At 39.4% G+C, this 137,454-nt stretch overlaps 2 protein-coding genes across 3 annotated transcripts; one reads left to right on the top strand and one right to left on the bottom strand.

Moving 5' to 3' along the window:
• The first annotated feature begins 14,802 nt into the window (after window positions 1-14,802).
• On the top strand, window positions 14,803-21,510 carry G6PC2 (glucose-6-phosphatase catalytic subunit 2). The gene is made up of 5 exons (NM_001192046.1): window positions 14,803-15,020; window positions 15,592-15,701; window positions 17,824-17,935; window positions 19,930-20,045; window positions 20,999-21,510. The coding sequence occupies exons 1-5, from the start codon at window positions 14,803-14,805 to the stop codon at window positions 21,508-21,510; spliced, it is 1,068 nt and encodes a 355-aa protein (NP_001178975.1).
• Window positions 21,511-35,110: 13,600 nt separating this feature from the next.
• On the bottom strand, window positions 35,111-135,402 carry ABCB11 (ATP binding cassette subfamily B member 11). 2 transcript variants are annotated; one of them, XM_005202338.5, is made up of 28 exons: window positions 135,304-135,402; window positions 119,166-119,277; window positions 117,663-117,684; window positions 114,399-114,450; window positions 113,382-113,620; window positions 102,397-102,484; window positions 101,001-101,134; window positions 97,978-98,149; window positions 94,193-94,317; window positions 91,822-91,996; window positions 84,003-84,116; window positions 81,446-81,556; window positions 79,078-79,203; window positions 77,165-77,368; window positions 75,151-75,321; window positions 74,466-74,667; window positions 73,210-73,285; window positions 69,015-69,117; window positions 61,518-61,682; window positions 55,138-55,242; window positions 54,889-55,050; window positions 51,502-51,705; window positions 49,545-49,786; window positions 45,705-45,861; window positions 44,402-44,599; window positions 40,308-40,514; window positions 38,392-38,538; window positions 35,111-37,560 (listed from the first exon to the last, which is right to left on the bottom strand). In XM_005202338.5, the coding sequence occupies exons 2-28, from the start codon at window positions 119,239-119,241 to the stop codon at window positions 37,360-37,362; spliced, it is 3,978 nt and encodes a 1,325-aa protein (XP_005202395.1). In that variant the 5' UTR covers window positions 119,242-119,277; window positions 135,304-135,402; the 3' UTR covers window positions 35,111-37,359. The 2 variants fall into 2 exon arrangements, with proteins under 2 accessions (XP_005202395.1, NP_001179632.1); NM_001192703.3 differs by lacking the exon at window positions 135,304-135,402 and having other exon boundaries at window positions 37,360-37,560; window positions 38,392-38,537; window positions 40,304-40,514; window positions 73,210-73,279; window positions 119,166-119,241.
• Window positions 135,403-137,454: the final 2,052 nt, after the last annotated feature.

Raw genomic sequence — 137,454 nt, 5'->3', positions numbered from 1 at the left:
AACTCAGCAACACAAAATTTTTAATAGTGAAAGGGAGGGGCAAGATAAGGGTAGGCGATTAATAAATACAAACTACTATGTAAATAATAAACTACAAGAATATTTTATATAGCACAGAGAATATAGCCAATATTTTATCATAACTTTAACTGGAATATAATCTGTAAAAATATTGAAGCATTACCGTTGTATACCAGAAACTAATATAGTTTTGATTTACAATATTTTCAACTATACTTCAGTGAAAAATAATACATAAAAACTTTTTATAGCCAGGATTCTTGCTACCTGCTATCTCTGATTGGCTGTATTGTAGATTAATGTGAAAAGGAGAGTAGTAAGTCAGCGGTAATTTAAGGTTTGAGACAATGATGATGTTGATGGCAGAATTGAAGCTGTCTATTCAGCAGATCTGGTATTTTCAGGGAGAGGTATTGTGGGGAGGAAGAAGCATCATGAGTTATAATTTTAATATGTTGAGTTTGAGAGAATATTGTTGATGATATTAACAAAGCGCTAATGTCTTGCAGTCAATTTATTTCTTCAATTAATTACAGATAACAGAAGCAGAAGATATTAAGAAGAGGTGGCAAGAATATGCAGAAGAACTATACAAAAAAGATCTTCACGACCCAGATAATCACGATGGTGTGATCACTCACCTAGAGCCAGACATCCTGGAATGTGAAGTCAAGTGGGCCTTAGAAAGCATCACTACGAACAAAGCTAGTGGAGGTGATGGAATTCCAGTTGAGTTATTTCAAATCCTGAAAGATGATGCTGTGAAAGTGCTGCACTCAGTATGCCAGCAAATTTGGAAAACTCAGCAGTGGCCACAGCACTGGAAAAGGTCAGTTTTCATTCCAATCCCAAAGAAAGGCAATGCCAAAGAATGCTCAAACTACCGCACAATTGCACTCATCTCACACGCTAGTAAAGTAATGCTCAAAATTCTCCAAGCCAGGCTTCAGCAATACGTGAACCATGAACTTCCAGATGTTAAAGCTGGTTTTAGAAAAGGCAGAGGAACCAGAGACCAAATTGCCAACATCCTCTGGATCATCGAAAAAGCAAGAGAGTTCCAGAAAAGCATCTACTTCTGCTTTATTGACTATGCCAAAGCCTTTGACTGTGTGGATCATAATGAACTGTGGAAAACTCTGAAAGAGATGGGAATACCAGACCACCTGACCTGCCTCTTGAGAAATTTGTATGCAGGTCAGGAAGCAACAGTTAGAACTGGACATGGAGCAACAGACTGGTTCCAAATAGGAAAAGGAGTACGTCAAGGCTGTATATGGTCACCCTGCTTATTTAACTTATATGCAGAGTACATCATGAGAAACTCTGGACTGGAAGAAGCACAAGCTGGAATCAAGATTGCTGGGAGAAATATAAATAACCTCAGATATTCAGATGACACCACCCTTATGGCAGAAAGTGAAGAGGAACTAAAAAGCCTGTTGATGAAAGTGAAGGAGGAGAGTGAAAAAGTTGGCTTAAAACTCAACATTCAGAAAACTAAGTTCATGGCATCTGGTCCCATCACTTTATGGGAAATAGATGGGGAAACAGTGTCAGACTTTATTTTTTGGGGCTCCAAAATCACTGCAGATGGTGACTGCAGCCATGAAATTAAAAATGCTTACTCCTTGGAAGAAAAGTTATGACCAACCTAGATAGCATATTGAAAAGCAGAGACATTACTTTGCCAACAAAGGTCCATCTAGTCAAGGCTATGGTCTTTCCAGTGGTCGTGTATGGATGTGAGAGTTGGACTGTGAAGAAAGCTGAGCGCCAAAGAATTGATGCTTTTGAACTGTGGTGTTGGAGAAAACTCTTGAGGGTCCCTTGGACTGCAAGGAGATCCAACCAGTCCATTCTGAAGGAGATCAGCCCTGGGATTTCTTTGGAAGGAATGATGCTAAAGCTGAAACTCCAGTACTTTGGCCACTTCATGCGAAGAGTTGTCTCATTTGGAAAAGACCCTGATTCTGGGAGGGATTGGGGGCAGGAGGAGAAGGGGAAGACAGAGGATGAGATGGCTGGATGGCATCAGTGACTTGATGGATGTGAGTCTGAGTGAATTCTGGGAGTTGGTGATGGACAGGGAGGCCTGGCGTGCTGCGATTCATGGGGTCGCAAAGAGTCGGACACGACTGAGCGACTGAACTGAACTGAACTGAACATTTCAACTCTGCAGTAAGACTACCTGGGTTTGATTTTGCTAAATGTGATGATAGACTCCACCAATTTGCTAAGTGTGATGATGGGCAAGTTACTTGGTCTCTTTAATCTCAGTTTCATTATCTATAAAGTGAGGGTAATAATAATAATAATATCTTCTTCATATACCCTATGTGAAGGCTAAAAGAGAAAATAAATGAGAATACCTTGGACTAGGTCCTTGTAATATAAAATGGTTTCTTATTATTATGATTTATATACTACCCACTTCCTATTCAATACACTATCCTATTAAACATATATAAATAAGACTTTAAATAGAACAAAATCTACAGTAGCAAAGAAAGAGAGAAATTGTTGCAATTCGATACTACCTTTAGCTAAGGCGATGCATATAGCTCCCAAAACAAGACAATCACACTACTCATACAATTTTGATTTTAAGGAAACATACATTCTGCTATGTCCAGATAAATACAGAATGCGTCCCTTCTACCCCAATCCAAGTTGAATTAATTAGTATTATCCATTTAATAATTTACCAATATTTCACAAGTGCAATTTTAATCTCAGCACAATGGAAACTAAATTTTTAACAATGATCAGAAAAGAGTTTCAGCAATTTCTTTAGGCCATTACTAATTCAAGATAAATTATTTCTTCAGCTTGTAATAATGCTTGGACCATTTCTCTGATGGAATCTAGACACACATGACTGATCCATGAGCAAATTGGAAAGAGCTCATCAGCAAGGCTTTGAGATATTCAAGACTGACACAGACTACAGCTACATCTCTTCCAGTAAGATGAACATCTTATAGCTGACTTATTTTTTTGTCCTCTTTAATGGACTATTTTTGTTAGGTTGACTTCTAGTGTGAGTAGGCAGAAACATCCAGAAAATCCTCACAGAAGCAAATTCCTTATTATATATGTATACACGTCCTCTTCCTACTGTTTCTCTGTAGCACCCTGCCTAATATGTATGCATATACATTTTGTTTCTCCATTCATCCATTGGTGATTATTTGAGCTGTTTCCACCTTTTGGTTATTTTGAATAATGCTGCTATGAACATAGGTGTACAAAGAATATTCAGTTTTAATTTCCCATAAATAAATTTTGGTCTAATTTTTGTTGGGCAGAATAGTTGATGCTAAAAAATACCTACATGAATGTGAAGTTCTACACCTTCTACCTCTCTACTAGTCCCTTCCCTGGTTCCTATTCTCTCTAATCCTGAAATTTAGATGCTTCCTAAAGTCTGTGACTCACTTTTCCCAACAACTTATTTTCCAGGGCAATCTCATCTGATCTCAAATAGATGCTTCTCAGATTCATCTTGTCTTGCCCACTTTTCTGCACTTCAGTCACATATTTCTATCTATCTCCTGGTCAGATCACAAAAATCCCTCACTAGTAATATTTCAAAAACAAACTTTATCATTATCTTGATAAATATTCCCTTTATTTTAATGGCACTGGTGTTTTCCCAGTCCTCAAGTTCAGAATCTTGGGATCTTCCATGATTCCTTTATGGTTAACTGGTTGCCAACACCCACATGAGTGCATACTAGGTTGCTTCAGTCCTTTCCGACTCTTAGCAACCCTATGGACTGTAGCCCTCCAGGCTGCTCTATCTATGGGATTCTCCTGGCAAGAATATTGGAGTGGATTGCCATGCCCTCCTCCAGGGGATCTTCCAGACCCAGGGATCGAACCCGTGTCTCTTAAGTCTCTTGCATTGGCAGGTGGGTTCTTTACCACTAGCGCCACCTACAAAGCCCGCCAACGCCTACAGATTCACCTGTACTCCACCACCCTCACCTTCCCTTTCTTCTATTCAGACCCTTACTTACCTTCAGACTCTTGCCCTCCTGATCTGTTTTGCCTACCATCGCCACAATAATATTCTCAAAGTGCATACTATTTCTCTGTTCAAAACACTCTCAGTGTTCCTTCATTATCTTAAAAATACAGTCCATACTCCTTAGTGGCATTCAAGTCAAATCATTGAATGAAATGGTCTCAAGTTACCATTTTACCCTTATTGTTCAATTGTTTACTTTATATTTTAATAGAAATAAACAGTGAGCCCTGTACTTCTTTAATTTTGCTCATATAGTTTCTGTTTGGGGTTTGAAAATTATTATAAATAATTTATAATATACACAAAAGTTAACAAAATAATACAATGAATCTCTCATGTACCTGTCACAGGGCCCCAGCTACCACCAACCATTGGTCAACCCTGCTCTATCCAGACCCCATCCACTCTCCCAAACAACATGTCATTTCACCCACAAAAATTTCAGTATGCTTTTCTAAAAGATAAGAACTCGTTTTGACATAACCACAACAGCATTAGCACATTAAAAAATTACCATTAATTGATTAACATTATTGCAATAAAATCTGTTTTAGAAACACAATTTTGACATTTTTGAGACAACTGAAAATTTTTTAAAGTTTCAGACTTTGAATTGTCTCATAAATATAAAAATGGAGATTTTGTCCTACAGTTTTTAAATGCAATATGTTTCAAATGGAATATATTTCTCCATTTCATCCTACAACTTTACATTTCTAAATTCTACCCTTTGATCCAGGCTCAGTCACTTGCTACCTCCTCCACATAGGCTTCCCTAATCTCATAAACAGAAAGTTAAATCTGCTTTTCTTCTTGTCGATTTACTCGTCTGTTAGCCCCTAAGGGCAGTATGTTATTTATTTGTGATATTTACTTACATAGATATTTTCCCGATGAGACTATAAACTCCTTGAGGTGTGAGTTATCCCTGTCCTGAACAGTACATGTAAGAATCGTGTCATATACCACTAGTGCTTCTCAAAGTGATGTTCTTCATGCAACAGCAACACCCTCATCTAGGAATTTGTTGGAAATGTCAATTTTCAGACTGACCTCCATTCCTACTGAATTGAAAATTTTGGATGTGGGTCCCAGTGATCAGTGCTTTAGTAAGCCCTCCAGGTTATTCTGATGCACGCTAAAGTTGTCTTCCCCTGGAGAAGGAAATGGCAACCCGCTCCAGTATTCTTGCCTGGAAAATTCCATGGACAGAGGAGCCTGGTGGGTTACAGTCCACGGGGTCACAAGACTTGTACACGACTTAATGACTAAACCACGGAGTTTGAGAGTACACATAGTAGAAACTCTTTAGGCCATCTGTAAGGTATGAATCCAGCTGTAAAGTGTCTTAACTCTACTTTGGAGAACATGAATAGTACTGCCCGATGGACAACTCCATTGGGTCCTTTGGTGATCCGAGGAAACAGGTTATAGATGTATAGGTCATGATCATTTCTAGAAAAGAATGCATAATGAGACTCGCGGAGGGTGTACCTGGAACATCTGTAGCTGGGTCACTGATAATAGTGTCATTATGGAATGCCAATGTTCCTGGGATGCTAGCCAGAGTGGAGGTAATTATTTTCTGAAAGTCACTAGGGTATAAACTCAGTCTGAAATAAATCCATTTTACATTGCAAGGTGACACTGGAGAGATCTCAAACACAATTTATTTTTGAGAAGACAGATAAGCTTGTGGTAAAAAGATAATGACCATACACAGAGACATTAAAGGTCAGTGCCGCCAAAATAAATTTTTGCTTATTGCCACTACATCAGTGACACAAGCTAAGTCAAATATCTCTGAATGATGTTGTATTACAGTAAGTGCTACAACTCATAGATGAATGGTTCATTTTATAAGAATATATCTTGTGGTTATATAATATTTGGCATGGCAAAGCATATTGCAAAAATTCTAGTCTCTGACTACAAGTTGTAATCTAAGTAAAATAGGCAGTATTTACTGCAAATCCAAATCTTAAGAAAATCTAAATGAGTCAGAATAAGAAAGTTCTGGGTAGAACTGGAATCGTTAAACTATTGTAATTAACTAAAAATAAGGCAACAGTACAAGATTTTGAGACTGGCTATAAGATTAAAAGATCTTTTTTATTGAAGTATAGTTAATTGACAATGTTGTGTTTGTTTCTAGTGTCCGGGAAAGTGATACATTCTTCTTCAAATTCTTTTTCATTATAGGTGATTACAAACTACTGAGTTTAGTTCCCTGTACTATACAATTTGTTTATCCTTATTTATCCCTGTACTATACAATTTGTTTATCCTTGTTTATCCCTGTACTATACAGTTTGTTTATCCTTGTTGTCTATTTTTTTATATACAGTATTGTGTATATGTTCAGAGAAGGCAATGGCACCCCACTCCAGTACTCTTGCCTGGAAGATCCCATGGACGGGGGAGCCGGGTGGGCTGCAGTCCATGGGGTCGCTAAGGGTCGGACACGACTGAGCGACTTCACTTTCACTTTTCACTTTCATGCATTGGAGAAGGAAATGGCAACCCACTCCAGTGTTCTTGCCTGGAGAATCCCAGGGACGGGGGAGCCTGGTGGGCTGCCGTCTATGGGGTCGCACAGAGTCGGACACAACTGAAGCGACTTAGCAGCAGCAGCATTGTGTATATGTTAATCCCAAACTTGTAATTTACCTCTGCCCCCAACAAAAAGAAATGTTTTCAATCTAGACATTAAGAGGAAAAATGTTATCAGGACAAATTGTGCTAAGGAGACTGAAAGATTGACGATAACTCTGAAGAGACGGAGGAAATGAAGGATCCTGGGCATAAGCACCATGGACAGCCACAGGATGGGATTCCTGTGAATTGTCTTAGAAATGGCTTTTCTGGGCTTCACTGATGGCTCAGTGGTAAAAAATTTTCCTGCCAATGCGAGAGACAGAGGTTCGATTCCCAATTTGGATCCCAAATGCCATGGAGCAACTAAGCCTGTGGGCCACAACTATTGAGCCTGTGCTCTAGAGCTCTGGAGCTGCAACTACTGAAGCCTTGGAGCCCATGCTCTGCAACAAGAGAAGCAACTGCAATGAGAAGCTCTCATACCACAACGAAGAGGAGCCCTAGATCACCTAGAGAAAAGTCCAGGCAGCAATGAAGACCCAACACAGCCAAAAATAAGTAAACAAACAAACAAACAAATAAATAATGTGAATCTTATTTGGTGAATCAATTTGGGAGAAGCCTTGAACTCTACTATCTTTGACTTTGAAATGACCCAGTTTATCAAGAAGACTCTGTTATTGGTGGGAAAAGATACATTTGAAGATCATTAGTAGTGAAAAGAACCAACCTCCTGCATCTCCCTCCTGCTATGACCCACACGGGCTAAGTTCTGGGGAGCATCTCCACCCCAAGCAACTGGTGGCAGATGGCAAACTGAGGAGGACTAAGGAAATGCTTGAAAAGAGATTTCCCATAGGAACAAAATCATAAATACATATACGTGCTGTAGAGCTGGAAGCAAATGCTTTACAGGTCAAGCAAGCATTGTTTTCCTTTTCATCATTTGTCCCATTTGAAATTTTTTTGCAAGAACTGGTTTTAAAATTCCATTAAATTTTATAATTACGTAAGCTATTTACATGATTTCAAATTCAAATCTAAAAAATAAGAGTATTTAAAGAAATCAAGTGTTTCTCACTCCCTACACTGTATTCCCTTCGTTTCTTTATAGATAACCTTAAAACATTTTAAACTGCTTATTTTCCTATTATCTTTAAGCATAAGCAGATGCGTACATATATTACTTTTTTCTTAGATAAACATTGTCTGTAATTTTCTTTACCTTAAAGAAGCTTTCTTGATCTGGCAACTTTATAATATCATCTCTAAGAAAATGAATTTGAGTTTAGATTAACTGACTCTTTATAAGTTAGCAGTCACATCAAGTTTTGTTCAATAATCTATTCATTTAAGAAACGTTTGCATGCATGCTTAGCCACTCAATTGTGTCTGACTCCTTGCAATCCTATGGACGTAGCCTGCTGGTTTCCTCTGTCCATGGGATTTTCCAGGAAAGAATACTGAGGTGGGTTGCCCTTTCCTCCTTGAAGGGATCTTCCTGATTCAGGAATCGAATCTTCATCTCCTTCATCTCCTGAATTGGCAGGCAGGTTCTTTACCACTGAGTCACTTGAGAAGCCCCCAAAAATATTTACTAAATAACAATAATAGACCTAGGGTTAGTTCCAGATTTTGTGGGCTTTAAAACTCCTGTAATGTTGGATCCTCTCTTTGAGAAAAAGAATAAAAAATTGGTATTATTACAACTCGCATCATCACTCAGTAATAAACTGCCATGGCAGGGACCCATGCAAGCTTCTCCAGCATCATGGAAAATCAGATCCTGCATGGGTTTGTGCTAGGGACTGTACTGGTGGTTCACACACACAGAAAACATGATCCCTTATTTTATGGAACTTGTACTGTGCAAGAGGTGCAGGAGAGAGAGATTAAACACAGACGCTCAAGACGAATATACGGTCACACATTGTAATCATGTCTCTGTTAATGTGCTGAATTGCATCCCCCACCCCCACCTCTCTGAAGTCTTATGTTGAATTCCTAAACCACTGTAACTAGCAAATGTGACTGTTTTGGAATTAGGGTCTTTAAAGTGGTAGTAACTAAGTTAAAATGAGGACATTAGAGTTGGGCATTAATGCAATGTGACTCATGTCCTTATAAAAAGAGATTAGGACAGAGTTTCACAGCAGGAAGACCATGTGAGCACACAAGGAGAAGACGCCACCTGCAAGCCAAGGACGGAGGCCACTGAAGAAACCAACCCTGTGACACCTTTATCTTGGACTGGCGGACTCCAATTTCTGTTATCTAAATCACCCAGTCTGATACTGCATATATTAGCGCTAGCAGAGGAATAAAATCCCTACAAGAAAAGAGCATTGGAGAGAAAGCACTATTAAAGGAATGGTGAGGGAGCTGGTTGGAGAAGCCAATGCTGAGACGTATATATAAGCTAAAATAAGAGAAGATAAAAAATGATGAACTATGGGAAAGAAACAGATTTAGCAGTTCCTGTTAAGAGGTGAAAGAAATCAAGGTGTTTTGCTGTGGTTAATTATCCCATAGTCTACAGAAGCAGAGTCCTCAGGAGACAGTCTTTTTAAATTATCCACCTAAGATGAAAAGCTAATGTGCAACCAACTTCCTTACAGTCCACAGACTCTGAAGTACTGAATGAGTAAAGTTAATTTTTTAATTGTAAGACAAAATGTATTTGATATCATTCACATTATAATTTAAGGAAGTTTCTGAAGAAAGAATATGATAAAATTTATGGCTCAAACACATCTTAGAAAAAGAATAAAGCAAAGTAATGTCTTTCTTCATGGTTCATTAAAGAGATTATGGGAATTATAGAAAGTGATTATGCAAAAACAAAAAGGCCAAGAGTACAGACTCTGATTAGTCAAGGCCAATGCCTCACAGAGTCATGATATACCTGAATAAATTGATTTGTCCTTGGCAAGCAAGCACATATCCTCATTTTAACTCAATTAATAATAAGAATTATAGGGACTTTCCTGGTGGTCCAGTGGCTAGAACTTTGCACTCTCAATGCAGGGGGCCCAGGTTCCATCCTTGGTCAAGGAACTAGATACCACATGCCACAACTAAGTTTGCAACTAAGAATCTCACATGTCACAACTGATGATCCTCCAAACTGCAAGGAAGATAGAAGATCCCAAGTACTGCAACTGAGACCCAGCACAGCCAAAGAAATAAATATTAATAAATAAGAATTACAGACTCAGAATCACAGGGAGTCCCTTATTTCTTGGTGGGATGCTGCATAAATTGCTTCTGACATATGCTTATTCAGTTTGTCTTGTGAAAGACAGAGTATACAAATGGACAATGGCCAGACCAAATGTAACAACAGAACTCTGATCCATAACATCTGAAGCAAAATGCCCAGAGTGCTTAGAACTTGGTCAATGACGCCCAGTTTTTTTGCTCCTGCCTTCAACTCAGGACCAACCAGAGAAAGCCAAATGGTTTCCCAAACCGATCACCTAAGATGCTCTACTTCTAGAAGCTCATCTCCAGATTACACATGCCACCAACCACCTTTTATCAGAGCAACCCTGAGGCCTGCCTTCCTTTTTTTTTTTATAAAGTGTTTCCAATCCTCTGTCCACTTTTGTGTTTTTGTCAGATGCATGAGATGGTGGCTGGCCCTTGCTATAGCAAGCAGAATAAATAATCTCTGTTTGCTCTCATCTGAGTAAATTTAATTTATTTGGTGGTGCTAGTCTTAAAGATGGAGAAGGCAATGGCACCCCACTCCAGTACTCTTGCCTGGAAAATCCCATGGATGGAGGAGCCTGGTAGGCTGTGGTCCATGGGGTCACTAAGAGTTGGACACAATTGAGCAACTTCACTTTCACGTTTCACTTTCATGCGTTGGAGAAGGAAATGGCAACCCACTCCAGTGTTCTTGCCTGGAGAATCCCAGGGATGGGGGAGCCTGGTGGGTTGCAGTCTATGGGGTCGCACAGAGTTGGACGTGACTGAAGTGACTTAGCAGTCTTAAAGAACCTGCCTAGCAATGCAGGAGACATAAGAGATACGGGTTTGATTCCTGGGTCGGAAAGATCCCCTGGAGATGGAAATGGCAACCCACTCCAGTATTCTTGCCTGGAGAATCCAATGGACAGTGGAGCCTGGCAGGCTCTGGTCCATAGGGTCACAACGAGTCAGACACGACTGAAGCAACTTAGCACAGCACAATTTTTTTCAATGCATGACTATTCCCAGAGAAGAAAACATATGCTGGGTCCCAGGACCATCAGCAACAGATGGGCATCAGCACTCCCCATAAGCTCTGGAGGGACCCATCTTTGTGCCACTTTATATTTTCTCCAGGGAAGATGTCAGCAACTGGGAAGTTAACAGTAGCCACTGAGTACCCACAACTGTGTCCCTGTTGTCAAATGATGGGATGAGCCATCCAACAATTCCAAGTGGTGACTGTATCTGTGAAGTCCTCTTAGTGATCAAGCAGCTGACCAGATGTGGTTAAGTGCCAACAAATCAGGATACAGGGAAACTGGAGGTCTGGGTGGTTGAAAACATTTGAAACAAGCTGGTTGTAGCATTCAGTTCAGTTGCTCAGTCGTGTCTGACTCTTTGTGACCCCATGAATCGCAGCATTCCAGGCCTCCCTGTCCATCACCAACTCCCGGAGTTTACTCAGACTCACGTCCATCGAGTCAGTGATGCCATCCAGCCATCTCATCCTCTGTCGTCCCCTTTTCCTCCTGCCCCCAATCCCTCCCAGCATCAGAGTCTTTTCCAATGAGTCAACTTTCGCATGAGGTGGCCAAAGTACTGGAGTTTCAGCTTTAGCATCATTCCTTCCAAAGAAATCCCAGGGCTGATCTTCTTCAGAATGGACTAGTTGGATCTCCTTGCAGTCTAAGGGACTCTCAAGAGTCTTCTCCAACACCACAGTTCAAAAGCATCAATTCTTCGGCGCTCAGCCTTCTTCAGAGTCCAACTCTCACATCCATACATGACCACTGGAAAAACCATAGCCTTGACTAGACGGACCTTTGTTGGTAAAGTAATGTCTCTGCTTTTGAATATGCTATCTAGGTTGGTCATAACTTTCCTTCCAAAGAGTAAGCATCTTTTAATTTCATGGCTGCAGTCACCATCTGCAGTGATTTTGGAGCCCCCAAAATAAAGTCTGACACTATTTCCACTGTTTCCCCATCTATTTCCCATAAAGTGATGGGACCAGATGCCCAATAGCATTAGCTATTATTTATTTTGCAGCTGTTTAAAAATTTCATCAATATTGGCCTTAAGAAGCCAAGACAAGGCTTAGATTGAGAAAAATCATTGCTCTGGAAAAAAAATTTCATTTCCAAGCAGGCCTCCCATACTAAAAAAAATGACCTGGGCAGTTACTTGTTCATTTCCTCATCCCTAAAATGAAGACCTCTGTGAAGTTAAAATTGGATAATAAGATGGAGTGGTTTTTTTTTATTATGATTTTTTATTAATTTGGTTGTGCCAGGTCTTAGTTGCAACATGTGGGATCTAGTTCACTGACCAGAGATTGAACCAGGCCCCCTGCCTCAGGAGCACAGAGTCTTGGCCACTGGATCACCAGCAAAGTCCCCAGATGGAGTATTTTTAAAGGTAAATAACTGGCAGATCATAAATGCAAGACATTCTAAAGCACAACTGAGTTTTCAGCACAACTAATTTTATCCCAAACATCCCTCAGATCAGATTAGCACAGTAGTGGGAGAATGAGAGTGAATATAATTCATAGTCTGTAGTCTGCCCGAGGGGAGAGCAAAACCTGGGGAGAGCCAGTGCTGGCAGACTACTTCCTGGCTCTCCTCCCACCGCAGTAAAAATAATAAAGGAGACTGTGAGGTTCTCACCATGGACAGAGATTAATACTCATTTCCTGGAAGACATTTAAAGACACTTTCTGAAAAGTGATCTGATGCCATTTGCAGTCCTGCTTAGTGACTGTCAGACCCAAGTTCTCACCCATAGCAGCCAGGCTGTATTTTAAGCTCTTTTTGGGAGAGAAGCACAGAAAACCCAGTGAGCAAAGTTGCCATTACTATGCCCTATTTCATGAGAAGTGCACTTCAGTTACCTCCACTGCTTTACCTCTTCTGGAGATTAGGGTTTTCTTTCATTCTAGAGATAGAGTCTCCGAAGACTTGACAAGATACATCACTTAGTGCAAAATCTAATGTAATGGGAAATCCAATTAAGCCCAATAGTTGACATATTAAATGTCAGTGCAGCTTCTTTCAGGTAGACTTTTGGCAGAGGGAGGGGTTTAAGGCCAAAAGGAGAACAAGCTATGTATGAATTGCTTTATATCAATGATTTCAACCCTAACTGCACATTGCAATCATTTGGAAAGTATTTTTAAAATGCTAATGCCTAACTTCCATAACCAGAAATTTAATTTATCTGGGAAAGGCATAGAATTTTTTAAAAAACACCCCCAAAAGACTGGTCAGTCAAAACATTTCCTCCAAGAGAAGCAAAGAGTCTAGGGAGGTACCTGTAGACACTGGATCCCCATAATAAGGTGCCATTAAACGATGGGGCAAGTCCTGGGGCCACGGCTGAGTTTTCTAAATTTGCTGGCGTATTGAATGCTTATTTAACTTTTATGCAGAGTTGCTGCTGCTAAGTCACTTCAGTTGTGTCTGACTCTGTGCGACTCCATAGACGGCAGCCCACCAGGCTCCCCCGTCCCTGGGATTGTCCAGGCAAGAACACTTGAGTGGGTTGCCATCTCCTTCTCCAATGCACAAAAGTGAAAAGTGAAAGTGAAGTCACTGTCACACGCTCAGTTTTGTCCAACTCAGGCTCCTCCATCTGTGGGATTTTCCAGGCAAGAGTTCTGGAGTGGGATGGAGTACATCATGTGAAATGGTAGGCTGGATGAAGCACAAACTGGAATCAAGAGTACCAGGAGAGATATCAATTACCTCAGATATGCAGGGCTTCCCTGATAGCTCAGTTGGTAAAGAATCTGCCTGCAATGCAGGAGACCTGGGTTCAATCCCTGGGTTGGGAAGATCCCCTGGAGAAGGGAAGGCTACCCACTCCAGTATTCTGGCCTGGAGAATTCCATGGACTATATAGTCCATGGGGTTGTAAAGAGTCGGACATGACTGAGCAACTTTCACTTTCACTTTTCAGATATGCAGATGACACCATCCTTATGGCAGAAAGTGAAGAGGAACTAAAGAGCCTCTTCATGAAGGTAAAAGAGGGGAGTGAAAAAGCTGGCTTAAAACTCAACATTCAAAAACTAAAATCATGGCATGCAGTCCCATCACTTCATGGCATATAGATGGGAAAACAATGGAAACAGTGACTGACTTTATTTTCTTGGGCTCTGTCATACGAGCAACTCTCCCATGCTCTCAATTGTTTTTGCTAGCCAATAAAAATATGCCTCATTCCTAACAGTTCTACCATCTAGTAGACCTACTACTCAGTAATCTCCATATCTGCTTTCTGGCCTCACAGTCGAAAAATAACACATTTCCTTCCAGATTTCATAAACTCCATGTATTTTCTTCTCTGTTCCACATCTCTCATATTATTCTCTTTGCTAATAAGGAAATAGTAAAATATTTTTATTTAAACATCTGCAATCAGAAAATACTGTCATATCATATAAACTTTTCATGCCTAGATATTTACTCATCTGTTTTCCTGAAAGACCCAATAAAATAGTCAAAGAGCCACAGTCTATTTTAAATTAAAATGCATTGCTTTAAGGGCTATTTGACATGCAGTAATTATTTACATAGTCTTCTAGTGAAGCACAGAAATTGCTAATGTCTCTGCCCTTGAAGGAAATGAACCGTGCAAAAATTTCAAGCAAACATGATCCAACTGTTCACACAAAAGACAGACTGCATAAGAAATGCATTGTGTCTCTACCCAAATTTCCCCTCGACTTGCCACCGATCCGCATTTACTTCACCTCTTTAGCATCAATTAAAATCATAAAGTAGTTGAACTTTTCAGCAGAGGACAGACATGCCCTCTCCACAGATGGTCAGTATCACATGTCACAGTAATGGCTGGACACGCCAAGAGAGAAACGTATAAAAATGGTAGAACTCAGAGCACTTCAGCTCCGCTCACTCTATGTTTAGAACTGCCTCTCTTTCAAGATGGATTTCCTTCATAGGAATGGAGTGCTCGTTATTCAGCATTTGCAGAAGGACTACCGAGCTTACTACAATTTTCTAAATTTTATGTCTAATGTTGGAGATCCCCGGAATATCTTTTCTATTTATTTTCCACTTTGGTTTCAACTTAATCAGACAGTTGGAACTAAGATGATATGGGTAGCAGTCATTGGGGATTGGTTCAATCTTATTTTTAAATGGTAAGCCTTCTGTTTTGTTTCATTCTTCATAAAGCTTCTTCTTAAATTTGTAGCTTTGGCTTAATGATCACATTTCAGATGTGTATAGTTTTACTTGGATGATCTTTCAAACATACTGGTTAACTTGAAACACCTATTCGTAAACAGAACTTACAAAAAAGCATAGAAGTCTATACTTTATCTGACTTAGAAGTAAATTCCAAAAGCCTATAACATATATGGTATGATTAACCAAGAAGTGAGTTAAATGAATTGCACCATAATGAACAGATTAATAATTCCAAAGACCACTTTGATATTTTCAGTCTAAGTGTCCAAAGCACTGAAAGACTTCCCTTGCAAGGAAAAAAGTCCCTGTTTTTATTGGAAACTAGGATCCCAAACTCCATATGACTCATCCTCTATAATGAGAGACAGACCAGAACTTAAATTCTTTCAAAGTCTCTCAATAATGAGCTTTCCTCATCAACAGTCTGCTTGAGTCATTTTTATAGGAGAGAATAGCTAGTCTCCAATAAGTAACAACTGTGTGTTTAAATATATATGCATATTTATATTTCTTTAAATACAGGATATTATTTGGTCATCGGCCTTACTGGTGGGTCCAAGAAACTCAGATTTACCCAAATCACTCAAGTCCATGCCTTGAACAGTTCCCCACTACATGCGAAACAGGTCCAGGTAAGCTGTTAAAGCAGCCTCAGGTTACTAAAGATATTCCAACAGATAGCCATTGTACATGATTATCACCTAATAACTGTACAATATCATAGAGGGTTTTAAAGAAAATGGCATGGGTGAGGATGCTAAAAGTTCATAAACAAAAATTGCTAGTGAAAAGGGTAAAACTTTTATGAGTAAGAAAATTTCATTTTTAAAAAATTTGTAAAAGGATAAGTTAAAAGAATATTCCCCAAATGATTTTATTCTTGGCATTTTTTTTTTTTGAAAGGAGGTCATGGTCTGATATAGAAACAAACAAAAGACAATTAACTAGAACACATTTTTTAAAAACTATATTAAAATACTGGAAATGCTGATTTATCTGCTGCTGTGCACCTTTCAAAGTTATTGTAGATCTGAGAATCACATAAATGAGACAACAGACAGGGTTTCTGTAAGAAAGGTAAGGACTTCCTGGTATTACTATTGCCTGCCGAAATTCTCTTTCATCGTAGAGTTATTTCTTTCCACTTTGCTTTTTCTCTTGTGTATACAGTACCTAAGTAGACTTCTGGGTCCACTCTCTCATAAGTAAGATTTTGTATGAGTATAAAATCTTTACTATGAGAGTTGAATTTAAGATTATAAAAAGTTTTAAATATATATATATATAAGGTAAATTGCATATTGTTTTACTTTGTAAGATTGTGTTATATTGTACCTCCACACAGTTTTGTTACATAGCCTCAAATTATTGGCATTTGACATCCTGAGACTAACCTTGAATACAGTGAATGTGTAAGTTCCTAATAAATTTTTGGAATATCTTTTTTTTTTTTTACTACCAAAAAAGTAGGCATCCATCTGTTATAGTACTTATCACTCTATAGTATTATTAATATTATTATTAATACTACTAATATTATATTATTATTATAGTATTATTGGTATTAGTAGTAGTAGTAGTAGTAGTTATTTAATATCTGACTCCTCCAATAGACTGTGCATTCCATCATGTCAGGGATGCTATGTATTTTATCTTTGTGAAAACAATGCAGGATGGATGGATGGATGGATAGTATCTGGGACAATTGAAATGCTGCTGCTGCTGCTAAGTCGCTTCAGTTGTGTCCAACTCTGTGTGACTCCATAGACGGCAGCCCATCAGGCTCCCCCGTCCCTGGGATTCTCCAGGCAAGAACACTGGAGTGGGTTGCCATTCAATTGAAATGCTACTTTGGTTTATCCCAGAACTTCCCAGCACATGCTCTGTCTTATGAGACATTTTCTGGAAAAGAAAAAAAGAAATACTACATTTTACATTCACTCCTTGAAGTTTTCCAATACATGAAACATATAAAAAGCCCTGATAATTTCTGTTTAAGAAATCAATTTGAAAGAAAGAGATCCATAAGTCATAGATTTGTCTTTATTTAAACTGGTGTTTTTCAAAAAGAGACTCAATGAATTAAGCTCAATGAATCTCCACTTGGTAAAAACTCAAGGAGTACATCAAAACAAAGTGATTTTTTAAAAAAAGATCTAGTGACATGGGAAAGACATTCTGGGAGTAGAAAGGCTTCCTGTCTGCAGATTTATTCTGCCAGGATTGATGCCACTTTGTAGCTTCCCTTTTCCATTTAATGACAAAGACTCCTAGTGCAGCAACCAGTCACAAGATGGGCATGGGGCTAGCTAGTACATAGCAGTTAGTTGGGAAATCAGACACAGCAGTGATAGCTTTAATATGTTTGACTTTTCAGCCCAAAGAAAATAAGCTGATTCAAGATTCAATCCAAGTACTTCAATTTTGTCATCAGTTAAAAACAATTAGATATGAAGAATGACTAAGGATGTGGCAGATTTTTTGATGCAACAGCCCGAGTTCTTAATTAGACTTGAACATTTTGATTTCTGGACTTCAATGAACTTGAATAACCTGGGGAAATTTTTTGAAATGGTGTTTGACTCAATTTTATTTATTTCTACCCATTACTAAACAGTACATACAGCCTATGTCCTATGGCTTTTTTCTGAGTTATTTGTAATATTCATGGCTAATATGCTATTCTATTGTCCATTTCTGATAGTTGTACTCTATTAACCACCTTTCAAATGGATTGCCACTTTCTTGTTGCAGGAAGTCCATCTGGCCATGCGATGGGTTCATCATGTGTCTGGTATGTCATGGTGACAGCGGCCCTGAGCCACACCGTCAGTCAGATGGATAAGTCTTTTATCACTCTGCACAGGTCAGCTTTGCTCCAATCTCTGTAGCCCTGGAACATGACAGTTTTAAACACAGAAAGTCTTTTTAAAAATTCAGTTTAGTGTAATTTTAGTTATTAAAATGTGCTTATTCAATTCTATCATAGCCAACTTAGCAAAATGAATAGGAGATTAATATTTTGCTTTTAAGATAATATCCTAATTAGCTCACAATGATTACCACATTACAGGGTTGGAAATGTTTAATTGATTAATGACTTTTTAAATGTGCTTTTGGGGTCCCCATAATACTATACTCACTTTAGTAGTTCATAAATAAGTCATCTGAAATTATATAAGGAAGTATTTTTCCATGCATATTCCCTTACTTTAAACAAATTTTTGAGAAGCCTCATTCCCCTCGAATACATTGGTTACTTTAGTATAATTATGCTTTCTTCTTTGACTAACTAATGATTTTGACATAAATAACATATATTCTAGCTTTAAATATTATGCAATCTTTTAATTTAAAACATCCAGAAGCAAACTTAAATTCTAATGTTAGTAGATTTAATGTTAGTAGATTCATAACATTCTGAAAGGCCTAGACCTTTAAATTATTCAAAATTTTTATACTTTTTCCTTCTTTTCTTTCCTGATATACTTTAACTATCATTAAAATAATTTTGAGCATCACTTTAATCATAAATTATTAGGCAGTCTGAGATAAGATTCTCCAGTTAATTGCATAAAAGCTACTATAAGATACACCATTACATTAAAGTTCTTTATAATAAAGAATTTCCAAGTTCCATCTCATATTCCACTTTTCAGAGTAATATTGGGTAATATACAAAACAAATAACCAAAGGAATTTGGGCATCTTTAAAGTTTATCCTAATGAGACTGTGACCTGTATGCCTTAAGGTATTCATTATCCAATCCAAAACAACAATGGTAAAAAACATGTTGTCATCTTTAAAAATTAGCATTTTCTATCCATAGACAATTTTTCAAAGTAGGAATCTAGATAAGCCTTTCCTTTTCTCTGTAGCTCATTTTCTCCTCCAGTTCCTGGAAAATTATTTGTTTGTTCTCAAAAAAAAAAAATTCTCAACTCTTCTTTGATTCTTATAACTGCATCATTTCGTTGATCCATCAAAACGTACTGAGTGCCCACACCTTACCTAAATATTACCACATCCTTGTTGATTCTTCTTCCATATGGATACACCCTGCTTATTTTCTCTTTGAAAGTCTTGTTTCTCTCTATTCCTTAACTTTTCAATATCCAAAATTTAGTCCAATTATCAGGGACAAATCATTCAGAACCATCAAGGATTCCTAGAACTCATTATTGCTAATATTTTTTATTAAAATGATGAACATTGCTTGGACTTAAATATTTTTATAAGTTTTCTGCATACTACTGCTTCTAACTCAACATATATAACCCATAGGTCACTTTCTGTTTATTATTTTCTACGTGTCAAAAACCAAGGAACCAGGACTCTTGAGAGCTTGAGAGTCTTGAAATTAAACCCAGTGAAAACTTGCCCTTGATGGAATGCCTGTGTGCTTTTCATCAGATTGGCAGCTGCCTCTTCTGTGAGTTTTCTTCAAACAAAGAGACTTTGAGAGAGGAAAGAGGAAGCACATATGACAGGGAGTAAAAATATATATAATTTATTCTAGACCACTGTAAATATTAATAATTCCCCCAAGCTTGAATTTCCCTTCATTAGAATAATTATCAGGATGCCAAGTCGGTTTCTTTTTACAGCATTTATTAAAATTTCACAATATAGCCTAGCACTGGTTCAGTTTAATGCATCGATAAATATAGAAACATCTGTTAAAACATTTGAAATCCTATAGAGTGCAAACAAAATTGAAAGACCCTCTAGAATTATGATATTACATCACAGCTAGAAGATTCCTCTATGAAAGATCATCTGGTGTCAACCCCCCGCCCATTTTTATGAGTGATACAATTTCTTTGCTTTTTATGCTTGTCTCTATTTTTCCATCGTAGACTGACTTGGTCATTTCTTTGGAGTCTCTTTTGGTTGATTCAAATCAATGTCTGCATCTCCAGAGTATTCATAGCAACACATTTTCCTCATCAAGTTATTCTTGGAGTAATTGGTGGTAAATATGATCACTTACCTTTTGTTGTATCATTGAAAGCTTTAGTGTCCTTTGTTTTATGTTGTCAGATTCTCCCTGCTAACTGATTCCCCAAACTCAGGTAATTCTATCAAGCCACTGATATTTAATGCTGCCCTAGGAGCTTAAGTGGTTCTTCATATCTCTCAAATTCTCCATACAGGCAATGGTACACATTCTCACTCAAAAGTATAAGTGCATAACCTCTTGGTGACACGGTTGGGCTTCTCTAAAGTGTGACTAGTGCTGAGTCCAACTCCCAAAACACCACGAAGGACAGTGTGCTTGTGTCTTGGTTTGGGAGACTTAATAATGGCCTTCCAACCTGCACACCGTGTCACTCTCTCAGAAACACCTGCAGTGATTATTACCTAACTGTGGACTTCATTCAGCAGCTGCTTTGTATTTCTACCAGCATTCACAATGATGGAGTTTCCGCTTTTCAACTCCACATATCTTTCAAAGGCTCTCTACATTAACTGGCTGTGGCAATTGAAATATTAATTGCAAGCACCTAGATCAGTTCTCCAGAGAAGGCAATGGCAACCTACTCCAGTGTTCTTGCCTGGAGAATCCCATGGACAGGGGAGCCTGGTGGGCTGCTGTCTATGGGGTCAGACAGAGTCGGACATGACTGAAGTGACTTAGCAGCAGCAGCAGCAGATCAGTGCTCTGCCTATAAAGTGGGTTGTCACTCAGTGCCCTGGACTCCTGAAAATCCCCCCTGTGCTAATGTGGATGGGTAAAAGACCATGGGAAAAGTGAGGTTTCAGTTACTGCCTTAAAAAAACAGGTTTTGGAAAATGGATAGAACCTAGGTTTCTACAGCCCTTTATCATTGAAAACTGTGGCTAAATTCTTTAATGCAGAGAGGAATGATTCCTGAGAGTCTCAAAGGCACACAGTTCTGCTCAGTGTTGCTTTCCAATCCCCAGGCGTCCTGGTAGCGGAGATCTTTGAATACACTCCAGGTATCCAAACAGCCAGCCTGAGTGTATACCTGAAGACCAACCTGTTCCTCTTCCTGTTTGCACTTGGCTTTTACCTGCTGCTCAGACATCTTGACATTGACCTGCTGTGGTCCGTGCCCATAGCCAAGAAGTGGTGCGCCAACCCCGACTGGATCCACATTGACACCACACCTTTTGCCGGACTTGTGAGAAACCTCGGGGTCCTCTTTGGCCTGGGCTTTGCAATTAACTCAGAGATGTTCCTCAGGAGCTGTCGAGGAGAAAACGGCTACGGGCTGAGCTTCCGGCTGCTCTGTGCCCTGGTCTCGCTGACCACTCTGCAGCTCTACCACTTCATCAAGATCCCCACTGACACCGAGTATTTGTTTTACGTGCTGTCTTTCTGTAAAAGTGCGTCCATCCCACTGACTGTGGTTGCCCTGATTCCCTACTGTATTCATATGTTAATGAAACCAAGTGCCAAAAAGCTTAATTAGAATTGTGTGGAGGGCTGGTGCCTGCGGCCCCAGGATGACACTACCCCATGTTCACATAAGACCAGCAGAGCAGACAGAAACTGGAGGCTTCCAGCTGGAGGTCACAAATGGCAGCCATAAGACCCAGTCCATTCTCATATATGTTTAGTTTGGCCTTCAGAGTTACCTGTGTTCCCCCGTCTTTTAGAGTGTATGTTAGTCAACCATTCCTGTTTGACTTTTTGTGACCCCCAGGGATGATAGCCTGCTAGGCTCCTCTGTCCATGGAATTCTTCAGGCAAGAATACTGGAGTGGGTAGCCATTCCCTTCTCCAGGGGATCTTCCCCACCTAGGGTTTGAACCCTGGAACTCCTGCACTGCAGGCAGATCCTTTACCCCTGAGCCCCCAGAGAAGCCCTAAATTTAGATTAGCTGCCAATATTTTAAAACCAGGATATTTGACATAAAAGTTTGAATTTCTGTATTTTCCTGAATAATCTGACTGTCTGGTCACACAGGGCCTGCATTCCCACCTGGAGACAGTCCACTGTAGCTGACTGTCACCAGGAGACATGCACTCTGCATGCTGTCGCTGTTTTCAGTACCTTAGAGAACCACCAGTATCAGAAAACTATCATCGTAAAGTCAGGTTGCTTCTGGCTCCTGTGGGCATTTTAATGGCAGTCAGATCTGATCCCCTCAGTGATTAGATAAGGAAATGGAGATTCATTCAGGTGAAAAAACTCACTGGTATCACACCACCATCAGAACATTAGAACCCAATCTTCTGACACATATTTACATGACACTGTATTTTGTTTCTTCAAGAGGTAAAAATCTATAGGAATGAATGCTTTTACATAGGTTCTATGATGTTTGCCATGCAAGTTGGTAATTTTTCCAGAAATGACCTTAAAATATCGTATCCTGTTTGACTTATATCAGGTATGCTGGGTACGGATGGGGCCAGCAGTAGCTCTAGTTATGGTTACATATCCACAGGGAAGGAAATAGGCTGGGTTACTTTCTGGACTTGAATCTCTTCTTAACTCTTGGTCTCTGTTTTATGGGAGTACTTTCCAACATTTTAATAAACTCTTCTGAAGACTCTCTGCTGAGAACATTATTTACTCCACCCCAAAGGTTTATCTCTTCATTACATCATCCTTATATGTTATTTTTAGGAGCTAATCTTTCAAAACCAGGGAAATCGAGTGCCTTCCTGTAGGTCATGCTCTAACCCAGGAAAATTGTGAAATGCTTATATTTATTAGTTGAGTTCTGCATATACTGAACTGTGATGAAAATATACAGCTTTACTTTAGAAAGTTATTATTGATGGAATGCTAACATACTAAAAGTTTTTCAGTAAATTTGTTTCCCCTTCATTGGACCTAGTAATTCTAAACTTCAAGTTGATAACTATTTCATTTCAATCAAGTACATTCTGAGTCAGATTTTGCTACATATTGTAGTGACCTGTGATCTGCCACAATGCTTTATGTAACTCTTCTGAAGAATACCAGTATATGAATTATTTTAGATATTATATTAAATAATCCATAAATATGTATGAAAACACCAGTTCCAGCAAGTGCTATTTGACAAAATATTATTTGAGGCTAACAAAACCTCTCAAAATCAAAGTAATTATTTGTCCCTTTCTAAGTGTGAAGATCCAACCAGTCCATTCTGAAGGAGATCAGCCCTGGGATTTCTTTGGAAGGAATGATGCTAAAGCTGAAACTCCAGTACTTTGGCCACCTCATGCAAAGAGTTGACTCATTGGAAAAGACTCTGATGCTGGGAGGGATTGGGGGCAGGAGGAGAAGGGGACGACAGAGGATGAGATGGCTGGATGGCGTCATTGACTCAATGGACGTGAGTCTGAGTGAACTCCGGGAGTTGGTGATGGACAGGGAGGCCTGGCGTGCTGCGATTCATGGGGTCGCAAAGAGTCGGACACGACTGAGCGACTGATCTGATCTGATCTGAAGTGTACTTACAAAGTATAAGCTGTTACTTTTACAAGACACAATTTGTGATAGCTTTTGTTAAAAAAGGTAACTGAACTTGGTTTCAGAGGTTGAGTGATTCCTAAGCAAGAAGGTGAGGATGATGAATGATTATGTTAAGAATGAAATTTTTCTCATGTCTATGGGGCCTTTGGGTGAAAGAGATATGATACTAAAGGTGTTGCCCCTTGTTCATTAGTTCAATCCCTCCCACCTCACCCCACACTTGGTCAGTAGAAAGTCACACCAATCCTTTAATCCTTTATGAAGCACAGGTTCAATCCCTGAGTCAGTAAGATTTCCTGGAGAAGGAATTGGCAACCGACTCCAGTATTCTTGCCTGGAGAATCTCATGGACAGAGGAGCCTGGCAGACTGCAGTCCATGGGTAGTGCACAGTCAGACACGACTGAAGTGACTAAGCACAAATGCCTCATTCCCTATACCTCTGCACTTGTCAGAGATCTCATTCCTGTCTGAGAGCCCTCTATCAAAGTTTCATTTGAAATTAGTAATGTTTGTTTTGAAGAATCACCCATCCCGACACAGCATCAGCCTGCTGTCACCAAGGCCTGAGGAAAGTGGGATGCTGATACCCAGTGGGATTCTGCTGCAATGTTTGACTCCACTGTAAATCCCTTCTTGATTCTCACAGAGAAGTTCTCTTCAGCCACCACATTCCAAGTCCTGTCTGTGGGGTGATGCATGATCCTCAGAAGGGGAATAGGATGAGGTATGGGCTCATTTTCTATAATTAATCCCCAACAAATCAAACCCCATCTGCCGTAAAGTCCTAAAGTCCCCATGTGATGAAATTCCCCTCTTTGCTCTAGTTGAGGTCTCCTGGAGGGATTCATATGGTGGCGAGCTGTTTTTGCAAACTGAAACTGCTTAGACAGCTAGAGGAAGAGCTTCTCACCGCCTTGGAGAAAATGCCTGCCGTTAATCCTGATGGAAAAGACTCTACTGGTTCCAAATTATTTGCTGAAAGTAAGGGAAATTGAGCGCATTTGACTTACTGTATAACCATATATTCAAAATGTCTACATAGCTACATTTTCAGAAGAAAAGTGTCAATATGAGTTTTCAAGATGAGAAATCTAGACAGGGGACTTAAGAAACTGTCTAATCAAGAATACATTTGAGAGGAATGCAAATTAATTTATTATTGCTGAAACTAGCTACCAAGAAGAGTGTTGAATCTCTTTCCTTTGACAACCCATTGAAAGGATGTCTGCCTCATAGGGTTAAGTTGGTGTATTCTCTATGCCTATTTCAGTATAACAGATGGATAATTTTAAAAATTCTTATAAGATGCCCTTGAAGCTCAAAGTTGTATCTCTCAATGCTTTATATTTATTCACACCCTGTAAATAAGTTTGGTGCATAAAAAAAAAACACCAAAATACCTTGGTATAAGAGAAAGTCAAAAGACTTGTTTTTTAAGAAGTTATTCATTTCTTAAGGATATGAAGTCTGTATATTCCATATTCCAGCACTTCAATTGAACTTTATACAGTAATGGAAATGTTCTATGTCTGTACTGTCCAATGTTGTAGCCACTAGCCATGTATGGCTATTAAAATGCATTTCATTACTTTCTTAAAATGCAGCTAACATAACTGAGAAATTGCATTTTAAAATTTTATTTATTTTTAATTAAAGTTAAATAGTTATGTGCATCTGTGGCTACTGAATTGGATAACACAGATCAAATCACACAGTGCTTTTCCCTGAAAAAAAAAATTTTGTTTTTTCTTTTTAATTTATTTTTTAATTGAAGGATAGTTGCTTTACAGAATTTTGTTGTTTTCTGTCATACCTCAACATGAATCAGCCATCGGTTCAGTTCGGTTCAGTCACTCAGTCGTGTCTGACTCTTTGCGACCCCATGAATCGCAGCACGCCAGGCCTCCCTGTCCATCACCAACTCCCGGAGTTCACTCAAATTCATGTCTATCGAGTCGGTGATGCCATCCAGCCATCTCATCCTCTGTCGTCCCCTTCTCCTCCTGCCCCTAATCCCTCCCAGCATCAGCGTCTTTTCCAATGAGTCAACTCTTCGCATGAGGTGGCCAGAGTACTGGAGTTTCAGCTTTAGCATCATTCCTTCCAAAGAAATCCCAGGGCTGATCTCCTTCAGAATGGACTGGTTGGATCTCCTTGCAGTCCAAGGGACTCTCAAGAGTCTTCTCCAACACCACAGTTCAAAAGCATCAATTCTTCAGCACTCGGTTTTCTTCACAGTCCTAGGTATACATATACCCTCCCTTTTGAACCTCCCTCCCATCTCCCTCCCCAACCCATTCCTCTAGGTTGATAGAGAGCCCCTGTTTGAGTTTCCTGAGCCATACAGCAAATTCTCATTGGCTATCTATTTTATATGTGGTAATGTAAGTTTCTATGTTACTCTTTCCATACATCTCACCCTCTCTTCCCCTCTCCCCATGTCCATAAGTCTATTCTCTATGTCTGTTTCGCCATTGCTGCCCTGTAAATAAGTTCTTCAGCACCAGTCTTCTAGATTCCTTAAATATGTGTTAGAATATGATATTTACCTTTCTCTTTTTGACTTGCTTCATTCTGTATAATAGGTTCTGGGTTCATCCACCTCATCAGAACTGATTCAAAGGCGTTCCTTTTTTTGGCCTAGTAATATTCCACTGTGTATATGTATCACAACTTCTTTATCCATTCATCTGTCGATGGACATCTAGGTTGCTTCCATGTTCTAGCTATTGTAAATAGTGCTCCAATGAACAATGGGATACATGTGTCCTTTTCAATTTTGGTTTCCTCAGGGTATACACATAGGAGTGGGATTGCTGGGTCATATGGTGGTTTTATTCCTAGTTTTTAAAGGAATCTCCATACCGTCTTCCATTGTGGCTGTATCAATTTACATTCCCACCAACAGTGCAAGAGCATTCCCTTTTCTCCACACCCTCTCCAGCATTTATTGTTTGTAGACTTTTTGATAATGGCCATTCTGACTGTTGTGAGGTGATATCTCATTGTGGTTTTGATTTGCATTTCTCTAATGGTAAGCAATGTTGAGCATCTTTTCATGTGTTTGTTAGCCATCTGTATGTCTTCTTTGGAGAAATGTCTGTTTAGGTCTTTTCCCCACTTTTTGATGGGTTGTTTGTTTTCCTGGCATTGAGTTGTATGAACTGCTTGTGTATTTTGGAAATTAATCCTTTGTCAGTTGTTTCATTTGCTATTATTTTCTCCCAGTCCAAGGGTTGTCTTTTCACCTTGCTTATAGTTTCCTTTGCTGTGAAGAAGCTTTTAAGTTTAATCAGGTCCCACTTATTTACTTTTGTTTTTATTTCTGTTACTTTAGGAGGTAGGTCATAGGGGATCTTGCTTTGATTTATGTCATCGAGAGTTCTGCCTATGTTTTCCTCTAAGAGTTTTATAGTTTCTGGTCTTACATTTAGTTCTTTAATCCATTCTGAGTTTATCTTTGTGTATGGTGTTAGGAAGTGTTCTAACTTCATTCTTTCACATGTAGCTGTCCAATTTTCCCAGCACCATTTATTGAAGAGGCTGCCTTTGCCCCATTGTATATTCTTGCCTCCTTTGTCAAAAATAAGGTACCCATAGGTGCATGGATTTATTCCTGGGCTTTCTATCTTGTTCCATTGGTCTATATTTCTGTTTTTGTGCCAGTACCATACCGTCTTGATGACTGTAGCTTTGTAGTATAACCTGAAGTCAGGAAGGTTGATTCTTCTAGCTCCATTCTTCTTTCTCAGGACTACTTTGGCTATTCAGGGTCTTATGTGTTTCCATGTGAATTGTGAAATTTTTTTGTTCTAGTTCTGTGAAAAATGCCATTGGTAATTTGATAGGGATCACAATGAATCTCTAGATTGCATTTGGTAGTACAGTCATGTTCACAATATTGTTTCTTCCTACCCAGGAACATGGAATATCTCTCCATCTGTTTATGTCATCTTTGATTTCTTTCATTAGTGTCTTATAATTTTCTGTGTACAGTTCTTTTGTCTCCTTAGGTAAGTTTATTGCTAGATATTTAATTCTTTTTGTTGCCATGGTGAATGGGATTGATTTCTTAACTTTTCTAATTTTCATTGTTAGCATATAGAAATGCAAGTGATTTCTGTGTATTGATTGTGTATCTTGCAACTTTGCTAAATTCACTGATTAGCTTTAGTAATTTTCTGATACTATCTTTAGGATTTTCTATGTACAGTATCATGTCGTCTGCAAACACTGAGAGCTTTACTTCTTTTCCAATTTGGATTCCTTTCATTTCTTTTTTTTCTCTGATTGCTGTATCTAGGACTTCCAAAACTATGTTGAATATTAGTGGTGAAAGTGGACACAGTTGTCTTGTTCCTGATCTCAGGGGGAATGCTTTCAGTTTTTCACCATTGAGAATAATGTTTGCTGTAGGCTTATCATATATGGCCTTTACTATGTTGAGGTAGGTTCCTTCTATGCCCATTTTTTGAAGAGTTTTAGTTATAAACGGGTGCTGAATTTTGTCAGAGGCGTTTTCTGTATCTATTGAGATTATCATATGATTTTTATCTTTCAGTTTGTTAATATGGTGTATCACATTGATTAATTTGCATGTATTGAAGAATCCTTGTATTCTAGGAATAAACCCAACTTGATCATGGTGTATGAGCTTTTTGATGTGTTTGCTAAAATTTTGAGGATTTTTGCATCTATGTTCATCAGTGATATTGGTGTTCTTTTTTTGTGTTTTGGTTGTCTGGTTTTGGTACCAGGGTGATGGTAGCCTCATAGAATGAGTTTGGAGGTGTTCCTTCCTCTGCAATTTTTTTAGAGTTTTAGAAGGATAGGCATTAGCTCTTCTCCAAATGTTTGATAGAATTCTCCTGTGAAGTCAAAAATAGTTTTTTATATTGTCACCTGTGCCTGTGAGACAATGTGAATTGATATTAACTGCTTTATTTCATGTAGAAAAATTTGCTGGTGGAACATGGACAAGGTGTGTTTATTCCAGTCTGGAGATCTTCTGATTAGCTCAGGGATGTTACTTTTCAGATGAAAAAAAAAAAAGCTACTGTCAACAAGGTATAAAACATGTATGTGTATGCATGCTAAATTGCTTCAGTCATGTCTGACTCTTTGTGACCTCATGGATTGTAGCCCACCAGGCTCCTCTGTCTATGGGGATTCTTAAGGCAAGATATTGGAGTGGGTTGCCATGCCCTTCTCCAGGGGATCTTCCCAACCCCGGGGTCAAACACACATCTCTTAAGTCTCCTGCATTGTCAGGCAGGTTCTTTACCACTAGCGCCACCTGTGAAGCCCACAAAACATGCATGGTGATAAGTAAATCCCATTGTGATGTTTACACATTTGAAAGGAAATTTTAAAAAGCTAATAGTAAATTGCTGTGATTTTGAGGAAAATCCTCTGCAGATCTGAAAGTCTCTCTGTGGAGCTCTCTTGTCTTACTCTGTTCTATGGACTGGAACCACCTTGGTCTCCCAGGACTCTTAGCTCTGTTGCCTCAGACCAGAGAGTCTGGGTTTTTCCTCCCTCTGTGCCCCAGAAACCTTTGAAGGGTCACAAAACTGAGTGGAGCTTTATCCAATATTCCTATGGATGGATGACATCCTGACCAAATTTCCCTGCTTGGCTGGGTCTGTCATACCTATACTCTGGATACCAGTACTTCTGAAGACATTCAGAAACTGTTTAAAAAGAATCGCCAATGTCTAGTTGCACCTGAGGATTTGGCCCTCATTGACTGACTATCCAAGCCTCTCTGGAAATTGCAAACAGCCTCCTGGAAAAACGGACCTCAACGTTTCCAAGAAACTAAGGTAGTGTTCCTAATTTTTCCTTCCCCTTGTAATGCTTTCTGAGGCTGATTCCATACTGAAGGTAAAGCAGTGGTACTTCTTTTTTTAAATCTTCATTTTGTTTTTTCTTTTAAAAAATGCTAATGGCAAGCAAGGTCTATAAGAAGCAATAGTTCAGAAACTTCTGCCAAATGACAGCAACTCATTAGAAAACTCTAAGAAATATAAGTGCTTCCTTTTAGTTCTGCAGAGGACGAATGCAATTTATGTCAAATCTGTGGCTGATTTGGTGTGGAGTACTAATTATTGTCTTTGCTATTCTTTGATGGTGATCACAGTGATGACCTGGAAGAAATTACGTCTTGTTTCTTTTGGCAGCACAGATGTGATTGCACTCAAAGAGGGAAGAAAATCAAAGATTGAGGTTATAAAGGTTAATGTAAGACCGATTAATTATTTTCTGTTTGAATTTTTTAATTTCTTCGAATCTTTTTTTGAAGATTTTGCCACAAGATTTCTGAATTTGTCTTCAGCTCAAAACCTGTGATATTTTCCCTGAAGACCACTGTGTTCTAAAGAAGCTGCTGGGGACCAGGGAGGGGAGGGTAAGGAGAGAAGGGTGGCAGCTGTGTTCCTGCCTAGCGGGGTTTGTGGCACAGACCAGGGGCTGCCCCCAGGAGCGATCAGTGCCACCCACCTCGGCCCATCTCCAGTGCTGGCGCACGTGGGAGCCGCAACCTCTGCCCTGGGACAGCCTGGGCACTTTTCAGGAGGAGTAGGCTCATGTGTGTCTGAGAAAGAAACCCAGAGCTGGTTAAGATGAAGAGCTTCCTTTCTCCTCCAGCTCCCCCCTGCCTTTCATATCAAGTGGGCCAATCACACCCCAACTTCTGGTCAAGGACTTGACTTCTCCTTGGATTCAGTCTGTATCTGGGGAACAGTACAGGCCAGAATGTGATGTCTCCTCACATACCTTGCCATTGATGGAAGAGGTTTTCTAAAGGTACACATTGCATTCACCCATCACTGCCTTTCTTAGACACTACCATTGCCCTCAAGCTCAACAATTGTGCATTGAAAGCATCTGATCCTTGAGATCTCTTTTTCTTCAGAATCATTCCGAACTCTGCCTTTTTATAATTTCTTTTTGAGTGAAAGAAATCATAGAGGCCTTGCTATCTTTATATTTAAAGATTGCATTGACTTAACAAGGGGGATGTAAATATTCCTGAGTTTGTGAAATTTTTGTGTGAGTCTAACTCTTTTAGCATTGAGGTGTTGATGCCCTGCTCATGCTGGCCAATCAAAAAGTGGTACCACATGTCCCTGTATAAATCCCCAAAGGTGTCAGAACTCAAGGGGGCAGGTGTTAGCAGATTCACAGACAGATAGATGTACGAAAGACTTTGTGGAGCTTGGCAGCAAGTACCCTGGATCGAGTTCTTTGACTAGGTTCTATCATGTCTCTGTGTTTAACTCCTGGGATGCTGGGAGTCCTTTTAATGTTGGTGGATTCAGTTGACCAGTTTCTCAAATGAGAGACTTAAAATGGACTTAGGATGAAACGTTCCTTCTAGTTCTGAAATTCTGCAACTCTAAGGATCTCATCGCATAAAACTGGAAGAAGAGGCAATTACATTAAATGTTGTGTGTGTGCTGCCGCTCAGTCGTATCTGACTTTTTGTGGCCCCATGGTAGTCTACCAGGCTCCTCTGTCCATGGAATTTTCCACGCGAGTGTACTGGAGTCAGTTGCCATTTCCTGCTCTAGGACATCTTCCCAATCCAAGGATCACCTGTGTCTCCTGCATTACAGGCAGATACTTTACCACTGAGCCATCTGGGAAGCCCTCACATTAAATTTTACTTACTTGCAATGAACAAGGCTGTAAATTCTAAAATGTGCTCCATTTTGTAATATGATACTTTAATAAATAGGTTTAGATTTATATAATACATTTTGGTCTTTAAAACATCCTATTCCAATTAGAATCTGAATTGTATCACTAAGAAAAGAGATGCATAGAGATGTGAAATAATGTAACTGATGTTTGAGGCCAAAAATAGTCACATGAAAATATTCACAGACTTCCTACTTGCTTATCTTACATAAGGAAGAAAGTATTAGTCTCTCAGTTCTGTCTGACTCTCTGTGACCCCATGGACTATAACCCACCAGGCTCCTCTGTCCATGGAATTCTCCAGGCATGAATACTAGAATGGGTAGCCATTCCCTTCTCCAGGGGATCTTCCCAACCTAGGGATCAAACCTGGGTCTCCTTCATTGTAGGCAGATTTTTTATCATCTGAACCACCAGGAAAGCCCCTTTCTCTCTGTATCAACCTAATGGGGTAGGAGGGGGGGAGAGATAGGAGGGAGGGTCAAAAGGGAGGGGATATATGTACACCTATGGTTGATTCATGTTGGGGTTTGACAGAAAACAACAAAATTCTGCAAAGCAATTATCTTTCAATAAAAAATAAATTAATTAACAAAAAAGAAAAGAAAGAAAGAAAGCCCCTATCTTACAAAAGAGATTCTGTAACTAAATCACCAGTTCCATTTCCCTTTCCTTAACATCCTAAAGAGGATATTCTACTTGCTGGAAGAAATCCTAGTGGGATATGTATGGTAACAGGCTGACTGAGAAGAAGGGGAAGGACAAAAAAAGTCTGCTTTGTGTGAAGAAGGCTTGGAAGTACTTAACCAACTCTGCTATATGAGGAAAGTGATTAGAACTTTGAAATAGCATTTTAGTAAGTTTGTTGTGAACTAATTATGGTTCTCTCAAAGACATAAGGGGCTTCCCTGGTAACTCAGCTGGTGAAGAATCCACCTGTACTGCAGGAGACCCTGGTTTGATTCCTGGGTCAGGAAGTTTCCCTGAAGAAGGGATAGGCTACCCACTCCAGTATTCTTAGGATTCCCTGGGGGCTCAGATGGTAAAGAATCCACCTGCAATGCAGGAGGCCTGGGTTCTATCCCTGGGTTGGGAAGATCCCCTGGAGGAGGGCATGGCAACTCTCCCCAGTATTATTGCCTGGAGAATCCCCATGGACAGAGGAGCTTGGTGGGCTCCAGTCCATAGGGTCACAGAGTCAGATGACTGAGTGACTAAGCACAGCACAGCATAAAGACAAAAAGATAATGTTTACTTTATAATTCTTTATGGCTGTTGAAATGTACTTCTTGACTACAACACAACTCTAACATCAAATTATATGATGTCAAGACTTTTGAGGATGACCACGCTAATTTAAATTAGAGGTTCAGTTCCACATAGCTTCAAAAATCTTCTCAAGCTCAAACAGGGCTCCTTCTGTCTTTTTTTTTTTTCCTAACTTCCCCACCCACCCCCAACACCTGACAAACACTTATTAAATTCCTTTCGGTGGTAGAGATACAAAGTTGAATTCAATATAGGCCTTTCCTGGGGGCAATTCCAGGGGGTCCAGGCTCGGAATAGCCTGGACTATGTCCAGCCTGTGGGCTTGGAAGAATTGGGTTGAGACTGTCTCCAGCTACAAATTAGCTGGTGACTTGATTCCCCATCTATTCTAGTCCATTCTGTTTCAAATTCATCCTCTTCTTGAATTACTTTCTTTTCAAGTCTGGCTATATCCCGCCCATGGAAGCCAGGCCATTCCCAGTCTGGCACCAATTTTATATTAATAATGTGAGAGGATGAGAAAGCATAGTCACAAAGCACCAAGTGTTTAAGTAAATGTCTCCTTTGCTTTAAGCGTAATGAAGCAGGGTACGTGAAATGTTTCTAGAAAACAACTAGAATGAGCTGCAAAGGACATCCATCCAGTGACATTTCCTTCTCATAGCAGTGACATTTGCAAAAAGACATATTAATTCTTTCTTTCACTTAATGTTTGTGGAATACCTCTGGATTTAAAGGTCATATTTTGAGGTCATCTGTGAATACATCAATATTTCAACATTGCTTTATTTATTTAAATGTATTTATTTATTTAAATGTATGTTCCAACATTTTTTATTAATAAAAATCTTACTCTATCTACTGAGTGTGTTACTCTATAATTGACAACAACAATTACAACTACAACAAACCATTTCAGTGCTTAAACAAGTGAAAGGTGTTTTGTGTGTGTTTAACAGGATGGCTGGGGGTAGGCAGTCTAGGTTGCAATAGCTACTCAATGGTGTCCAAGAATCAGGCTCAGTCTGTCTTCCTGCTCTGCCATCCACAGTGTATGGCTTCTGTCCAGGTGGCCACAGCATGGTCACTGTGCATCCAGGAAAGAAGAAAGGGGGAAAGCAAATGTGTTTTCTTCAACCCAGGCTTTATTCCAGAAGGGAAAGCCTCCACAGAGACTTGTGCCTGTATTTCATTGACCACAGCAGTCACATGGTCTCCTCTAGCTGCAAGAGTCTGGGAAGGTAAGTATTTTACTTTCCAACCTCTGAAACAAGCATGCAAGGGGAGAGGGTGTAGGATTGGGTGTCAACTTAACTCCCTATGTATATAACAACAAATGCAACTTAGAGCTGCCTTCCTCCTCTGCAACCTATGAAATGGTTTCACAATAACAAAAATTATGAAGGCAACGTGGCTTCTAAATTATGAAATGCTTTGTGAATGTTATTACAGGGTATATTTACATAATCCATTGAATTTTGAACTTCTAAGGAATTTTATGAAAATATTGTTCATCTGTTATGTTGATTCCATACTTGATCTATCAGAAGTATATACTCTCATACCTATGATATAATCTCATAGCCTGATTCATGTTGATGTCTGGCAGAAATCAACAAAATTCCATAAAGCAATTATCCTTCAATTAAAAAATAAATAAATTGTATAAGAAGAAAAGAAAAGAAATACATACTCTCAACCAATAAGATAGCACAATTTTCTTTCTTGTCTATAATCATTCTTAATTATTATATACTCATTTTGGGTCACCTTGAGTGAACAGTTCCCTTTCTATTCCCAGATGCTCTGTTGTCCTCACGTTTATCTCTTTGTATCTGAGAGTAGAGGCTATCCTTGTATTATAGGAAGAAAGAAATTGCCGACTCACTGTCTGGCTGTGTATTCTTCTTGCTTTTCCTACTGCACATTCTGTCTTAGTGATGGTTTATGGAGTTTAGTAGCTGCATCCAGACAGCTACATGCCAGTCACGTGTACCCTGATGACTCATTATGAGCCTTAGGATCCCATATAACTCACTAATGAGCACATTATAATGCTGGCCAGTTCTAATTAGATGATAATCATGTGCATTGCTTTATTTACAGTCTATCCATTTAAATTAATTGGGTATTTAACTGAACACAGTGTGAAAGAAATTGGAATTGGATTTCAGTTAATTTCACCTGCCATCTCTTATAGGCAGGTGAGATTGTTCATTTGACTTGGAAAGTTACAGCAATACAAATGGACATAATGCTTATTTTATAATGGTACACACGCATATGTAAATATATCTCAAAACATGTTTGGAAAGAGCAGCCAAATTTGCAATTTTTTATCTCCACTAATATCCTTATTGATCTGATTGCAGAGAGATTCTACATGCATAAGACATATTAATAAATCCAACTCATTAGCTGGAAATATAATGTGTGATCCTGAAACAGACTGATGAGAATATTCTGATATTTTCTTAGGATAGGAAACTTACCTTTAATGCATTAAAAAATATGTGGTGAACTATATCTAATTATGATCCTATGTATTTTCCTCTTTAAGAACATAACATCAAAATACTACTGGATTTACATTTTTAAATGAGTGTACGATTGCCAAAAATTGTATGCATGACTGCATTATTAAATTCAAAGTGTCTTTTTATTGAAATAATTTCCCAAGAGCACAGGTAGAATAGACCGAGAGTAACTACATGAAAAAGTGTTTCTAGACAAAAAGTTGGAGGTCAACTCTTCTATTTTTTTTTCTCAAATAGTAACATTTCTGGTTTATAGGCACCTGCTTCCATACAATTTTGAAAATCTTACACGGCAGAATTTCTTTAGGCATCTCTCATTCTTGAGAATAGCTTGCTGGGAATAAAATTCCAGAACAGAAATAATTTTCCCCTCAGAATTCTGAAGGCAAATTTTTATGTCTTCTGAATTTCAGTGTCACAGTCAAGAGGTCCTATGTCATTATGCTTCTTTATTACATGTTCCCCTTCTCTCGCAAGCTTTTAGTATCTTCTCCTTTGCCTCAGTTTTCCAAAATTGCATAATGGTGTGCCCAGGTAAGATCTTTATTTATTATATTTGACACTTTGTGAACGCTTTCAAGTTGGAAATTCATATCCTTCAACTATAGGACATATTCTTGGACTATTTAATCATGTTTCCCATCAGTTTTCTCTGAATTTTCTTTCCGGAACGGCTGTTAGCTAATTATTGCATCTCCTGAATTGTTCCTCTAAGTCTTTTTATACTTTTCAGGTCTTTTTGTCCTACCCTCAGAAAAATTTTCCCAACTTTATCTTCCAATCCTTGTATTTTTTTCTTCCATAAAGTTTTATTAACTGGGGTTATGGAAAAAGTTTGAACACAGCAGAACCCATCCTGAAAACATTAGAAATTACAGAAAGACTTGAGATCGTGTCAGTCACAACAGATTAAGCAAGTCTTTCCATCATCTGAGAAACAATAATATAAAATTTTAGAAACCAAATCTTCATGAGTGGTACGGGATACATGACAAAAATGAAGACATTGGCAGTCCCTGACACTGTAAAATAAACTTGCAACTTTATTTACTTCTGTATTTTTGAAGTTGTAATTCAAGTGTTTTCCCAAATCATTTCAAACCCTCTCCAGTCAAGCTCTTCCCTCTCATCAAAAACTTCCAAGTATCTTATTTAAAAAATAATTTAATCATCCATTCTATTCCAGGAAACTGGCATCCTCCCAGCACATAGCTTATGTTCTTCCTCTGAAACAAAAACTTAAAACAAATGGATGTTGGTCTTTTTTCTTTAGTATTACAGGATAAGCATGTGCTTCCTACAAAGCTTAATTCCTTCTCAAAGGCATCTTTATTCTGCAACTTATCACTGCCATTTGTCATAAGTAGAATGCTGCCCTCTACCCTCTCCCTTTCTGACTTCACAACCATCAGTTCTTCTGTTGTAACTAGTTAACCTGCTAAACCACCTGCGTGGTTATTCACCAGGAAACACTAGACCAGAGACAGACATAATATACCTTGATATAATAGCTCAGGCTTACTTTGTAGGCAGAATTTCATTTGTTGTCCATGGGAAGAAAAGACTTACACAAGGTAAAATCCACTATTTTCACTTCATGCTGGGACTTGGGGAAACAAAGGACAGCAACCAATGTGGACAGGGGTGAAGAGGAGTACAAGGCCCAGGATAGAGCCCCCTGCTCCAGCCACACGGCAGAACCTAGTCCAGTAAATGAGGACTTCACCACCCACGTTCTACACCTTGAATCTATAAATCAACATTCCTGACTGGTAAACCCTTTTTAATACCTGTCTTTTTCTGCCCCTTTCAGTCTGAGAGTGTCCTCCTTTCTCTCCTCATCCTTAGAGATGGATGAATCTGCTTTCACATGCAAGAAAACTTTAATCAAAAAACAGCCGGTCTTCAGTCCTTCTGTTCTTCTCCATATGACCTTGGTCCAGCTCAGTAGATATTTGTCAAGTGTCTAGTCTAGACCAGGCTCTGTGTACCTCAAGCGTTCAAAATGCAAGGGATGGTTCTCTGCCCCTGGGGAACTCCAAGTCTTATTTTCTCCACATCACGACGTCTCGCTAATTCCCATGGAGTAACTGGGACTGGTGAAAGCACCAGATGATGGCTGCTTGACATTGAATTCTTACCGCCAATGACCCTGGTTTCTTTCATTTTCTATATACAGACATTTAAAACTAAATTATTGTTGAAGGTAAACTAGCTCAGGTCCAATGTATGTCTGTAAAAGTAAAATATCATTATTTCTGCTTAAAGAAAAAAAAACAGTCCGTGGCACTCCCTGTAATTGGTGTACCATCTGTGCATGAATCTCACAAGTCAGGTCAGCTGATGGGCGCTCCTGTGGTAACAAGTTTGTAATAGGCCCCTTTCTGAGCCATCAGTTCTTCATGGGTCCCCTTTTCAATCACTATCCCCTGTGACATGACAGCAATGATATCTGAGTTCCGGATGGTGGACAAACGATGGGCAATGACAATGCAGGTTCGACCTTCTCTGGCTTTGTCCAGGGCAACTTGCACTGTCTACAAAGAGAAGATGGAAAGTTGGTGCAAAGACATATGTTTGTTCCGTAGTCCACTACTGTCTGAGTTCTGCTTCATACCACCTGAGTAAATCACTATATTCAGGGCTTGATATAAGAGAGAGGTTTAAAGAAATACTTGCTGAATGCAATGCATCAATGACTTAAATTGCAGTCCACAGGCTGAAAAATTTCACTGAACCTGTAATGAACCAAACTACAAGACCATGTAGTTTTACATTACTCAATGGTCTAGTTTACTATTAATAAAATAAAACCAGGGAAACAATGTAAGATAGCAGTTAGGTGGTCATTCCCTACCATTCTTCATTGAGGACAATTTAGCTGTCTCCAAAATGGAATCCTAATTTTTAAGGAGTTAATTATAAATGGTAAATTTCATAATTGTGTTTTGCCCAATTGCATCTACTTTTATGCAAAATGCATGTCAGAAACCACCTCTTACTTTGTTTTGTATGCTTCCCATCTGCTCTGCCACAGAACTTTAGAACTGTAAAATATGAAATGCCTAACAGATGGCCAGGATTATTTTATTTTACTTAAGATAGCTAATCATTTGCCCTTGAAAAAAAAGTCACCTAACCTAAACAATTTAAAAACAATTCTTATTTTAAAGTTAAATTTTTTTTTTATTTGAAGCAATCCTATTTTAAATCCTTTCTCTAAACTATTGTCTTTTGGTTCCGCAAAGGAGTAGCCATTTCTACGGTTAATGAATCAGAAAATTAACAATACTACCATTTTATAAGGACAAATATTACAGCAAGAGACTCATTCACAATGGTCTAAGGCTTAGAAAATCAATACCTACCTTTTCACTTTCTGTGTCTAAGGCAGAAGTGGCTTCATCTAGTAGCAAGATTTTCGGATCCCGTACGATGGCCCGAGCAATAGCAATGCGTTGTTTCTCTCCTCGAGAGAGTTGAGACCCCTGGGACCCAACATTAGTTTCATATTTCTGGAAAACATATGGTAAATTTGAGAACCAGAAGCATGCTCCTGTGCTTTACGGAGCCCCCATCAATGACTCCTCAGGATTGAAACAATTTGTTGTTTTATGAAATTGTGAATCATTTCTATAAAGGACTTCAAATCCATCTAGGATCTAAAAAAAAAATATGGCATTTGTAACCTTTCATGCTGGAAAACAAGGGGACTTTGTATGCTTTTCTGTGTATTTATTTTTTTAATCTCTTTCTCCTTAGTATGAGATCCTCCCTGATGTAAGATTCCCTGATTTCCAATCTCCTGTCTGGAAGATCTTTCCAAGACAGAATCGTCCTAGAATGTCAGGACCTTTGGGAGATCTTCTCATCCATTCCCTTGTTGAGGTGGCATTGTTCTGGAATGCAAGCCTTGCTTTGAATTTTACTCTTGCTGTATACTAGCTCTGTGATCATAAACAAATTATTTAAATTTCTGTGAGCTGCAAACTCACCTGAAAATGCAGATATTAATAACCTATTCACATATTTGTCACTTTTATGAAATTATGGAACAGCATCCCTCGCTGAATGCTTGTGTAAAAAAAGTTACATTCACAGAATATTTCCTGTGTATCAGGTATGGTGCTAACTACTCTAGCCAGATTATTATTTAATGTTCACAGAAATCATTTTCTCCCTATTACCTATTTTTCAGTTTCTTTTTTGAAAATTTTTCAGTTTCCATGTTTTCATTTTTTTTTGTGATCAAACACCAAGAAAGACCATTGGTGGATGGAAAAATTTAGGGTCAATGTTACACTGCATTCAGACTTGGCTCTGGAAAGTAAGACTTACTCCAAACCAAGTGCAACTTACTCTACATGTATAATAGTTGCTGCCAAGAAATGGAATGACAATGACAGTAACAACAGAAGCAGCTTTCTTTGTGTGGCTATTTTGTATACTCTTTCATTCTAAGTTACCTTTTACCTTTTTGTAGATGACTGAGTCTCAGAAAAGAAAAGTAGTTATCCCACAGTTACAGAAGTAACTTTACACTAGAAAGTGACCTCACTTGGATTCAAATCAACGTCTGCTCCAAATCTCAGGATTTTTTTTTTTTTTTCAATTATGCTAAGCTGATAACAGGGCTTTCCTAGTGGTTCAGACTATAAAGAATCTGCCTGCAATGCAGGAGATCTGGGTTCAATCCCTGGGTCAGAAAGATCCCTTGGAGAAGGGAACAGCCACCCACTCCAGTATTCTTGCCCGAAGAATTCCATGAACAGAGCCTGGAAGTCTACAGTCCATGGAGTCGCAAAGAGCTGGACACAAACAAGTGACTAAGCACACACATGCAAGCTGATGCTCAATGTGGTATTACTTTTTGTACAACGAGTTCTATAACATACCTTGCGTTGGATAATATAATACTGTTCAAAACTAATGATCAGGGACTTTCCTGGCAATTCAGTGGTTAAGACTTCACTTTCCAATAAAGGGATTGTGGGTTCGGTCAAGGTCAAAAAACCAGAACACTAACAACAGAAGCAATATTGTAACAAATTCAATAAAGACTTTAAAAATGGTCCACATCCAAAAAAATTGCATAAAGCCCTAAAGATTATGTTGATGGAGGACATTTATTTTGCTTAAAAGGCTGAGACAATCCCAGGGCACTGGGGAATAAGTTGCACTGCCTTTGACCTTCTCCTTGAGCCACAGTCATAATGACTTTCTGGTCGTTCTACCTGTCTCCCTCCCTGTCTCCCATCAGGAATGACTCTGACTGTGTACCTACCTCTGGGAGGGACATGACAAAGTCATGCAGCTGAGCCTGCTTCGCAGCTTCTATAACCTTTTCCATAGGGATTTCTTTGGTGTTGTCTCCATACTTGATGTTGTCCATTATGCTACAAGCAAACAACACTGGTTCCTGGGAAACGATTCCAATGTTTGAGCGGAGGAATTGGATGTTTACATTTTTGCTGTCATGCCCATCTATCATCTGCCAACAGAGGTGACAACCAGGGCACTGAATTTTAGAATTTCAGCAGTGAGGAAAGTTCATATCCTAGAGTTAGTGTTATGCAAGATGCGTGCTTTGCTTAAGAGACAACAAGCTCAGGATTCTTGGAAATAAATTATGCTGCCTTTGACCTCTGGAGATGGTGTCTGCCAGAAGCGGTGTCAAAGCTGTGATCAGACATGGTTTTGTTTGTTTGTTTCCCAAACTCTAGCTCTACAGGTGGTAGCAAACAAGAAAGGCACTCAAGACATTATCTAGTTTAAAAAACAAAAACTTCCCTTATCATCCTCTCCAAGTACACATAATTGCTCAACTTTGAGACTCCATGGGTTATGAAATGGGGTTTCCTATGTAAAGCTACTGGACAATATAAGAATCAAACCCGTTGATTTCAATGATACTAACCTCTGAATGATTGAAGATAATGAATCCCAATAAGAAAGGTGTATATTTATTCACTTGGTCAACCAACAGACATATACAGAATAACCTGCCACAAAGGCACCATGCTAGGCAGTCTTTGGTATGCTATAGAAAAAAAAAATTCTATTTTCTAGGAACTCATGATCTATTTTTATGATTGCATAGCATCATGGACTCAATGGACATGAACTTGGGCAAACTTCAGGAGATAATGAGGGGCAGGGGGGCCTGGTGAGCTGCAGTTCATGTGGTTGCAAAGAGTAGGACACAACTTAGTGACTGAACAACAACAACACGATTTATTTAGGCAGTTGAGTACAGGAATGCAAATATCTACCATTTGAGCTCTTTCACTTAAAAGACCTAGAACAGTAAAAGGACAGTATGTCTAACATACTACTATAAAGTATTTCGCCCCATGATTTCAGAAAAAGACTATGTTAAGTGGTATGGATAGACTACATTTTAGATAATTTTTTGACAGCATAAAACACAAACACTACTAGAAAAACTATATGGCATTCCTCAACAATTAGCCCTTGCTCCTCTTCCTTCATGCATTTTCCATAGTACTTATACACTGCTGCTGCTGCTGCTAAGTCGCTTCAGTCGTGTCCGACTCTGTGCGACCCCATAGACAGCAGCCCACCAGGCTCCCCCGTCCCTGGGATTCTCCAGGCAAGAACACTGGAGTGGGTTGCCATTTCCTCCTCCAATGCATGAAAGTGAAAAGTGAAAGTGAAGTTGTTCAGTCGTGTCCGACTCTTCTCGACCCCACAGACTGCAGCCCACCAGGCTCCTCCGTCCATGGGATTTTCCAGGCAAGAGTACTGGAGTGGGTTGCCATTGCCTTCTCTGACTTATACACTGCAAAGCACTAATACTTAATTAAGTACTGGAACTGTTTGCTAATTGTTGTCTATGTGCAAGTATTGTAAGCTCCCAGAAGACAGAAGACATGCTTCATGCTCCTTAGAATTTCCCACAGGAACTAATCTGGGCACATCACAGGCACCCAATTAAACACTAAAAACATTGAATGCCTGCATTTGTTAGCTTCCTTAAGAGCAAAGAGGATTTTTAAAAATTCATTAAAGGTGGTATTTTTCTAAATGAAAAATGTCTGTAATAACATTTTACAATGATATAATAAAATACATTGTGTTTATGAAATGCAAGGAAACATATTGATTTTTTCCATAGGCATTGCTTTTTGCCTGTGACCAGAACATTCACTGAGTACATTCAGAGAAATATGTTTAATATGCATGTTAATGTTAAAGAAGTTGAACATGAAGAATTCGAATTCCTGTATGTCATGTAGTTAGTTCACAGTCTACACAGGTGATAGTCATGAAAGATCTGATGTTTGGTTAAACTGGATCCTCTCCTTTGCAGAGATCAGACCCCCCAGTGCCATGTACTTCTAGAGCCATCAATCACCAAATAATTTCAAACAAATAAAATCCCTATACCTAAAATTAATAAGTGATTATAATCTTCAGATAATCAACTCTTACTCCTTATTTTCATAATTTCCTGGATTTTACCACTATCGGTTTGCTTGTTTCCCTGTTTTGCTTTATGCAAAGGAAACTTTAGTTACCTCTTTCAAATTTCCCTCAGCATTTCTCCTCATCATGTTATCTATCCTCAATTGCAATGACAATTACGTTATTCAGGGATATCAGAAAGTCCTTTTTCAAAATATGTGGATTCAATCAGACCCACACCTCTGAATCATTTCTTAGAAAAATGCTTACAGATGCACTCCAACAAAATAAGAGGGGAAACTAAAGAAAGAGGAAAATACATGAATTAGGAAATAATGGACCGAATCCAAAAGCTACTGCAGGAAACTCATAGACTGACAATTGCTTAACAGATATAGGATGCAATTAGTCCAGGCTGTGGCAGAAATAAAGGAAAGAAGCAGGCTCCTCAGAATAAGTATCGATATAGAACATGGGAAGAACCTAAAGATTTTATAAAGGCAGAGAATACAAGAAAAAAAGAAAGTCTTTCAGAAAAGCAAGAAAGGAAACTGTGATGCTAATGTACCTCACTCCTTAACTGTGAGATGAACAATATTTCCATAGCCATAATAAAAGTTAATAGATTTTCAACTTTTAGAATCAGCCTAGAGAAAAAGCATGGAAGACAGTAAATAGTATAAACAAAATGCAAGCATTTTATATTCTTGATAAAGTAAAAGTGTAGCTATTAGGGATTGAGAGGCAAAAAAAAAAAAAAAAAAAGGGAGGGGGAGGAAAAAGTGAAAATAGAGGTAGAATTGCTAATCTCATCTTAGAAAATGAGGATTCAAGAGATGTTATCTGCAGGTGATGGAAAAGAAACAGAGCTGTATTGATTAAATTTCCAAAAAGAGAAGCTTTTAAAAGTAATATAACCATATTGGGAGGAGGTGGGTCAAAGGAGGGGAGAGGAGGAGGGGAATCTAAATTTCCATCTCTTGCGAATAAATCAACAGAGGGTCTAAATTTGTTAAGTAATGAAATAGTAACATGAGCATATTACTTAGGGACACTGAGGTAATTGTTGGGAGATCTAAAAACATCAAGTGATTAAAAATAGTTGCCTTTGAACAGAAAAAGGGGGGTGGGGTAGAAATGGTGGAATAAAAGGTTGATTTTGTTTTGTTTTGCTTTAACAAATATTTCTTATTTTACTTTGTACTCCTCTGCATATATTATTTGGAAAGATAGAAAGGAAAAAGAAAAGAGAAATAAATTCTGTGGAAAATAAGCAACAAAGCAAGCCACCAATTTTTCAAATATCTTTACCAAAGATGTAAGGCACATGACTTACATTATTATTTAGACTTTAGCTTCTTGAACCAGGATTGTCTCTGATTTTTTATATTAAATTCCCTTTCTGGGGAGGGAGGAGGGAGGAGGGTTCAGGATGGGGAACACATGTATACCTGTGGCGGATTCATTTTGATATTTGGCAAAACTAATACAATTATGTAAAGTTTAAAAATAAAATCAATCAATGCAAAAAATAAATAAATAAATAAAAAAGAAAAAGAAAAAAGAAAAATTCCCTTTCTTACTCATTTATCATTGTGTTTCTCATCGCCCCCACTTTTTCTGTTCCCACTCATTAGTCTCCTGATTAGTCTGCACTTTCTGCCCCATTTACAGGTAAGTGAATGCTTCTATTAAGTACACTCATCTCCAGCTTTGCAGTTTTCTTTGCCTATCTGGTCAGGAGACCATCTGGAACTGGGAAGAATGAATCTAACATTAGAAATTGTGAGGTAGAATCCGGTCAAGCAGCAAATGACTGGACCTAGAGAATAGAGCCCAAGGCAAGCGCTGCAGAATGAGAATGGTAAGGCACAACCTTGAAGACCCCCTTTAAGAAGTTGGAGATCCTCTGCAGAAAGCTGAATTCTCAAAGGCATTTGCATTGCTTACCACCTTCCCTTGGTCAGGATCATAGAAACGTTCCAACAGCTGAATGCTGGTGCTTTTACCACATCCACTGCTCCCAACAAATGCCAGGGTTTTCCCTGGACCAACAGACACTGAAAGACCATTCAGAACTTGTACATCAGGGCGGGAAGGATATGTAAATTTACAGTCAACAAAGTCAATCTGTCCCCGGAAGTTGTCCTGTGGATGGAGAGATTAGAATTATATATTCTCCTACTAGAATCTAGACTGTTGAGAATGCACCTGAGTTTTAAATCCTTGCTTAAGATACCTTCAACACCAAGCTGCCAAAATGTAAAGTATAAAGACAGCAACTTAATGAAACAGCATTCTATTCCCTATTTTAACAGATGTAGAATAAACGGAGGGTGGGGCATTGAGTTTAAAGATATTTGATTCCTGTTATAACCTAAGGGGACTTCTTTTCAGTCATTCTGCATGGAAGAGAAGAGATGATTATATCACAGAAGCCAGTAACTATGCAAACTCCTACAGTTCTGTTCCCCCAAAGATTTAAAATAATAACTTTACACTTGAAATGACCTCCACAGAAAGTTACTTGAACCCTGAATTGCAAAGGTGAAAACCTTCAGTTGTACTATCTGACATGTGAACTCTAGAAATGGATAGACATTTAATAAACCACACAGAGACTTGCCTTTTACTGAGCTGGAGGAGAAATGGGGCGTTTGACCAATTTTAAGATTTCTGACTTTAGTTAACTTTACTGGAGTTTAGGTTGTTTTGCTCTCTTGAACATACTGGGATATTAAAAATCAAGCAAGGAAGATTTAAAAAGACACCTGTAGGGACTATCAATTAGAAAAAGTGATGTTTCATTGAGATCAAATTGATTTTCTGAGAGTCCACATGAAGGCATGTGGAACTAAGGCAAACATGAAATAAGTCAGTATTACTGGACAGGAGAAACTGGTTTTTCTACATTCCATAGCAGAACATCAGTAAAATCACGGTGATTGAGCAAGTCTCAAAGACTTATAGCTTCATTCATTCTGGAACTAAGTGTGTTTTATAGTAACTGTGTATTATAAAACAAGTATTCACTGAATAGAATTGCCTTATTCAAATGCCAGCTTCATGAATAATTTTAATGCTAATGTACATCATTCTTTTACATTGATAAATCTACTATCTGCTCATTCTGAGTGCACATGAATGCACCCATATACTGCAGAATTTCAAAACTAAGTGGTCTTAAATAACCAGCCCCAATGGCTGTCCAGCAGACACACCCTGCACTCCTTACCCCACCTCCAGTACTTACCCATCTTTCACCTGCACTGCTGTACACATTGATTGCGGGTCGTCGGTCCAGCAGTTGGAAAAAGCGTGCAGCTGAGATTATAGCTTTGGCATAACTTGGTGTGTAAGAGGAGGCTCTCCCAAGAGCTGTTGCACTTAGTACAACTGAAGATATCACCCTGCAATCAGACAGACACCCAGCTAAAAAGGGGGCAGTGTGGTTGGTGTGGTGGCCTAAGAGGCCAGAGTTTGGGGGGTCTAGCCTTGGCAATGGCACCCCACTCCAGTACTCTTGCCTGGAAAATCCCATGGACGGAGGGCCTGGTGGGCTGTAGTCCATGGGGTTGCTAAGAGTCGGACAGGACTGAGCGACTTCACTTTCACTTTTCACTTTCATGCATTGGTAAAGGAAATGGCAACCCACTCCAGTGTTCTTGCCTGGAGAATCCCAGGGACAGGGGAGCCTCGTGGGCTCCCGTCTATGGGGTCGCACAGAGTCAGACATGACTGAAGCGACTTAGCAGCAGCAGCCTCAGCCTTGGAAAGGACAGAACAGCCTTGAACAGGTCTCTTTAGACTTATCTGGGAATGGGAAAATGGGGAGATGAATGGTGTTTAAGTTGTGTTCTAACAAGAAAGCATGAGGGGAGGATTGCACAAGGGGCTTCAAATCTCCAAACCCAGCTTCAAGTAGAGCAGCCTTTAAAAAAAAAGTTGTTTGAGAAAAAGACTTCTTGGGGGAAAAAAGAGAGTAGTTGAAAGATCACCAGATTGCCTTGGACTTTTTTATTGGGGGTGGTGAAAAAGTTCATTGGAACATTTTCAAAGTTGTTATGGAAAAACCCAAATGAACCTTTTGGTCAATCCAATCCAATGTTAACATTCTATGAATCTATACATCAGTGTGTGAAAGACAATGATTGGTGATATAAGCATCAATTCTGTACCAAGCAGGCATGTAACTCATGCTTCAGAGAAGCATGAGAAAGACGTGATTGCCTGAATCCTTCTACTCATCCCAGCTTATGCACATTGCGTGTGCTTGTGCTCAGTTGCTTAGTCGCTCAGTTGCGTCCGACTCTTTGTATGTTTTACTGCTCAGTTTATAAGCAGAAACAGTTTTAGGGCAGACCTGCAAACCCAAACATCTCCAGGATCCCAGTCCAAAGCTTAAAGCAATGACAAGCACCTGGAATAAAACAGGAAGTGATAGGAGGTCATCTTTCAGTTTTTAAAGAGAAGCCAGAAATTGGGAGTTTTTTATAGTCTCTGATTTTTACATGTTGGCAAATAATTCTTCAAAAATCTTATCTAAACTAAATAAGTCAACAGTTTGTGGTTTCCAATTTGGGGTTAGTAGCTCTAAATGTTGGAAAAGGCAATGGCACCCCACTCCAGTACTCGTGCCTGGAAAATCTCAAGAACGGAGGAGCCTGGAAGGCTGCAGTCTATGGGGTCGCTGAGGGTTGGACACGACTGAGTGACTTCACTTTCACTTTTCACTTTCATGCATTGGAGACGGAAATGGCAACCCACTCCAGTGTTCTTGCCTGGAGAATCCCAGCGATGGGGGAGCCTGGTGGACTGCTGTCTATGGGGTCGCACAGAGTTGGACACGACTGAAGCGACTTAGCAGCAGCAGCTCTAAATATGCAAAAATTTAGAAAAGAGAACTTTCTGGTGGGTGGAGGGTGTAGTGGAGCAGGAGAAAATTTTTCTTTTATTTCTAGGAGAAGATAGAAGGCAGGAAGACAGAACTGGTTCATGACTTGAGAACAGACTTTTACTAGGGCTGATTTTCCTAATGTCCTCCAGGGTTTTCTCAGACCATCTCCCCCCTCATCCTTCCAAGGTCCCCCACCCCATCACACCACACTCATATACATGTACACCCAGTTCCTTGGTACCCTGACACCCTCAGGCTCTGGAAATGTGAGAAACTGGACTCAAAGCTAATCTTAGAAGAGTAGACTCCAGCTATAAGAAAGGAACATGATTCCCCTGACTGGGTCTTTGCTATCTCCACCTAGGAAGAGTCAGCTGGAGACTTGCCTTCTTAGCGAGAAGTAGAGTTCAAATAAAGTAGATCTATGAACCATCTTATTTTAGGCTTCTAGGTTTTCTCAGCATTAACCAGTATGGTAGACTGTGAAAATGCTTAATTAATCTTATTACTCTATACACATCCCTTTGCAATATGACTTTTTACTCCTCTGATATTGGGACTTCTAGTAAGAAATATATATTTGGTCTTCTGTCAGTTTCTGGCTTGGAGCTCCTAAACCTGTGGAATTTCCCAAATTTTGAGGGATCAGTGTGTCTTTTGTTATGTTAAGGAACTGTCTTTTCTAAAAACTCTGGATAACCTAAGGATGAGCTTCCCAGGTGGCACAGGGGAAAAGAATCCACCTGCCAATGCAGGAGATGCAAAAGACATGAGCAAGAGATTTAGGTTCGATCTCTGGGTTGGGAAAATCCCCTGGAGTAGGAAATGGCAATACATTCCAGTATTCTTTCCAGGAAAATTCCATGGACAGAGGCATGTGACAGGATACAGCCCACAGTGTCCCAAAGAGTCAGACACGACTGAGCGACTCAGCACATACACACAACCTAAGGATGGGGCCTGGTTGCCAGGAGAGTCAACCATGTGATTAGAGAGATGGAACTTCAGTCCCTTCTCAGACCTCAGGGAAGGGAAGAGGCTGGATATTGACTTTGATTGATGGTCAACGATTTAATTAATCAGTTCTAACAAGATGGAGCCTCCATAAAAAACCCCAAAGACAGAGTTCATAGAGCCTCTGGTTTGGAGAAGATGTGGAGGTTTGGGGAGAGTGGCATTCCTGGAGAGAGTATGAAAGCTCCAAGCCCTTCCCACACAGCACACCTGCTGGGTCTCTTCCAGCTGGCTGTTTCTGAGCTCTACTGTGTGTGCTCAGTCATGTAGGACTCTTTGTGGCCCTGTGAACTGCAGCCTGCCAGGCTCCTCTGTCCATGGAGTTTTCCAGGCAAAAGTACTGGAGTTGCGGCCATTTCCTACTCCAGGGGATCTTCCCACCTGGGTATTGAACCCACATCTCTTGCATCTTCCTGCATCGGCAGGCAGATTCTTTATAACTACGCCGCCTGGGAAGCCCAGTGAACTGGTAATCTGGAAGTAAAATGTTCCTCTGAGTTCTATGAAACACTCTAGCATATAAATCAAAGCTGAAGAGGATGTCATGGGAACCTTGGGTCTCTAGCTGGTTGGTGAGAAGCACAGGGGATGACCTAGACTTGCCTTGGTAGGGAGGATTGAGGGAGAGGCGATCCTATAGGACCGAGTCCTTAACCTGTGAGAGGATCCAGTGCTCCCTCCAGGTAAACAGTGTCAGTATGAACTGAACTGTGGGACATTCACCCAGTGTCAGCGCTGTGTGACAGCAGTGTGGGCAGGAAGGAGAAACATTTATCAGACCCTCTCATCAAAAGATGGGTTACATTCCTCTTTCCTTTGAATCTGGGCTTTGTCATATAGAACTTTCTTTGGCTAAAGAGATATTATAAAATGTGATGCACGCAAAGACGTGGCAAGCACGTGCATATTGGGGCTGGCAATCCTTTGCCTTCCAAGAGCACAAAGCGAAGAACACAGGCTGCTAACAGCCCACATGGAGACAAGGCCACTCAGAAGCCTAACTGAATCAGTCCAGAACTATCTACCACCCTGAAAACCCACAGAATCTTTAAGAAATAATAAATCTCAGCTGTTTAAGACACCGAGTTTGGGATGGTTTAAATGGCAGCCACTAACAAATCGGACCAGACTATTCCTCCCTCGAATGTTGATCTTTTATGATTTTAGCCAGACATTCCTCACCTGAACACATAGCTGAAATGGAGCCCTTCATTGGGAATTAAGTAACCTCCATATCTGTAGGAAGCAGAATTAGCAACAAACACGATGCACTGGGAAAAACCAAAGCAGAGTCCATAAATATTCGCTTTTCGGAGGGCTGTCTTGTACGGCTTCTCCAGTTCTGCCTCAAATGCTTCTATAAACTGCCTCTCCTTTCCAATCCCAGCCACAGTACGGATATTACTGAGGGCTTCATTTGTAATCTGAAGAAGGAAAAAGAGCTTTAGAAATAAAAGAGCAGAGGTAACTACTTTCACGACATCTTCAGTGGTTACATGGATTAGATCCAGTGCAAATGGCAGAAGGCGATACACATCACATCTTCTGGGAACAAAAAGAAGTTGCTGGAAATCAACTTGACTAGTCCCTGAGACATCCTATCAGTTCAAGTTCTACTCACTATTAACAAGGGTCTGTCTAGTTAAGGCTATGGCTTTTCCAGTAGTCATGTATGAATGTGAGAGTTGGACTATAAAGAAAGCTGAGCATCGAAGAATTGATGCTTTTGAACTGTGGTGTTGGAGAAGACTCTTGAGAGTCCCTTGGACTGCAAAGAGATCCAACCAGTCCATCCTAAAGCAGATCAGTCTTGGGTGTTCATTGGAAGGACTGATGTTGAAGCTGAAACTCCAATACTTTGGCCACCTGATGCGAAGTGCTGACTCATCTGAAAAGACCCTGACGCTGGGAAAGATTGAGGGCAGGAGGAGAAGGGGACAACAGACGATGAGATAGTTGGATGGCATCACCGACTCAATGGACATGGGTTTGGGTGGACTCCGAGAATTGGTGATGGACAGGGAGGCCCGGCGTCCTGTGGTTCATGGGGTCGCAAAGAGTCAGACATGACTGAGTGACTGAACTGAACTGAACTGAACATGGCTTCATTGCCTCTAATTGTTGAGGAAGAGAGGAGAGGGAGAAAAATGGTACAGAAGGCTCTCTTTATGAATTCATTTGAAATGTCCAAAATGGTTTCTTTAGGTGTGTCTGAAACAGAAGATTGTTTCCATAATATAAATTTAAAATATTAGATTCTATTTCTTAAAAATTATTCTGACAACATATTACATAAGAAAAATTAAGTATAAAGCTTAGTTTTTAGTCTATACTATGAATTTGTATTTGTTTCAATCCCTACTCTAGGGTAAATAATTACTATTTCTGAATTAGGGTCCTATCCTAAAAAAGGTAGAAAAGTGGGCTATTTTCTACCATTGGCATACAAAATTCTTCTGGCTTCTGCCTACTTGGGCTATGTTAACTTTTCCTCTTCAAAGAGACAAACCTTAGTTGATAGTAAATTTATTAAAAGGGGAGGGTGTATATATGTGTGTGTGGATGATTTCTTGTCCCTGATAAATGTCTATGCCATCATCTCTTCACTTATCTCTGATAACCAGATTTAATTAGTACAGTCTTAAAAGTGCATAGCTGCAGCCTAAGTGTATTCAGGATCTAAGCTGTATGTATCTCATGGTTCTCTTTGGGAAAGATACTTGCCACAAGTCTAGCAGACACTGAAGTGTGAAAGTTAAAAGTGTGTGCCAAAAAGATGGTAATTCCTTTCTATGTTGGTAGTATGACCTGGAGAAACCATTAAGCTAAAAGAAAAAGAAGAACAGACAATAAAGGTAACTATCCACTCCTGCAAAGGAGGATGCCAAATTGGGATGTGGGAAAAGATAACTGTCTGGGAGTAAACTGAACATGTAACCTCTGTGTTTGCCCCACTATTTCTCCACATCTGCTCAATCTCATAGCATCAGAGGCATATATGGAAAAGGCTAATGGGAAGTTTCTAACCATGAGTGATTGCAGGCTAACAGCTTCCTTAGGCCTATTTGCACTACTCCTTCTTAGCAGTTTGACAGCCACTCAGCCATAAGCAGCTTGAACAGTGAATGTGGGAGATTACCTGTCCCGCTACTTCCAGAGACTCCTTGTCATGAGTGGCAAATCCCATCAACATTCTGGTCTGTATGGCTCCCGATAAAGCCAAGAAAGGGAAGAAGCACACTATAACCAGGCTTAGCTTCCAGCTAAACAAGAAGGCAATGATCATAGCCACAGCAATGTTAGTGAAGGCATTGACCATCATCCCGATCTGAGAGCCAGTAGCCTGCAAACCAAAAGCAATCAAACAATCTCAGATATGCAGTGTCTGACTAAATATTATGAGAAGGTTGTTTTCTAACAAAAAGATAGATTGTTTAAATTATTATGATAAAATTGTAATATATAATATATATAAAACATAATGTTTATCATTTTAGCCATTCCTAAAAGTATAAACCAGTGGTATTAAATACCTTCACAATGTCATGTAACCATCACCATATCTATTCCCAAAGTTTTTTCATCATCCCTAACAAAAACTCAATACCCAATCAATATTAACACCCCTTCCTCCCTCTCTCCAGCTCCTGTTAACCTCTATTCTATTTTCTGTCTCTGTGACTTTGTCAGTTCTAGGCACCACATACAAGTGAAACCATACAACATTTATCCCTCTATGCCTAGCTGATTTTACTAAGCGTAATATTTTCAAGGTTCATCCATGTTAGAGCAGGTATCAGAATTTTATTTATTTTAAAGCTGAACAATATTCCTTAGTGAGTATATACCATATTTTGTTTATTCATTGCTGTTGATAAACACTTGAGTAGCTTTCAGCTTTTGACCATAATGAATAATGGTGACATAAACATGGGTGCACAAGGATTTGTTTGTGTCCCTGCTTTCAATTCTTTCGGGTATATATACTTAGGAACGAAATCACTGATCATAGAGTAGTAGTTCTATGTTTAAAAAAGGGAGAATCTTCTACATAATGAGACCCCCGTAGAGCATTTGAACGCTGGATTAATAAAAGTATTACCTCTTATTCACAGCTTCTTGGGAGCTCATCTATTGACTAATCTCATTTCATGGGTATCAGAGCTAGAGCAGTCAGTGAGAGATTAATTCTAGTGATAATGAATAACCTATAAAACTCCTTGAAGATGGAAGGTTGTAAAAATAGTAGAAATGAGCTTATGGCTTATTTATTTAGTCTAAGGTCAAGAATAAGGTGAACTAGATACCAGAAAAGTCAGATGATAAGAGTAAAATTGGTATAAACTCTTTAAGCAGCAAGATAATGCATATTAAAACCTTTCAAAATGATGATACATTTTGATCCAATGATTATATTTTAAGAACTAAAAAAATAATCAAGAATATGCCAAGCCTGATGTAAAATGATATACATTACTTACAAGGAGGAGACCTAAATGGGAAATTCTTTAAGAAATTGTGATATATAAAAATAATGAATTATGTAGTTATTAAAAATTTATCATAGAAGAATATATAAGGGCAAAAATATGCTCACATCAGGTTGCTTGACAGAAAAAAAGAAAGATTACAAAATAATATGCAGAGTGTAACCCAAAGACTGTGAGAAACACATTTCCACAGAAAAAACCTATGTAAACACGTGTTAGTCACTCAGTCATGTCCAACTGTTTGCAATCCCATGGCCTGTAGCCTGTCAGTCTCCTCTGTCCGTGGAATTTTCCAAGCAAGGATACTGCAGTGGGTAGCCATTCCCTTCTCCAGGGAATCTTTCTGACCCAGGAACCAAACCTGGGTCTCCTGCATTCCAGGCAGATTCTTTATCGTCTGAGCCACTAGGGAAGCCCCAGAGAAAAAGCCTAGAATGATCAACATGAAAAAATTTACAGGGACTTTCCTCTCAGTAAAAGGATTCTATGCTCCTTTGAAAATCTCCATGTCATTGTCCATATTGTTGGTTGAACTGGTAGGAGTTGAGATATACATATAGTAAGGCATCGGCAATCCAGCAAGTTTTTTCTTCCAGGAAGAGCCTCACAGACAAACCATGACTTTTTCCCTCTTTGCCTTTTTATAATGGAAAGCGAGTAGAGGTGTTGGGAGGCAAGCTCTCATCACTTTAATCCAAATGCTTGATTTTATAAAGGTATAGACTCACCTTTACATGTGGGTAAGTCTCCTGAACAAGGCAACAAGAAACCACAGCTTAGTCTCCATTATTCAGATACACAGGCTTTGGAATGTGTCAAGATTATAGACAGCGATCATTTCCATCTTTCCCTTGATTTCCTGGGCTGCTCAGAACAACTTTTCTTTTCCTAAAACTAATTTATAACCCCGAGTACGTGTGGAAGAGGCTTTTATCCATACGCCCTCTTGGGGGCGCTATTAAGTCCCATGGAATCGGAGCCTCTGGGCCTAAAAATAATCTGAGAAAGGAGACCTGGAAAAGTTCTCAATTACTAAACTTGCAGGAAATCCGAAACCCTGACAGATTTTGATTCATGCTGTAACACTGATTCTCGGCACTGCTGAGGAGATGGTTTGTTCTCACTGCTGTTTGTCAGCTTTGGAAACGAGAGAAAATGTGGCTCTGGGGTACCCTAGTCCCACGAGTTCCCATTTCATAGGAAATACCTACGTAATTCTAAAAGAACCTCTTGATGAAAGTGAAAGAGGAGGGGAAAAGCTGGCTTAAAACTCAACATTCAAAAAACTAAAATCATGGCATCCAGTCCCATCATTTCTTGGCAAATAGATAGGGAAATGTTGGAAACAGTGACAGACTTTATTTTCTTGGGCTCCAAAATCACTGTAGATGGTGACTACAGCCATGAAATTAAAAGATGCTTGCTCCTTGGAAGAAAAGCTATGACAAATCTTGACAGTGTATTAAAAAAACAGAGACATTACTTTGCCAGCAAAGGTTCATATAGTCAGAGCTATGGTTTTTCCAGTAGTCATATATGGATGTGAGAGTTGGACCATATAGAAGGCTGAGCACTGAAGAATTGATGCTTTTGAGCTGTGGTGTTGGAGAAGACTCTTCAGAGTCCCTTGGACTGCAAGGAGATCAAACCAGTCAATCCTAAGGGGAATCAGTCCTGAATATTCACTGGAAGGACTGATGCTGAAGCTGAAACTCCAGTGCTTCGGCCATCTGATGCAAACAGCTGACTCATTAGAAAAGACCCTGATGCTGGGAAAGATTGAAGGTGGGAGGAGAAGGGGACCACAGAGGACGAGTTGGTTGAATGGCATTACCAACTCAATAGACATGAGTTTGAGCAAGCTCTGGGAGATGATGAAGGAAAGGGAAGCCTGGTGTGCTGATGTCCATGGGGTCGCAGAGTTCAGACATGACTGAGTGACTGAACAGCAACAACAACGTATGTAATTATCAGAATACGCAAAGGAAAGAAAGTCTACTCCAGTTGCTACATCCCTGGTCTCCCCCATGGCTTACCCCTTGAACTTGGGAAGCATCTGTAGCAAGCCTTGTTGTCAGGGCTCCGGGGCTATTTCTGAGGTCATCGAACCAGCCGATGTCTTGCCCTAACATTGCTCTGAAACCCAATTTACGTAGCCTTTTTGTCAGAAGTTCCCCGGATTTGGCAAAAGCGTATCCCTAAAACATAAAGGAATCTTTAGTGATATTTTAACTTGAAATGGCAGAAAATAGCTAAATTGCTTACTGAAAAACAAAATTCCTTACCTGCAAAAACTGAGTGCAAAGAGAGAGACAGCCTATTGCTACAAAGAGCAGGCACACACCATGGATCTGTGATCTTTGTTCTTCTTTATCAGGAATCGAAAAAGTCTTTGCAAGACAGTAAGCAAGGAGGTCACTTTATTATTACAAACAACAGCAAAAGAAATAAATTCAAATATGTTTAAAAGAAATTTCTCTTAGGCATTGGGTTAAAAACAACTTCACTATAAACATACTAGTATTAAACCAAAGTTAACTATGAATATGTGTACTTTATCTGTGGAGAAGGAAGGCTGGTGAATGGAAACCAATAGTTGTGATTTGAAGAATTTTTACCTTGCTTCTTTGCCTGCTGTAGGCAATTTTATTGACTTTTCTTTGATACAGATGAAAAATATGATGAATGCTTCAAATTCTTTACATAATAAGGTAAGGGAAAAAGAAAAGAAGAAAGGAAAGAAGTGGGGAAGTTATTTGAGAATCTAAGAATATTATTCTCACCTAGTATTAGTTTTATAGTATTTATATATGTACAAATAATGGCATCATTAAAAAAGCAATTGGCATACACCACACCAAAGCAACTAGCTATCAAGGCATTGACTGGGATTGGCCTAGGACAGAAAAGCTTTCATACATCAGAGGCTGAAATTGCTGCCTCTAAATCATCCGAAGTTGAAAACATCCCCCTCAAAAAAAACTATGGAAATTATGAGTGGGTTTTTTCCAGTCTATAATAAGTGGCAAACTATATTCATAAGTATATTCTGAACTTAGAGGCACATGTTCAAGTAACTGACAACAGCCCAAGCTGTTGCAATAAGAAAATGTGAAGAACAGCTGCATACTCTTAATAACATCGCCTTACAGTAGGTTTTAGGTACAACAAAACCTTCCTAATTCAGACTATGTGAGGGAGCTGTGAGAGTTCAGAAAGACTATTCATTAGAGAACTGCACAATAAATCTTTATTGATTGCTCTGCATTAATTTGAATAACTAGAACAATGCCAGCAAGCAGTTGCTCAAAGGAAACCATTTATTCAATAAATATTGGAGTGACTGCTGTATGCCAAATAAATCTCCTGAAAGCAATGTTTACTTCTCCATTAACAAGCCCTTTTTTGTAAAGCAGAAGTAACCCATTGAAATCATCACAAATTTCAATTTGGGAGGAGGTGTTCTAAATTAATGAGATGTATTGTTTCCAGGACAGAGTTTCTGGGGCCTTTATAGCTCTTAGTAATAAAAGATACATTTATTCTTAATGAATGAAGTGGGTTCAGAAGATGCCACAGTCATTCATCCCAGCATGGAATAACTCTTGTAAGTTTATTTTACAGTTTATAAATAAAAGAACTTATATTTCAGTTTGGTTTTAGAAAACACTATACAAATCCCCCCAAACCCCAAACTGTGATGCCATAATTCTCATTCCTCCCTATGGTTCTCTATTATAATCATGGACTATAGCACTACAGATTAACCAGTTTAACTTTTATTTTACAGATGGGAAACTAAAGCCCACAAGCTCAAGTCCTCTGTCCAGGTTTGTTTAGCTGATGGTTATTGCTCTGTTCTGTTCTGTTCTGTTGCTCAGTCGTGTTTGACTCTTTGCAACCGCATGGACTGCAGCATGCCAGGCTTCCCTGTACATCACCAACTCCCGGAGCTCGTTCAAACTCATGTCAATTGAGTTGGTGATGCCATCCAACCATCTCATCCTCTGTCGTCCCCTTCTCCTCCCACCTTCAATCTTTCCCAGCATCAGGGAATTTTCAAATGAGTCAGCTGTTTGCATCAGGTGGCCAAAGTATTGGAATTTTAGCTTCGGCATCAGTCCTTCCAATGAATATTTAGGACTGATCTCCTTTAGGATGGACTGGCTGGATCTCCTTGCAGTCCAAGAGACACTCAAGAGTCTTCTCCAGCATCATAGTTCAAAAGCATCAATTCTTCAGTGCTCAGGCTTCTTTATAGTCCAACTCTCACATCCATACATAACCACTGGAAAAACCATAGCTTTGACTAGATGAACCTTTGTTGGCAAAGTAATGTCTCTGCTTTTTAATATGCTATCTAGGTTGGTCATAACTTTACTTCCAAGGAACAAGTGTTTTTTAATTTCATGGCTGCAGTCACCATCTGCAGTGATTTTGGAGCCTCCAAAAATAGTTTCTCACTGTTTCCATTGTTTCCCCATCTGTTTGCCATGAAGTGATGGGACCGGATGCCATGCTTTTAGATTTTTGAATGTTGAGTTTTAAGCCAGCTTTTCACTCTCCTCTTTCACTTTCATCAAGAGGCTCTTTAGTTCTTCTTCGCTTTTGCCATAAGGGTGGTGTCATCTGCATATCCGAGGTTATTGATACTTCTTGCAATCTTGATTCCAGCTTGTGCTTCTTCCAGTCCAGCATTTCACATGATGTACTCTGCACGTTAAGTTAAGTAAGCAGGGTGACAACACACAGCCTTGACGTACTCCTTTCCCAATTTGGAACCAGTCCGTTGTTCCATATCTGGTTCTAACTGTTGCTTCTTGACCTGCATACAGATTTCTCAGGAGGCAGGTCAGGTGGTCTGGTATTCCCATTTCTTGAAGAATTTCCCACAATTTGTTGTGATCCACACAGTCAAAGGCTTTGGCATAGTCAACAAAGCAGAAATAGATGTTTTTCTGGAACTCTCTTGCTTTTCCAATGATCCAACAGATGTTGGCAATTTGATGTCTGGTTTCTCTACCTTTTCTAAATCCAGCTTGACCATCTGGAAGTTCACGGTCCACATACTGTTGTAGCCTGGCTTGGAGAATTTTGAGCATTACTTTGCTAGCGTGTGAGATGAGTGCCATTATGTGATAGTTTGAACATTCTTTGGCATTGCCTTTCTTTGGTATTGCAATGAAAACTGACCTTTTCCAGTCCAGTTGCCACTGAGTTTTCCAAATTTGCTGGCATATTGAGCACAGCACTTTCACAGCATCATCTTTTATGATTTGAAATAGCTCAACTAGAATTTCATCACCTCCACTAGCTTTGTTCGTAGTGATGATTCCTAAGACCCACTTGACTTCGCATTCTAGTATGTCTGACTCTTGGTGAGTAATCACACCATCGTGGTTATCTTGGTCATGAAGCTCTTTTTTGTATAGCTCTTCTGTGTATTCTTGCCATCTCTACTTAATCTCTTCTGCTTCTGTTAGGTCCATACCATTTCTGTCCTTTATTTTGCCCATCTTTACATGAAATAGTCCCTTGGTATCTCTAATTTTCTTGAAGAGATCTCTAGTCTTTCCCAAACTATTGTTTTCCTCTATTTCTTTGCATTGATCACTGAGGAAGACTTTCTTATCTCTCCTTACTATTCTTTGGAACTCTGCATTCAGATGGGTATATCTTTCTTTTTCTCCTTTGCTTTTCACTTCTCTTCTTTTCTCAGCTATTTGTAAGGTCTCCTCAGATAACCATTTTGTCTTTTTGCATTTCCTTATCTTGGGGATAGTCTTGATCACCACCTCCTATACAATGTTACGAACGTCCATCCATAATTCTTCAAGGCACTCTGAAGGAAATGCCTGTTTTCCAGATTCCAGTGCAATGGTTTTTTTTTTTTTTTTTCTGGGCACAACTCTGTTGGTTCTGGGTAATATCCATCTTCTCAGTATTAAAAAAAAAAAAAAAAGAATATTTGGCTAACACTAAATTCAAGATTGGGCATCATCTATCTGTAATATTTACCCCTAAACTCTACTGCATGAGTCCTTTGTACATTCTTACTGAAATGCACCCCAAAGGGCTGCCCATCCATAGGTTTCTCTGTTCTTAGACCAGCTATAGTTTGCGCACACATCTATACCATCTTGTAAAGGTGAGTTTAGGGAGAAAATGAAATTTCATTAGATTCTTGCTATTTACTAGATACAGATGTATTACTTAATCTACTTTAATTTAAATGAGGATTTCCTTAAAATTGGGATTCTTAAAACAACCCAGTAAGGTAGATTTTCTTGTCCCATATTACAGATAAAGAAACTAAGACTCATCAAGAAGAAGCCACTTGCCTAAACACACACAAACAGTGCAGAGCAGAGAAGGCAGCAAATCCAAGGCTGGCTGATTCCAACATTCATGCTTTTCCTCAGCATGGGTGTGTGCTGCGTGCTAAGTCGCTTCAGTTGTGTCTGACCCTTTGTGACCCTATGGAGCCTGCCAGGCTCCTCTGTCCATAGGATTCTCTTGGCAAGAATACTGGAGTGGGTTGCCATGCCCTCCTCCAGGGGTTCTTCCCAACCCAGGGATCAAACCCACATCTCTTACATCTCCTACATTGGCAGGGAGATTCTTTACCATTAGTGCCATCTGGGAATCCCTTGCATGCTACATCCAAGCTACTGTTCCAAGTCAAACAGAGCCAGTGAAAGTGAACCAGAGAAAGTAAGCCTTACGTGTACATTGAGGCTTCACTAGATTAGCAACCAGGCTCCTAATGCCCACTTTTTTTTTGCTGTGTCCTTGTTACAAACTATGGTCTCAATACCAAATGTGAATATCGTGCCCTTTAGATATGTCAGAATGACAATAGCACAATTAAAACCAGACTATTATCTGACTCATGATTATACCCTATGAGATGAAACCATCATGAACCCACTGATGAATCTGTGATAATTATGCTAAGAGACAAAAACAACCGTGTTTATCAAAGAAGAAAAATAATAAAGCTTTATTCTCTTAGCAAACTTAACCCTGTGGGAACATCAAAGATGAACAGATTTGGGATTTCATCCTGCTACTCTGATCCTTTGGTCCTTAGGTGAAAACCCCAATTGCTTAGGCTAGGATTTTCTGGTTGTGACCAGAAGAGTCACAGAGAATATTCTCACCATCAGTAACCAAGTGGGTGCTGTTGGAGGGCAGGTGTTATAGTTTGAACTCTATTGGTCTTTCTGTATAACTCGTGACTGCTGGGACAATTTTCTGGTCAGGATCTCTGCCAGAGAGACCATAAAAGTCAAAGGAAAATAGAGGGGAAAACTGAAACTTGGGACTCTTACACATCCTTTAGGTTAGGCTTCAGAAAAGCAGGGTATAGGGCTGGTCCCACCACCTTCTGTGACCCTGTGTCACCTTAAACAAGTTCATAAGTTCTCCAAGATTCTAGGTTTTCCTCCTTGTTGATCTCATAGGATTCGTGTATGTGTGTGTGAATTTCAACTGAGAAAATATGTCAACATTTCGAGAACTGACTTCGCAATGATAAGATTTTATTGGACTCAGCTCTGCAGTCACATTGCCTGGATTTGAATCCCAGATCCATCACTTACTCCTCTAAGTTCTTTAGTTTGCTCCTTTGTCAAATAGGAACAATAAGAATACCTACCACAGCTGGTTATTAGGAAAGTTTAGTGAACTATTATATATAAAGTTCTTGCTGCTGCTAAGTCACTTCAGTTGTGTCCGACTCTGTGCAACCCCATAGACGGCAGCCCACCAGGCTCCTCTGTCCCTGGGATTCTCCAGGCAAGAATTCTGGAGTGGGTTGCCATTTCCTTCTCCAACGCATGAAAGTGAAAAGTGAAAGGGAAGTCACTCAGTCGTGTCTGACCCTTAGCGACCCCATGGACTGCAGCCTTCCAGGCTCCTCCATCCATGGGATTTTCCAGGCAAGAGTACTGGAGTGGGGTGCCATTGCCTTCTCCTATAAAGTTCTTAGATAGTGCCTAATTAATGTTTGTACTTATTATTATCATCAATATTATTATTTTTATAGCAATAATATCAGATGGAGAATATCAAAACTCCTAGGAGATGAAAAACTGAAGTAAGTGTATTCTTTGTACATGCCTTATTTTACTTATCTCTTCCTTTTCCTGTTTTCTCCCCCAACTGCCCATTTCAATGGTGCAATGAGCAGAAGAGCAGAGTATTATACAACATGCATGAATACTTGCTATTACAAATCAAACTTTGTACCTCAGCTGATCAGCAAGATCGAAATGGCCCCCAAATCCTTTTATATCATTCAAAGAACTTGCTTTGCATTCTTATTTGGTTTGCATATGGGTGAACTGCCCTCTTTTGACACTAAGTTTGCAGCCATAGTCTTTTTCTTTCTTTCTTTTTTTTAACAGACACAATGACTGTCAGAGTGTGCTGCCAGTCCAAATGAGAGTCTCAGCTTTGTCTTCTCACCTCCTGTTTGATGGAGACTTGAGACATTTTTAATTCTTTAGAGATGAGAGGAGGGGAAAAAGAACTAAAAGAACAACAACAACAAAAAACTTAAAAAAAAGTTAAATACATTACAACCAAGTTATCAAAAGTGACAATATCCAGACAAACAAAAGGTAGGAGGAGAATAAAGCTGGTCCAGCTGCTTGCTTACCCCAAGAATCTGGCTGAATAAAAAGGCATACATGGGTGTGACCGTCCCATTGACAGCTGCACCCACAGAGCCTACCAGCATGTAGGGCCATTCTCGAGCATTGAGTCTCAGAATCCTCCTCACTGGGGCTGGTTCAATTTCTTCTTCCACAGGAATGTTCTTGTCCTTGAGGGGAGAGGAGGTTACATTAATTATTTAAATGTTTGCATACACTCTTTTATTATACAGTTGTCCCTTTGGCATTCACAGATGTGAGTCATGGTTTGATTGGTTGTGAGTGACCTCAAAGACCTATAAGACAGGGTGATATGATAGCTTGTGAGAGATGGTTTTGAGCTGCTTGCTGCCATGCTATGACTTGGGCTTCCCTGGTAGCTCAGTGGTAAAGAATCCGCCTGCCAGTGCAGGAGACACAGGAGACACAGGCTCAACCCCTGGGTCGAGAAGAACCCCTCGAATAGGAAATGACAACCCACTGCTGTATTCTTGCTAGGCTAGTCCCATGGACAGAGGACTCCTGTGGGCTGTTACCATCCATGGGGTCACAGAAGAGTCAGACACGATTTAGGGACTAAACAGTACCACGTGCTATGACTTGGATGGGACTGATTTTAGAGTGTCTGCTCATCTGAAGGTGAGCTGGTAGTTCTCATTTCACAATTGCAGAGGTATTAACACTTGGGGAGTGGTAAATAAGTTGGATCTATAAGAAAAATAACTCCCAGTTTAGAAACATTTTTGTGCTATAGTGAGTATGTGGAGTGCTATGTCGCTTCAGTCGTGTCTGACTCTTTGCAACCCTTTGTGCTACAGTGAGCGGTATTTACACATTCAAGGATTTGTGAAATTTTCAAAATATGTCCTTTATAAATGTCAAAGTCTAGTGACTGCCTCAAGCCCCAAGGCAGGCCAGTGTATCTAAACAACGCAAAATAATTTTTAAAATGTATTAACTGGTGACAATGGTTATCAATTGCGTATTTCTGTGAAGGTTTTCTTTAACTAGTGCCCAGAAGTAAATGGTAATCAATTTGGATTTCTAAATTCTTCATGTTCTTTACAAGGAGTACAAATTATTTTAAAATTTCCCCATTCCAATTTCTTTAATTGCCATTAAAGTGTCAGAGCTAGCAAATTTTTAGCCTCTTGAAGGCAAAAATTATATTCAGAACTTCATCATTTTTACAATCATTTTTCCTCGCTAATGATATTCTCCAGTACTTGGTCGTGAGGCCCATTCTTCAATAATTTGCTAAATTTATTGTTCACTTTGTTTGAGAAAAGATTTTAGGTGGATTATATAGATCTGTATTGATTTTTTTTTACTTTTTCTATTAAAATATACTAAAAATGTCTACAGCAAATTGACTACAAAACTGTTAGTGTTCTATTTCATTAACACACAGTTATTTACCCCTTAAGGAGCTGACCATCAGGAACAGACAGCAGTAAGGAACTTCAGATACTATCCTTTTGCTTCCAAAGTCAAAGATTTCATTACCAATTCAATTGAAATAAAAGCCTGGTGTCCTTATTCTAGTTGCAAGCCAAATAGGATGGAGGGAGAGCTTGCTTGGTGATGGATCTGTCAATGCCTCCATTTCAGGTTCTCTCTTGGTCTGCCCTCAATAGTTGCTACACACTCATGCAGCAAATCCTTCAATGATTTCATCTCTGATGTCTTACTCAACTCTAGGAAATCAATGCAGAGAGGAAGAAAGGTGCCTGTGAAAGCGTGAGGGAAACGGGCATGTGGAAAGAATGTGGTTCTTGGATGAGCCCCACGTGGCCACTGATGGAATCTATCACTGAGCACTTCGGCTCTCTGGGGCTCGGTTGCCTTCTCCTCCTCAAAAGGAAAGAAATAGACAAAGTTCTCTATGGCTCTCTTATGTTTCTGCACATCTTGTGAAAAGAGGCACTGACCACCTTTGTTGAGGCTGTTTTCTCAAGAATGTTGGTATAGCAAATAGCCTTGGAGGAGGGGGATAGTGTTTCCATCCTAAGAAAAGGGCTTATTGCTCATTATAAAAACACCAGGTTTCTCAAGCCTAGGATTCCTCTTCCCCTTCCTTTGCTGGTATCACCTACTTCTCTTTCATCAGCTGAGAAGTGGGGGTAGGCCGGGGAGTCAGTGGAAATGCTGTGCACTGGCTCCTGCTCATGCTCTGAGTAAAGTCTTTCACCTCTGACACAGCTCTTATGTATTCTCCAGCATCCATAAAATTGTGTCAGGCTAACTTGATAGCTTCTTGGAGAAGGGTGTTTCCTATGACCAGTGCATTCTCTTGGCAAAACTCTGTTAGCCTTTTCCCTGTGTGGATGTGAGAGTTGGGCTGTAAAGAAGGCTAAGCACCAAAAAATTGATGCTTTCAAACTGTGGTGTTGGAGAAAGACTCTTGAAAGTCCCTTGGACTGCAAGGAGATCAAACCAGTCAATCTTAAAGGAAATCAACTCTGAATATTCATTGGAAGGACTGATGTTGAAGCTGAAACTCCAGTACTTTGACCACCTGATGCGAAGAGCTGACTCATTTGAAAAGATCCTGATGCTGGGAAAAATTGAAGGCAGGAGGAGAAGAGGGTGACAGAGGATGAGATGGTTGGATGGCATCACTGACTCAATGGACATGAGTTTGAATAAACTCCAGGAGTTGGGATGGACAGGGAGGCCTGGCGTGCTGCAGTCCATGGGGTTGCAAAGAGTTGGACATGACTGAGCAACTGAACTGAACTAAAAGTGGTATAAAAACAAAAGAAAATGAAAGTCATTATGTACAGAAGGGTTTTTTCCTCTGGGATTTTGCAAAGACAAAGACAAATTAACTCATCTAAAAAAAGCTAAAAGGCTAAAGATATGTATTACAGTGAAAGTCGCTCAGTCGTGTCCGACTCTTTGCAACCCCATGGACTATACAGTCAATGGAGTTCTCCAGGCCAGAATACTAGAGTGGGTAACTATTCCTTTCTCCAGGGGATCTTCCCAACCCAGGGATCAAATCCAGGTCTCCTGCATTACAGGCGGATTCTTTACCAGCTGAGCCACAAAGGAAACCCAAGAATACTGGAGTGGGTAGCCTATCCGTTCTCCAGCAGATCTTCCCAACCCAGGAATCAAACTGGGGTCTCCTGCATTGCAGGCTGATTCTTCACCAGCTGGCCTATCAGGGAAGCCCTAAAATATAGGTATGTGTGTGTGTGTGTGTGTGTGTGTGTATACATACACAAAGATAAGTATATATACATAGATATAATAAATTCACAGCAAACCAGTAACTCACAGATGGACAAAATTATAAAAGTTTATATCCGCTTTCTCACTGCAGTTCCTTCCTCTATTGTGTCAATGATAAGTTGCACAGTGCTCACTTATTTATCATACGTAAAGAAGTCTCCTGCCAGCAGCTCCAGGGAAGGAAGAAGGACAGTGCTCTTACTCATCTTTGCATCCCTAAGTCAATATCTGGCACTTGTTCGGTGTATAATCAATGTTTATTGGATGAAAGAATGAATGAAGCTTTTATGCTCCTGGTGCATAAATGTAAAAAAAAACATTCATTTAAAAAATACTGTTCACTTACTTACAAGGTAGATGGTTCAGTGCTAAACAAAGGGCTTTTCCCAGCTTCCTTCCATCCATATCCTGTGTAGCTCAGGTAAAAATATAGCTTCCTACTTAAATCTCATGTCCAGATTTCTATACTTTGTTACATCGATTTCTTCATGCCAACCCATAGGCAGTCTCCTGCCTTGATGACAACTTTAAGATATGATGATGGGAAATGGTAACTATGACCAAGAAACAGGGACTTTCCAAATGATCAAATACTAGCAGTCACTTTTATAGATCTTCTGTCCTATCTCCTATGCGTATGCATGCTCAGTCACTCAGTCATGTCCACCTCTTTGCAACCCAATGGACCTTGCCCACCAGGCTCCTCTGCCCATGAGATTTTCCAGATTTTTTGAGTGGGTTGTCATTTACTTCTCCTGGGGATCTTCCCAACCCAGGGACTGAACTCACATCGCCTGCATTGGCAGGTGGATTCTTTACCACTGAGCCACCTGGGAAACCCTGTCCTATCTCCTAACCAATGCCTAAACCCTACTATAAGTTAGCTGTGATGAAGTGATGGGTTTTTAATATTTGACCTTGACACAATCTCATACATATTCTACTTTTTAGTTCCTCTAAAAGAGGAAGAAGACTTTAGAAACTGGAAGCTTTAGCCTACAGTTTTCCGCTAATCCTAATCTCAATTTTATTAGCATTATAACTGTGATCTGATTTATGAAAGCCAAGAGTATAGCTTGGAGACCAAGAAAAAACAGGCTACAGTCTTGGCTCTGTCACCAGCTAACTAAGAAATGTTGGGTCAGACACCCCACTTACACTTTGGAAGCACAGACTTTTGAAACCATCTCAAGTTTTCAGAGTCAAAACCCAAAGAGACCACAAGGTGGAGATAACGCCTTTACAGAAGTAAACCTTTTTGCCTTGCCACACAAAATAGAACATCTCCCAAACAACAGACGGTCAGGTTAGAGCTTGTTCATCAAAATATGAAAAAAAAATTTTTTTACCAGTGTTTGATCTTAAATAATTTAGTTAACTATCAAAATACTTTAAAATTTACTTGGGATTAGAATAACCTAAATATCGAAAATACTTTAAAATTTACTCTGAACAGGAAGTCCTTATATTAAATTCTATCAGTGCTGATTCTGCTGTTTCCTTTTTTAAAATATTTAATTTTTAAATCAAAAAAGTTCTAAGATAATTGTCATAAAATGAGCAGAATTAATATAAGCACAAGGCCTGTTCCACTTCTACCTTTAACAGAATCACATTGGCTCTCTGTCACTTTTTTCACATTGGCTCTCTGTCACTTTTTTCCTTTTCCTTCCTTAACTAAAGAAAGAAATCAAAGTGTTGTCTATTTAAAATTACACTCTCTCTGCTCAGATGCTCTGTCATGACCAACTCTTTGCAACCCCATGGACTGTAGCCCACCAGGCTCTTCTGTCCATGGATTTTCTAGGCGGAGTATTGGAGTGGGTTGCCATTCCCTTCTCCAAGAGATAGTTCCCCCACCCAGGAACTGAACCTGGGTCTCCTTCATTGCAGGCAGATTCTTGGTTTCCATTTAATTATTTATTATATTCTAGTTGGCAATGCTGATGAGTAGAATACTTAGGGAGTAGTTTTGTTTTCTCTGGAACTACTCTCTGTATTTGATTTACATTTCCTTTTATTTAAATAACTCCCTTCTGAGTTTTCCCTGCATCAGCAGTCTGGGAACCTGATCTTCAGATCTTCAGGAAATCTGATTGTTCTCTCCAACAGTGCTGAGCCATCTACCAGCTTCAACAATAACAAAATTGGATTTTCTTTTCCTTCCTAACTCTCTTGTTTGTGTTGTCAAATATTTTCCCAGAAACTAGGGAAAAAAATAAAAATGCAAAAATTGAATATAATTGGTGCTGTTATGTTTGAAATGTCAATGTAGTGTTTCGTTCTTTCTTCCTTGAAGCTTATTAAACTCCTTGTATAATGCCTCTTGTACTTATGGGTGGCAGTACCACAGATATAAATGAAAAAACTATTTCTAGAATGAGAAGAGGTGCTGAGTCCTTAATGGCAAGATGCAGTAAGCAACCACGCTTGCTGAACATTTTCTGTCCTTGGATCCACCCTGCTGTTCCTGAGACAAAGTGTTCCTCTACGAAGTTTATTTAAACCAGCTATATTAGATACTGAGAACACTATCTATTCAGAGTCGAATACCAATTAGCAACTGAACAACTACAACAATAACAATATTAGATAATTAAGAATGCTATTTATTATTAATATATTAAAACCAAAAGAGAGCCTTAATAATCCTTCCATCATAGTCATAAAATCATACGTAGTACTTTATTCCAAATTTGGCATTGTGAATCGGTGTTTATAATTACTCCCCAAAAGGATTCTCATACTGAAATGTTTTAAAGATAATTTGAAATTACATCATGCATAATGGATGTGCTTGTAATTAAAATATTCTCTGACTCGTTTTCTTTGATAAATCTTACAGTTTGGACATTATTTTACTATAAAAAGTTAATTTTTCATCCTAGTTTTAAAAATCGCTTGATGTCCCACCATGTGCAGCTCTCTAACTAAACAGAAAGATGAAAGAGTCTGTAGATTATGAGCAGATTGGAACAGGATTTGGTTGGTTCTAGGTTTACATGTGTCAAATAAACAGAAATGTTTGCTAGGTCTCATGGTAACCAGAACTTCCCTGGTGGCTCAGACAGTAAAGCATCTGCCTACAATGTGGGAGATCTGGGTTCAGTCCCTGGATCGGGAAGATCCCCTGGAGAAGGAAATGGCACCCCACTCCAGTACTCTTGCCTGGAAAATCCCATGGACTGAGGAGCCTGGTAGGCTAATGGTAACCAGATAAAGGAGTTTCCAGGCAAAGCAAGATGCCCAAGTTGATACAAACACAAATAACAGTTACTAACTTTAAGAAGCTTGTAATTTAGTAACAGGATAAGACAACATGATCTGAAATAAGCCTCAATAAGAAAATTGCCATGAAAAGACTGAAATGAAGAGTAATGGGGGATTGAAAATGAGAGGATCAGGGCTGAAGAATAAAGTTCAGTGATTAAGAAAGGCTCTGAGTAGGAGGGATGGTCACCTTATGTGAAAGTTAGACTGTGCCCACTGCAGCAGTGGGCATCCTGATGAACAAAGTTGAGTATTGCTATATGTGTTGATTCTTCTCCTATTTCATTTTTATGTTGCTTTGAATAGTGTTAAAATTAATAGTGTTCATTTCAAATGTACCCTAAAACAATTATTATAAAATTGTATTAAGTAAACAAATGTCTGTAAAACCTAATCAGTCCCCATTAATTTAAATTTTGCAGTAACTTGTATTAAACACTTTATAATTATAATTATTTAAGACAGAGATTTAAAGTTTTACAAAGACAGGTTTTCAGATAGTCTTAAGAGCTTGAAAGGGATTCCTACATAATCAAATAGTCTGCTAAGTACATGTAATTGTGTTTATTAGAATGGCTCACATAAGAATAATCAGTGAACTTTTAATACTTCATCTTAGTTACCATGTATTCTTAAAATATTTTATTATTTATGCTTCTCTTAAAATATTATGTAAAACATGATATAAAATTTAGAGTTTCGTTCACGTCTTAATGGAGCCTCTCATTTAGTTTGACTTAGTGAAACATAGGAGAAGGCAATGGCACCCCAGTCCAGTACTCTTGCCTGGAAAATCCCATGGACGGAGGAGTCTGGTGGGCTGCTGTCTATGGGGTCGCACAGAGTTGGACACGACTGAAGCGACTTAGCGGCAGCAGCAATGAAACATTACTAGATAAAGGCCTTGAAAACTCAGATTCTAAGCTTAAAGGGCATACGATAGTCTCCAGGAGAGACTTCTTCCATCCCCGCATGAGCCACTGGCGTCTGACCTTTCTGTCTTGTTCATGAGTAGACTTATGATCTACAAGTGCTAGTGACGATTCATGACCCAGGTAAGAAAGCTGAGACTTGGAGCGTTGTCGGATGGAAGCTCTGTAAGTAAAAAGAAAGATGGATTAGTCTGTGGCTTGTGGAACAGGACTCAATTGGTTCCGAGTCTACATCACCTGTCAGGTGCAGGCACTTCCTGAGTGGGTTTGACACAACGTTCAGTCTGGTTGCCATGGTGCCGAGCTAAACCCTGATTCAGAGTACACACACAGAGGGAGGAGGAGAGGGGTCGAAGTCGTTTCACTAGTCCACCAAGAAAAAAAGCGTCCAAGACTCAACTCCATCCCCAACCCACATGGTTCTGCTATTGCTCTAATGGCAATGGCCCGTCACTATTACCTCCCTCAGGACTGTAGGATGAGTTTTGGTATCTCTCTTTCTCTCTCTCCCTGATGTTTGCTTTAGCATAATTCTACCTGGACACAAATAGACTAGTAGGAGGAAACAGGGACCCTAGTGGAAATGTCTCCAGACTATGTACTGCCTTTAGGGATGGATTTAATTAACAAATATATTATTGAAATATAATTTAGCTTGATGTGTTCACTGATTCATTCAACAAAAGATGATTGTGCGCCTACAACGTACAGATCAAAGTTAGGTGCTGTGAGGGGACACAAAGACTGGACAATTACAGACTTCTCCCTTAAGGCACTTCAAGTTTTATAGAACAACGCATGTAACCAACCTAATATAAGGAAGAATGTGATAAGTGCTATAGCTGCTAAGCTGCTGCTAAATCACTTCAGTCGTGTCCGACTCTGTGTGACCCCATAGACTGCAGCCCACCAGGCTCCCCCGTCCCTGGGATTCCCCAGGCAAGAACACTGGAGTGGGTTGCCATAAAGCAGGTTTAAATAAACAGTATGGAAATTTAAAGGATAAAAGAACATATGTCAGGTGCTACCATGAAAAGCTTCATGGAGGAGGTGGCTAAGGTAGGCTGTGGGTATCTGTAGGCTAGAGGAAAGGGCATTGCTGATTGACAGAACGGTATAAAGAGAAGTATGGAGATAGGGTTACTAGTTACATAAACAGTATAGAGCAGATATAGGAAGTGATTCGAGTTGTTTTGTTTCTCCCTGAGGTTTCTGGGAAGGAGACTTCTACTATCTTCTAGGTTAAATTTGAAAGTATGTGACACTGGAAGCCGTTGGCAATTATGTCAAGAAAAGAAGCTTCCTAAAAAATGAATACTGAAAAAAAAAGTAGAGCTGAGAAGGGAAGAAAAAGAAATTGTATGTATATTGACCAAGTCTCTCACTGAAGCCCCAGTCTTGCCTGAAGCCAAAGCCTCTTTGAACTATTTAGTTATGTTGTCATTTTTTCCCTTTAAAGGTTAAACCAGGTTGGCTGAGGTTTTTAGCCATTTGCAAATAAACTGCTAAGTGATAAAGGTAATCCTGAAGACTTGAAAGGATGGAAGTTACATTCTCAAAGCACTTAGCCTGAAGAAATACCGTGTAAAGAGGGAGCTTGTAGTGATGAGGAGATCTGCATCAGCTGTGGTAGTGCGAGCCAGATGGTGTTATTCGTAAGTCTCCTATCATCCGTATTCAGGTTAAGCTAGACTAAAACAAATACCAAGGTGGCACCTGCCTATTATAGATGCTCATCTATCCTTCTTGAGAAAACAGCAATGCATCAACTTCATGACCCTCACTTATTCCCACGTTCATTTGATGGCATCTTTATCCTCTTAGTCACCAGGTTCAACAGGTGCATTTACGTCAAGTCCTCCCTCTTGCTCTTGCTCAAACTCTCATTGTGATCAGGCATGAAACCACACCCCACTCAGACTTCCTGCTACCAAACTGGCTTCTGGGACACCCAAGCCCGTCCCGTTTGGCCTGAAACTCTGCAGCAATAGAGTCATTTCTTTAAGTTAGGTAACTGAGGTCAAGAGCTCAACTCCCAGAGATGAGAGGGATAGCTCTGTGTCAGCTAGAGAGAGCTAAGTGCAAGAGAGGGCTGAGACTGAAGGTTATGGGCCTAAAAAAGAAACTCAGAGCATTGGCAGACAAGGTAGGAGTATGTGGAGAAGAGGGCATCAAAATAGTTGACTACCTCCCAGTTCTGAGCAGGGAAGACATCAATCCTTATCCCCTCTACTACTTTAATCTTATGTTTCTTCAATCTCTCTTTCTCTCGTTCCCTGTTGCCCATTCATCCAGCATTCTACCTGTCTGGCATAAGCTGCACCAAGGAGACCATGAACAGCATGGGTGCAAGGCAGGGGCCCGACCTGCCCGCTCTGGTCTGCCGTAAACACGAGCGTTAGAATTCTGTCACTCCCCTTTTCAGAAACCTGCAACGGCTGCCCCGCCCTTCCTCAGAAGCTGTGCACCACTTCTCATCGGAAGCAAAAACAGCTAATTTGGGAATATATGTTCTCTCTCTCTCAACATTATTACTTAGGAAATTATTGTCATCCATGGAAATTGTTCTTGAATCTAAAATATATTACTAAAGGGAGACTTAGGCATCAGACCGAGGAAATAAGATACAAATTAACATTTCAATTAGTCCTCTTAAAAAAAAATCTGTCAGCATACACAATAAGATATTTTTAACAGACCTTCTTACTCAAACCTATAAATCTTTCTCTGTAGGAGGTTAATAGCTACTTTCTGTGTACAGGTTGTATTTCTGGGCTTCTCTCCCTAGTCACCAAAATGTAGAATTTGTAAGAACTAATGGCCAAATAAGAAATGTTTATATTAAAACAGTTATCTGGGCCTAATAGTAAACTGTAAGTAAACTATTTAGAATGGGAAAAATTCTGTTCATCTGAAAAATTAAGAAAATATTTATTTTCTTTTGACCTCACCATGAGATACATTCCTCTTTGCAACCTTTAACTTAGTGATCAAAAGAGATGCCTAGTCATTTTCTGGGTTTAAGAAGTTAGTATATATCTTCAAACTGTGATTCTGATGACCTTTATAATTTTTTTCTTCCAATCAGAAAAAACATGGTGAAATAATTCATGCCAGATGTCCTTAAAAATTACCCAATAATTTTGGCAATTTTTATAGCTTTTACATTTGAACTATTGCTTTATTACCTGAAAAATTCAATGAAACTAGCATTTCTTGAAATTTTCTGAATAGACCTGTCCTTAAAAAGAAAAATAAAACCCCTAAGCATAAAACCCAGTTAACTAGTCTTTGAACATTAAAAGTAAATAAATCTGTGTTTGAACTACTTGGAGTTGTTTCTAGAATATTATATTTTAAGCCTCTTTAACCATTTTTCAATAAACAATTAGCTATCTTGAATGAGCAAGTCATAAATTGAGCCTTTGTTTAGAGCACAGCCTTGAATCAAATATCCTAGAAATATGATAAGGGACTAGGTAGAGAAATATCAGTCTATTGCCTACAAATAGTCTCCGAACTTAAGAAAAAAAGATCTTGAATAACATTTTCACAAATACACACAAATACTCTCGGGCAGAATTTTTCTTAATATACAGACTTTTAACATTAAAGGAACTATTTTTTTTAAACTTTTAAACCAGAATGAAATATTAAATTTATAGTCTTGCTACAATATGCTCCAAAAATATGCTTTGGAAGTCAATACCCACAGATTGACCCAGAAAAAAAAAAGTTCATGTTTAGAAAATATGCTTTAAGTGTTAGATGACACATCTCATATTTCATCTAGTTAAAGAATGATTTCACCTTGGATGGGGAGCTCTGGGAGCAGAAATATTTGTAATTCAATTGCAGCTCAGTAGGTTAAAGAATGGAGCTAAAGGCATGAATCTGACTTCCATTTAAGACAGTGCTTCATACCACAGTTAACTCTGGGAGACAAGTCTAAACACAGATTTTTAAAATTCCCCTTTCTAAGCTCAGCAAACAACATTTTAACTACAGAGCATCTTTATCATAACTCCCTACCCTCAATAAAATGAGAAGCCAAATTTTAAAAACTTCTATGGATTGGAGATAGAAATGTCAATACGGCAACCTACAATTCATTTGCATGTTCATATTACACAAGACCTAGGGCTGTATTTAGGGCTTTCCAAGTGTACCTGAGATATTGCCAGAAGATCTTAGCTGCAGAGGGTTCCTGAAAACATCTGAAAACTTAAAAATCTGCCCCGATGCCTGAGCTTACCTTAAGCTAGCCTGGTAGCTCCCTCTGCTAAAGGTCTGTTTTCTCTCAAGTAAGGCATCTTCGGTTTCATCTTTTCCTATTCAATACAACACGAGTGATCCCTTAGTGTATACAATAAGCAAAACCAAAGCAAAATAACATTATTTACTATATTTGCATAGCATATCGTTACTATGTCTGATTTCAAACAACCTGTTAACACTTGTCCAGCACATTCTAACAACAAAAAAATTAAAAATACTCAGCAAGATTAAATCTTTTGAATTATATGATAGCCTGTGTTATCACCACAGAAATAGATACCTATAGCTATAGCTGATATGAATGACAAAAAAATCTTGTGAGAAACCCACTGAAAAGAAAAGTGAAAGCATTAGTTGCTCAGTTGTGTCCAACTCTTTTTGATACCAGGGACTGTAGCCATGGAATTCTCCAGCAAGAATACTGGAGTGGGTTGCCATTCCCTTCTTCAGGGCATCTTCCCAAGCTAGGGATCAAACCCAGGACTCTTGCATTTCAGGCAGGTTCTTTACTGTCTGAGCCACCAGGGAAGTCTGAGAAATCCACTAGGTGGCAAAAAAAAAAAAGTAGATGAACCAAATTAAAAAAAAAAATCTTTTCAGAATAAATCACATGTTCAATGTATACAGTCATTTTACCCAATAGTATTAACAAATCCAGATTTGATATGGGAGAGAAAGTTTGTAATGGATGCTTAACATGGGTTTAGGTAAACCACCAAATCCGGAGGTTAAGACTCCATGCTTCCACTGCAGGGCCCATGGGTTTGATCCCTTGTCAGAGAATTGGATCCCACATGTCACATGATGTGGCAAAAAAAAAAAAAAAGAAAATTCAGATTGAAATGGAGAAAGTACATTAGGACCTGAAGTGTCTACCTACATTAATGAAAATATGCATAAAAGTTTTTAGTCATTGTTTAATTCACTCAACCAACAAGAAGAGAGCTCATACTGAGTGCAGGACATTCTAGGAAGACTCTCTTATTTGCAAAGTGTGAGGGGGAAAAAGGGGATGGAATTGAAGTTTCTTCCACAGGAGACCTGGGTTTTAGCACTATGACTTGATCAATAATTAAACCCCCTGAGCATCTGTTCTTTCCTTTATCATCTATGTTATGTCCCCCAGGGCTTTGAGGAGAACAACTAAGACAATATATATTAAAACGCATAGAAATCCAAAAACATCATATATGTTAATTATTTAACATAATGTATAACTGAAAAGGCACTTGCCTTTTATGTCTTTTTCATTAAAGGCTTGGTCTCCTTGACTTTGCAGAGTCATTAGTGTGAAGTAAACGCCTTTCCTTTCCAACAGTTCTTCATGGGTGCCTCTTTCCACTGCTGTACCATGTTCAAAACCAATAATGACGTCTGCAGTTCTGATTGTAGATAGGCGATGAGCGACAGAGATGATTGTGTGCCCGTGCTGAACCTGTGAGAGTGTACAGTGCCCTGAGTCAGACTGCAAGACAAAGCTGACGGTGCCATTTGGACTGTCTCAGAATCCACAAGTAAGTCAGGCTCGATCCCTAAATTCTTGAATAGGCTAAACAGACATTAGAAAATGTCAGCGTACTTTCCTGTGGCTAATAAACACATCACACGTTGCTCCAGTTGCTGCCATTAATCAACATCTTACATCCAAAATGTAAATTTTTAAAATCACATATTGTGAATTAGACTTAACAAATTTTACATGTGCTGCCTTTAGAAGCAAATGATATGTCTTCTGTTCAACTGTGCAGAACATTGTGGTGAGCCAATATTTTCCAAACAGATACAATGACCCATGTAGTCCTTCTCTCTCTGTCTCTCGATGTCTCTCTTTCTCTTTCTCCTCTCTTCACAGAGGCCTTTCCTACAACACAAGAATTCCCACACAGACTTATGAAAGGAACCTAGACTCTCAACAAACCTTACTCAGTGCTTCTTGCACCATGGCTTCGCTCTCATTGTCCAGTGCCGAGGTGGCCATGTCCAAAAGCAGGATCTTTGGGTTTCGAACAAGGGCTCTGGCAATGGCTATTCTTTGTTTCTGGCCGCCACTCATCTGGCCTCCTCCTTCCCCAACAAGAGTGTCAAATTGCTAGGAAGAAAGCAACATCAGCAATGAAGAGCAAGAATTTGATGGATCCTGACAGTGATCCATTCATTACAAAGGTCCCTTCTAGCTTCCTCCTCAAGCAGGAGTTTTCACACATCCATCTTTCACTTTTTAAAAAAACCCTTTCCTGAAACAGGTTATTATCTAATCAATATTTGTGTGTAAAATAAAGATATTGATTTATTCTTTTATTCTGGATGATTAAAGTGTTTCTTTTTAGCTCAACTTCAATTAAAATGTTTCCACCACAATAAAAGTTAATCAGCATCCTGAAAATCCATCTTAGAGGATTAAAGCATATGTCAATTCCTTGTCTCTTTCTTCTAGCTAGACAACACAGAAAAGCACAACACTAAAGTTGTCTATATATTATGAATGAAGGATCAAAGTAGCTTTATAATCACTACCATGAACAGTGAAGTTACTATCCTGCATGCCCAGTATTACACTGGAATCTCAGAAGGGGGCGATGTGGTCAGTGTCTTATCTCACTTACATTAGCAACATGAGTTGAGAATCTACCATGTAGAAAGCGTGGATCTGAGCTCTTTACACATATCATCTCATTTAGTCCTGACTGATAGGCTGTGAGGCAGGTACTACTATTCTCCTTAACGGATGGATAAAGTAACGCTGCAGTCTGAGGGGGTAAAGTAACTTGCCCAAGTTCATAAATCTTACAAGTGCAGAAGATTTGTCCGGAGGTGGTCTGATTCTGAAGCTTTATATTGTTTCACCACTAGACTATGTCATACACACAGCTGCAATCCTATTCATACAGGCATTTTGGAAGGCTGAGAAGGACGTATTCTAGAGCACAGGCTGTGTAACCAGGACCACCTTGGATGAGAACCTTGCCTTGAGCAAGTGATTTGACCTTTTGGAAACTCAATTCTCCATCTGTAGATGGAGATAATAATATAGCTGCCTGACAGGATGATTGGGAGAGTTAAATGAACTAATAGCTGTGAAGTGCTTATAAAAGTACCTGATATGTAGTAAGCACTGCTGCTGCTAAGTCGTTTCAGTTGTGTCCGACTCTGTGCGACCCCATAGACGGCAGCCCACCAGGCTCCCCGGTCCCTGGGATTCTCCAGGCAAGAACACTGGAGTGGGTTGCCATTTCCTCCTCCAGTGCATGAAAGTGAAAAGTGAAAGTGAAATCGCTCAGCCGTGTCCGACTCTTCCGCCCCCATGGACTGCAGCCTACCAGGCTCCTCCGTCCATGGGATTTCCCAGGCAAGAGTACTGGAGTGGGGTGCCATTGCCTTCTCTGGGAGTAAGCACTATATATGTGTTAAATAGTAATAATAATTCTTCTTTGGTTTAGCAGTCCATTGGCCAAGAAATCCATACAAGTATAATACTGAGTTGGTTTTTGTCACTGCTATCATATGAAATGAAGATAAATGAGGAAATTTTGAATATGTGAGACATAGTACTGAAGAGACAGTATTTGCAGCCCAAACACAAGAAAATTTGAGAACAGTAACAGTTGCAGACATCAAAAGAGCATTGTGAACGTTACCACCACACAACAAATTTATCATCTGCTTAGACAAATGTTTAAATAGATGAAATAAGGAAACTGTATCTATGTTAAAGCCAGCTTCTAAAAGAAGGTGCTGCAGTTTGGTAGATTTTAATGTATTAATAACATCATATTTTCAGACAAAGAGGGGAATTCAAAGTACATTTCCAGGCACAAAATGAAAACATGACATTGATAATTTAGAATGTAAATGAAAAACAATGCATATTACTATGTAAATGTTTTCCCTCTATGAATTCTGGGTTTCCCTCTGGAATGAGAGGCCAGGGGTACCTGTGGCAGGTCCATGATGAAGTTGTAGGCATTGGCTTCCTTGGCTGCTCGGACTATATCTTCCATTGTTGCATCTTTTCTGCCATAGCGAATGTTCTCTGCAATGGTGGTGGAAAACAGAACAGGCTCTTGCTCCACTATCCCAATCTGAGCTCTGAGCCACTGGATGTTAAGAGAGCGAATGTCATGGCCATCCAAGGTCACCTAGAGGACAAAACCCACAACATCACTTCTCTTGGAATCCTTCAAGATTCTGAATACTACTACTGTGCTGTACTTGATCTATGAGGAGAAAAAATGAGACCCACACGACTGTGCAAAACAATTCCTCTTATAATGTGGTTAATATAAGGATGACAATATAAATTGAAATCAAGTATAGCTGTAGGACAGTTCATTGTAGAAACACAATTGATATAAAGGTTACTTAGTTTAGCTCAGTTGGCCCAAGAATAGAAAAAGTTTTAATTTCTCAATAAAGAGTACAGTTATTCATCATACTTTAAATATTTCTATCTTTTGACTTGAAGCCAAAATGAACTTCAAAAGATACAAAGAAAATGACCAGTGGTCTCTATCTTGCATATGTGTGTATGTTTTAGAATAAAATCTTACTTTCTGGCCTGATTCATCAAATGACACTCAGGTGTTCAAATGCAATTGAAACTATAAATGGGATAAGTAAATAAACATTACTATTAGCAAAAATATAAACATTTTATATAAAAAACATGATATCTATATATTCAGAGTATAATTATAGTGGTATGTAGCAAAGAATACCCAATCAGAGAATAAAGTGTCTGTGAAAAAAGAAAACCTTATCACATTTGCCGCGTCACTCTGACAGTACCTGCATTATATAGAGCTCATTGCATGGAAGAAGTCATTTAATATACAGTCAAGTGATTCTATCTCAAGGCATCAAGGAGATGTTAACAAGAATGATTATGAGGCAGAGTGAAAAGAGTCTTTGACATCCAACAGATCTGGGTTCAAATCTGAGGCAACTCTCAATTTCTCTGCTTCCTTATTTGTAAAATGGGAATATTTATCTTTGGAAGTTGCTGTGAAAATAAGTAATGATCTCTATAAAGTACTTGACATATAATGTGTGATAAGTAGCAATTATTAATATTTTTTTAGTTTCAGTCTATATTTACAGTCAGACAAAAACAAGGAGAAAGAGACTAAGTGGTTTGCAAAAATAATGTAATTATTTTTAGACCTAACATCTCAGAGTAACAATCAAGAACTGTTCTCTGTTAATGCTGGCCATGTAAGCTTTCTTATACTTAGTGTTTGGAAAACTTTAGGGAATAATAACAATTTTGTTATACTATGAAAAAAGAAATGGAAATTTTCCCTCACTGAAAAGGCAGCAATACCATTTTGAATGTATCTGTACATTCAGTTACATCACTGAGCAGATGGACTGATTATTCATTGAACACAACTACTATGGAGAGAATTCGTCCATTTGGTTTAGTCAAAAAAAAAAATCATTAAGTCAGACTTTGATCCCTGGGAAGATCCCACATGCCGCAGGTTACAGCCAAAAAACCAAACCAAACAAATCATTAACTGAACTACGCAGATGTCAAAGTGCTGTCAGTGTTCGCTAGGTGTTTGTATTTGACCAATATATCACCATTTTCAACCTCTTATCCCCAGGTGGCTCACTAATAAAGAATCTGTCTGCCAATGCGGGAGAGGCAGAAGACACAGGTTCCATCCCTGGGTCAGAAAGATCCTTGGAGGAGGAAATGGCACCCCACTCCAATATTCTTGCCTCGAAAATTCCATGAACAGAGGAGCCGGTGGGCTAGTCCATGGGGTTGCAAAGAGTTGGACATGACTGAGAATCCATGCACACATCCCCATGTATTAAGAAGTTTCTAGAAGATACACACCATGCCTTCAGTGGGGTCATAGAATCGCTGAATGAGCTGCAGTGCTGTGCTTTTCCCAGCTCCACTGGATCCTACCATAGCTGTCACTTCCCCTGATTTAATGACTGTGCTAAGTTTATTTAAAATCTGCAGAGAAAATAAAAGAACAATGTTCAGATCATCATCAATTAGGCTACAAGTTAGAACACTTTGTTAGGAGACTGTGTTTGTGTTTACTTATGCCCTCATAGCAACAGCCATTGATTTTCATTAATAACCAGAAAAATTAGTAAACAGTGCTAGGATGTGGTTTTAGCATTTAGCACACTACTTAGTCATAAACTAATAGCCATAGCCAACAAATAACATGACGTGTGGTAACACTGTTGAAGTAAATAAGCCAGGCCAACCTCGAAAACTATGTTCCAAAATCTAATTTAAAACATTTCTGACATGCCAGGATACCTCAAGGAGACTGTCCCAATTAGCTTAGGGGAGAAAGTCACTTAGCAGTAAGACTTTGTTAAAGCAAACTACTGGCATTGAGAATAGAAGATAAAACAGAAATGAAATAAATATGTTTCAGTTCAACTGGTATTTGTTGAACAGCTGTCTCTAAACAGATATTATAAAGTGAGTTTTTAGCCATTTATTCAAAAGTGTTTACTGAGTAAGTACTACCTTGTTATTTATATTTCACTAGGCACTTTTACATTTGATGTTTATATATGTATGTGTGTTGTAATCAAGAATATACTTCAGAAATATCAGAATATACATATACCTATCTTATATACATATATAAGTATGTATGTATGATGTATATTTGTTTCTATGTGTATATATATAAATTTATTTATGTTACAACTATGTAGTGTTAAAATTAAGTTGCATTTCCATGACCTCTGTGGGGACATAGAAATATTAAGGAAGGGTAGCTAACTATGGAAAACAGTCAAAGTTTCCTCAAAATATTAAAAATGGAACTGCCAAATGATCCTGAAATTTCACTTCTGTGTATTTATCAGAAAAAAACAGAAACATTAATTTGAAAAGATACATGCATACCAGTGTTCATTGCAGTATTATTTACAATAGCCAAGATATGGAAGCAATCTAAATAGATCAATAGATGAATGAGTAAATAAAATGTGGTATATATAGAGAGACATCTTCTATACTCATTTATCTACTGATGAATATATATATGTATACATATGCATATGTATACACACATACACACAAAGGAATTTACTCATACATAAAAAATTAAATATTGGTGTTTGTGACAACATGGATGAATCTAGAAAGTATTATGCTAGGTGAACTATCAGAGAAGGACAAATACTGTATGATCTCACTTATATGTAGAATCTAAAAAATAAAAGAAGCAAACAAGCAAAACAAAATGAAAACAGACTCAGAGATACAGAGAACAAATGAGTGATTGCCAGAAGGGGAAATATGTGAAGGGGTTAAGGAGGTAGAAGCCTGAATTTATAAAATAAATAAGGCACGTGGACATAATATACAGCATAAGGAATATGGTCAATAATATTGTAATGATTTTGGGTAGGGGCAGATGATAGCTAGACTTACCACAGTGATCATTTCATGATGTATGCAAGTATCTAATTGCTATGTAGTACACCTGAAAGTTGTGCAATATTGTGCATCAATTATTTTTCAATTAAAAGTAAATAAATGAAAAGAAAAAGATACTCTGTTAAAAATGAGGAATTAGTCTCCTCTCCTTCCAAAGCCAGTTCTTTTAGAGAAGTAGATTCTGTTTCCTGTAGGGTAAATTGCCTTTAAAGACACTTGCTCAGTAGGCGTGGGAACAGTGTAAATTTTCTTCACCTTGTGCCCAGAACAATTGCATAGTACAAGACAGTGATTATAAGATTACAAAATTACCTTTCCTCTAAGGACTGATCTAATGATCCTTGTAAACATGGATAGGAAGTAAAAAATTTCAGAGAGCAGCTTTCCTTTGCCACTTCCTGCCCCACCCAGGCAGAGTTCGACCTTCTGCAGCCTCTAAAGAGATACTTGGCACAGCTGTCCTGGATTGTTCTGATTGCCTTGCAGTTTGTTTAGCCTGCTCTCACAGTGACAGGACCTGCCACTCGTTTCAACAGGGTGTCACTCAGCTGACTTAACCTGAATGTGCTACCAAACTGTTCCTACCAAAGAGATTTGTATATTATTATTATTAGCACAAGGAATGTGGTTAGTGGCCTAAGGAACAAGACCTGAGGACACTTCCAGAGAAACATGCCTCTGTGCCTTGTTCCTGGAAAATGAGTCATGCTTCAGAAAAATAAATAATCTGTGGCTCTGGAAATGAATCATCAAAGAAGAAAATTGGGAAAAGATTGGCACATACCTTCACCTCTGGTCTGGAAGGATAGTGGAAGGTCACATTATGGAATTCAATTTCACCCTTAATTCGATCCAGCTTGTAACCATCTTCTGACATACAGTCAATGAGGGGTTTCTTAAGTGGAATGGAAAAGGGATAGAGCAACGGCATGTATAACACGCATTTACTGTCCATCTCAGTTTGAATTTATTCATAATACAGAACAGCAATCAGGCTAAACATTGCCAAAGATAAGCTGCTTCTACATTAAATTGTATTAATAATAGTAATAATATTCACTAACACTTATTGGGAAATTAATGTTGAGATGTATACTATGTAATTACTAGTGCTATATAATTGTATTAAAATATATTATATATTATGTATATTATGTAGATTTATATATAACCAAACTTACATAAATAACATATAATTAATTATAATTAAAACTGCCAATAATCATATAATTGGTATAAAACATTATCACATTAATTTAATTTAATTAGTATTTTTATTTTCTATTACTATGACATATTTTATATAGTGAAAATATCACAATATAATATATGGTATTAATCTGTAATTAATATATTGGTATATAATATATTGATATTATTATGGAGTACTATAATATTGAGATACCCAGAAGACAATCTACAGGTGTTTTAATGTTTTTTCTTTTATGTGATCATCACCATAACCTAACTTGACAGATGATACACATTTGTTCATTGAGGAAGTAGAGGAGTCTCAAGTGGTCAAGATCCAATAATATCCTACATTTGACTATTGTAGATGATGATAGACACTAACTGAATGTTCTCAAGTGGTGTCTTCAAATGCCACCAACTTTTAATCAACATGCTGAATTTCACCTCCATGGCTGTTAGTAGTGAGCCTAATTCAGAACTTAACCATGGTGGATAATCAGACCAGAGTGAGGGTTATCTCCTGCTACCAGAACACTCAGGGCCAACTTCTTCCTTCTCTTACTCTAGTGAGAGAAACTCATCATCCTATCTCTTTTTGGGGCTACAGTGTCATCTATTTCTCCTTCTTTATTCTTAAATTTTTAAATGCCTTAATTTTTTGTAATAGTTTCAAGGGAGTTTTAGACACATCTTTTTTGAGCATACAACAATGCCAAGAATGAGGTAGAATTTGGATAGCTCTACATGGTTTTCAACTATCTTTCTATAAAGCCCCATAAATGAAACCCCAAAATATAAAACAGATAAAGTGATGGACAGTTTCCTCAGGCAGATTCTAATCTCACCAACACTAACAATGTAGGGACACAACGCACGTCTGGATTTCCAGGGCTTCTGACTCAGTCCTGGGCATCTTCTCAGAGATGTTCGTAGATTTTGACCTTTCTATCTTGATGTCCAATGTGCTCCACTAGATTAATCAGGAAACTCTTAGCTAGGCTACCAGGGTCAAAGCCTGTAGACTTTCTGTCACATTTAGAAGTTAATCTAATCTTATGAACTGGGTTTTAAAGTCCTGTGTGATCTGGCCGCTTCCCATCTCTTCATCTTATCTCTTGCTCACTCTGTTCAGTCACACTGACTTTGTTTTATTTCCTTACACTCACCAAGCCCTGTTCCAACCTGAATATGCTCCCTGCTCTTACCTCCCAGGCATCACTCCTCTCCTAAGTACTTTTTTGTATGGCTGACTCACCTGCTTTGGTTCTCAGTTCATAACTGGTGTCACTGTCACTCAATATAAAGTCTCCTTCCCCTACCCCAACTGCTATTGCAGTGACCTGTTTTATTTCCATTACTGTACTTGCTGCTGCTTCTTAGTCGCTCAGTTGTGTCCAACTCGTTGCAACCACATAGACTGTAGCCCGCCAGGCTCCTCTGTCCATGGGGATTCTCCAGGCAAGAATACTGGAGTGGGTTTCCATGCCCTCCTGCAGGGGATCTTCCCAAGCCAGGATCGAACCACATCTCCCTAATTGCAGGCAGATTCTTTACCTTCTGAGGCACCATTGCACTTATCACTGTCTAATATTATCCTATCTTTGGATATGTCTACTTCGTTAATGCTATTTCAAATCCTGAAAGATGATTTCAGAGTACCTCTAGTACTTTGGCCACCTCATGCGAAGAGTTGACTCATTGGAAAAGACTCTGATGCTGGGAGGGATTGGGGGCAGGAGGAGAAGGGGACGACAGATGATGAGATGGCTGGATGGCATCACTGACTTGATGGACGTGAGTCTGAGTGAACTGCGGGAGTTGGTGATGGACAGGGAGGCCTGGCGTGCTGCGATTCATGGGGTCGCAAAGAGTCGGACACCACTGAGCGACTGAACTGACTGACTGACTGACTGACTGACTTCGTTAATGCCTATTTCCCATATGATATGAGAGGAGGGGCCTTATTTGCTGTATTTCACTCTAGCACTCCCATCTCATACTGTGGTCTGGCTCATGACAGTACTTATTAAGTATTGCTGAATTAAGGGCATTGTGATAGTTCCTTATATTTTTTAACACTGAGGATAAATTCCTCATGAGTTCATTTCTCTCCCTGCCCTCAACTTTTACTTTTGGCTTTTACATACCCGGTCTATTGTCTCAAAGATGCTGGCGGCTGCAGCACGCCCAGCTGCAAAGGCTTCCAAACAGGAAGAGGCATTGCCAAGATTTAAAGCTCCTACTATGACACTGAGGAAAATCTGAAATAAAAAGAGATAAACATAGTTTTCATCAGTTTGTAAATAGTGTTCATTGTCATTTGGGCTATCCAAGTGAACTCAAAAATTTCTCAGAAATATTCTTCCATGGGAGTTTTTTTTTGTGTGTGTGTGTGTGTGTGTTTTTAATGGCTGTGAGCAGACCACCTTAGGTCTTTGTTGGTCAGAGACATGCAGTCCTTATCACTTGGTCCTCTCCATAGGACAGCTCACAACATGGCTTTTTAAAATTTATTTATTTATTTTAATTGATTTATTTTGTTGTTGCACTTGGTCTTCATTGCTGCATGCAGGCTTTCTCTAGATGCGTCTCTTCAATTTGATGTGCAGGCTTCTCGTTGCAGTGGCTTCTCTTGTGGCCCATAGGCTTTAGCTGTGAGGGCTTCAGCAGTTGCAGCACATGGGCTCATAGTTGCAGCTCTTGGGCTCTAGAGCATGGGCTCGTAGTTGTGGCACATGGGCTTAGCTGCTCCTCAACATGTGGAATATTTCTGGACCAGGGATCAAACTAATGTTCCCTACATTGGCAGGCAGATTCCTATTCATTGCACCACCAGGGAAGTTCCTTCTGTGGGAGTTTGAAAGCTAAATAACTCTTTGGAAACACTTGGGATAGCTTTTGTTCTGTCAAGTATCTCCAGTTTTTCTACTGTTATTATTTAAAAGAATACATTATTTTTTATTGAACATAACTATTCTACAAAGAATAACATGTTTTTAGGTCAGTAAGAGGTGTATAAGGCAGCATATGGACACTGAGTGAGTTAGAGTCATGACACAAGAATTTGATTCATTATATAAACAGCCTTACAATAGTTTTCTGATGAAAGGGTTACTGAAACAATAGAGACACTATTATTAGCTTGACTATCCTAGAGTTCGTTACATGTAATATGTGCTTACTGCTAGCTGTATTCCTGCTACTAGTGAACTAATTTTTAGGATAACTACTGCTATACCTGGCTTCCCAGGTGATGCTAGTGGTGAAAAACCCACCTGCCAATGCAGGTAGACGTAAGAGATGAGGGTTTGATCCCTGGGTTGGGAAGATCCCATGGAGGAGGGCTCGACAACCCACTCTAGTATTCTTGCCTGGAGAATTCTGTGAACACAGGATCCTGGCAGGCTGCAGTCCATAGGGTCGCAAAGGGTTGGACACGACGGAAGCTACTTCCCACTCATGCATGCACAGTTATACCACTACCACCAGTAATAATAACAATAATAATCAGGTATGTTTCTAAGTGCTTTACTTGTATTATTTCATTTAATCCTTACAATAATAGAGAAAATAGAGGTGTATAGAGGCTGCCTAACTTAATGTCTCAGTGTATATTAAGTGGTAGAGCACTATTTGAGACAGGACTTCCCTGACAGTTCAGTTGGTTAGGAATCCACCTGCAATGCAGGAGACCCCGGTTTGATTCCTGGGTTGGGAAGATCCCCTGGAGAAGGGAAATGCTACCCACTCCAGTATTCTGGCCTGGAGAATTCCATAGACTGTACAGTCCATGGGGTCACAAAAAGTCAGACATGACTGAGTGACTTTCACTTTCTCCATTCACATTTTGTTCAGCTCTCAGGCTCATCTGCTGCTATTGCACACAAGTGGAGTAGCCAGCTTCCTGGGTAGAGCTGGGGAAGACGTTTTTTGACTCATAAACCTGGCCATCTCACTAAGTTAGGGGAAGGCTACCTGATCACGATCAGTTGTTCCTAACCAACAGCACTGTTTTTATCAGTGCTATTTGTAAAGGAACAGGCAATTCCTCATGCTGGCCTCTAGGATGAGCACACGATTCTTTCTCTCTACTCTTTCAACCAAAGAATGATTGTTTTTCTCATGACTCATATGGAGGCTGTTTCCTTGGTCGCCGTCTATTGAGGATTGGAGTTATTTGCTGAGCTAAAATAAAGGTTGACTCCTGCTTGAATGTAGTCTTTTTCAGGTAATCAAGTGATCCTAGTCTGTGGTAGTTCCATGAGCTGGATTCTTCCCATGGATTATATCACATCAGAACAAAATGCCCCAGAATTCTTCCCCAATCTCTTTTTCCCTTATGGCTAGGCCATGGGGCTTCTCAGAGCCTGCTATCCATCTCCTCTCTCTCCAATATCCTCTCTAATCTATATATCATGATGCTGTGGGCCAGCTTCTTGACGTCTCCCTGAATTCCCTAGGCTATGCATGAGATAAACATTCTCTCTTCATCTGTTCTCCATCTGTCCATCTGTCCTTTTCCTTAATTATGGCAGGTATTCCTCCCATGGGCAGATTACTTAATCTCTCAAGCCCTGATTTCATTATTGATAACATGAGGAAAATGACTGCATATACGTTAAGGAGTTTTTACAGGGATTAAATGATAATGTGTGTAGAGATGATTAATCTAAGGACAGCTATGGAAATAATAGTGATGATGGTGATGAAAGAAGTGAGATTCCACATAGGAAGTGATAAGATGAACAGACAAAGTACTTGTTCTTGGTTTAATTTTCCACATATCCTGGTTCAAGAGTTGGTAAACATTTTCCATAAAGGACCTGTTAGTAAAGATTTTAGGTTTTTCAGGCCATATGGGCAGAAAGCAGTTATTCAACTCAATTCCTCAACTATGTAGGACAAAAGCATTCATAGACAGTAGGAAAAAAGTGACTGTGGCTATGTTCCAATAAAATGTCATTTACAAAAACAGGCCACAGTCTCGATTTGATTTGTGGACCATTGTTTGCTGACCCTTGGTCTAGATTCTAGACCAATTCACTAGTGGCCTAAATTGAAGTTTGAAGTCAAACCCTTAATCAGCCTGGTTTTTGCAAGCATTACCTGAAATGAATGTCTCTCTTGAGGTTCTTAGGTGAAGAGTGAGTGAGACAGACAGAAAGTAAAAGTGTTAGTTGCTCAGTTGTGTCTGACTCTTTGGTACACCGCCCCCACCCCCCTCCACCCACCACCAGGTGCCTCTGTCCATGGAATTCTCCAGATGAGAATACTGGAGCGGGTTGCCACTCCCCTTTCCAGGGGATCCTCCCAACCCAGGGATCGGATCTGGGTCTCCTGCATTGCATGCACTAATACCATTGCAGGAGCTAGCACATCTCCTGGTAGACCACCATCTCTCATTCCAAATATCACAGTCTTTAGCCCTGTAAACATTAGTATGGGAAGAAGGTGGGCAAAAGAAGCCTCTGAGGAACAGTGTATCTGTGAGTGTGCTATGCTGGAGAGGGGATCTGTGCACAGAAAACAAACTTGTGGTTACCAAGGAGAGGGGAGTAGGGGAGGGATGAATTGGGAGTTTGGGACTAGCAGATGCAAACTATTATATATAGAATGATAAACAACAAGGACCTACTGCATAGCACAGGGAACTATCAATGTATTCAATATTTTATAATAACCTATAATGGAAAAATATCTGAAAAAGAATATATATATATATGTATGTATATATGTAAAACTGAATCACTCTCCTGTACACCTGAAACTAAAACAACATGGTAAATCAACTGTACTTCAATTAAATAAATAAAATGAAATCTGTGGCGCTTTGGAAGAGATTCAGAAACAGGAACACAGTGCTTAATGGGTCGGGTCCCAGAATCACAGAAATCTGGGCTCAGATCCCACCCTCTGCTACTTGGCATATAATTCTCACCTCGTGGCTCCATCTCATTTTTAAGTGGTGGCATAATGGCATCAGTTACAGAATGAAGTTGTGACTATTACACATGGTAATTATATTAAATACTTCACTCAGTGCTTGACACCTTGTATACACTAAATAATGCTCCTCTCTATTACTGCTGTTACTTTTTCATTACCGAGTCCTGAAACTTAAAAGGGGCATGAAAGAGCAGACTTCAGCACCATTCAGTTCCCTTTTATCTTTTTTTTGTAATAGATCACAGAGTGCGGTTTTTGTCTATGTACAAGTGATACTAATTACCGCCATTTATGTGAACTACTTACCATTTAGGCCCAATTACCATGCAGCCAATAATGATTTTGTGCATCACAAAATGTGTTAGATTAACCTAATTGTTAATTAGTTTAGTGGATTAAAAACACTCAGCTCATGCAAACTCAGCCTTAATAGTTCACAGCTCAGAGCATGGCCAATAAAGTGCATGCACATGCAAGACAGAGAAAGAGAAAGAACCAGAAAGGGAATGCTTACCAACAATCATACTGTTAAAGAATGTTTCTCCTCTTCCCAAAGAAAAATTTCTTAAGATATAAATGGTGGCTTACAAGGAGTAAGAGGTGAGGTTAGTAACTGATGATTAAAAGTTAGAGACATATTACATATCATGTCTGCACATAGTAAGTACTCAAAAAATATCCGTTGACAGAAGGAATTCTTATAGAAGGTATACAGTAGCCTATAATCCCCTGGGCAGGAAACTTGAAGGTGAAAACTTGTTAAATGAGTTAAACAAGGTTGCCATTAGACTAAGGTAGCCTTAATGCCTTAGCAGGTTATGTAAGCCACCAAAACCTAAGCCTGAATGCCTCAAGGCTAAGAAATCAAAACCTAAGGACAAAGCTAAATCACAAACAGCCAAAGAGGCTTTCCAAAATAAGGCAACTACCTCCCAGAGTTAGGTAAAATTAATGTCCGTTGAGCCGCTGATGCTATCTAGCCACCTGGTATGCTGCATGCAGTCCATGGGGTCACAAAGAGTAGGACACAACTTAGCAACTAAAATAACAACAAAATAAGGCAATTACTTAAGCTACAGCCAGCCAAATAATTTCCTGGCTTTGCTTCTTGCTCTTCTCTTCTCTGTTTGTCTTTTCCCTAACTTCTATTAATAGAACCCCTCTAGCTACTCCTGGTGGGCCCAACTGGAATTATTTTTGCTCAAATAAACTCCTAAAAATTTTAATATGCCTGAATTTATCTTTTAACAAAACCATAAAATTGGATCTTTTCTAGAGAGATTCAATAAGGATTTTTTTTTTTAATCCAATGGTTCCAACCAGAATTGTGTATTTTCAATTTACCATTTTCTCATTATTCCCTCTGAAACTGTTATTTGTGAACATTTCTCTCCTCTACTCACAGTCAAGGAATCATAAGAAGAATCTCTTTTCTCAGTGAATGCCTTTCTGCAGAATGAGCAGATACAAGCTGCTGAGACTGAAGTCAACCACAGGTATTTTTGGTTTGATAAAGTTGAAAGTTCTTAAGAGTCATTAGGTCAATAAAGAAAAAGACTTTACAGTCAGATTTTAGAACTGCAGTAGCTTCACTGGCTTTTCAAATGTGCAAAGCTGTATTAAAGTTATTAAGTGCTTAAATTATAATAATAGTAACACTTTCCATCTATGCTATCCCTTTCAGGTTTACAAAACATTTTAACATGATTCATCATATTTAATTTTTTTAAACAAAGTTCAAGTGATGCCAACTGTTTATCTTTAAAAGAAAAACTAAAATTTATAAAGTCCTTCTTAATGGCACTTCCATGGTGGTCCAGTGGATAAGACTCCAAGCTCCCAATGCAGGAGGCCTGGGTTCAACCCCTGGTTAGGGAACTAGATCCCACATGCTGCAGCTAAGAGTCCACGTGCCACAGCTGAAGATCCCATGTGCCACAAAGAAGACCCAGTGCAGCTAAATAATAAATAAATACATTTTTAAAAATCATTCTTAGTGTATTATCAGGTTCTTATGAAATAAAGTCAGTGGCTTAGAATGATTATAGCCTGGCCTCTAATAATCATTTCTATTTGCAAATAAAATTTCTTTTTTTTTTTTTTTGCAAATAAAATTTCTATTCAACTTTCCCTGCTGCTGCTGCTAAGTCGCTTCACTCATGTCCGACCTTGTGTGACCCCATAGATGGCAGCCCACCAGGCTCCCCAGTCCCTGGGATTCTCCAGGCAAGAACACTGGAGTGGGTTGCCATTTCCTTCTCCAATGCATGAAAGTGAAAAGTGAAAGTGAAGTCACTCAGTCGTGTCCGACTCCTAGCGACCCTCTGGACTGCAGCCTACCAGGCTACTCCATCCATGTGATTTTCCAGGCAAGAGTACTGGAGTGGGTTGCTAGTGCCTTCTCTGTCAACTTTCCCTAAATATGTATTTATATAAAAGCAGTAGGTCTCAAATTGCAGTCTTCTGGCTAGCAAATTTCTGGTATATGAGATTTTGGTATTTTGTGTTATTTAATTTATGCCTGTCCTACAAGAATCTGGAGCCAATTTGTTTTAAATCTTATATGAAACCACTTGCATGCCTTTAAAATTAATATAATTTATTGAATAATCAATAGACCAAATGAAACATATATTTCTTGTTTTACCTCCCTGACCTCATGGAGCTTACTGTGTGAAGTTGGGAACGATTGGAACAAATATAAGTAAATGCAAGTGTTCGGATGCATTCAAGGACTCTAAAGGAAAAGTTCAGCAGGACATGCAAGAGAATAAAAGATAGGATGACGGGACTTCCCTGGTGTTCTAGTGGTTAAGACTCTGAGCTCCCATTGCAAGGAACTTAAGTTCTATCCCTGGTCAGGAAACTAAGATTCTACATGCAACAGGGCACAGCCAAAAAATGATAATAATAAATAAAAGCCTTGTAAACTAAAGATCCCATACAGTCCCAGGGACTGCAGCCTGCCAGGCTCCTCTGTCCTTGGCATTTCCTAAACAAGAACACTGGAGTGGGTTGCCATTCCCTTCTCCAGGGGATCTTCCTGACCTAGGATCAAACCCAGATCTCCTGCATTGGCAGGCAGATTCTTTACCACAGAGCCACCATGGAAGCCCCAAGAAAAGAAAAAAAAAAGATTGGATGATCATGGAACACCTGACTGGTGAAGTGCCATCCAGTTAAGAACTTGAACAAGGACAGGAGCTATAAAGGTGGCAGCGGGGGGAGATTTGGGGATAGTAAGCAAGAGGAAGAGCTTTCCCTGACCCCAGCCACACCTGGTTACCCTGCTCTTCACAGTTGAGGGTCCTGTCCTCCGTAGCATATAATACCATTGTCATTACACAGTGATATGATTAGTTATTGCTCACCTGCCCCCACTAAACTGTAAATTCCTTCAAGGCAAAGATCACACTTCTTTTGCTCACTATTGAATCCTCTGCACTTTGTATTAATCTGGCATATATAGTAGATGTCCAATAATTAATTCTTGAAAGAACAACTGAAAAGATATTGGAAATTAAAGTAGCCAAGGCATTAGCTATAGCTTGGCTACACTGCAAGTGAGAAATAAAATATGCCTGTATTATCTGTTCAGTTGAGGGTATTATTGACTTCATATTTTAGTAACTCATTTTATTTCACAACTATGTCCAGCACATATCTCATGCTATTATTAAGCTCAATCACATAAACTATTAATTTTTAGCTGAGAGATCTCTGACTTTCCATTTTCATGGCATATTATGTTTTGGACTCGGTTAGAAAAATCATTGTTTTACAGCTAGAAAATCTTCCATTGATTGAAAAGCATTAAATTGCAAATCTTATCAACTCAAATGCTCAACATCCCTTTACTATGAAAGTCACAAGTATTGCTTGTATCTGCAGATGGACTCCATCAAATCACTGAGGCCGTCCTCTCTCAGACACTAATGGAATAAACCAAATGCCTTCTCTGTGGACTTTTCCTAGATACAGGCAGGAAATGTTCTGTCTAGGTCATCAAGATGGAAGTACCTGGACAAGAACTCCTGGTGTATATTCTTCGTCATCCAGGACAAGTTTGGAGCCATACCAGAAGGCCAGCGCGTAACACAGGAAGATGAGACACCACATGAATCCAGTAAAGAATCCCATCACTATCCCTTTTCTAATTCCCCAGCGCTGGGCAAACACAAGATTTTTCTCATACCTGTGAAGAGAAAACATTTGAGTATATTTTAGCAACAGCAGCTTAAGTTAAAATGTTTAAAACAGGCCACAATGCAGTGGTTTTAATCAATGATAATAAAATCACTTCAAACACAGAGCAGCTGTAGGGAAAGAAAACAACAATCACATCTGTGTAGTTGCTTAAAGTTTATTTCAAGCTGGCATTGACAATGTATTGATGCCTAAGAAAGTCTCATAGTTGATGACTTCTTGGATGAGTACGATGGGGCAAGTTTTGCCCCCAGGAGAAAAGAATTTTCAACAAAACGATTTGGACATAAGAGATCCAGTACTGTTGTTGCTGGCCAAAATCGTCACTTTCTCTGCCGACTGGGGCTGAATAAGAAAATACAGAGACGGAGTTTGGAGGAAATAGAAAGCTGCCTTTAATTCTCAGCCAGCAGAGAGAGTAACACAGTAGGCTCATGCCTCAAGAACTGTGACCCCCTCCATGAGGAGTCTAGGGGCTTATACAAGATGAGGGCTTGCAGTCAGGAGCCAGTGATGAGAAACAAAGGTGTTAGGATCTTGTTCAAAAACATAAGCTAGCGTCAATAACCCAGTAATTGAGTTTGGCAGTTCCCTGGCTCTGTGGCCTTCCTCCTGATACAAGAACTACAAGGGGAAGAGGCTGTTGCGAAGGTAAGCAAAGGATAGTAGGTGCGATATGTAACTCTTGCAGAGTAAGGGGGCAGAAAAGCAAGCTTAGTTATAGATATGCAGAGTTCGGAGCAGTTAAAGTAAAAAAAAGACTAGGATTGTTCAGGTCTTCTCACTGTTCTCTTTATCTTCTTGTCCTCAGGAAAGAAAAAGAAAAAAAACTCCTTCCTTTTCTTTACTTTTCACTGCAACACTATTTGAGTTTGAATTCTTTTATTAAGTCATATGGTATGAAAGATAATATCTCTCATAGTGGAGGAAATGGGCTACTGAAATTTTTTATGAGAAATAAGGTAAACAACCAAAGAAGCAAAAGAGAAAAAAGAAAAGAGGATAATTAGATAGTGTGTAAGTTGCTTCAGTCATGTCCGACTCTGTGTGACCCCACCAGGCTCTGCCGTCCCTGGGATTCTCCAGGCAAGAACACTGGAGTGGGTTGCCATTTCCTTCTCCAGTGCATGAAAGTGAAAAGTGAAAGGGAAGTCGCTCAGTCGTGTCTGACTCTTAGCGACCCCATGGACTGCAGCCTACCAGGCTCCTCTGTCCATGGATTTTCCAGGCAAGAATACTGGAGTGGGGTGCCATTGCCTTCTCTGAATTAGATAGTGTAAATCCTATTTTATTTTTCATTTGGTGAATTTGGTAGCAACTGAGAATGTGATCATGCTAGATCTATAACATATGAAATAAGAGTTTAATTAAGTTGGTGGCTATTTTATAGAATCAGTACCTAGAACCTGATAAACACGCAACAAATACTAAATAAATGGAAAAATAAACAAAATCAAAGTTTTAACAACTGTGTTGTTTTGGCCATTTAGGTTTTGATATGTATTAACAGTTATCTCCTAGAATGATGGTCTGTAATATATCAATGTCAAATTTTGTTTGATTGAATGGAAATCTTGGACTTCAAATGAGCCTACGGTAGCTAAGTAAAACACATTGAATAAAATGCTATTCAATAAAAATGTGCAGAATTGCATTTTAAATCTTGTAAGTTTTTCCTTAATGGCAGAAGACAGTGGTTTAGATTGGCATGAAGTGTGTGTGGGGTGCATACACACACATCATCAGAGTTTGACGTAAGTATCCAAACTAAAATCACTTTTTAAAAACCACCAACTACATCATCTTCGAAAACACAGAGCTAAAGGTTTGGGAGTCTTTTGTAAGTGTTTTCACCAATCTCATTACTTTGCTTAGCTATTTCTTGAACAAAAGCTCCCTCCGGGTACCCTAGCAAGGTGAATCTGCCACTTTATACAAAATGGGGGAAGATTCAGGGTAGTGTGCAGATCAACAAACTCCAAGGAAGTGTCAGACATTTCAATTAACTAGCTTTTCTTTCTTTCTTTTTATTTCTTACTCCCTTTTTATTTTACTTTTTGGCTTTGCTACGAGTCATGTGGGATCTCAGTTCCCTGACCAGGGATGGATAGAATGCACAGCCCCAGCATTGGAAGCTCAGAGTTTTAACCACTGATTCACCAGGGAAGTCCCTCAATTAACTAACCTTTCAACCTCTTTTTTCTCACCACCAAAAGCAGCCACTGTTCGGATAGATGATATGACTTCATCAGCAACTGAGCCAGCTTTGGCATAGGCCCTTAATTCATAGTCGGTAAATCTGGACACACTCTGAAATCCAAAAGAAGAAAACAAAATGTGAAGACCAGATAAGTCACCTTGTCACTCAGTGGTGTATTTAGCAGAGTAAACACGTGGTATGGCTTAAGACAAAACTAGATTCCCACGGGGACAGTGTTTACGAAAGAAAGAATTTGGTCCAAGTTTGAGCCATGTTAAGCCTCATCTGGGCTTCCCTGGGCTTTCCAGCTTCATCTGGGCTTTCCTGGTGGCTCAGTCGGTAAAGAATCTGCCTGCAGTGCAGACCACCTGCAATGCCTGAGACCACCAGCAATGCCAGAGACCACCTGCAATGCCAGAGACCACTTGCAATGTAGGAGACTCGGGTTCAATCCCTGTATTGGGAAGATCCTCTGGAGAAGGAAATGGCAACCCATCCCCATATTCTTGCCAGGGAAATCCCAGGAGCAGAGGAGCCTGGCAGACGATAGTCTACCGCGTCACAAAAGAGTCAGATAAGGCTTAGCAACTAAACCACTGCCACCACCAAGCCTCATTCATGGATGTTTGTTGACATATCAAAATAATTCCATTAAAAGTCAGCTTCAAAAAAACTCTCACAGATTAAGTCCCAGATAGGGCATTTTGCGGGACCATAGTGTTTCAGTCATCATATTAATGATGTTTTCAAGTCAAATTGTCACATTTCATTACTATTGGCCAAAGGCCATGTTATAGTTTACAAACACCAGATACAAAGACCAAGGACCATGCAGGCATCATATTGATTAGAATATAGAATAAGAAAGAGGTTCTGAGCGGCCAAAAACATGATATGATACGCAGAGGCAATTCCAAAGGAGAAAACTTACACCACTTCAACTCTACTGTAGGGGTTCAACTAACGAGGTTTGCTTTTCACAAAAGGAAAGAAAAAGACATTGCACTTAATAGTAAACAAGTTACTTCTTCTAAAATTGGACTTGAATTGAGTCCTAGTTAGAATCAACCACCAAAAGAATTCCCTGACACAGGTTAAGAAACAAGAAGGGGAGAAAACAAATGTTGTGAAAGATTAACTGACTCAGAAATCTAAAAATATATATAGTACCCAGACTAAGGGAGTTTATATTCCAAGTTTTTCCAAATTTTTAGCAGCAAGAATCTTATCAAACAAAATCTTAGAATTTTAGCATACAAGCAGTATTTTATTCCAGTATATTTATTTCACAAGATTGAAAAGTCAACAATAAAGGAAAGTGAGAATATTTTTGTCAACATTAAAATATGAATTTGGTTAGTATGGATGCCATTGCAGTTTTTACCACAATCCTCTTCTAATGTACTTCTGAAATACATAGAGGTGGCATGTTGTTGTTTAGTTGCTAAGTTGTGTCCAACTCTTTTGAGACCCCATGGACTGTAGCCTACCATGGGATTTTCCAGGCAAGAAAAATGGATTGGTTTGCCATTTCCTTCTCCAGGGGATTTTCCCAACACAGGTATTGTACTCGTGTTTCCTGCATTGGTAGGTGGATTCTTTAACACTGAGCCACCAGAGAAGCTGATAGGCAGCATAGTAATGAGAAAATTAAGTAGTTGCAAATGTTATCAGTTTTTATTGTAAAATGAAAAGTGAAAATGTTAGTCACTCAGTTCTGTCCAACTCTTTGCGACCCCATGGACCCCATGGAGCCCGCCAGGCTCCTCTGTCCATGGAATTCTCCAGGCAAGAATACTAGAGTGGGTGGCCATTCCCTTCTACAGGAGGTCTTCCCAACCCAGGGATCAAACCCTGGTCTCCTGCATTGCAGGCAGATTCTTTACCATCTGACCCACCAGGGAGTCACATTAAAGAATCTCTTAATACCCCAGCTAAACTGATATAGAAGCTTAAAAGATGCATATTGGCAATATCATGTTTCCTACAGTAAATATAAAAGTCAGAAAAGGCATACAAGACCCACAATCATTTCTAATATGTCATGCATTGCCCCCTCCACCTTTTTCTCTTCTGCTTGTGAATTGAGCTTTGTAAAATTGCTCACATCATTTTACATAAACATGCACAGACCTGAATTCAAGAAGAAACCAGTGCAGAACTACAACATTCCAAATTGGTGACACATTTACAAGAAGTTGAAATATAGACACTGAGATGACAAAAGAAACTGTGCTTTGAGCCTATTTGAGACCAAGTAAACCAGGCCATGTTATTGGTCTCCAACATGTTAAAATGTGACACATGAGCCATTTAAGGGTGATTATTAATCTATGGTGGGTCTGAAGTAAGAGATTAAATATATTTAGGGGGGAAAATGCTGAATCAAATGTTTGCAGAGTCCCCAACAACCTGCTGGAAAAGTTGAAGCTTTCCTGGAGTGCCACTGGAAAGCATTTGATAGGAAAAACTGTTGTAAAGCTTGCATGATTCAGTAGATTGAGAAAAAAAATAAAAGCTAATATCTCTTTAGCAATTAGTTCTGTGCCTGCTGCTGTGCTAAGTACATAACATGGATAATGCCTTGAGTCATCACAATGACTTTGGGGGGTATTAACTTTATTTTAACAAGGAGGAAACTGACATTTGACAGGTTAAACATATTTTTCTTGAGCCAAGTGATAGAGCCAGGTGGTGACCTACTTAAGTAGAGTGAGCTCTTTGCTATTGTCACTCTGTCATACCTGGGATGTGTTTGAGTAATATAGCCAGTGGAGGGTAAAGAATATTTTGCTAGAAAATATAGTCATGGAGATTGGTACCTGTTGCTCAGTGATGTGAATATGTGTGCGGTTTTTCACTTAAACCCTATTCTCATTTACAGCAAATTATTAGTGTGCCAGATCCCATGATGTGTTATCTCAAAGGACTGCTCTGAAAGTAAAATGAAATAATTTCTCAATCTTTGGGAGTGTTTTTTGGGGGGATGACTCCAAGTTCCTACACCTACACTTTTTCCTGACTTGCATACCTGGGGAATGGAAACTGACAGGGATACTTCTCTGAATGGGTCAGATACCTCTCTGAAACTGATCACACGGGATGGAGAACACAGCGTGATTGCAGAAATCTCTTGTATGTGCTTGCTACTGATCCAGGTGTATTTGCTGGGTCTTTCTGAGGGAAGCATCTAAACCTGGGAGACCATGGAAGCCATATGTACACTAGACAGTGGGTGGGGATTTGGAATCAGGCTTCCTCGAATTCGAATCCCGTTCTGTCTCTTGCTGGCTGTGCAGTTCTGTAAAAGTCCCTTTACCTCTCTTAGCCTCCGTTTCTTATATTTAAAATGGCATTAATACTTTATAAGATTGTTGTAAAATTATAGATCATGTCCATGAAGCTCCTAATAATGCCTGGCAAAATCGTAAATGTCCAGTTAATACAGTTATTATTGGAGGAGAGCATGGCAACCTACTCCAGTATTCTTGCCTGGAGAATCCACATGGACAGAGGAGCCTGGCAGACTTCAGTCCTTGGGGTCACAAAGAGTCAGACATGACTGAGTGACTAAGCACATTTTTACTATTACTAATATAATAATATATGTGCATGTTATTTGATACTGAGTAATAATCAAACAAAATAAATTAATGTAGTGATAATGATGTTAACTAAACACACTCAGGAGAAGGAAAACAAGTTTCACATTTTTGGCTGTTTCTCAGTGCAAAAGTCTTCCAAGGACAGAAGTGAGAAGACATTCTTACCAGACCAATGATGGCTGCTCCAATCCCAATGAGAGGGCTGACAGAGATAATAACCAAGGTCAGTTTCCAACCCTGGTAAAATCCCATCAGGAACCCAAAGATGCTTGTGGTCATGCGCTGAATGAAAATACCCATTTGGTCAGCAATGGCATCATTGACCTTGTTAATATCACTAGAAACAAAAGAGGCTTTGATCACTAAAACTGAATTTGGTCAATTCAAATATCTTTCCCAGAAAGTTTAACCTTTTTTTTTCCTAAATGCTCCCATTTCTGTATCCCATTACCCTTGGGAAACTTAGTAGCTTCTCATGTCTTGGAAAATTTGCCGTAGTGTGGGAGGTCATTAAGTCTCTCCCCTCATAGCCAAGGGAGTTTGCCTTTAATCCAATTTTCCCAACTGATGTTTACTCAAAATAGGCAAAGGCTTTTGGAAACCATCTTATTTGTCTCTTTTAAACTAAGATCATGGCATCCGGTCCTATCACTTCATGGCAAATAGATGGGGAAACAATGGAAACAGTGAGAGACTTTATTTTCTTGAGTTCCAAAATCACTGCAGATGGTGACTGCAGCCATGAAATTAAAAGACACTTGCTCCTTGGAAAAAAAGTTATGACCAACCTAGACAGTGTATTAAAAACCAGAGACATTGCTTTGCCAACAAAGCTATGGTTTTTCCAGTAATCATGTATGGATGTGAGAGTTGGGCTTATAAAGAAAGCTGAGCACCAAAGAATTGATGCTTTTGAACTGTGGTGTTGGAGAAGACTATTGAGAGTCCCTTGGACAGCAAGGACATCCAACCAGTCCATCCTAAAGGAAATCAGTCCTGAATATTCATTGGAAGGACTGATGCTAAAGCTGAAACTCCAATACTTTGGCCACCTGATGCAAAGAACTGACTCATTGGAAAAGACCCTGATACTGGGAAAGATTGAAGGTAGGAGGAGAAGGGGACGACAGAGGATGAGGTGGTTGGATGGTATCACCAACTCGATGGACATGAGTTTGAGCAAGCTCTGGGAGTTGGTGATGGACAGGGAAGCCTGGCGTGCTGCAGTCCATGGGGTTGCAAAGAGTTGGGCATGACTGAGTGACTGAACTGAACTGAACGGAAAGCTAACATCCCGGTCTGACATGAAGAACCCTTCTTTCCTTTGTATATGCTAAATCTTTTCAGTCTCAAAGTTCTACTCACATACCACCTATTTCATAAAAATTTATATAATCCTGCAGGGAGAAGTATTATCTTCTTCCCGGTGTTTCCATAGCAATGTGATTAATCTCTGTGTGTGTGCTTAGTGGTTGAGTCATATCTGACTCTTTGCAACCCACTGAACTATAGCCCGCCAGGTTCCTCTGTCCATGGGGTTTTTCAGGCAAGAAATATTAGAATGGGTTGCCATTTACTCCTGCACGGGATCTTCCTGACCCAGAGATTTAACCTGTGTCTCCTGCGTCTCCTGCATTGCAGGCAGATTCTTTACCTGGTGAGCCATCAGGGAAGCCTCCAATTAATCCATATACATGTTTTCATGTATGTGTATGTAATTATTGCTTCCTGCTTATAGGTAGTATAGGAGAGTGGTTAACAGTCCTGACTCTGGAGCCAGACTCTGAATTTAAACACAAGGTCTTCTTAGGCAAGTTACTTAATCTTTCTGTGTCTCAGTTTCCTCATCTATAAAATGGGGATAATAACAGAACCTACCTCAATAGGTAGCAATGAGTATTAGTTAATATATGTCAAGTATGTAGAACAGTGTCTAGCATATTGTAAGCGATCAATATCTCTTAGCTCTGATTATTTGCTATGTAAGTTCCTTGAGATCAGGAGTTCTGTGGTATACCTTAATGCCTTGCACAGGGTAAGTGCTCCAGAGTATTGGTTGACAATAATTACATTAAATTCATATTCCTGCAAACCTTCCATAATCTCTTGTCCAGATGGAACAAACAAGGGTCAGGACTTAATAGCAAAAGGATCTCAGATATTACATAGAGATTAGACAATTGTATTCTAACAAGGATGAGTATCTATTCAAAGTCAAAATAAGTAAAGGCAGAATCAGTGCTGGAGACTAGGACTCCCAATATTCAGTCTTCTTTTATTGTCACTACACTGCTAACTGTCTTTCATGGGACCTCAAATTTCAATAAGGTTCAACAGTTCTCATTAATCAGGGCTTGGCTCATTCAAAAATTACATGGGGTTGGGGGGGATACTATTAATGACTCAAACTAATATTTAGGTATGGGCTTTGTGGGTGGCTTAGTGGTAAAGAATTCACCTGCCAATACAGGAGATACAGGTTCAATCCCTGGATCAGGAAGATCCCCTGGAGAAGGGCTTGGTAACCCACTCCAGTACTTTACCTAGGAAATCCCATGGACAGAGGAGCCTGGCGGGCTGCAGTCCATGGGGGTCACACAGAGTCGGACATGACTTAGTGACTAAACTACAACAAAGTATTTAGAAATAAACTGGATTTAAATCCAGTTTTCAGTTTAAATCTTTCTCAAACTATTTTGAATTTTTTGCTTTTGTTTTTATGTGCAGAAATTACATCAACAGACAAAGCAAGATATTAATAATTCATTCTGATTATATTGTTTTCCGTATGGGGACATAGATTGTGACATCCCTCAGTTTCTCCTTTCAAGGCCAAATAACCCTACTTCTTTTAAACTGTCTTCTATAATACATAATAATTTGATAAACCATTACCTATAAAAAAGTCATGCTACCTATAAAAGCCCAACTTAAGAGACAAAATGTAGCAAAAAGAACTGAAAATGTTTCAGCAATTGTCATTAATTTAGAAACAAAAGTTTCATTAGAGAAAAATCACATGTCCATTAAAACATCCTACCAGGGATTTACCTGGCAGTCCAGTGGTTAAGACTCATGCTTCCACTGCATGGTGCATAGGTTTAATCCCTGGTCAGGGAACTGGATCTCACATGCCCTGTGGTGCAGACCAAAAAAAGAAAAATAAAAAAATCCTACCAGCCACTTACTCAGAAAATCTTGTATTCAGCTCTCCCACTGAATTGCAGTCAAACCATCCAATTTCCATCCTCATTATGCTCCTAAAGTAAAATTTTCTCATTTTCTGTATCTGACGAGCTGCAGCAATTACCCAAAAGCATATCTGGAAATGGAGCAAGGAATGTTTAGCATTGTGATAAGAACAGGCATTAATTCCTTCTCTTTTCATTAGAAAATACTTTCACTAGAATAGCTGAAAAAAAGAGGAAATTAATTCACAACATGCCTCTTGTTCAGAACTAAGGTGTGAGCTCTGACATCTGCAGCTGAGAGTGGAGACAAGTGGAACCCTGTGAACAGGGAAGCCAGAGACTTGGGTTTGAATCCAGCTTGACCACTTCCAGAGTTAACCTTACTAACTGTCACTCTCCTCATATGTAAAAGAAGGCTCATCACACCACAAATAAATTTTTGCTCTTAAATCACTACTTTTGCATGCCACTTCCAAGTAAAGTTTTCTCTTGAGAGGCCTGCCAATAAACATGCATGCAGAGTTTTCAACCCTGGAGGAGGACGTGGCAATCCATTCCAGTATTCTTGCCTGGAGAATCCCATGGACAGAGGAGCCTGGTAGGCTATGGTCCAAAGGGTCACAACAAGTCAGACACAACTGAAATGACTTAACATGAATGCTTGTAGTTTTCAAGCTCTTGGACAATGATTTTCAGAAAAAAGTAAGACAAAAATTATGACATAAGCAGGGAATCTTGCCTACAGTTTCCCTCCCAAGCAAAAGAAGCCTGTCATTAAAGCTTTAGTGCCAGGATGGTTGGGGGGACAGGGGGAGGTAGGGGATGAGGATTAACTCATTTCTCTTTATAACTAAAACTAACTTCCTGGAATTCATAAGTGAATGGAGAGTAGGGGGAATTTATTATTTCTCTACATGAGAAGGCAAAAGATAAAATGTTTTTCTTCCTTAGTAAGAGTTAAATAACACCAAGCCCGCCCATAACTGAAATCTAGAATATGGGTTCAGTTTACAGAATTTGGGTTGGAATTCTAGAGAAAAAAGAAAGTCAAGCTTGCTTTCCTCCAATTCCCCACATCCACTTTCCACAGGGACTCAGTCTCCCTGTATGAAAACATCCACCACTATTTCTGAGTTTAGAAGAGAGAGTGAAGCAGGGAGGGCAGGAGAGGACAAGACACTGAAGCTGAATGTCTATTCTCTACCTCTCTATGCAAGTGCCCATATCCTCCTCCCCAGCTGAGAGGAAAAATTCTTTCCATCCTCTTCATCCCCTGAAATAAAACTTTAGTCCTTGGGGCTTCTGAATAACTTTAAAGAACACATTTTGTATTTCATTGTCATGTCTTTGAACCCAGATGTTGATCTATAAATAAAATGCAGGTGTCACTAACTTGAAAATATCCTGTGACAAGCACTCCGACAGCGACGCCAGCATAGTAACTGGCAAAGTTGACCATTTCGGATTCAATGTCCAGAAACCTTCAAAAGAGGGGAAAAAATGGTAAGACTCACAGGTAGGATTTAGCTACCAAAGATTGCCTTTGTTCATACAGAGGATTTTAAAATACACATATTATATATTTAAAATATACACATTATATGTTACATACATATTGTAAATAAAATGGATAAAGCATTTTATCTGTGTAGAATTACAATCAATCCAAATCCCCAAACAGACCTCATGGTACCCATCGTAGCAAACATGCCTACCTCCTTCATGTTTATGGTAGAGAGGTGAGGGTTGTTTAGTAATTAATAGGCAGTTGTGGGAAGACAGGGGACCCTAGATGGCAGCCTAGAGCTCTGTCCACTGAGGCTCCTTTCACTTGTGGTCATTACTAGTGAAAGCACAGTCACAGCTGGAGAAAGATTTCAAAAAGCCAGACCAGTGTCTGCAAAGGCACTGGTATAGAGATGTGTGCTATAAATCAGGAGGCTTATGTTACCTACTCTAAGTAACAACTTACGTTACTGCCAGGAGCCAAAGTGAGGAGCTCCACCCGTGGCAAAGGTCATGAGGAAGGAGGCTCGGCATACGCAAAGGCGGGATCGAGCCTCAGGAGTCCCCCAGGATATTCTCGAGCATCTACCCCGCAAAAACCAGAGTCTGCCTACTTTACTGCTTTGTGCTCTCACTTCTGACTTTACTGGGGGCTGTCCCCCACCACCATCTCGCTCTCTCTGATAAAGAGTTAACTTACAGCTCCAGTTAATAAAGTTCCTGGGCATTAGGAGTGTTTAAATCTAAACCCCTTAGATAGCTCTCTAACTCGCCTGACAGGTTTACCCGGACTCTTACAGCTATGCAGATTGTTTACAGTCTCTCAGTCTCGAGAGGCACAGGAAGCTTAAGATATTCAAATAGCTTAGAGCCTCTCAGAGAGTTAGAAACTGTCAGAATAAAACTAGTAAAAGATTTCATTGATGAGCCAATGCTTGCTGCCAAGTTTCCACATCCCCTGTATTGTATCCTTGAATGTGTATTAATTAATATAGTTGGTATGTAGAAAAAATAAGTAGTGGTCTTGGTGTTAGCAACTTTAGACCCTTAAGGTAATAAATTTTTTCCTTTGTTGTAAACCCACTGTACCTCTGCCCTATAGGAATGCAACTTTATCTAACACCTTCGGAGGATGGCACCAAACCTTAAAATAATTACTCTTAGAGAAAATAAGTCTTACAGTTGACAAACCTTTGTCAAGAGTCATAAAATATTAATAGGCCTTCTGGCCAGAAGATGATGTAAATCACCTAAACCATTTGTATAATAAGTTTGTAGAAAAGAAACCCTGGTTTCGATAAGGATCAAAAACTGCTGACTTTGTATGATTTCACATCCCCTATTATCCTCTATGTGCAACTTAGGGTATAAAAGCTCCTGTTGAAAATAAAGCTACGGGCCTTGCTCACTGAAGCTTGGTCTCCCCATGTCATTCTTTTTCTCAATTTCTGGCTGAAGTTTCCATCTGGAGCGTGGAGGTCCTCTGTGACCATTTATTTGCCTGGGCTTCTAAGACCCACTCGAGAAGGTGCCTAAGGTGGGGCACCTTCCGCTATTCGAGAGGGCGCCTGCGGCCTCCGTGGTCAGAGCTAACCTGATGTCACAGGTTATACTGATTTCCCGTGTAAACCAAGCTACTCAGCCTCTTTCCTCCACTGAATTTTCCTGCTGAGCTATCCTCATTCTATTACTCTTTATATCTCTAATGAATATTTAAATAAAGCTATTGTATCCAGTGAACTCGTCGAAGCTGTCTCCCTTTCAAATACCCTGAATCAGCTGGGGCTGGACCCCGGCATGTTACCTACTCTAGGTAACAACTTTTCAACTCCTTCCTTTCAGAGTAACAGTGGGAGAAATGTGTGTGTCATCCTTCCCATTGTTTTGCTGTTGTTTAGTCTTTAAGTTGTGTCTGACTCTTTGTGACCCCATGGACTGTAGCCCACCAGGCTCTTTTGACCATGAAATTTTCCAGGCAGGAATACTGGAATAGGTTGCCATTTCCTTCTCCAAAGGATCTTTCTAACCAAGGGATTGAACCCATGTCTCCTGCATTGGCAGGCAGATTTTTTACTACTGAGCCATAAGGGAAGCCCCTGTTACCTTCCCATAGAAAGAGAAAAACAATTTCTTCACCAAGTCTTTCTGCTGACCACAGCCCAGAAAGCTTTGCTCTCCTGGACAATCTCTAAGGCTGAAGTCAAAGAACTTGTGAGGAAGCAAGGAAGCTATACAGCATTTTCCCATCACAGCTATCACATTGTGACACAGGGTTTGGAATTGGCAGGGGCAGGAAGGGAAGAAAAAAATGATTCTTAAATTGCTTTCGGGAATTAAGAAGTTTTGTCACTGGAAAATTAACACATTGGTTGATGATACATCTGAGCCACAGAGACAAGCTAGATATCCATTTCTTTAGATAATCAGAAAGTAGCATCTTTAGCCTAGATGTTCTCATTCTACCAGCTTTCTGCTTCTATCAGCCTTTCTTTTGTGACCCAAGTTTGAATTGTTCTCTCCCTCTACTGAATTCAGACCAAGTATTTAATTATAATTTATTTAATTCAGAACAAACTATTATTCCATGGCAGATTTTTATTGCCATTTTGCACTATTATTCAATATTTTTATTGAATATATTTATTTCGAGTATATTCATGTTTCTCTTGCTAGTAAACCGCAAGTGACTTGAGAGCAAAGACTGCTTGCTTTCACTGCCGAGGCCTGATACAATACATTACACATAGTAGGTACTCAATTGTTTCTAGAATTTTCTTTCACTTGAAAAATACTAAAGAGGAAGGAAACAACTGCCCTTCTGACAGTCTCCAAACCAGCTAATATGTCTGTGTTTACCACATTCCTAGTTTTTCTTGATGATTTAAGGGGACCCGTAGAGTGAACAAGATCTAGAAAATCATAAACTTATATACAAGTATCCACAATCAGAGAGACCTTTTCAAAACCTAAATTCTTACAAAGATAGAGTGTATAAGGTAGTATTATGAGTATTATGTATATTGTCACCCTGTTTATTTAACTTATATGCAGAGTACATCATGAGAAACGCTGGGCTGGAGGAAGCACAAGCTGGAATCAATATTGCCAGGAGAAATCTCAATAACCTCAGATATGCAGATGACACCACCCTTATGGCAGAAAGTAAAGAAGAACTAAAGAGCCTCTTGATGAAAGTGAAAGAAGAGAGTGAAAAAGTTGGCTTAAAGCTCTATATTCAGAAAAATAAGATCATGACATGCAGCCCCATCACTTCATGGCAAATAGATGGGGAAACAGTGGAAACAGTGGCTGACTTTATTTTTCTGGGCTTCAAAATCACTGCAGGTGGTGATTTCAGCCATGAAATTAAAAGACACTTACTCCTGGGAAGGAAAGTTATGACCAACCTAGACAGCATATTCAAAAGCAGAGACATTACTTTGTCAACAAAGGTCCATCTAGTCAAGGCTATGGTTTTTCCAGTGGTCATGTATGGATGTGAGAGTTGGACTATAAAGAAAGCTGAACGCCAAAGAATTGGTGCTTTTGAACTGTGGTGTTGGAGAAGACTCTTGAGAGTCCCTTGGACTGCAAGGAGATCCAACCAGTCCATCCTAAAGGAGATCAGTCCTGGATGTTCATTGGAAGGACTGATGCTGAGGCTGAAACTCCAATGCTTTGGCCACCTCATGTGAAGAGGTGACTCATGTGAAAAGACCCTGATGCTGGGAAAGATTGAGGGCAGGAGGAGAAGGAGGCAACAGAGGATGAAATAGTTGGATGGCATCACCGACTCAATGGACATGGGTTTGGGTGGACTCCGGGAGTTGGTGATGGACAGGGAGGCCTGGCGTGCTGCAGTTCATGGGGTCACAAAGAGTCGGACACGACTGAACGACTGAACTGAACTGATGAGTAAAGATTTCTAATGTACAAATGAGTGCATGCTCTTGGTTTTCTGTTTGTGAAATAAAATTTGTGTGTCCCCAAAACAGAAAACTATGAGCATTTGTCAGAAAGTTTTACTTAGATTCCCTGGGATGTATTTACTCTATAGACTATGGAAGCAGAGGTGAAAGAGTGCCTGTCATGAAAAATGCAGTGCCAGTCATGGACGAAGGACCCATTGACTCAGCTGTGGGATTTAATGGGGCAAAGTTCAGGAGAACTGCATCACTGTTGGGGGGTGTGGATAGGAACATGTGTGGTTTGTGGTTCTTCTCACTCATGAGGCACCCCAGAGATGAATCATTAACTCAGTTTTATTTATTCCGGGAAGAATCATTAGAGTTTTAAAGACTACTTGGGAATATTTCTGGGACAATAGGGCAAGCCTATCAGAAGAACTGTTAGGAAGGAAAACAGGAGATTGACTTCAATCCTTTGACTGCACATTAGACTCTTTATCATCTGCATGATGGAAAATTATTGTGATTATAAAATCCTAGAAAGTATTCTATAAACTTTATAGGTGATTTGAGTGTCTTTCTTTTTAACACCAAACTGACATACGCCTTCTTGAGTAAATAAGATTGCCCTGGCACATTTGTCAAAGAGAGAAGAGGGGAGAAAAATATCATTTGGAGGGAAAAGGTAAAATAGATGATATGAGGATTCTTGCCTTGCTTTTTATGAAAAATAAGATAAATAAATTGAATCACTCAATGATATGAGTTTGAGCAAACTCCAGGAAATAGTGAAAGATAAGAAAGCCTGGTGCACTGTAGTCCATGGGGTCATAAAAAATCAGACATGACTTAGTGACTGGACAACAGCAATGTATACCAAGGTTTCAGATGTACTAAAGACTTAGGTTTCTCATTGAAGATACCTAGGAGGTCTTTATGACAAGAGGCATTGACTCACCAGAAGCTCTCTTTTCACTAGGGTTTTTATGAACTGTAGGGGTTCATAGGGGTTCTTATGCACTGTAGACTCAGTAGCATTGACACCTTAGAGCAGGTCCCTAACCTCTGGGCCACATACAGGTACCTCCCATTAGCTCAGTGGCAGAATTAGGTTAGAAACAAAGTGTACAATAAATGCAATGCACTTGAATCATCCTGAAACCATCCTCCCCACACCCAATCCATGGGGAAAAAGTGTCTTCCACAAAATCAGTCCCTGCTGCCAAGAAGGTTGTGGACCATTGCATTAGAGTGCATATCAGTGGCAACCCAGCTGGTAGAAATGTATCCATATCCTACTTCCAAAATAGCAAGGGTCCATATTCCTCAATGCATGGGACATTGACCTATGGACAAATGATTTATTACTAGGTAAAGATGCTTTATAGAATACCCTCACACTATGCTAGCACATTGCCAGAATGGCTAATGCAATTGTGAGATATATTACAGAGAGATTATGCATGCCCTTTATCTAGTTTTCCCCCAGTGGTAACATCTTGCAAAACTATTGGACATTATCACAACCAGGATGTTGACTTGGATACAATGAAGAGCAGAATATTTTCTTTATTCAAAGATTCCTTATGTCACCCTTTGATATCTACACATATTTCCGTCTTTCTCACATTTCTGGAGACCAGAAGTCTGAGATCAGCTTCACAGGATTGAAATCAAGGTGCCGGCGGGGGTGCACTTTCTCCAAAGGCTCTAGAGGAGAATCTGTTTCTTCCTCTTCCAGCTTCAGGTAGCTACAGGTGTTCCTGAGCTTGGGACCTCACTTCAGGCCCTTATAGGCACCTTTTGTCTCTTTCTCTCTCTAAAGTCAGATCTCCTTCTGCCTCTTTTTAGTAACCGTCTTTTTAAAAAATACTCATGATTGCAGTTAGGGCTCACCTGGGTAATCCAGTATACTCTCCCCAATCCCAAGATATTTTAGTTAATTATATCTGCATAGACTCTTTTTCCCATACAAGGTAACATTCACAGAAATATCGTAGATATCTTTGGGGGCCGTTATTCAGCCTACTGGAGCTACAGTCAGGGCTTCCCAGGTGGCTCAGTGGTAAGGAATCCACTTGCCAATGCAAGGAGTTAAAGGAGATTCAGATTCAATCCCTGGGTCAGAAGATCCCCTGGAGGAGGAAATGGCAACCCACTCCAGTATCCTTGCCTGGAAATCTCAGTCCATACGGTGGCAAAGAGTCAGACACAACTGAGCACGCATGCATGCATGGAGAAACAGTCAAGATACAGATAATAACAAGCATTGGTGTGAGTGTGAAGAAACTGGAACCCTCACACATGTTAAGTGTCAGTCACTCAGTCATGTCCGGCTGTTTGTGACCCCATGGACTGTAGCCCACCAGGCTCCTCTGTCCATGGAATTCTCCACACAAGAATACTGGAGTGGATTGCCATTTCCTTCTCAGGGGATCTTCCCAACCCAGGAATCGAACCCAAGTCTCCCGCATTACAGGCAAATTTTTTACCGTCTGAGCCACTTGGGAAGCTCATAAAATGGTACAGCCATTTTGAAAAACAGTCTGGAAATTCTGCAATTATATGTTAAACATATAATTAACATCTGACCCAGTAATCCCCTTTCTAGGTATCTACTCAACAAAAATGAAAACATGTGTCCATAGGAAACCATGTACACAAACGTTCATAGCAGCATTTGTAATAACTGAAAAGAGGAAACAACTCAAATGTCCATCAACTGATGAATGGATAAATCCACACATTATATCCACACAATAAATGTATTATATTCATACAATGAAATATTATTCAGCAATTAAAATAAATGAAGTATTGATTTATGCTATTAATACCACATGGATGAACCTTGGAAACATTAGGCTAAGTTGAAGAACCTGGTCACAAAGGCCCACATATTGTATGATTCCATTTACATGAAATGTCCAGAATAAGCAAATCTACAGAGATGGAAAGTAGATTAGTGGTTGTCTAGGGCTGAGGGGAGGATGGGGAACTGGGGAGTAAAATTTAAGTGATAATAAAATAACAAACGGAGAAGGCAATGGCACCCCAGTCCAGTACTCTTGCCTGGAAAATCCCGTAGATGGAGAAGCCTGGTGGGCTCCAGTCCATGGGGTCGCTAAGAGTCGGACACGACTGAGCGACTTCACTTTCACTTTTCACTTTCATGCATTGGAGAAGGAAATGGCAACCCACTCCAGTGTTCTTGCCTGGAGAATCCCAGGGACAGCAGAGCCTGATGGGTTGCCGTCATGGGGTCGCACGGAGTTGGACACGACTGAAGCGACTTAGCAGCAGCAGCAAAATAACAAAAATGTTCTAAAATTGATTGCGGTGATGAATGCATAGCTCTGTGAATATACTAAAAGCCACTGAGCTGTATACTTTAAGTGGGTTAATTTTATGGTATATGAATTAAATCCTGATAAAACTGTTTTTCAAAGTACGTGATCTTCAGTGTCTAACTTCAAAATAGTACCTGAGTGCATAAGATAAATGTATATTGCTAAGAACATAGACTGAAATCCAAGAGGAAGTACAGACTTAGATTTCTGCATCAACACATCCATGTTGAGTAGGGAAGGATGAACGTCCCAGTGGTCGTGGGCCATTCTCCAAGGAGCCCCTTATTATTTTTGCCCCCTGGCATTCACGCTCCTGTGTAGTCCTCTCCCAAATTACACCAGAGTTGGTCTGTGTGACCAACAGAAAACAGCAGAAATGATGGTATGTCACTTCCACAATTAAGTTATAAGGCCTTGTAGCTTCCATTTGAGTTTTACATTTTAATTGGATTAAAAAAAAAAAGTAAACTGCATCGTGATTTTTTTTTCTTTCTTCTTTCATTCTGTTACCTTCTTATTTGACTACTCTGAGAAAACAAATTCTGAGAAGCTAATCAGAAGGCCTAATGTTCTGCCATCCTTCTCAGCCTTATTCACTCAGCCATTTGGAAGCCTCCAGCCCAAAATTCCATCGAATGGATGATAACTAATATGTCGAAATCAATATAATGAAAGAGAAAAGCCAGCTCCTACATTGTACATGCATGTTTATGTTGATAAGATCACTGAGTTGCTTGTATAGTCCAAGACTAGCACACTGATTAGAGTAGGTGGAGACATTGTACTTTTAATGTTGTACTTTTTCCAAGAAAGAAATCTGTGAAAGAGTTGGGTAATTTTGGAGGCACATTCACTACTTCCTGGTAAGAAAACATCCCCTGCCTCTCTTCTGTCCCACCCAAGTTCATTTTCACAATGATCTCATCACATGAAAGCTAAACAAACATTTATTCAGAATACTGCTTATTAGCAGTATTCTTGTCAGTGACCATAATAACTCACATTTAAAATATTTAGCTCTTCTGTGTGAGCTCCTAGTAAAGGCCTAAGAAAGGTGTGGTCTACACAATTTCAAATAGCCTTATGAAAAAAATTTTTTTTAAAAAGACAGATATCTATTTACATGCTTGGTATCATGTGAATTCAGCCAAAGCCAAGGAATTTCTGAAAGCCCTTATTTGCTTTGAACAATTTGCTCACCTTCAAGTATATGACCCAGTAAGAATCAATAAAGTGTGAATAATGGGTATGTGCTAAGTTTCCCCAGTTGTGTCCAACTCTGCCACCCAATGGACTGTAACCCATCAGGTTCCTCTGTCCATGAGCTTCTCCAGACAAGAATACTGGAGTGGGTTGCCATTCCCTCCTCCAGAGGATCTTCCTGACCCAGGGATTGAACCCACATCTTTTATGTCTCCTTTGGCATAAGAGACAGGTGGGTTCTTTACTGCTAGTGCCAGCTGGGAAGCCCAGTGAGTAATGGGTAGGCAGCCTTTCTAATGGATGCCAGTGATGCAGACATTAAGGGCATATTCATTCTTCAGTTTATCTAGTAAATATTTACGAGCACTTGTTATCTTGAATATGTCTCAAATACTGCTCCCTCTAACATTTATTTCCAATTTTTAAGGCATTATAGGATATACTTTCAGGATTTTTCACTTGAAGTGTTTGTTTTCATGAGTGTTACTAATTTATTGTTTTCCAGTTGCTCAGTTGTGTCTGACTCTTTGTGACCCATGGACTACAGCATGTCAGGCTTCCCTCTCCTTCACTATCTCCCAGAGTTTGCTCAAACTCATGTCTATTGAGTTGATGATGCCATCCAACTATCTCATCCTTCATCACCCTCTTCTCTTCCTGCCCTCAATATTTCCCAGTATCAGGGTCTTTTCCAATGAGTCAACTCTTCTCGTAGGATGGCCAAAGTTTTGGAGCTTCAGCTTCAACATCAGTCCTTCCAATGAATATTCAGGGTTGATTTCCTTTAGGATTGACTGATGTTATTAACAACTGGGGTCTTTTTACATATGTAAGTCTGAATGGATTTTTTTTTCAAAGGGGGAAGTGATTAGTTCACATTTTGTAGTCATATCACTCTGTAAATATCAGTTCAAGTCTTCTGTTCTCCAACATAAATGAAAGAAAATAAAAGATTGTCATTGTGAATTCCCTGCGTGTCCAGTGGTTAGGACTCTGCAGTTACACTGCAGAGGACTCAGTTTCAATCCCTGGTTGGGGAACTAAGATCTTGCAAGCCACATGGTGCAAGTGAAAATATTTTAAAGACTGTCATTGAAGACAGTCTCTCTTTTATACAAATTGTTATGTTACTTCCAAATTTAGAAGAGAAATATACACATTTATATGTTGGAAATTTATTTCTTATGAGTAGGCTTATTTTTTTAAGGATAATTCTGTACATTGTATGTTGTCCTGTACTTTTCTGTCAAGTGCTAACCAGTTTATAACTACATACTTATCTGCATGGTCATTGATTTCATGATGGTCTCACCAATTAGACGTGAGCTCCACAAAGATAAGGACCATTACTCATAAGACACCACTGTAGCCTTTATGCTTACACATTTTCCTGGTACATAACTGGTGTTCCAAAAATTTTGGTTGAATGAGTAGATGAATGAAAGATGCTAACAACAAATATTATAGAAGAACATCAGCAGTTTAGAAGGATTTGTCATAATCTGGAGTCAAGCCTATAGAAAAAATTTTAAATGGTGGAGAAAAATATGAATCACTTGAGGGAGCCATTCCGAGTACCTCTCTAGCCAGGATGTGCCCTGCTTTTGATTCTTGAACCTGAGTGAATTTATATGTGAAAATGATCTTGTTCTGGCCCTGAGGCAGCGTGAGGCAGGCTGCAAAGTCCATGCTGTGACAGTGAGTCAACCCTGTGTATACTGCAGACTCACTGATTACGTGGCAGCCTATCAGGCTTATCACAGACAGAACAGGGACACAGTGAGCTCTGGCTAACTCTGCATGGCTGTCTTCTGTTCTTAGCACCACACCACTCTTTCACAGCAACTCAACTGCTAGTTGAGGCCAGTGACCCCTACTCCAAGTCCGAAAGCACAGGAATGATGAAATTCCCATTGTAGAGAGAAGACTAGTGTCAAGTGGGTCATCAGCCACAGCCACAGAAGTTGGGGGACAAAAGAGAAGAGAGGAAGGAAGGAAAGAGGGGAGGACAGAAGAAAGAGGAAGGGAAGGAAAAGGAGGTCTCAGATATGAGGAATGACAAGGACTCAAGTAAAATTTATGAGTCACCTTCCAATGATATTAAGTATCGATAGTGTCATTCTCTAGCCTACGGTCTACAAAGTGTGAAATTTGGGTACATATTTAATGAGTAATTTCCAATTCTGTGTTTTGTTGCTGTTGTTGGGATTTTAAAACCCAGTGGAATAAGAACATCAGGGCAGAGTAATTTATAGAAATATGTGTAAATATGTTTCTGTTCACTCCATGTTAGATACCACTCCAGGTCCTTCCATAAGGTTCTCTTTACATAAGGTTCTCTGTAATTTTGAATTACAATCTAAGATATGAGCAAAAAATAAATAAATAAATAAAAACAAATAGCAGCCTACCCGCAGCGTGTCCCATTTGTCATGTTCTGGTTGAGGGAGTCGTTGGTCCACACTATGGTGTTATTCACACATGCTTTTCCAGGGATACTGAGTTCTTGTAATTCCATGTCATACTCAATAAAAACATCTGTCATTGTGCCAAAAATGAGTAGCACGCCTGGATAGGCTACTCCATGGAGAAGTGCACATAAACTCCCCATAGACATCAGGTAAATGTCAATCTTTGAAGAAAATCGAAACTTGAAAAACAAAGGATTCAGAGATCATCTCTGGGTGAAAAGCAGGAGAGGTAGGAGGACTATTTAATTTTAGTTACTAGATTCTGATAAATAGTGTTCAACACCAAGTCTTAAGGGAATCGTTTTAATTGAAATGTAGAGTTTCACTAACACTGAAATAAACGATGCATCAATTATCCAAGTCATTAAACTGTTACCCTGTTAACTCATGTTCTTTCTTTTCTAGCCTCTTAATTCATTCTCTTTACCCCAAGAGCTGACTTTAGTTCTTAGCTTTTCATCCCCAACTTAGAGGGAAAAAAATCACTGACACTGATGCTATTGCCGTGTAGATGCTCCATATGGCTTATTCAGCAATAGTAGAAATTGGCTCCCAGAACTGATATTGATCATGAAGAGCATCTGCTTGTGCCCTGAAATGTCTCCAATTTGCAAATTTGAAGAAAATACCTACACTATGGAACTTCTAAAGGCATCATAAGAAAAAATATGCATAACATGATTACTGTGACAATTTTCCTCACTAAAATGATCATTAGGGACTTAGAGATTATCTTCTAGAACACTTTTCTGATCTACCAGATAGAATGTGTGTTTAATCAGCAATAGTTTCTAATTACTAATCCACATGTTGTCACGTAGACAAAGTTTATGACTGAAACAAGTGATCACTATAGTTAAGCACCGACCAATATGACTAAAAAATTAACATTTTCTCCATGATCTGAACAACTCACAGTTGCAAAACCTATGCCATTAATCAGCATAGTTTTATTACCAATCGAAAGAAGCCAACTTGACTGCTACCACCTTTCTTCTCATCTTGTAACCTGAGGAGAAAAACAGGGATTTACAGACCATCCTTTCCAAAACAATGAGAAAGTCTCCCTAAATTGTCACTTCATGAGTCATTCTTTAGTAAGAATGAAAGTCCCCACTGGCTGTGAAATTCTTTCCAAAACTGATATCTTAAAAACTGGCTATTACTTTTCGATTTACCTCTTCTAGCAATTTCAATATAGCTGTGTCTCTTGTTCAGTAGAGATTCACTGAGGTTTTTTCAGAGAGGTTTTTTCTCTCTTTGAGAGAAAGCAAAAAGTACTCTGCACCCCCAGTTGCAGTAACAAATAACTGTGGAACCTCAGTGTTGACCCTCAATTTATATCTACCTTCATTTCCTTGTGAGTAAATTTTGGTGGTTGTATTATCTAATTTATTGCTTCTAGCTCTTACTTGCAGCTACATCAAATAGTGCTGATATGAAACATTCAAAAACTCCCATACTTCCCTTAAAACCACATTTACTTACTATTTCTTATTCAATTTATTGCTCAGAAAATTGTACTTAACCCATTCTTGAACTTTCTAATGCCAAAGAGGTCTAATTCACCTAAGTTATCTACCCACGAATACACCTTAGGTCTTATTTTCACCTGGAACCGCTCTACTCCATTGGCTCTTTGGGAATACCCATGCATCTTGTTTTCTCACCTCCTTCCTCCTTCCATACCTATTTGTCATCTCAGTTGAGACCCACAGTTCTTTGTGTGTTAGCTGCTCAGTCATGTCCCACTCTCCCACCAGGCTCCTCTATCTCTGGAATTTCCCAAGGCAAGAATACTGGAGTGGGCTGCCATTTCTTCCTCCAGAGGATCTTTTCAACCCAGGGATCAAACCTGGGTCTCCTGCATTGCAGATGGATTCTTTACCATCTGAGCCACCAGGGAAGCCCAGTTCTTTAAACCCTCCATTTACTTACAATCACTAAACACCATCAAGATTCTCCTTCCTTGGACTTGCCTGGTGATACACTGGATAAGAATCTGCCTGTCAGTGCAGGGGACAGGGGTTCAACCTCTGTCTGGGAAGTTTCCACATGCCTTGGAGCAACTAAGCCCATGCGTCACAACTACCGAGCCAGTGCTCTAGAGTCCACAAGCAGCAACTACTGAAGCCATGCACCTGGGTCCTGTGCTCTGAAACAGGAGAAACCACTGCAATGAGAAGCCCAGATGGAGAGTAGCCCCACTCTCTGCAACTAGAGAAAGCTAGAGCGAAGCAACAAAGACCTGTCACAACCAAAGATAAAGTAAAAAAAAAAAAAAAAGATTCTCCCTCCTCCAGGCATTCTAGGTCCCATTGCCAGCCATTTGGACCATGCTTTCACCATCATCCTCAATCCTTTTTTCCAAATTCATCTTTGGAGACTCCATCTCTGCATTTCGCTGTTCCCCCTTCTCCTTCTGAAGCCAGGCTGTTTGGCCTGCTGAAGACAACCTCTCCACCGTCTAAACAGATATCAACACATGTTGTGCTTAGCGCTCAGCTGCCCTAAGCTTCCCTTCCAGCTCAGGGTGGAATCACAAACCCTTGCTGACACGTCCAAAGCCCTCTGTGATCTGACCAGTTGACTCTCTTACCTTGTTTCCTCCTGCTTCACTCCACCCGAGCCGCCTGGCCTTTCTGCTGACTTTCATCCGCACCACATCTGTTCCCACCTCTGAGTGTTTGCACTTGCTATTTCCTCTCACCAAAGTGTTCTTTCTTTGGATAATAGAGTGGAGAACTCCCTCACCTCCTTCATACCTTCTCTCAAAAGCTGCCTTTTCAAGGGGGCCATCCATGGTCAAAGTCTTTATAATTTCAACTGTCCCCCCACATCATTTCAAATCTCCATTTCCATGTTTGTTGTTTTTTCTTAGAAAGGGGATGATAAATTATCATTATCTACCATGCTATATATTTTATTTATTTATGGTGTTTATTATGTCTCCCTCACTAAAGGGGAGAACTCTTCAAAGGCATGTTAAGTTCCTCAAGACAGAGATTTTTGCCCATTTTTTTTCTTTTCTATATCCTCAGCACCTAAACCAGTGGCTGATACCCAATATGTGTGTATGTGTATTAGTTGCTCAGTTGTGTCCGACTCTTTGCAACCCCATGGACTGTAGCCCACCAGGCTCCTCTGCTCATGGAATTCTCCAGGCGAGAATACTGTAGTGGGTTGCCATTTCCTTCTCCAGGGGATCTTCCCAGCCCAGGGATTGAACCCATGTCTCCTGGATTGCAGGCACATGCTTTACCAGGCAGATGATACCCAGGAAGTCCTCAATTAATATTTGTGAAATGAATAGATGAATATGGTCTCCAACCTCAACTCAACCCAAGGTACTATACTTAATTCCTCTACAGATTGTTCCCACTCCCCTCAGCGGCTTTATCAAACTTTCACTGTGATCTTCTCACTCTTCATTACCACATCTATGCAGACATAGGTTCATTTTCTCTAAAAACCAAAGTACTCACTCAACCTTCCTGCTCATCCTCTCACTGAAGCTCATTTATCTGCATCCTTCATTTCTCTGCATCCATGCCCTTTTCCATCTGTTTCCCACCCAATGAGACAAGAGTGGTTCTTCTGTCCTCAACTGACCCTACCATTCCAAGTAAAATACTACTGTTACCACAACCACCAGCTCTCTTTGTCATGCAGTATTAACACTTAAAATGTTTTACACATTTTCAGCCTTTACCTTTCCACCACCTCCATTTCAGAAACTTAGCTGGCATCCTTATCTCCTAAATCAGACTCCATTAATCCTGTCCTCAAGTCAAATTAGGATAAACTGATATTTGGTTTCTAAGAGAATTTTAACTCTTAAAGAGAAATATCTAGTCACTACATTTTAGGTTTCTACAATTTGCTTTTGGGAAGAATTGGGATTTTCTTCTGTAGAAAGAACTTCCTCTGCAACCATGAAATCTTACATATCCAAAATTTCCTCTGCTTGTTTAAGTCAGAAATTCTGTGGGGTTCCTGGACATATAGGGGATATTTGAACCCAATCCAGAAGGAATATTCCCAAAGATTTTTGAAATCAAATTATAGTAATGTTTTAAAGAGAAAAAGAATGGATTATATACACCATTTGTAGGCAGTGCAACATATATAAAACATATATTACTTCTGCTTTGTGCCTTTGATATGAATATTAGGGGAATTATTTTGAAAATGTGTTGCATTTTTGAAGCAGTCACTTACTTTGATTTTTTATCATTGTTATCTGTCAGGATAAAAACAATACATAAAGCAGTTAATCATAATGACAAAATGAAACATAATCATTAACAATTTTGCTCTGGAAAAACATTTCTATGATTATTTTATTCATGGAACAATACAAAATAATTATTTGCTTTTTCACCTTTCTCTTTCTTCCTCCGTATTATAGAAGAAAACACCCTTTCACATATAGGACTGCTCCCTTGACTACATCTTCTCCAGAAAATGAAATCTTTTTATCTTCTGAATGTTAACTAAAGACCAATATTTGTAAATTAGTTACAGAAAAATCTGATTTTTTTTGAACTACCAAATAAAATGAATACTTATTTATTGTTTGTTTTTTTAGAAACATCAGAATTTATCTACTTAAAATACAGACCATAAATCTACTTAAAATACAGACCATAAAATACAGACAATATGATGTCATTGACACCCCTGTGCCAGTAGAAGCCATAGAATTGAGGCATATATTATTTTCCCCAGCATAGGTCAGAGCAGATGGAAGGGAAGAAGTGAAAGTGGGGGTTCAGGGTCATGGGCATAGGGAAGCCACAGTGTAAGGAACCCAGGATTTTAATGTCAACCATCATCATGGGACAGCACATCCTGGTTCCCCTGGCATTTTCATTTCATTTCATACAGAGTAAAGAGGCATTATAGTGTAGACAAAGATTAACTTCTCATATTTGGGAATCAGAACTGGGTTAGGATTATGGCTCCTTTAATCAATAGCCATGCAATCTTTGTCAAGCTTAAGATAATGTTTCTAAGTCTCAGTTTCCTTTTCTATAAAATGTCAAATCATAGGACTTTTGAAAATAATAATAGCATAGAATCATCTGCCTTACCACACTCTAGGTACTGGTGCTATGGATCCCCATCCACTTTACCTCTCTCTGGCCAGCAGTGTCTTTGTACCATTCCTCTCAGAGAGCAATGCTCACTAAATGCATATTACTATAATCAATTATAGCAATATATGAATAAAGGTAATAATAATGAAAGTATTGAAAGTGTTAGTCATTCAGTCATGTCTGACTTTTTGCGACTCCATGGACTGTAGCCCACCAGACTCCTCTGTCCATGGAATTCTCCAGCCAAGAATACTGGAGTGGATAGCCATTCCCTTCTCCAGGGGATCTTCTTGACCCAGGGATCAAACCCAGCTCTCCTGCATTTCAGGCAGATTCTTTACCATCTGAGCAAGTGCTAAAACAACCCCAGTCTATCCAGGGAAAAAATATTTATAGTGAGATGCTTTCACTCTCCTGGGATTTATACGTTCTTACCTAGCACTCTCAGCAGTTACATTACATGGATTCTTGGGAGAAATACCCAGGTTGTGCAAGAAGAATATGAGGTAATAGTTCTACTTATTGTTGCTGAATTTTCTCTGCTCCTTGAATATCTTCACTAGTTTGTTCCACTTTTGTTTTGTTTTTTGTACAAGAGACAATAAGATAAAAGGCCACTTACATGAGCTGTCTGACTCAAAACCATGATTGTCCTCTCCAAATTTCTTCACACTGCGAAGAATTACTGAGTCAGACATAACAATTGCAGTTCACAGCAAGAAAAAAAAAACAACCTAGAAAATAAAAGAAAAGAGTGACTGCAGAGGAAGACAAGATAGCGAAGGAGTAGCCAGATGTGCAGTACATCTCTCTCCGTGGATACATCAGGAATACACCTTCAGATGCAGAAGATCTCGCAGAACACCAGCTGAGAGCAGACAGGAGTCCCTGATCACTGGAAAGGAATATATAGATCCAAAACTCAGCAGGACAAAGGAAGGAAGGGGGAAAGAGGAGGATGAGCAGGACCGGACCTGCACCTGGGGTTAGGGGAACTGAAGCAGGGGTCGGATCCCCAAATTGAAGCAATCGTTGGAGACACAGGGGAAGTATTTGAGGCTGTTGGAGAGTGAAGCAGCTGATCTGGGACTGTCTGAATGGAGTGAGAACCAGATAATCCTTGCTGCAGCTGTATGTACCCTGGTCAGGGACCCAAGTCTCCTGAAATACACAGTGTCTGGGAGCTGGAGCATAGGGACTGGAGAGCAATCCCCGGGTGAGGGTTGCTGATGACTGCTGAGAGACAGCCCAGAGGGACATGAGGGAGGAGTCATGGTGGAGAATATCTTTGGAGAAATGCTGAGTAGCCACTGAAGCAAAGCGGTACTGCTGAGTCATGTGCAGGGGGAGGAGCCATCACTGTAGCTTCTCTCCCCCCACACACTAGTGCTGGCAACTGACCAATAGAGAAAGACCCCAGAGAGGGTCACCCTATGAGTGTCTGAGGCAAGAGCAATAGAGAAGGACCCCAGCCAGTGGAGACCTTTGAGTGCCTGCTGCACCAAGCAACAGAGAAGAACTAGCCAGAGAGGCCTTTTGAATGCCAGCTGCCAGAGGCTAGAAAAAGACTGTAATAGTGCCATAGCTCCTGTGCCTGAGGCCACCAGCATCTCTGCACACTTGGCACCACCAAGGCCCCTGTGATCCAAGCAACTGAGCCACCTCCACACCCGGTCCTCACTAAGGCAGACCTAAGTCTGCCAGGGCAGCCTCAGGAGCAAACTCCTGTGGATGACCCACACGCAGAGGTGGGGATAAAACCACAATTGAACTCCAAGGGCAGTGTGGCTAAGGAAGAGGATCAAAAGCCTTTCCACCAGCTGTACAAGGTGCAGATTAAATCCACATGATCAGTTAGGAAGACTGTGTCTATGGAATATATAAAAGGACAGTGAGAGCTATCACAAAAGAAAACACACTAGCTCTAGTAGCTGTGGACATTGCGGGCAAGAACATGGCAGGAATAGGGCCAGATCAGTCTGAGCTGTTCCCACAGCAGGTCCAGACATCAGGCCGGTATTGGAGGGCATCCCAGGGAGGCAGAGGTGGACTGTGACTCACAGTGAAGGAAAGGACACTGGCAGCTGAGATCCAAGAAAAACACATATTATTGTTCATATATTTTAATTTGTTCCGTAGTTGATCCTAGTTTTTTTATCTTCTTTTTTTTTCTTCTTTGTTGCTATGGTTGTTGATTTTATTATTACTATTAACTCTAAGTTTTTGAGAATTTTTTTAATCACACTTTTGGTTTCCTTTATATACTTATACCTTTTCATTGGTTTTTGTGATTCTGTGGGGCTTTTTTCTTTTTAAAATTTTGTTTGTTTGTTTGTTTTTCTTACTGTTCTTTTCCTGCTGTAGTTATTCTTTAATATATATAAATATTTTATTTCTTCCTTTTCTTTCATTATTTCACCCTTTTGTAAGTTTGTTTTGTTTTCTTTGCTTATTCTCCAGTTGACACTCTGCTTTGGTCTTGTTTACCAATTTGTGTTTTAGTTAGTTTTGTTTTTAATTGGTTGGTATCATTTTTGGTTTTCTTTGCTTTCCAAGTCACTCTCTTGAACTTTCTTGTCTTTGGACTATTTTGGGTTTTGTGCGTGTGTGTGTTCCTTTGTTTTTGTTATTATTTGCTTGATTTTGTATTTACCATTTGTCTGGGCTCCTCTTTTATTTATTATTTTGTTTTGTTTTGCTATTTTTGTGTTTTTGTTTTAATCCCCTTTAATGCAATAACAAATGGCTTGTGGAGTGTCAGTTCCCCAGGCAAAGATTGGGCCTGAGCCTTTGGAGTGGAAGCTCTGAATCCAGGACAGTGGACTGCCAGAGACCTACTGACACCAGGGAGTATTGATTATTGAGAACTTCCATGAAGACCTCCACTTGTGTCTAAGACCTGGAATCACCCAACTGCCAGCAGCACCCAGTGCAAGACACCTCACCCAGCCAACAGGTAAGACAAAAACACAAACCCAATCATTAGCGGAGAGGCTTGCCACAGACACCTCAAAACCGACCACCTCACAAATCCTGTCCATCAGAGGGAAAAAAAACTCACCTCCTCCTATCAGAATGCAGACACAAGTACCTCCCAACACAAAGCTGACACAAACCACTGGACCAACCTCACCCACCGAGGGCAGTAACCAAAAGGAAGAAGGTATATGACTCAAAAGCCTGGGAAAAGAAGACCTCAGACAAAGTAAGTTGGAAAAAAATGAAAAGAGAGAAATATTACACAAATGAAGGAACAAGGTAAAAATTCACAAGACCAAATAAACAAAGAGGACACATGCAAACTACATGAAAAAGAATTCAAAATAATGATAGTAAAGATGACCCAAAACCTCAAAAATAGAATGGAGAAAATGCAAGGATCAATTAACACATTTAACAAAGACCTAGAAGAAATTAAGAATAAACAGGGACAAGCAACACAATTACTGAAATTAAAAATACTCTACAAGAAATCAATAGCAGAATAACTGAGGCAGAAAAACAGATAAATGAGCTGGAAGACAGAATAGTGGAAATAACTGAAGAACAGAACAAGAGGAGAATGAGAAGAATTGAGGATAGTCTCAGAAACCTCTGGGACAATATTAAAGGTACTAACATTTGAATTATAGGGGTCCTAGAAGAAGACGAGAAAAACAAAGGGTCTGAGAAATTTTTTGAAAAGATTATAGTTGAAAACTTCCCAAAACTTCCCTAATTGACAAAGAAATAGTCAATCGATCCAAGAAGCACAAAGTTCCATAGAGGATAAACCCAAGGAGAAACATGCCAAGACATACTAATCAAGCTAACAAAGATTAAACACAGAGAAAGAATATTAAAAACAGCAAGGGAAAAGCAGAAAGTAACATACAAAAGGAACCCCATAAGATTAACAATTGATCTTTCAGCAGACACTCTGAAGACCAGAGGAAATGGCAGGATGTATTTAAAGTACTGAAAGAGGAAAATATACAACCAAGATTACTCTACCTGGCAAGGATCTCATTCAAAGTTGATGGAGAAATCAAAAGTTTTACAGACAAACAGAAGTTGAGAGAATATAGCCCTCCTAAACCAGTTTACAACAATGTTAAAGAGATCTATAGGCAAGAAACATAAGAGAAGGAAAAGACCTATAAAAACAATTTTGAAGAATGCCAATAGGAAAGTATATATCAATAATTACTTTAAATGCAAATGGATTAAATGCTCCAACCAAAACATACAGACAGGCTAAATGGATACAAAAACAAGACCCACATATATGCTGTCGACAAGAGACCCACTTCAGACCTAGAGGCACACACAGACTGAACGTGAGAGGATGGAAAAAGATATTCCATGCAAATGGAAATCAAGGGAAAGCCAGAGTAACAATTTTCATATCAGACAAAATAGACCTTAAAATAAAGAAAACTAAAAGAAATAATGAAGGTCACTACATAATGATCAAGGGATCAATCCAAGAAGAAGACATAACAATTGTAAGTATTTATGCACCCAACATAGGAGCACCACAATACATAAAGCAAACGCTAACAGACATAAAAGGAGAAATGGACAGTAACACAATAGTAGTAGGGGACTTGATATTCTACTTTCACCAATGGAGAGATCATCAAAACAGAAAATTAATAAGGAAACATGGTGTTAAATGACACATTAGACCAGATGGAACCTAATTGATATCTTCAGGACATTTCATCTAAATGCAGAACAATACACTTTCTTCTCAAGTGACACGGAATATCCTCAAGCATAGACCACATCTTGAGTCAAAAATCAAACCTCAGTAAAATTTAAGGCAACTAAAATTGTATCAAGCGTCTTTTATGACGACAACGCTATGAAACTAGATATCAATTACAGGGGGAAAAACAACAGTAAAAAAGCAGAAACACATGGAGATTAAACAATACATTTCTAAATAATGACCAGGTTACTGACGAAATTAAAAGGGAAATAAAAAAGTTCCTAGAAACAAATGCAATGAAAACATGATGACTCAAAACCTACGGGATGCAGCAAAAGCTGTTCTAAGAGGCAAGCTTATAGCAATACAGTCCTACCTTAAGAAACAAGAAAAACATCAAATAGACAACCTAATTTTACACCTAACACAACTAAAAAAGAACAAAAACCCTCAAGGTTAATAGAAGGAAATAAATCATAAAGATCAGAGTAGAAATAAAGGAAAAAATAGTAAAGACTAATAAAACTGATGGAGAAGGAAATGGCAACCCACTCCAGTGTTCTTGCCTGGAGAATCCCAGGGACAGGGGAGCCTGGTGGGCTGCCGTCTATGCGGTCGCACAGAGTCAGACACGACTGAAGTGACTTAGCAGAATAAAATTGAAAGTTGGTTCTTTGAGAAGATAAACAAAATTGACAAACTATTAGCCAGACTCAACAAGGAAAAAGGGGAGAAGAATCAAATCAACAAAATTAGAGATGAAAACGGAGAAGTTACGATAGACAATGCAGACATAAAAAGGATCATAAGAGACTATTATGAGCAACTTCATATGCCAATACAATGGACAACCTGGAAGAAATGGACAGATTCTTAGAAAAGTTCAACCTGCCAAAATTGAGCCAGGAAGAAATAGAAACTATGAATAAGCCAATCACAAACACTGAAATCGAAACTGTGGTCAAAAAATCCCTCAAAAAACAAAAGCACAGGGCCAATTGGCTCCACAGGTGAATTCTGTTAGACATTTAGAGACTAGCTAATGCCTATCCTTCTCAAAAAATTGCAGAGGAAAGAACACTTCCAAACTCATTCTACAAGGCCACTATCACCCTGATACCAAAACCAGATAAAGACATCACACAAAAAATAAAATTATAGGCCAATATCACTGATGAACATATATGCAAAAATCCTCAAAAAAATTCTAGCAAACAGAATTCGACAGCATATTAAAAAGGTCATACACTATTATCAAGTTGCATTTATTCCAGGGATACAAGGCTTCTTCAATATACACAAATCAATCATTGTGATACACTGTATTAACAAACTGAAAGATAAAAACCATACGATAATCATGATAATCTCAATAGATGCAGAAAAAGCTTTTGAATATATTCAGCACCCATTTATGATAAAAACTCATCCAAAAATGGGCATAGAAGAAACCTACCTCAACATAACAAAGGCTGTATATGATAAATTCAGTGCAAACATTATTCTCAATGGTGAAAAACTGAAAGCATTTCTTCTAAGATCAGGAATAAGACAAGGGTGCCCTCTCTCACCACTATTATTCAACATAGTTTTTGAAGACCTATCCAGGGCAATCAGAGAAAGATTATAAAGAAATAAAAGGAATCCAGATTGGAAAAGAAGAAGTAAAATGCTCACTGTTTACAGAAGACATGATACTATACATAGAAACCCTAAAAATACTATCAGAAAATTACTAGAGCTAGTCAATTTAGTAAAGTTGCAGGATACAAAATCAACATACAGAAATCACTTGCATTCCTATACAGTAACAATGAAAAATCAGAAAGAGAAATTAAGAAATCAATCTCATTTACCCTTGCAACAAAAAGAATAAAATACCTAGGAATAAACCTACCTAAGGAGACAAAAGAACTGTATACAGAAAACTATAAGACACTGACGAAAGAAGTCAAAGACAACATAAACAGATGGAGAGATAGTCCATGTTCCTGTGTTGGAAGAATCAGTATTGTGAAAATGACTATACTACTAAAAGCAATCTACAGATTCAGTGCAATCCCTGTCAAATTACCAATGGTATTTTTCACAGAACCAGAACAAGAAATTTCACAATTTGTATGGAAATACAAAAGACTCTGACGAGCTGAAGCAGTCTTGGGAAAGAAGAATGAAACTGGAGGAATCAACCTGCCTGATTCAGACTATACTACAAAGCTACAGTCATCAAAACAGTATGGTACTTTCACAAAAGCAGAAATATAGAGCAATGGAATAAGATAGAAAGCCCAGAGATAAACCCATGCATCTATGGGCACCTTATCTTTGACAAAGGAAGCAAGAATATACAATGGAGAAAAGATGGTCTCTTCAATAAGTTCTTCTGGGAAAACTGGACAGCTACATGTTAAAAGAATGAAATTAAGACACTTCCTAACATAAGAAACAAAACTAAACTCAAAATGGATTAAAGACCTAAATCTAAGGCCAGAAACTCTTAGAGGAAAACATAGGCAGAACAGTCTATGCCATAAATCACAGCAAGATCCTCTATGTCCCACTTTCCAGAGTAATGGAAATAAAAACAAAAATAAACAAATGGGACCTAATTAAACTTAAAAACTTTGTACAGCAAAGGAAACTATAAACAAGGTGAAAAGACAACCCTCAGAATGGGAGAAAATAATAGCAAATGAAACAACAGACAAAGGATTAATTTTCAAAATATACAAGCAGCTCATGCAACTCAATACCAGAAAAACAAACAACCCAATCAAAAAAGGGGCAGAAGACCTAAACAGACATTTCAATGAAGAAGACATACAGATGGCTAATAAACATATGGAAAGATGCTCAACATCACTCATTAGTAGAGAAATGCAAATCAAAACTATAATGAGATATCACCTCATACCAGTCAGAATGGCCATCATCCAAAAATCTATAAACAATAAATGCTGGAATGTGGAAAAAAAGGAACTCTCTTGCACTGTTGAAGGGAATGTAAATTGATATAGCTACTATGGAGAACAGTATGGAGATTCCTTTAAAAAACTAGGAATAAAACTACCATATGACCCAAAAGTCCCACTACTGAAAGACCAGTACCCTGAGAAATATACCCCGAGAAAACCACAACTGAAAAAGACACATGTATCCCAATATTCATTGCAGCACTATTTACAATAGCTAGAACAAGGAAGCAACCTAGATGTCCATCAACAGATGAATGGAATAAAGAAGCTGTAGTACATATTTACAATGAAATATTACTCATCCATAAAAAGGAATGCATTTGAGTCAGTTCTAAAAAGAAGATGAACCTAGAGTCTATTATACAGAGTGAAGTGAGTCAGAAAGAAAAAAACAAATACCATATATTAATGCATATATATGAAATCTAGAAAGATGGTCCTGATGAACTTATTTGCACGGCAGCAATGGAGACACAGACATAGAGAACAGCTGTGGACATAGCAGTGGGGGGAGGAGGGGTGGGACGAATGGAGAGTGTGGCACGGAGGCATATACATACCATATGTAAAATAAATAGCCAGTGTGAATTTGCTGTATGACTCAGGGAGCTCAAACCAGTGCTCTGTAAAAACCTAGAGGGCTGGGATCAGGTGGAGATGGGAGGGAACTTCCAGAGGGAGGGGACATATGTATACCTATGGCTGATTCATGTTGATATATGGCAGATCCAACACAATACTGTAAAGCAATTATCCTCCAATTAAAAATAAATAAAAATGTTTTAAATCATTGCAACTATTATTTATTTTCTCATCTTTAATCAATGTAGCCAAACAGAACAATGTGGTTCAAGAAATTTCCTTAACTAACAATCTCAGACAAAAGCAGGCTTTTCAGTTAGTTGATAATCCCATGAAAGAGTTTAATTATTAGGAAATAATAATCCCAAACCATTGACTATGGGTTTCTCTGGTTGATAGGCGGATAGCTGTTTTTCATTTGTTCTTTCTTCTCATCTGCTCCTGCTTGTTTATGTGATTGATTTTTTTAAGTGAGTAAAACTAAAAACCAGTAGAAGGGCACGACCCACTGGTGACATTCTCGGGTCAGTGAAGCTGACCAATGACAGCCACATACTGTTAAATACTGTGGGTCGGCTTCAGTGCTCCTTTGTAAATGCAGCCACTAGATGCAGAATACAGCAAGTTCAGCGTGGGCCAGGGAAACTGCTACCTAATTCATTTTGTAACACAAGTATAACCTTGACATCAGAACAAGAAGAAATGCTATAAGGAAAAAAAACAGAACTATAATTACTTTGAAAATGGATTTTAAAATACTCAATATATTCAGCATAATTTAGCAGTTTATGAAAAAAATATAGTGAGAAATGCTGATACCAGAAATGCAATGATTATCTAATGTAAACATTTTTGATCATTTTGATAGATGAAAGAGATATTTAATCAGAATTAATTTCCTGAAATTTAAAAGCTCATAAAATTAGAAAAAAACCATTATATTGTAGTCCAATGAATAAATTTGGATACAGATCAATGACAAATACTAAAAAAGCTCACTGAAATACTGGCAAAGATTAAATATCCAGCAGTACAAAGCTTTGGGAAGCTATAAACACAGTACATTAAGTTGTGAAATCTCTGTAAGCTTCTCTTAACCATGACAATTTCTTACAACTGTCTTGTTTTTGATGATCTTGACAGTTTTGAGGTGTACTGAGGAGTTGTTTTGTAGAATGTTCCTTAAATTGGGATTTATCTGCTGTTTTTCTCATAATTAGACAAGGGTTGTGTGTTTTGGAGAGGAAGACCATGGAGGTAAAGTATCCTTCTCATTACATCATATCAAAAGTACTATCAAGATAATAGTACCTTTCAACATGATTTATTAAAAAAAATTAAAAATAAACGATAATAAGTAGAGTGAGAAACATTAATTATGTAGTTTATCAGGTCAGTAAAAAAAATAGCTAATTCAAAATTCTTTTATCCAACAACAAAATTTCTTTACTATAGCAACAATACATTCAGTCTGCAATGTTTGGTGGTCACACCATTTTTGAAATTTTGACCAAAAACTTTTTCAAGAAGCTAAGAAACTCTTTGATAAGGGGATAATAACAAAACTTTAACAATGGTTATAATATTTCATTTCCTAATTTTAAAATAAGACTTTTATGAAAAAATTCAGTCTCCAATTTTTTTTTCCTGGCTTCATTTAGAAAGATTTCTTTCCAATGGTGTGCAAATATTTGGCAGTGTTTAGAGGCCATTGGTGTAGTGTCTTGTCTGCGAACTTTGGAGTTTCTCAGATTCTGTTACTGCCTACAGCTTCGCTCTGTGTTGTTGGATATGCTTTTTAACCTTTCTCTGGGCCCTGACTTCTCTACCTTTTAAGTCAGGCAATGAAGGTGATGGTGGTATAATTCACCTTGCAGGATAGGTATAAAAATGACAGGAAACTGAGTCTGTACATCAGCTGTCCCAAAAGGAGAAGGCAGAGAAAGCTCCCTTTGCCCTTCAGGCTTGGCAACCAAGTTCCCCCACCCCATCCCCACCTGCCCTCCTCAGATCACCTGTTAAGCAGAAGCTAATAAACCAACCTAGTCTCTCACTCTCCGTCTCTATTTCCCCAGCTGTTCTATACATTAGGGTTCATATGAGGTCTGCTTGCCTTTTACTTCCTTCCGAATATAGTGATTTTTGTGATCTCCATTTTACAATCTGGAGATTTAATGTACAGCACAGTAATGGCAGTCAATACTCTACTGTAGACTTCAAAGTTGCTAGGGGACTAGATTTCAAATGTTCTCACCACAAAACAAATAATAATAATTATGTGATATGATAAAGTTACTAGCTAAAAGTATAGTGGTAATCATATTGTAATAAATATAAATGTGTCAAATCAACATGTCATTATATATATGCCTTAAACTGACATAATGCTATATGCCAACAAATATGTTATATGTCAGCCTTAATTTTTTAAGGCTGAGGAAGGGTGAATTTACCCATTTGCCTTAGCTGGGACATCCAACTTTTTTTGCCCTCCAACATTTGCTCTCCTGGTTCTTGGGCCTTCAGATTCCAACTGAGACTTATGCCAACAGCTCCCTTGGTTCTTAGACCTTTAGATTTGAACTGGAACTATACCCGTGACTTCCCTGGGCCTGCATCTTGCAGACAGCAGATCAATAACTCCTTGGCCTCTGTAGTCGTGTGACTCAATCCCTCACAATAAATCTCTTTCTATGTATCTATATATAATCCCACTGTTTCTGTTACCTTAGAGCACATTGAGCAATACAGTGAGTATTCTATGAAATTATTTCTTTTTTTGGTCCTGATGCTTTTGTTTTTTAATGTTTTGTGTGTGTGTGGTAAAAAGTCACATAATATAAAACATACTATTTTAACCACAATTAACTGTACAGTTCAGAGGCAGTAAGTACATATATAGTTTTGTGCAACTCTCACCATCATCCGTCTCCAGAAACTCTGTCCCCATTAAATACTAACTCCCCCTCAACAAAAGAACAGATAAAGATGTGGTACATAGATACAATGGAATATTATTCAGTCATAAAAAGGAACAAAGTGTGCCATTTTCAGAGACATGGATGGAATTGCCATACAGAGGGAAATAAGTCAGAAAGAGAAAAACAAGTATTGTATATTAATATATACATGTGGAATCTAGAGAAATAGTACAGATGAACCTGCTTGCAAAACAGAGGTAGAGTACATGGGATGTGCATACCAAGGGGTGAGTGGAGACATTGAGATTGACATAGATACACTACTTGTGTGGAAGAGATGGCTAATAAGAACACTGTGTAGCACAGAGGAAAAAAGAAAGAAGGTACAACTTGCTTGTATGACGTATATAGTTAACCTTTAAAGGCATTCTGATATACATTATGTACAGAGATCGCTTATTTCTAATAAGCAAATAATACAGTTTAGCTCTGAGTTCCAGGTCAGCGACCAAATATCTGGAGCTGTTCGTCTGTTTGTTTTCTTTCTCAGAGTTCAGTGCATCACTCTGAACTTCGGTAGTCCACTCTAAGGAGCTGTATTTTAAAAGACACACACTCTCCAGTGCTACAAGACATGCCTCAGGTGCTCAGTCAGAAATGAGAGCTAGCTGTCTTCTCTGTGGCCAGTGCTGAAATGGCCATGATGGCTTTTAAAGGTCATTGTGTGGAGAATATTAATTACTTGCATGCATCCACAAAGACAGTGGCAAATTTCTAACACTGCTTTTGGGAAAGTGCAAGGAGACATCAAAATGACTAGAAAGAATCAATGAAGGCTTTGCCCCTGGTATTTTTCAGAGAAAAAAAAAAAGGAACAATGTTTCTGATATTAGATGAATGGCCTCATATCATTGTAAGTGTAGTCTGATGTATCAGTAGACCATGTATTTTCCCACTGATTAATTCCCTTTTTATTAGATTAGATTCCAGGAAACTCATATAGCTGATGCTGGAGAACATCTCTGCTAGTCTATGAAACCCTGAAAAGAGCAGGAACCTAGATTTCAGTGACAAACATTTGTTATACAGGGTAATGAGACTATGCCTCCTCCTCACCTGATTTAAGATTTATGACTTAAGAATGCAAGCTGATATCAAGTCATCTAATTGTACTGTCTCAGCTATTATCTCTAAGCTAAAATTGGTTCTTGAGCTTCCTGAAGTGTGGGGAAGGTACTTGGGTATCATACATTGCAGGAAGTTTTAATTAAGGTTTCTTAATTTGTAATAACAAAATTGTACTTTAACCCACACCAGAGAACTCAGAGTTAAAAGGTATCGAGCTATTTCCTTTTCACACTACCTTTTTTTTTTAAGATTTTTTTTTTCTTTTGATGTGGGCCATTTTTAAAGTCTTTAGTGAATTTCTTACAATACAGCTTCTTTTACTTAAATTTCGGGTTTTTGGCCGCTAGGTATGGAGGAATCTTAGCTCCCTGACAGGATAAAACCTGTACCCCTTGCACCAGAAGGCAAAGTTTTAACCACTGGGCAACCAGGGAGGTTCCTCACTCCACCTTCTTATGTAGTAAATTATCCTCATCTCTGAAAAATCTCTTTGAAAACAGACTGAGTTTTTAATGTCTTCCAGAAAAAAATATGGTCTTCTGATAAACTTAAGAGAATCTAGATGCTCAAAGTGGGAAAGCAAGATTTCTAAGCACTGGTCAGCAGATTTTGGCCACCTAATCATGGAATCCTCCAACAATTCTGAATTGCTCATGCCAACACAAATTTCCCCCTCTGCCAAATGGCACATGGTCTATGACTCATATACTACAATGTGCTTCTGTTTAACTATTCAGGGTTGAAGTTTCTTTTTCTTTGATAAAATGTGTAATCTTATCAACATAGAAATCCACATTAGAGAACAGTCTCCTGATCTTTATTGGTAGACATAGTGTTAGTTGCTCAGTCAAGTCTGACTCTTTGAAATCCCATGGACTATAGCCTGCCTGGCTTCTATGCTCATGGGATTCTCCAGGAAAGGATGCTGGAGTGGGCTTCTATTCCCTTCTCCAAGGGATCTTCCCAACCCAGGGATCAAACCCAGGTCTTCTGCCTTGCAGGAGGATTCTCTACTGCCTGAGCCATAAGGGAAACCCTTTGGTAGACACATCAAGGATTTTTCTACCTTAGAACTTTAGCAACAACATTCTGGAAGACCACTGCCAGGGAGGAGAGAGAGTAAGCAGACAGCAGCACCTGAATGGGTCACCTGAGAGAACTGGGAACATTGACAGACCTCAGAGAGAGGGCTAAGGGACCAGTGGATCCAGGGGTTGAGGCTGTCAAAACTGGAGGAGATCGTTCCACAGGCCGTGCCAGGAGCTAATCAAAGATCCTAAGTGCCCAACGAGGCTGCTGGTGTGACTTCAAGACACCAGTCTGGAGCAACAGATGAGTGGGCTGACCTTCACTGAAGACTGGGTCAACACTAGCAACTGGCTATTGACAGTGTAGGAAAAGGGGGAAAGAAAGGAAGGAAAGAAAGAAAGGAAGGAAAGAAAGAAGGGAAGGAGGGAGGAGAGAAGAAGGCAAGAGAGAAGGGGAGAAAGAAAGGGAGGGAGCAAGGAAGGAAGGAGGCAGGGAGGGAAAAGAAATGTCAAGGTAAAAATAGTTCTCCTGGGAGCTGGAATCCTTCCAGGCTGAAGGATATGACAATAATAGAGGCCTTCAACCCACTGCCTGTTTTTATACATACAGTTTTACTAGAATTCAGTCACGCCCATTTGTTTTTGCTTTGTCCTTGGCTGCTTTGGGGCTACAATGGCAGATCAGAGCTACTGTGACAGAGATGATTCCCACCTTCCCACCGATGCTTAAAATATTCACTGATATATTTGCAGACCCCTGCATTATTAGGTCAGTTCAGAACAGCCTGAAGCCTGGGGAGAAACCTTTGAGAACCTGAAAGGTTCTCACCAACCTAAAAACCTAATGGAGCACAGGCCCTCCAACCTACCTGTCCTCATGGAGCTCACATCGTGCAGGGAAGACAGATGACACATGAGAAATAAACCCCATGACATGGAGGAAAGGAGAAGTGCAGGCATCTCCAAGACCCTCAAGCAGGGCCCTGTCCCCACCTGGAGAGTTGGGGAAGGCTTTGCAACCAGTGCTTTTAAGATGAGACCTTGAAAACAGGGCAAGTTAGCCAAGGAAACAGGAGAAGAGGAGTTCCAGGCTCATGCAAAGGCCCGGACTTGAGAGACAATACATAAGGACCCAAGGGTGTCCAGTGAGTCTGAAGGACAGTGGATGGAACAGCTGTGGACAATGTGGCTGCCTCATTCCTCAGGAGACTGAAATCCTTAATAATGTTGAGGACTTAGGCCTTTAATAAGGACTTTCAGGCAAAGAAAGCATATAATCGTATTTATACTTTCAAAAAAACCCACAACACTCTGATAAGTCCATACTCTTAGAGTAAGAGACCAGGTTGGGAAGGATAGAAATCCCCCAGACCCAGCAGTGGTGCCCGCCATCTACCAGGCCAGGAGCATACCCAGGTCACCTCACTCCCGGGCAACCTGGCCTGAGGTGACCAAAGGAAACGGCTGTGTGATGGGACAGCCAAGCCAACGGGGCCCGGCTCTTGTCAATTTAGGACATGGCTCCTCAAGTCTACCACTCTTCTTGGCTTTGAATTTTCTTCAGGGAGATTTGTTCTGCGTTCATTTTCTTCAGAATACTATTTTTGAAACATGTTGATCTTGCCTAGACTGAGTTCAGGAGGAAAAAGCAAAGGTTTTTCCACATTTAGGCTTCAATGGTTAGGAAGATCTACACACACTTGCAGCCATGGAGAGCTGAGGTGTGGGGTGATGGGGAGTGAGGAGATGTGAGACATGGCCTCCTTCACCCCATATCCCAGCATGAATATTTTCAAGTTCCTTTTGAAACCACAAATTCTAATTTTTTTTAAAGAGCCTTTGAAATGTCTTTCACTGCTGACACGTAGTGATGTAGGAAGGGCACCCTTTGTTATTATCAAACCCAGCCAATGATTTCTTTCTCCCAAGGATCATCAGAGGAGGAAAGAAATACTGATTTATACTAAAAAGCAAGAAAAATAGAAAAATACTGCCTTGCAGATAAAAAAGTTGTGGGGTGACAGTGTGTGTCAATAAAGTAAGACACTGTCCAGGGATAATGAAACTGAGGCCCTTCAGCCCTGGAGACTACAGCCCATGGAGAAGGGAAAGAAATACACAGTGATTCTTGAGGTGCACACCGGTAGCCCTGCTTCACAGAGTCACAGTTCAGATGGAGAACTAATGAACTGCACTTGAGGAAAATAGGATTTAACGCCAAAGTTCCTCCCAGCACTTCAACTCTACATGCATAGTTCTTTCACCTTCATAAAGCAACATAACCCTAACACTTGATTACCGAAATAGGACTTGGCATTTTCTAACAATTTCAAGGTCTTCGAAAACCACAAAGTGGGCAATGTTTTCTTCCTAAATTGCTTCCAAGTCCACTTCCAGCATGCATCAGCAAATATTTGTCACTGTCACTCTTCGTAGTAGGATACACAAATTATTCAAGGGCTTACAACTGAGTAGGGTGGGGAGGGGAGCATAATCCCCTAGGCAGGGAGATGGAAGCTTAAAACAGGAGTGTTACAGGGCGGAGTATAAGTCTGGAGTTTGGAGGGTAGGGACGAGGGTGGATGCACACTAAAGAACTTCTATTAAGCATAAGCCTGTAAAAAAGTCAATACTTTAAAAGTTTAATAATAACCACTATCAGTTTCCAATATTAAGAGTTCTAAGGACAATCATTATAATTTGTCTCTAAAATGTCTAGAAGGCTCTTCCCCCCTCAAAATGTTTAGAAATGCCTCACTTCATACTCAGTCTTAAAGTAAATGATATTTGATCAATGTGTTCAAATCATCAGCAACATGTGATTTCTACTGGCTAGGGAAACTGAAAATGGAAGTTAGATTCTAGAATCCAACTTTTCCACTTCTAGCCATGAATCCATAGCTCAGTATCTAAATTATTGAAAACTAGGAGGATGGAGTTGGTATAGTTCTGTATTAAAGCAGCAGCAGCTTTCTGGGGTAGGATTTTGTGGTGGTCAGTGAAAAACACAACTGCGCTCTCGTAAAGCCAAGTTTAAAAAGTTTGCTAGCATTTACACTTTGGACAGATTATTCAATCTGTTCACCCATTCGCACCATATGCTCCTATACACCAGCCCCCAACACACACACACACACACACACACACACACACACACACACACACACACATATATTCTCAAGAGAATTGATGCATTAAAAAAAGCATTACTATAAATGAGATAGAAAACAATAGTCATCTGTATCATATATATTATGAAATCATTAATGTATTCTGCAAGTTCCTATCCAAGCCTTGTAGCATTGTTCTTGTATAACAAGATGCCAGCCTTTATGAGTCAGAAACACAACACCCCACAAAGTAAGACTTAAAGGGGAATTGGACTTGCAGACATAGTCTTCCAATCCTCTAGACAGTATAAATCACTTACCTGGGAACAGGAACTTGAAGAAGCCAGAAGAAATAATGGACTCCACTGTAGAGAGTCAAAAGGTTTTCCAACCTGTTCCAACTCCAGTTTTCCTCATTTAAAGCCCTGAACAGAATTCAAGCTTTTTTGAGAACACTATCTATTTGCTTAAGGGTCAATGCCCCGAAGGCCAGACTGAGCAGAGTTCAGTGACACCTGAGGAAAAGTTGAATGCATTCAAAATAATAACAGCAAACACGATGTTCTTGGGAAGCTCTCTGACAGTGTCAACTGGCTTTGGACTGTGTTGACTTGGCTTCGAAGGAAGGGAGCTGGAGTGCCCGGGGAGAGTACTGATTCTGGCTGTGTCCAATTCTTCTCTTATAGACCATTATTTTTGAAAAGTTACTTAAAAATGTAACAAGGCAGACAAAAAAAAAATACCTTGAAACTTTTCCTCCTCAATTTGAAAGATCACTCTTGGAAAATCCTTGTGCAGGGCCCTGATATTACTGTCCCCCAAGCCCAGAGTTTCGTGGAAACAGATAATCTCAAAGAACACCTGAAACAGACTTTTGCTCAAAAGTCTGAGTGCTCAGATGACCCTTGCACCCTGGTCTGAAGAGTCAATAACCTCAGGCTGTACCTGCCAAAGGAAGCCCTGTGTAAGGCTTTCTTTTTAAAAGTTTTAAATGAATAGAAAACCAAGTCAAATCAATACATATAGCTTCTCCAACAGCTTTGTGCTGCCACTCGTATCTGTTCCTCTCCCTTCTTGTTGGCCCTTCCATCTTCTCAAAGGCTCCCATTTCTTCTCTCTCCCTCTCCTGAGCAAACCCTTTCCTAAACACGTCTCACTATGACCTTCAGCAATGAATAGTAACAGCCAACGTTAGTCATCCCCTTATTGAGTACCTGGCTCGGTTTAAGAGTTTAAGAGTACCACCTTATTTGGACTTCTCCACAACCATAGGAGTTAGGTGCTGTCATCGGCATCCCCATTTCATAGTGGAGGAAACTGAAACTCAGAGAGGTGAATAGTCCACACAAGTTCTTATAACCAGTGGCTTCGGAACCTACGCTCCTCACCCTTCTAAGCTAACCCTCTTCCACCCCATACTCTGAAATGCTGTGGACCAACCAGTGCTTCTCAGTTTAAAGAAAGTAAGATCAACTTAAATGATAATATCGAAATTTTTAAATTACAAATTTTTCTGCCATAAGGCTTCCTTTGTAATTCAGCTTCCACTACTGTTTGTCTCTACTGGATTCTATATATAAGACAGTTTGTGATTTAGCCCCAAATTTTGTGGGTTATTATATTTAGGTGTTAAAGTCTCAATATATCAAGGTCAGCAAAGATGAGAAAGATTTCTTGATGGTCCCCTATCTGAACTGGTTTGAGAATCCCAGGAGTGGGTTGACTTCTGAGGCAATGAAGCTAGAATAATGTTGGGTGTGGCACCAATTAGGACACAGGACAAAGAACTTGACACAAAACCAAAAAGGCAGCACTGCTGTGGGATCATCCTTTTGATTGGGAGAAGAGTCTCAGCAGAATTTTGCTAACTTTGTTTTGGTGAAATTGTTGACAACAGCCAAAGGATGAAAATGCTCAGGAGAAAACTGAGCAGAGCTTCTCACTGGTCCTGTCCTAAGCTTCCCTTTGTGGGGCATGTAGACCTGGAGGAAGACGAAGCCTGGAGTTTTAGAGCAGGAAACAAGATTGTAGACACTTCATCCAACCCCCTCATCCTGTAGATGAGAAGTAAGGACAGGACAGTGACCTGTCCAGGGCCTCTGGGAGGGCTAATGGTGTCTTCCTTTGCTCCTTCAACTCCAGCCCCTCGACTGAGTCAGCCCAGGCAGAGTGAATGCCATGTTAATCATTCCTGTTTTGTTTCAGCAGTAGGAGTGTTTTCTTTATGGTTCATGGTCTGAAGACAATAGGGTTATAGTCCCTGCTGGCCTCCAGTTAAAACATCAACTACTGTTTGAGTGCTTACTATGTGCCAAACACTGTTCATTCCTCTGAGACACAGGAATGAATGAGAATCCTTGTCCTCAGGAATCTTTGTTCTGGTGTGGACAGGAGTTAGACAGTAAACAAAGAAAACATATATGTCAGGTTGTGATAAACCCTATGGAGGAAAACATCAGGAAAGGGATTTG

The sequence above is a fragment of the Bos taurus genome, chromosome 2 (assembly GCF_002263795.3).
Source record: "Bos taurus isolate L1 Dominette 01449 registration number 42190680 breed Hereford chromosome 2, ARS-UCD2.0, whole genome shotgun sequence".
Classification (NCBI taxonomy): domain Eukaryota; kingdom Metazoa; phylum Chordata; class Mammalia; order Artiodactyla; family Bovidae; genus Bos; species Bos taurus.
Note: the sequence above shows the minus strand (reverse complement) of the source record. Positions and strands in the feature narration are given on the sequence as shown.

Excerpts from the sequence above, each read along its gene's own strand:
- G6PC2 (NM_001192046.1), top strand. The coding sequence starts at position 14,803 with ATGGATTTCCTTCATAGGAATGGAGTGCTCGTTATTCAGCATTTGCAG. Across the intron at positions 15,021-15,591 it reads TTCAATCTTATTTTTAAATG|GATATTATTTGGTCATCGGC; the intron begins GTAAGCCTTCTG and ends CTTTAAATACAG. Across the intron at positions 20,046-20,998 it reads TATTCTTGGAGTAATTGGTG|GCGTCCTGGTAGCGGAGATC; the intron begins GTAAATATGATC and ends TCCAATCCCCAG.
- ABCB11 (XM_005202338.5), bottom strand. The coding sequence starts at position 119,241 with ATGTCTGACTCAGTAATTCTTCGCAGTGTGAAGAAATTTGGAGAGGAC. Across the intron at positions 91,997-94,192 it reads GAGAAAAAAGAGGTTGAAAG|GTATGAGAAAAATCTTGTGT; the intron begins GTTAGTTAATTG and ends TTCTCTTCACAG. Across the intron at positions 74,668-75,150 it reads TGCAAGAAGCACTGAGTAAG|GTTCAGCACGGGCACACAAT; the intron begins GTTTGTTGAGAG and ends ACACTCTCACAG.